General features: G+C 48.5%; 1 protein-coding gene across 1 annotated transcript; it reads left to right on the top strand.

Moving 5' to 3' along the window:
• The first annotated feature begins 44,044 nt into the window (after positions 1-44,044).
• Positions 44,045-93,262, top strand: LOC147662732 (uncharacterized). The gene is made up of 2 exons (XM_086950940.1): positions 44,045-44,428; positions 90,471-93,262. Exon 2 carries the CDS (start codon positions 91,176-91,178, stop codon positions 92,772-92,774), a length of 1,599 nt encoding a protein of 532 aa, XP_086807066.1. The 5' UTR covers positions 44,045-44,428; positions 90,471-91,175; the 3' UTR covers positions 92,775-93,262.
• The last annotated feature ends 50,917 nt before the right edge of the window (positions 93,263-144,179 follow it).

The raw sequence follows: 144,179 nt of genomic DNA, 5'->3' as shown, positions 1-144,179 counted from the left end.
AGTTCCTCCTTTACTCTTATTATCAAATCTTACAGTATTGTTACGTTGTTACGTTGAAGGATTAAGATACTCATAAGTCGTAACATGGGTAAAACCAATCCCCTAAGCTCCCACCCATTGACACGGCAAAAAGCAGCATTATCAGTTCCCGCCCCTAGTGTGAGGGCGATTGATAAAAAGCTACAAAGAGCTATTGGGGTGGTTTCATCGGCCATAGTCAATACAGAAAGACGACTCTCTCTTACACCTGCTATGGCTTCCCCCTTGCTACCTGGGAACGTATCACTACCTATTTCCAACTCTCCTGGTTTTACATTAGTGTCTCCTGTAGGTGAGCTTCCATGTGCTTCGATTGTACCGGATGTTTGTTCTCCCATTAATCTTGCACCTTCTATAGCTCCCCAGGTGGTTAAAAAGGCACCCCAGTGTCGTTCTAAAATTGGGAAATTGAAACCACATAATAAACCTGCTAAGGCGATTCCATCTGCCCTAGATACTCCCCAGACAGAGCCAGGCCCTGCTAACGTCACTCTAGCCCCTCCGGTTTAGGCTACTCATCTACTAATAGACTTCCAAACACAAATGGAGCAGCTTATCAAATCTCATTTTAAAATCTTGGAGCCAGATTCAAAGAACTAACTTAAGACAAAATCCTAAACTTACTACTTTTGGTATTCACAGAAGTTCGGATTTTGTCTTAAGACAGACTTAAGTCTGTCTTAAGACAAAATCCTAACTTCTGTGAATACCAAAAGTAGTAAGTTTAGGATTTTGTCTTGTTAGTTCTGTGAATCAGCCCCTTGATGAGCAGAATTGATAAAGTTGTTTCATTGATAAATAACAAGGGTGGGGGAGGAGGACAGTTACCTGTCTTTACTGGGAGCAACACCGAGGAGGTGGACCTAGGTAATATTAATCAGGCTAACCAAGGACTAAGTATAGATAATGGCCCCCAATGTAAAAATCTGGCACCTGGATTGGAACTGATGAATACGCTTAAACTAATTTCTAGTACCACTCCTTCCAGCTCTGTTATTCCCTGTGAAGCGCCTTTAGATATAGCCACTTCTGCCCCCCCCCCCGAGACCCAAATTTAATTCTACAAGTTAACAGTAGGAACCAGTTAGACCAGGTTTTGGCCCCCTACAAGCCTGTCCCGAAATCTCCTAGCAAGGATATTCAACAAACGTTACCTTGCACCCAGTTACCTCCTGTGGCTTCTAGGTATGTGGTGATATTAACTGGAGTTCCTCTGCTGTCTGGTGACTGAGGTGAGACATTCCCGGAGCTGAAGAATAAAATAATTTTCTGGTTGAATAAAAACAGACCCTTAATGGGTATGGGGCAGGTTGAAATTTTATTTGCTAGAAGAGTCGGCTGGTTGGGGACCAAACCCAAGGATATTGGAGGGGATTGTGTGATTGTTAACTTTAGGGATCCTGGAGTGGTTAGACATATTCTTGATTGGGGAGGTCATAGACTATCGGGTACAATCATTCCACTACCTCGGGGGTATTTTCACTTTTGGGAAATAGTCCCTGCTGGGTTTGGACCAACCTACTCCCCCTCAGGCTTGCAGGCGGTAGAATACAACCTTCCTGTAGTAAATAGATTCAGTGTCTTGAATTATGTAGATTGACTATATCAGTCACTAAGACCTACTGAAACTGATTCTAACGCAGCTGGGTTTCCTGTGGAGGAGCGCCAGAGGGTTGAGGGTGGGACCCCCCAGACGGACTAGGGGGTACAGGAAGATGGAATATTAACGATTCCACCTAGCACAATTTTAAACCCACCAGGATATGGAACTCAGCCGGATAATCTGGCAAGAACGCCCCCTTTTAATGTGTTTTCAACTTCTCTAGTTACTCCTCCGAGGGAAGAATCCCATAGCGCATTGATTGGGTCGTGGAATCTTGCGGTATTGGTTGTAAGCAGCCCCTCCAGAATGGGGAGAGTTGGTGGACCAGAACGACCTGTGCCTGTTCCAAGAAACATGGATGTTGACTGCTCCCATAAGGGTGGGCTTTGCGGCTTTTTATACACCTGCTGTACAGGGACTGAGAGGGAGACCCTCTGGGGGACTTTGTATTTGGGTAGCTACGCACTTGAGCTGTTCAGTGAAGGTGATAGAACCCCACTCTCCGGATATTCTTTGCATTGTTCTTAAATATTTGGATGGCACGAGTGTGGCGGTTTTTAATGTTTATTTGCAACCCACTCCCCATACGGTGGGTTCCTCTATGTTAAATGTTTTAGATGAGCTCCTCACATTATTTCCCTCACGACACATAGAATTTTGGGTGGTGACTTTAATTGTCACTTTAAACCCTTGGCCTGGATCCCTTCTGTAACTCAAGATGAGGATTCCACTTGGCTCATTCAGGAATTCTCTATGTACCCGGCAAAGCGCTGGTCGCTAATGGCTCTGCAGATTAACAAACTCCTATTAACTCACTCCCTTAGAGCTTGTAATGGCAGACTCCTTCCTGATGTCCCAGGTAAGATTACCTATAATAGAATAGGGTAAGGCACAACCATTGTCTATATAATGGTCAATGTAGAATTTTGGTCTCAAATCAGGGCCTTCAGCGTTATCCCAAGGGTAGACAGTGATCACAATCTTCTGTCACTAGAATTAAAAAACACCTTGGGTTTCCAATATAGACCGGGCGAGCTGGAGACCCATTCAGATACGAATCTAATTACAGTTGTGGGTGGCAGACGCATAAGATGGGCCAAGTTTGTGCTAGCCCCTGAAAGAATAGCTGATCTATACCAATACGTTGCCTGCTCCCTAATGGAGGCTTTTGAACTCCCGGTCGAAAACTTTGACTCTTCCTATTTTCAAACGTTTGGGACCATCCACTCCAATTTAATCACTACTCTGGCATCCTATTTTTACACCACTGCTAACAAGAGGCCGCGGCCAAAAAACCAGGCCCAATGGTACACCAAACCCTGTAGGTTGGCTAAATGTGCCCTTGTTAGGGATGTCAAAAATGGATCTGTTGGGAGCATTAGAGCAGCTAGACTCTCTTACAAGAGTATACTTGCTGAATCTAAGTCAGAATGGGAGGCAATAAGATGGGCAAACATAAAGGAAGCTCTGGATGGACGAGATTACAGGGCTTTCTGGAATCTAGTTAGAACAGGTACGGTTGAAGGTCCCTGTGCATTAGTACCTAACCTGAGTGAAGAGGTTTGGATATTGCATTTTAAGTCTTTGTTTTCCCATAGCGATACCCCAACTGATGTAGATTTACTTCCCCTAACAAAGGGAATATTCGACTCAGGAGCACTGGATGCAAAAGATAGCGCCTCTGGCCTGGTTGCCCCCTCGCTCCTCCGCGCTCCTGCCCCAGGGACCCTTGCTGTGCCTGTTCTTCTCCGACGCCGAGAGCGGCGCCCCAGCCGCCGCAGGACCGCCCGCTTAAGCCGCTCAAGCCGATCCCGTTTTCCCGCCCCTCGCCAGTCCATTGGTGGACGCGACCCTGCCTCCCAGCTGACCCGCCCTCCCGGCTCCCCTCTTAAGGGGACCCCGCACGCACCTGGCTAGCGACCACAGCGCCTCTGGCCTGGTTGCCCCTCGCTCCTCCGCGCTCCTGCCCCAGGGACCCTTACTGTGCCTGTTCTTCTCTGACGCCGAGAGCGGCGCCCCAGCCGCCGCAGGGCCGCCCTCTCAAGCCGATCCCGTTTTCCCGCCCCTCGCCAGTCCATTGGTGGACGCGACCCCGCCTCCCAGCTGACCCACCCTCCCGGCTCCCCTCTTATGTCGCCCCCTCAGCGACTGCGCAGCGGGCGCGCGCAGCGGGAGCACCGACTGAGCGCCGAAGGTGCGCCAAAGGTAAGCCCGTCCGCGCCTGGACCGTGCCCAGCACCAGGACCCCTGGCCCCCGCAGACCCCAGCCCACTCGCCGGACGTACGCCGCCGCCACCCTCAACGCACTCAACGCCGGCAGAGTCCCGGGCTGCTCCCGAGCCACCCCGAGACGCACCCACGGACCCTTCTGCTGCAACTCCTGCAAGTTCACCTGCCTCCGGACCTGCACTACACCTACACCAACCAAGACGAGCAACAGCAGCAGCCACCTGAAATGCATCCTGCTCAACACCCGCTCCGTCCACAGGCACGCCATCGAGATCTGGAACCTGCTCGACACCACAGCCCCAGACGTCGCCTTCTTCACGGAAACATGGATGAACGCCTCCTCAGCACCTGACATCCCCATCGCCATCCCAGACGGCTACAAGATCATCCGAAGGGACCGCATCAACCACACCGGAGGAGGCATCGCCATCGTCCACAGGAACACCATCCGCATCACGACCAACACCGATGACACCCTCGCAACCGCCGAGCACCTGCACTTCCAAGTCCACATCAACCCCAAGACCACCCTCAGAGGCACCCTCATCTACAGACCCCCTGGACAACGCACACAATTCAGCGAAGACATCGCCGACTTCATCAGCCCACACGCCCGCTGCTCCGCTGACTACATCCTCCTCGGGGACCTCACTTCCACCTGGAGAACAACAACGACCGCAACACCACCACCCTGCTGGACAACCTCGCCAACCTGGGACTCAAGCAACTGGTGACCACCCCCACCCACTACGCCGGACACACTCTCAACCCCGTCTTCTCATCCAGCAAGGACATCGCCTTCAGCCACGCCACCGGACTCCACTGGACGGACCACAGCTGCGTCCACTTCAGCTTCGCAAGGACCACGATCCACAACCACCAGCAACAGGCTGCACGCAGGAACTGGAACAAGATCACAGCCGACCAGCTCGCGTCTTCCCTGAGCATGAACCCGCCCACCAGCACAACAAACCCTAGCCAGGCGGCCACCAACCTCACGAAGTGGATCAGCGACAGCGCAGACGAGCTCGCCCCCCTGAGGACCCCGCCCAGCAGACCCGGCAGCAAGAAAGCCCCATGGTTCACCGACGAACTTAAGAGCTCCAAAAAGAACTGCCGAGCCCTCGAGAGAACCTGGCGCAGAGACCCAACACCGGACAACATGACTGCCCTCAAGCTCGCCACCCGAAAACACCACCAACTCATCCGCGCCACCAAGAAAACTGCATTCAAGGAACGACTGGATAACAACGCCCACAACAGCAAGGAACTCTTCAACATCGTCAAAGAGCTCTCCAACCCCAACGCCGAAAACAACTATATCACCCCTTCGCAAGACCTCTGCAACTCCCTCGCATCCTACTTCCACAACAAGATCGCGGACATACACAACAGCTTCAGCACTCAACCGACGATCACCACGACCGAACCACCGCCCCCCACCACCACCCTCCGCACCTGGACTCCGATCAGCACCGAAGACACCGTCCGCACGATGAACTCCTGATGTAAATAATTAATTTACTCTCTTAATTTCTATGCAGGTAAGTACTTAATCAATAATAACTCAGATCGGAAGAAAAAAGACAGAGTCCGTGGTGTTAGAGTTTCTTAGGGGTTTTATTCCTTAAAAAGGAATGGTCATGACCAGGATATCGGGTTCTGACCACCACAGGGGTGTCAGAAGGGATAGAGCGCTACATTTTATTAACAGTACATAGCTTATATACTTAATTCATGCCATAAGCAACAGTGCAGGAGGCGTAACAGCTGAGAGAAGACAAGATAACAGTGTACACGTGGTACTAGTACGTAATCAAGAGGCGTGAACTAGAGGTGTGTGCTAGAAACGTCACTGATAGGTGTCACGGGTGGGTGGCACTAAGCAGAAATGTGGCAATGTCAGCAGAAATCGGAAGCTTGGATGCGCGCGCAGCTGCATGACGTGTGATTGGAGGGGTGCAGGGGACTTGACATTTACACTGACGGAAAGAGACAGAAGTCTGGCATGTCAGATCAACTTGTACGTCTATCATATCTGATATCTGATGTTTAGGAACCATATTATCTGAGCGGAAAGGTCTCTAGGGTAGAATCTATTCTTGTGCTGACTGTGGATGCGTGTATAAGCGCCTAAGTGTCTGTATGAGAAAGCGTGGGGCACGGGGCCTTCCATGGAAGCATGGTAACAGGAGCTATGAATTACTTGCACTGAGACAGGTCGGCCCTCTGGCTCTGCAACTGGGAGGATGTTTACTGAAGCTAGTAGGCAGGAATGTATTTTCGAGGAGCGGAACAGATAACTCGAAGGTTATAGTCAATCTTGGCAGGCAGCAGGCTGAGCTGAGCGCGAGGGGCCGTGCTGAAAGTAAGTCAGAGTTCACGGGTACAGAGGCATCCTGGGCAGAGGCCCCTTGGAGTCAGAAGCCAGGAAAGAGGCTCGGTGGCAGAAATTCAGGGCCTACTCAGCTAGAGCTGAAAAACGTAGAAGTACACTACAAAAAGACGTTGGCATAGCATACTTAGGAACGGACCATTCAACCCATTCAGGGTGGGTCTGAAAGAGGACATGTTAACGTTGGACGCAAATGTATTTGCGTCTTCATAGCTGGTACAGGAGGGAAGTTACATGCACCTTAATTCGTACATGGAGACGGTGGGGTGCGCGCTAGGGAACACATCTTGACCATAAAATTTATATTTCCTCATTCCCTCCTTGTTCCCTACGGACCCTTCATGATATATTAATCATCATAATTTGATCAGTTTGTTCTTGCAACATCATTTGCTCATCTTTCTTTCTTTGACGGTTTGAGAGGAGACTGGAATGTTCAATGCACGATGTGGCACACAGTCCACATATCGCCGGCCCACACTGTAGGCACAGGCAGCAGCTGAATACTATGACAAGGCCAAAACCTAGGAAGGATAGGATCTTCCATCCCCAAGCAGTTAACGTTGTCCAGAACCAACCGGACCAAGTCCAGGTGCCTGGATTCTGATGTATCTGATTTGCAATTTTATGCAGACGGGTAATAGCTTGATAAACAGATGGCGCATTTTGTGGGATGAAAACGCAGCAACTTGACCCGATGACCTTACAGGCTCCACCTCTATCTGCCAAGATGACGTCAATAACAAGACGATTTTGAAGAACAACAACCCGCATAGCAGATTGCTCCTCTGTTAAATTACCTAAAGCGGAGGCAGTCTCATGTACTACAACTTCAAGTGTTCTAGTTAATCTACGTATTAATTTACTGTTTTGGACAGGTCCTAAAAAGAAAAAGAATCCTTTATTAAAATCAGTGTACTGTTCCCATGCCGTTTCTGTGTAGTCGACAAGTCTGTAAGAGAGTTCGTGTGCAGGTAATTCACTAAAAGTGTGTTCAGCAGAGACATTATAAACAGATTGTTCACGCTTGAAAATAGGCCAGTAGATAGGTAGCAGAAGGCTAGCAACAATAACTACAATACTTAGAATAAACATGATTAATAGGGTCACTATACAGTGACTACGGAGTGATTTACAATATGCACCTTTTTTAGCTTGTCTCTCTCTATCTCGATCTAGGGGATACATGTCAGAAACTATTTAACCGATTCACCTAGGGGAGGACTTAAACAATTAAACTGTCTGACTTGCTAGATCGGAGTTTTGATCTGTATTCTTCTTGGGGAGTTTTTTCTCGTTCGGATACTGTAAAGTCCTTTGGTTCAACACTGTCTTTGGTGGGGGTGGACGAGTCTCGATCAGGTTTCAGTTCAAAAAAATTTTTCACATGACTCGTGTGGACCCACCCCTTTCTCCCCTCAATCTTCACGGCGGTCCTCGTGGTGAGAAGGACGGTCTTCGGAGATTTCCAGCGGGGCTCCAGCGGACTCTTCCTGTCGAAATTTCGGACCAGTACCAGGTCCCCCGGACGGACCTCGTGTGGCTTTACATCAGTGTTGTCAGGGAAGGCTGCGGCAACCTGTGAACGACATGATTGGAGTGCAGACATCAAGGAGGCAAGGTAATCTGTCAACATGTTACAATCAACATCAGTGATTTTTTTCGGAATGGGCGTCCCCCACATATTCGGTGGTCTGCCAAAAACCACTTCGTACGGGGATAGCCCTGATCTCGAGTGGGCGACCATCCTCATGTAGAATAGTGCCACTGGCAGGGCGACTATCCAGTCGACCCCTTTCTCCTGACATATTTTTGCAAGGCGTATTTTCAGTGTCTGATTATGCCTTTCTACCAGGCCTGCGGCTTCGGGATGTCGGACACAATGGAATTTCCACTGGTATCCTAGCAGTAGAGAAACTTCCTTCATTAATGCAGATGAGAATGGCTGACCGTTATCTGAGTACACGACACGAGGCAAGCCGTATCGTGGGAAGAATTCACGAACCAGTTGCTTAGCAGTGGTCGGAGCAGTGTAATCTGGGACTGGGTATGCTTCGGTCCAGCGGGACAGAGCACAGACAACTACAAGGACATACTTGAATCCTCGACATCGGTCCATCTGGATATAATCCATCTGGAGGACTTCAAAAGGGTGATCGGGAGGGTGAAATCCACCTTGCTCTACAGGGACGCTTTTTCCAGGATTGAACTGACAACAGATCATGCAAGTACGCACTTTCTGTTTTGCGGCTGCTCGTAAGTGTTTATTGCTCCAGAGATTTTGTAAACTGTCTAACATCGCTTTCTCTCCTAGATGTGCTGGGCTATGTGCTGTATTTATCATGACTTGAACCGTAGAGTCAGGGAGAAACCATGTAGATTTTCCCTTTGTCATCCAACCTTGATCTGTCTGGATCCCTCCTAGTTCAATCCATTTCTTTATTTCATCTGGGGTAGCATGTGCCTGAATATCGATAACATCTAGTGTGGGATCCCTGACTGCCATACACCTAGTCGGTACTATTGTCTTTGTCATATCCGTTGTCTGAGTGTGAGTCAGTGCTGTATGTTTTGCTGTCTGGTCTGCCAGGTCGTTACCCTGGGAAACAGAATCTGTGGCTTTAGTATGTGCTTTACACTTCATGACCGATATGCCTGAAGGTAGATGTATTGCTTCTAACAGCGCTTGAATGAGGGGACCGTGTTGGATCTTGGCACCATGAGAGGTCAGGAAACCTCTTTCTTGCCATAACATGCCGAAGTCGTGTACGACTCCGAAAGCATAGCGGGAATCAGTGTATATGTTGACATTTCTGTTCTTGGCTAGAATACAAGCTCGGGTCAGAGCAATAAGCTCTGCTGCTTGAGCAGACAGGGTGTTAATACGATGTGTTTCTTTTACTTCAGTTTCAGTGGTCACTGCATATGCGGCCACTAATTCTCCGGTATTTGTTCTCAGGCATGAACCATCCACGTAAAGTGTCAGGTCTGGATTTGTCAATGGTACATCTGTTAAGTCTTGTCGGGGCTTTGTTACTGCATTAATGATCTCTATGCAATCATGCGGGGCTGGATCTGTCATAACGGTAGGTAACAGTGTTGCTGGGTTCAGGATGCTGCAGCGTCTGATTTCTATGTGTGGCTGGAATAGCGTTAATTCGTAACCTGTCAGTCGTGCTATAGTCAGGTGCTGAGTCTGGGTTCTGTTTAACAAAACCTCTACAGAGTGTGGTACTTGAACTGTTAACTGATGACCTAAAACAATTGAATCACTTTGTCTTATTGCTAACGCTGTTGCTGCTACTGACTTTAAGCATGCAGGGAGTGCCTGAGCTACTGAATCCAATGTACTTGAAAAATAAGCGCAAGGCTTATGTGAACCTGCTTGATCTTGAGTGAGGACAGACAATGCTGTACCATCACGTTCTGTAACAAAAAGTGTAAAAGGTTTGCTGTAACATGGTGTCGCTAAAACTGGCGCTTGGCATAAGGCTTTCTTTAATTCTTCAAAAGCTTGTGTGTGTTCCTGAGTCCAAGGGAGGATATTCGAAGTTGCTGCCTCCTGTGTTGTTAACTGGATGAGTGGTTTAGCCAGAAATGCATATTGAGGAATCCATTGTCTGCAGTACGAGGTGAGGCCTATGAAGGCCCGCACTTCTTTTTGTGTCTGGGGTTTCGGCATATTTACTATTAACTGGATGCGATCGGGAGTGAGCTGTCTCCCCACTTTGGACAGCAAGTGACCCAAGTACACAACTTGCTGAACACAGAATTGTAGCTTTGAAGGGGACACCTTGTGTCCCTTGTCTGCCAGGAAATGTAAAACTGTCAGCGATGCTTGTTCGCATTCGGGCTCACTTCGTGCGGTGATCAGCAGATCATCGACGTATTGCAGTAAAGTGGTGTTAACTGGCATTTGAATACAATCTAGTTGTCTTTTCAGTGCTTGACTATAGATGCTGGGGCTTTCTGTGAATCCTTGAGGTGCGCGTGAAAATTTGAAGCTTCGTCCATTTAAACTGAATCCGAATAGATATTGGCTGTCGGGGTCAATAGGTACACTAAAGAAGGCGTTCTTGAGATCAATTACAGTAAAGAACGTTGCTTCAGAATCAATAGCAGTCAACAAGGAAGAGATGTCGGGGACCACCGGGTATTGTGGTACAATACATTTATTCAATTCTCTTAAATCAATCACCAGCCGATATACTGGCGGTGCATTGGGGTCGGTACGTTTAAGAATCGGAATGATGGGTGAATTACAGACATTGGAGTCGGTCTCTACGACCACTCCTTGGGCAATGAGCTCTTCAATGATTTTCAGTAAAGCCACTACAGCATCGGGTGGTAACTTGTATTGTCTGATTCTGGGTAAAACAACACCTGTCTTGAGTGTAACACGGTATGGAGTGATATGCATGCAACCTACATCGGTTGGGCCCTTTGCCCACAAGTAATCTGGCACATTTTTCAATCTGACATCAAACTCTCTTAAAACATAGTGACCCTTGAAATCCCGTAGAAAGAGTCTAACTCCCTCCGGGGAACAGCATATTATAGCTCCTAGAGCTTTCAGAGTTTTAATTCCTAACAGATTTTCTGGGCATGATTTCGTGAGTAACAGGTCTGTAATACGTGATAATGGACCCACAGCCAAGGGTACTGGTTCCGATACCTCATTTACAATAGGCTGTCCTGAAAAACCAAGGGAAACATTCTGTGAGCCTGAGAGGGGTGCCCCTGGGACTTCATCATGGCTGATTGTGGTGCGACTTGCCCCTGTGTCAATTAAAAACTTTCTATCTTTTCCCAATACCTGACTGTGCACATAAGGGCCTTCTTGATCTACAGGAATTTCAATAAGAGGCAGGCCGCCTTCCCTCTCTAGGCTGTTTCATGTATATCGGGGGTAATCTGGATACGCGGACTGGGCATACTGGTACATCTGTTGTGAAACTTGCTGAGTCGCGGCAATGGGCTGTGGCTGTGGTACCGCTACTGTCTGGGCTGGAGGCGAAGAAGCATGCATAGGCTGTGTATTTTGTGTATTCTGTGGAGACTGATGCTGGTTATGGTCTTGTCTAGGCGGATGCGGTCTTTCTTTTGTTTTACCTGTTGCTATGTTATGTTTCAGGACTGGACATTCATGTACGTAGTGACCTGGCTGCTTGCAGTAATTACATGTCCCTTTAACGGGAACCGTAGGGTGACTTGTCTGGGCCCCACCTTTTCTCTGACCGTCGGCTGGGACCGTCTGTGCTACTAACATTTTCATCTTCGTGTCTTTCATACGTTTCTGTTCCTGATCTTGTTCTTCTCTAATTCTGTTCTGGTGATATTGTAACATTTGTAACATCTGGGATGGCGTATTTGCCTGCCAAGTACTTTCAACTTTGTACACTCGGTTTTTAACTAATGGTAGAGAGTTCTCGACTAATTTAGATACAAAAAGATGCGGATATGACTCGCTACTTGGTTTGAGGCCACTGTTAATAATAAAACATTTCTCGAATCTTGAATAGAAGTCACTAGTATCTTCATCATGTTTCTGTTTACAGGACGAGATCGCGTCCCAATCTTCCTTTCTAGTTGTCAATAATCTTGGCAAGACCTGTACTATCAAACCGGGTAATGCTTTAGTCTTATCCCCAAGGCCTACCCCTGGGACCCGTTTTCTTTCTTCGTCTTCTATTTCTGCCCATGCAATCTTTGTGTCCCCCACCTCCCATTCCTTTTCCTTCAGTTTCTCGAAGATACCCGTGGGCAATAATACTTTCAACATTTTCATGATATCATCATACGTGTAATCCCCCATTAGTAACATGTCTTTAAGCTCTCTGTGAAAACCTGCAGGGTCTTTATCATGACACGGGACTAGTTTCTTCATTTCTAACAGTTCTAACTTGGTCAATGGCGTGTGTACATATACACGTTTCAAGATATTATCTGTACCCATAACTGGGTGTACTTCTCGTAAGGGGTTCTGACTTTCAATGCCACCCCCGCATTGCATGTGGTAGGTTTTCCTTTCTGGAGGCGGGGCGGGAACATATTCAGAGCTTATGAAGGTGTTATATTTATGTCGTTGTTCTAGAATTATTTGTATTAACTTGGTACTGAAACCTCTCCATCTGTCCATAAGTAGTGCTTCTAGTGTTTCGTGTAAGGGACCTGGGTCGGAATGATGGTTTCTGTACTTGATGAGGAGGTGCTGAATCATGTATACACCTGCTAATTTCTGTTCGTCTGGGGAGAGGTTCAGGAATGTCTGCGCTAATGTATCATCATTATACATGTCTGGATTTTCGGCCCATAATACGGCTGACCGGGCTAGTTCCTGTTCATCCATAGAATTGAGTACATGGTACCCCATTCGGTCTCGAAGTCTTTTATCAGTTTCCTGGAACTGATGTTCAGACGAATTCGGATTTGTTAAAGCAGAGAGAAAGACTCTCTTGTTTTCCGGACGGATGCCCTTCCTAAGGTAAGTTCCCTTACCTACATATGCTATAGTATCCGTAGTCCTTTCTGGTTCTACAAGTTCTTCTTCCTCCTCGGAGGAAGCTTGTTCTTTGCCCTTTTCGTGTACTGCTATCACTGCTTTTCTAATTTTCCTATACATACTGGCTATGCAAGTCCCCTTGTCATGTTTTCCATCGGCTATATTTTGACCCCACTTGTTCAGTGCATCTAATTCACTCTGATCTGTTCCAGGCCTATCTCGTTCTCTTATTAGACAATTTATGAAAAATCGTAGTATCTGCGCTTGAATGTCAACTTTCTGGTTTTCCATGGCATTTTTGATACTGTCAGGGTCTTTCCCTGTCTGAACAAACTCGTATATTCTATCTAGACGGTCCTTCATTCCTACATAGCATAGCAAGATATCAGTAGCAGATCTTAACCGTAGTGATGCCAATATCATTAGATCGTCTTTACCGGGTACTGGATCGTATCTACAAACTGAAATGTTTTCCTTGAATGCGTCCAAGCGGGGTGACCTGAACGTGAGAGGACTCTGTATATCCCTGAGATTTAATCTGTGTGTCAATGGCGGGGTCCGAGGACCCGCGGTCGCACCCCCTGAAGCGGAGGCTTGGGCATTATCTCCCTGTGGAGTCTGTTTTTGTACTTGAATTTGTCGTTTTGTTAGATCAGGCAAACGTGGTTTCGGTAGGTCTGTTTTGAGTGCAGGAAGTGGCGGGGCTGGCGGAACGGGGGAGGTCTGTCGTGGTACTGGCGGAACATGATCTGGGGGCGGGGTGCCATCCCCGTCCCTGTCAGTAGGCAGGGCACGAACAGGCAGATTGGTGTAAGCTGGTACTACATCCTCTAAATATGAATTTAGGAATATGTCTTTAGTAGTCTTATGCATTACTTTAGTTGGAACTAATGGTGACGGTAAGTTTTTCGGTATTTCTGATAGGGCCTCAGGTGTACCCTCGGCCACAAGATACATACTATTCATAAGATTATGCCGTGCGCGGTCTATCTGTTCACTTTTTACTCGAATCCCCTCGGTAACTAGTTCATTTTCCTGTGCTTTCTCTGATTCTTTAAGTCTGTCTTCTCTACGGAGTGCTCTTTCAGCACGTTTATGTGATTCCTTACGCCAAAATTCTATGGCGTCTTTCTGAGATTGTCTGGCTTTCTTTTTCCATAGTGCTTCCTCTACCTTCATGATGCACTCGGCATCCCATGTTCCGTTAACGGGCCATCGGTGTCTTTCGTCTAGGTGTTTAGTGTAGTCAGTCCATAAGTCTAGATACAATATGGCGTCTATGCCATGTTTATGGTACATAAAGTTACCTGGAGTGTCCCTAGGGGGGATAGGAATTTCTTCCTCTAGTATCCCTTTCCTAGTTCCTATCTGCTTTAATTTGTTGAAAAACGGCATTTTGCTTACTTATTACTGAATGCTCAATCCTTAGTTTACTTAATACTGGGTATGGCTAATTTTACAAGAGACACAATAATTCACAAAAAAAAAACGGTCACATTCACATTCACACCACGACATTAATCACATGAAAAGACATTTGAAACATAGATGACTACCCCCTATACTGGATGTACTGGATGTACTGCTCAACAGTACAGATACACTGGTGTAACAGTGCAGAAATTCAGAAGTTCAGAATACTAGATATACTGCTAAACAGTACAGATACACTGCCTAAAAACAGTGCAGACCGGACTTGTGTACCCAAACCCGTCTAGATACGTCCCAGCAATGGTACTCACCGGGAAGCACGGAACAGAAGGCCTCGGAAAACTCGACTGGACTCGACTCGACACTTCGGAAAACTTCGGAAAACTTCGGAAAACCTCGGAAACCTGGTGGGCCTCTTGACACCTCGGACCTTGCTTCTTTCGGCTAGGCTCTGGTCGGGATCCTCCGCACTCCTCACCGCCTCGTCTGGGCACTGATCGCAGTCTTCGTCACCTCCGTGGGTCAGAGGGAGATGCAGGAAATCCTGCCGGTACGCGTAGGTTCCATCTAACTGATGGCAGGGGACAGAGCTTGCAATGCGCCAACCGGCGCGTGAGGTGGGGGAGGGGTCCCTGTTCGGGCGCCAAAATGATGTAAATAATTAATTTACTCTCTTAATTTCTATGCAGGTAAGTACTTAATCAATAATAACTCAGATCGGAAGAAAAGAGACAGAGTCCGTGGTGTTAGAGTTTCTTAGGGGTTTTATTCCTTAAAAAGGAATGGTCATGACCAGGATATCGGGTTCTGACCACCACAGGGGTGTCAGAAGGGATAGAGCGCTACATTTTATTAACAGTACATAGCTTATATACTTAATTCATGCCATAAGCAACAGTGCAGGAGGCGTAACAGCTGAGAGAAGACAAGATAACAGTGTACACGTGGTACTAGTACGTAATCAAGAGGCGTGAACTAGAGGTGTGTGCTAGAAACGTCACTGATAGGTGTCACGGGTGGGTGGCACTAAGCAGAAATGTGGCAATGTCAGCAGAAATCGGAAGCTTGGATGCGCGCGCAGCTGCATGACGTGTGATTGGAGGGGTGCAGGGGACTTGACATTTACACTGACGGAAAGAGACAGAAGTCTGGCATGTCAGATCAACTTGTACGTCTATCATATCTGATATCTGATGTTTAGGAACCATATTGTCTGAGCGGAAAGGTCTCTAGGGTAGAAGCTATTCTTGTGCTAACTGTGGATGCGTGTATAAGCGCCTAAGTGTCTGTATGAGAAAGCGTGGGGCACGGGGCCTTCCATGGAAGCATGGTAACAGGAGCTATGAATTACTTGCACTGAGACAGGTCGGCCCTCTGGCTCTGCAACTGGGAGGATGTTTACTGAAGCTAGTAGGCAGGAATGTATTTTCGAGGAGCGGAACAGATAACTCGAAGGTTATAGTCAATCTTGGCAGGCAGCAGGCTGAGCTGAGCGCGAGGGGCCGCGCTGAAAGTAAGTCAGAGTTCACGGGTACAGAGGCAGCCTGGGCAGAGGCCCCTTGGAGTCAGAAGCCAGGAAAGAGGCTCGGTGGCAGAAATTCAGGGCCTACTCAGCTAGAGCTGAAAAACGAAGAAGTACACTACAAAAAGACGTTGGCATAGCATACTTAGGAACGGACCATTCAACCCATTCAGGGTGGGTCTGAAAGAGGACATGTTAACGTTGGACGCAAATGTATTTGCGTCTTCATAGCTGGTACAGGAGGGAAGTTACATGCACCTTAATTTGTACATGGAGACGGTGGGGTGCGCGCTAGGGAACACATCTTGACCATAAAATTTATATTTCCTCACTCCATCCACTCCGGATCTCCGACCGACCCCTGCCCTCACCACGTCTTCAACAAGGCAGACGCTATCATCGCACCCCACCTGCGGGACATCATCACCTCCTTCGACACTGCTACCTTCCCGGAGAGCTGGAAACACGCCGAACTCAGCGCTCTACTCAAGAAGCCATCGGCTGACCCCACCGACCTCAAAAACTACCACCCCATCTCGCTGCTCCCGTTTCCTGCAAAAGTCATCGAGAAGACCGTCAACAAGCAGCTGGCCGCCTTCCTCGAGACGAACGGATCCCTCGACCCCTCGCAGTCTGGCTTCCGGGCCAACTACAGCACCGAGACCGCCCTGATCGCAGTCACCGATGACATCAGAGCGCTGCTCGACAACGGAGAAACAGCGGCCCTCATCCTCCTCGACCTCTCCGCGGCCTTCGACACTGTCTGCCATCGTACCCTAGTACAATGCCTCAGCAACGTCGGAGTCCAGGAGAAGGCACTGGAGTGGATCATCTCCTTCCTCGCCGGAACGACACAGAGAGTCCGCCTCCCTCCGTTCAGATCAGAAGCCACCGAAATCATCTGCGGCGTCCCTCAAGGCTCCTCGCTCAGTCCAACCCTCTTCAACATCTACATGAGCCCCCTCGCAGACATCGCACGCCAGCACAACCTCAACATCATCTCCTACGCCGACGACACCCAGCTGATCCTCTCCCTTACCAACGACCCCGCCACCGCCAGAGCCAACCTTCACGAAGGGATGAAAGAGGTAGCCGAATGGATGAAGAACAGCCGCCTGAAACTGAACTCAGATAAGACGGAAGTCCTCATCCTGGGATCCTCACCCTCCGCCTGGGACGACTCCTGGTGGCCCCCCGCCCTAGGCAGGGCACCCAAACCAACAGACCACGCACGCAACCTGGGCTTCATCCTGGACTCCTCCCTCTCCATGACCAGACAAGTCAACGCCGTCTCCTCGTCGTGCTTCAACATCCTGCGCATGCTACGTAAGATCTTCCGGTGGATCCCCACCGAGACCAGGAAGACGGTCACCCAGGCCCTCGTCACCAGCCGTCTGGACTACGGCAACACCCTCTACGCCGGAACCACCGCCAAACTCCAGAAGAGACTCCAGCGGATCCAGAACGCCTCAGCACGACTCATCCTGGACATCCTCCGTCGCAGCCACATCTCCGGACACCTGAGAGATCTGCACTGGCTCCCGGTCAACAAGAGAATCACCTTCTGTCTCCTCACCCACGCACACAAAGCCCTACACAGCCAAGGCCCAGGATACCACAACAGCCGCCTCAACTTCTACGCTTCAATCGACCAGCCTCGCCCTCGCCGCCGTCCCCCGCATCCGTAGAGCCACCACAGGGGGACGGTCCTTCTCCTACCTCGCCGCCAAGACATGGAACTCCCTCCCCACCCACCTCCGCCTGACCCAGGACCACCTCGCCTTCAGGAAGCAACTCAAGACCTGGTTGTTCGAGCAGTAGCAGACCCCCCCCCCCAGCGCCTTGAGACCCTCTGGGTAAGTAGTGCGCTATATAAATGCGATGATTGATTGATTGGTTGACCCTGTACTATGTTGGAAATTCAGGCGGCCCTGAGGAGCTTTCTTCTGGGAAGAATCCAGGATTGGATAGAATCCCTGGAGATCTATTCCTAAGCGAGCAGAAGGTCTGGGCCCCTTATATTTGGTTATATTTTAATGCCATCCTCCACGATATGGAAATCCCCCACACATGGTTGGGTGCAGAGATCATCCCCATTTATAAAAAGGCCTCCCCACTCGACCCGGCAAACTACCGCTCCATTAGCCTGATTGATGTCCTGCAGAAATTGTTTGCCCACTTTTTATTAACGAGGCTGCAGTGTTGGATTGATGAACACCAAATCCTTACCTCTCTCCAAGCGGGCTTCCGTGCTAAGGTCTCTACCATCGACCAACTGTTTAGACTTCAATTGGTCTACTGGAAGACTGTGACAATGGGAGCTGGCAGTCTGTATTTGATCTTTGTAGATCTTCGATCTGCCTTCGATTTGGTCCAGAGGGATAAGCTTTGGGCCATATTGTTAGAGATGGGTGCCCCAGTATATGTGTGCCAATTGTTTCAACGTTTACATCAAGGCACCTTTGCGAGGGTGAGGTACGGGAGGAATGGGGAGCTCTCGGACCCCTTCCCTGTGGAAAAGGGTGTTAGACAGGGGTGTGTGTTGGCCCCCACTCTTTTCTCTATGTTTCTCAATGGTTTGATTGACCATCTGTTGGGTGCGAGGGATTTAGATTCTCCAAGTTTAGCCACACGTAAGATACCGGCTCTGATGTTCGCTGATGATATGCTTTTGTTATCAAAATCTTCTATGGGTATCCAGCGAACTTTGGAGGCGTTCTGCTCCTTCTGCAGAACTAGAAATTTGGAGTTCAATCTTTCCAAAACCAAATACATGGTCTTCCACGCTAAATCAACCAATTGCCCTCACCTCCATTTGGATGGCTCGGTGCTGGAAAGAGTCTCCACATTTGATTATTTGGGGGTAACATTGAATGATAGGATGGAGTGGGGGGTCGCACATGGCCAAAGCAAACCTGAAGCTGGCTCAAGCATCTGGTGGAATTTTAAAGGTGTATAACGAGTGCTCACTTAAAATCCTGGGACCACCAGTTGAAATCTATAGAGCCCAGGCGAGGGGTGGTGCGCTCTATGGAGTAGAGTTGTGGGGTCACGCTAGTGTTACCTCACTGTCCATCACTGAGAATAGCTTCATTAGGCGCTTACTGAGACTTCCCCAGAGTACCCCTCTGATTCCATTACGTTTAGATCTGGGTTTGGCCCCTATACAGGATGTTATAGCTAACCGTCCCCTGTTGTATTGGAGGCGACTCTGGACTACTCCAGAGCTGATAAGTTATAGAGAGGACTTGAGGGATCTATTGTCTATAAGGGGAGTGGGGAAAATCCCCTGGTTAAAACACGTGTAGCAGCTCTGTCACGCATTGGGTAGGGCAGAAATGTGGCTTTCCCCAGAGCAAACATGCACTTTAACCTCTAAAAGGTTTTTGGCTAAAGCACTTAAACAATATCACATGGATCTTCTAGCACTTAATCCTGCTTTGGGTAAGTTGAGCAATAGATTACTGGAGGTCAAGGATAATTATCATTTTGAGCAATTCCTGGATGACATCCAGCCCTTACTTGAGAAGAAACTTTATGTCCGATTCAGACACGGAACACCCCCAGTTAGGGCAGTCGCCAATAAGTGGTTGAATGTACCTCTTGCAGTTCGCACATGCCCAGGGTGTGAAAGTAGTGAGGAGACAGATCTGCATGTTCTGCTCTTTTGCCCTTTAGATTCCAAGGCAAGAGCTAAATGGATTGTACAATTATGCAAGAATACGGGTCTCAGGGATTATAGGGAAGTATATAGAATCTTAAAATATGACACTTCCCCCTTGATTGTGTTTGTGACCTCCAGATATCTCCTGTCTATGTGGTGCTCCAGAAGCGCGAAGATCAAAAATGCCAAACTGTGAGACCTTTGTTATTGTTATTGTTTTTAACCCATTAGGAATCATATAAAGTATGGTGGGAGTGGACCTCCTAAATTTTATTAGGAGGACACCATACCCTAATTTCTTTTATGTGTACTGTTTTTTAGCACCATGTTTATATTGTACCTCTTTTAAATTGGCATATTTCAAGTATTTAAAAATTGTATATATGTGCTTTTATGGCATTTAGCCGATAATAAAGCTTTTTGACTGACTGACTGACTGGCTGTCATGTCCAAGAAATGTCATTTAGTTATGTCTTCTTAGCATTCAATTTATTATTTTTATCTTGGTGTTCCGACACAGCTGATTTTAAAACGCAAAAATGTGGGGTGCACTGGAAAGCAAGAATTTCAGCTCCATTATGAGATCTTGGAATATTTTCATTTGTACTCCAGGATTGTGCACATATTATGTAGTTTGATAACCTTCTCCTTCCCAGCAGGTGGATACTTGGGTACTAGGTTTGTGTACCAGTGTCATTTCTCTCCAATTTTTCTCTTAGCATGCCTTATCCTTTCTAACCAATTTTCTTAGCATGACTTATCATTTCTCACCAATCTTCTTAGCATGCCTTGTTATTTGCACAAACTATTTCTTTCTGCATTTGTGCATAGCAATAATTTGATGGTGAGCAGTGCAATATTTAACCTTTCCTATTTTGCCAATACAAATTTTGAACGTGCATTTAAGTATGTGGTGTGCTAGTTTTGCTGCCTGCTTGTAACTGTTTTTTCCATTCTTGATCTGTTCCCACATATATTTGAAAACATTCTCGTCATGGTGATAGTCTGAATGTGTTGGCTTGGCTGTGATTTCACCTATGTACCTGATTGCTTATTCTGGCCCTATTTTTTATAGTATCTGACTTTGTGTTGTTGTTTAACCTGAGGTGTGAATTGAAGGGTTGTGTTCCCTGTGCTGTTGTTTAACCTGAGGTGTGAATTGAAGGGTTGTGTTCCCTGTGCTGTTGTTTAACCTCATGTGTCTGTTGAAGGGTCAGGTACCCTGTGTTGTTGTTTAACTTGAGGTGTGTGTTAAAGGGTCAGGTACCCTGTGCTGTTGTTTAACTTGAGGTGTGTGTTAAAGGGTCAGGTACCCTGTGCTGTTGTTTAACCGGAGGCGTGCGTTAAAGGGTTGTGTACCCTGTGTTGTTGTTTAACCTGAGGCGTGCGTTAAAGGGTTGTGTACCCTGTGCTGTTGTTTAACCTGAGGTGTGCATTGAAGGGTCGTGTATCCTGTGCTTCCTCTGCACTGTGTCGTCTTCAACAGGTTCCCATCCTCGTTGCCAGTTTTGTAAGACAGGACTCTGAGGATAACATTAATTAGATCTTTATTCAGCTGTTTTTTAATGACCCCAGGCACCTGCCTGATCTCTGGCATATGGCAACTGTCTGCTTCTGAGATTCTCAGAATCCACACACACCAGATTCCAGAAGTGGAATCATACATGTTGTTGGGAAACAGCTTCACAGTACCAGGGTGAAAATATACAATACAAAACATAACACTCTGGGGGTAGAGGCTTGACAAATCAGCGCAGCACCCTCAAGATGCAGGTGTCTGTTTACAGTGCAGGGAGCTATCGTAAAGAAGCTAAAAGGAAATATGCTTATTTATTGTTACCTGTGATATTTCATAACAAGATAGACGGTGACAGCTACACCTATGTGAAATGCTTGTATAGTGCTAAGACATGACTTCAAACTTGTGACCGGCACAACTTTATTTTACATTGTAGCCTGAGGCAGCTGGTCTCATGATGAAAGGCGCAGCTTTTCTTTGGAATTCTAGTTTTCCACACTGTGCTGTTTGGACACTAGGTGATAGGCCCACTATCAGGCTGTGCCACTTACATTGTGTAGTACTCGGGGTTCATGGTCTTGATAATGTCATGATGCAATGTCATGTCGCAATGTTGTGGGTGAAGGATTCTACCCGAATAAGATGCTCTGTGGCTCGGGAGGGGAAAATCACCCTACATTATTGGTGTCTGTTACTAAAGGTGTTCTACCTTTACAACTGTAATGTGGTGCAGTCACTTCAACATTTTGGCAACAATCGCCCGCCACATGTTGTGAATGACACCAGTCTGTGGTGTGAGTGGAGTCGGTGCTGGGGCAGCTGGGTGTGTGTCACATCTAAAGGAATTTTGAGACATAGGTAGCATTGGAAAAGGAGTTTTAAGTCGGTGCTTCCAGTCAAGATTTATGTCAGGTGGCCGAAGTGAGTAATGGGCATGTTTACTTTTCGCATGCTGTGTCTGCCTGCTGTATCTGCAGTGTAACATTGCCTCATGCACCGAGGCCTCTGCTGAGCTGCCATGTCAAGCGCTCTACACGGCTGGCCTTATAATGTGTGAAGACTGCGTCTCTCAAGATGTGTGTTTTGTGGCCGAAGTGTGACCGGAGATTGCTGTGAGTAATGGGAGCATCAGACTGTCTCGCCTGCGATGTTTGCCCGCTGTAGCTGCTGAGCGTTGTTGCCTCACAAGGCCTCTGCTAGGCTGCCTGGCTGGGAACACACACTAAACATCTGGTCTTGTGTTGGTAAAGACTGCCCGCTCTCTACACGACGTACCTGTTGGAGCCAGTCCTCTACTATTTTGGGTCAGTGCACACTGTGGAGGACAATTCATCAGTTATGCTCTGTGTCTGGGGCATTTCTGAAGACGGGGAGTCATGTCTCATGGGACAAATTAGAGGAAAGGCTGTATCCTCTTTCTGAGTAGACTGAGTGGTTTTCAGTAGAAGAAAATACCTTGGCAAGCAAGACCCAGCAAGACATTAACACTTTCTGAGCTCCCCTGGCATTTAATTATGGCACGTTCCTCAATTGTGATTCCACCCCCATTTGTGGCACAACAGGGTCAACCTTCCATTCAAGGAGAGGAGTGGATAGACCTGTTTGATAATTACATTATTGCACTGGATGGGCTGGAATTCACTCCTGAATGGAATAAATTGTTGTTATTAGACACCAGTAGCAAGGAGGCTCATCATATTTTTTTTTTCTTTTATTTTTTTATTTTTTTAAAACCTTTATTGACATTTCAACCAAATACAAGCATGGGCCTACAACCCCCGGGGCTGGCCGCTAAGCAGTTAGATTGGCATAGAACACATTTTAAATCACATGCAGCACCTCGGGGAGCAGAATCACCATGCTAACGTACTCTTGGTCACTGAACAGCACAATTAGAAAAACAGGATATAAAAGGTTTTCATTTTATAATATAGGATGGAAGGATCAGGTGCCGAACAATTTCCCAGCAGCGAAAAACGGCAGGCAGAATAGTAAACGTGTCAACAGTAAACTGCAATCGGTCAAATCAATGGCGCTGAAACAAACGGTTCAGGATATGAAGGAATATTGCGGTCAATTCGCGCCTGCTAGTCACCTGCCCTAAGACCCAGAGAACACCACGAAAATTGAGGCACAGATTAAAAAGCAGTGATCAATACCAAAGGAAACCCACTGCACTGACCCAGAAAAAGAAAAAGACAAAGAAAGATAAGAGAAGAGAACAAAGGCCATAGAAACAAAATAAAAACGAAAAATCCCCTCCCCCAACACCCCACCCTGCACCCCTGCATATGACTACGGCCCCCCCCCCAGCAGTGTGCCTGTTGCCCGACAACCAAACCCGAAATTTAGAAGAAACAGAGAAAAAGAAGAAAGAAAGGAAACCCCATCCAACGGGGAAGTGGAGGAGGGCGATAGTCTCTGCGCTCCCGGTCTCTCCCCCCCGCCCTAACAAAGGGGGCCCCCCTAAGCCAGCACGAATAAAGTTGACCACCCTACGAAAATACCCCGGGGGGAACCACAAACCCCCCGCCCCGGAATCCGTCTGTTAAAGAAGCAGTCCCGTTACCAAGAGATCCATCGTAAACAATTCAACCCACATTTTCAGCCTTGGCCCCGTCTATCAAAGTTGCTGAGTCCCTCGAATAAGTACAGCCCCATCTCCGGAAAGTCAAGAGTCACACAGTAGTAGCCAAAGCTTGGGCCAGCAAATGGGAGAGGAATAGCAGATCCCAACGCACACGGCTTGCACAGACGATGTCCCTCCCTGTCTCCTACGCCAAGCATCGTTACATCCGCCATTTTGGGAGACCGATTGGGGAGGGGGTGCGACTCGTTCCGATACAGATTGTAGTGTAGGCCAACAGTGTCCAGGATGGGGGAAGCAGTGAAATGTTCCGATAACTGTAGGACCGATGTTTCCGAGAACTTAAGAGAGTCATCAATCTCAGCATACACGATGAGTTCCATTTCTTCGGGGGCAGGCACAGCTTCCAGCACCGGGTCCAGACGCGCCACTAGGGCGCCCAACAGGAGGCAAGTCGGCTGTCGGGTCTCAAAAATCAAATCAGGGCTTGCTCCCAGTCCTATGATCCCATCTGCTGCCGACAGCAAACGGTTGACCTGGGCCCTCATCGTCGCGCGAAGCGCCACAAGTTCCGCCATTACCATCCGCAAGGAAGGGCCACATTGAGCCCGTTCCGCCAAGTTCAACACGTCCGCCGGCATAACGATCCCCACAAAGAGGCACCTCCTCCGGGGCAGGATACGCCGGAGCAGAATCAGGCCGTGAGGGACGGGCCAGCAGTACGCAGCAACGCGCGGCGGGACCCCCACCCCGGGGCACCAGCGGTGCTAGTGCCGGGCCTCCGGGCCGGGGCCCCCCGCGACGCAGCACCGCGCGCCACCCGTCACCTCACCTCAGGTACAGCACCAGGCAGCAGATGGTTGCCAAAGAGTCCAGAGAAATTTTCAAAAGTTCCAAGGACCGGACCCAACCACTCTCCTCAGTCCGTTGTTGTTCACTTTGGACCCGGGTAGACCAGCAATCGAGACCCCGGCTTCCAGTCTGAGTTAGGCCTCAAACCATTTTCGATGTTACTTCACCCCAGATCATCCGAAAAATTCTGTGGTCGCACCATCGGGGTGCCGACTAGTTCACCCACATGAATCCGGGGCAGGAGAACAGGATATTCGACAGGATAAGCAAGCGTAGGACGGAGGTCAGCGGAGCCGGGAGACTAAGCGGCCATCTTGGTTGGTGTCATTGCTCCTCCCCCGCTCATCATATTTTTTAAGGATTCAACCAAAGGCACAGTTGTGGCCAGCATGGCTCACGGGTGGGGCGCCCAGGCGAGGGGTAACGAGGGAAGGGGGGTCGCGTTGGGACGGGGGGTTCAATAATTTAAGAAAAATAAAACCTATCTTTTTGCCGGCCCGGGTCTTGCATCTTCACTGCTCGGTCTGCTCCTGCTGGCCTGCCTCCTGCCGGCACAGGCAGTTCGGTCTGGACTGTTCCCATGAGGCAAAGGGTCAAGACTGATTTGCATATGGCCATTTCTGAACTGGGGTGGCTTGGTGAGCAAAATAACAATGGATTGAACCCAGATCTGTGACTGGGGGTGAATGTTTTGCCATTGTGCAACATTCCGTCCATCACCTTCTTTGTTTTGCTGTTCACCCTATGTGGGAAGGGTATGCCCAGACGTGGGTCCCGTGCTCACTAAGCCACTGGAGTCAAGCTATCCTGGCTGATGAAGGCTGATTGCCAGAAACCGGTCCTAGGATGCTTGATTCCGGTCCAGGGAAGACATGGCTTTGCAGTTCAGTCTGGACTGTTCCCATGAGGCACAGGGTCAAGACTAATTTACATATGGCCATGTCTGAACTGGGGTGGCTTGGTGAGCAAAATAACGATGGATTGAACCCAGATCTGTGACTGGGGTGAATGGTTTGCCATTGTGCAACATCCTCCCTCGCATTTCCCGCTGCTACCACCCTGCTGCCCCGTCCCCCTGGTGCCCCATTTGCCACCCCACTCCCGCTTCCCAGCTGCTCCTCCCTCCCTTAGCCCTTCTTATGGAGGCCGCGCAGTGGCCGTGCCGCTCCGGTCCGCGCCTGGACCGCGCCCAGCGCCAGAACCCCTGGCCCCCTCCGAAACCAAGTAACCCGACTGAGATACGACACCACGATCCTCCACGCACGCAACACCGGCCGACCAGCCGCCTGCTACAAATCCACCCCAAAGCGCACCCACGGACCCTTCTCCTGCCAAACCTGCAAATTCACCTGCGTCAGAACCTACATCTCACCACCCAGACCAGGCAACAACAACCACCACCACCTCAAGTGCATCCTGCTCAACACCCGCTCCGTCCATAAGCATGCCGTCGAACTCTGGGACCTCCTCGACACAACAGCACCAGACATCACCTTCCTCACAGAAACCCGGATGAACGCCTCCTCAGCCCCCGACATCACCATAGCCATCCTGGACGGCTACAAGATCACCCGAAAGAACCGCGTCAACCAAACCGGAGGAGGAATCGCCATCATCTACAGGAACACCATCAACGTCACGACCAACTCCGAAGATGCCCTCATCACCGCCGAACACCTACACTTCCAGATCCAAACCGACCCCAAGACCACCCTCAGAGGAACCCTCATCTGCAGAACCCCGGGCCCACGCACACAATTCAGTGAAGGCATCACCTTCTTCATCAGCTCACACGCCCATCAGACTACATCCTCCTAGGGGACCTGAACTTCCACCTGGAGACCAACAATGACAACACCACCACCACCCTGCTCGACAACCTCGCCAACCTCGGACTCAAGCAATTGGTGAACTCCCCCACCCACTACGCCAGCCACATGCTCAACCCTGTGTTCTCTGCCAGCAGCCACGTTGCCTTCAGCCACTCCACCGGACTACACTGGTCCGACCACAGCTGCATCCACTTGACCTTCAAGAAGACCACATCCCACCACCGCCCGCAACAGATCCCCCACAGATGCTGGAACAAAATCACTGCAGACCAGCTAACCACATCACTGAGCCAGAACCCACCCATCACGACCAGTGACACCGACGACGCAGCGAGCAAATTCACACAGTGGATAGTCAACTGCACCGACGTCCTTGCACCACTGAAGAACCATCCAGGCAAGCCCGGGAACATGAAAACAACATGGTTCACCGACGACCTCAAAGAATCAAAGAAATCCTGCAGATCCCTCGAGAAAACCTGGCGCTGGGAACAGACGACAGAAAACATGACAGCCCTCAAGAACGCCACCCGCAAACATCACCAGTTGATCCGCACCACCAAAGAGACATCTTTCAAAGAACGTCTGGACAACAACACACACAACAGCAAGGAACTCTTCAGCATCGTAAAAGAGCTCTCCAATCCCAAAGCCAACAGCAATGACATCACACCGTCGCAAGACCTCTGCAACTCCCTCGCCACGTTCTTTCACCGCAAGATCGCCGACATCCACAACAGCTTCGGTGCCCAGACTCCGCCCTCAGCCACCGAACCAACGCCCCCTACAACCACCCTCAGCACTTGGACTCCCATCAGCATCGAAGACACCGCCGACGCTATGAACACCATCCACTCCGGCTCCCTTTCCGACCCATGCCCTCACCACATCTTCAACAAAGCTGACACCATCATCGTTCCCCACCTACGGAACGTCATACACAACTCCCTCGCGTCCGCCACCTTCCCAGTGAGCTGGAAGCACGCAGAGATCAACGCCCTACTGAAGAAACCCATACCGGACCCTAAAGACCTCAAAAACTTCTGCCCCATCTCTCTTCTTCCTTTCCCGGCGAAAGTGATCGAGAAGATCGTCAATAAGCAGCTGACCGCCTTCCTCTAAGCCAATGGGTCCCTCGACCCATCCCAGTCCAGATTTCGAGCCAACCACATCACTGAGACTGCCCTCATCGCAGCCACCGACGACATCAGGACCCTACTCGACAACGGAGAAACCACCACCCTCATTCTCCTAGACCTCTCAGCCGCCTTTGATACAGTCTGCCATCGCACCCTAATAATCCGCCTCCACAGCACTGGGATCCAAGGCAAAGCCCTGTACTGGATCACCTCTTTCCTATCCGACAGAACTCAGCGAGTCCGCCTCCCTCCCTTCCGCTCCACGACCACCGAGATCATCTGCGGCGTACCCCAAGGCTCATCGCTCAGCCCAACCCTCTTCAATATCTACATGAGCCCCCTCGCCACCATCGCACGCAAACACAACCTCAACATCATCTCATACGCTGAGGACACCCAGCTGATACTCTCCCTCACCAAAGACCCTGCCACCGCCAAACTCAACCCCCAGGAAGGAATGAAAATCGTTGCGGAATGGATGAAACTCAGCCGTCTGAAACTGAACTCAGACAAGACGGAGGTCCTCATCCGCGGACCATTCCCATCCACCTGGGAAGACTCCTGGTGGCCCACAGAACTAGGCACCGCACCGACACCCACTGACCGCACACGCAACCTGGGATTCATCCTGGACTCCTCTCTCACGATGACCAAGCAAGTCAACGCCATCTCATCTTCATGCTTCAACACCCTGCGCATGCTCTGTAAGATCTTCCGGTGGATCCCTACCGAAACTAGAAAGACGGTCACCCAGGCCCTCGTCACCAGCCGACTTGACTACGGGAACGCCCTATAGGCAGGAACCACAATCAAACTTCAGAAAAGACTCCATCGCATACAGAACGCATCCGCCCGACTCATTCTCGACATCCCCCGCCACAGTCACATATCAGCCCACCTGATAGACCTGCACTGGCTCCCCGTCAGCAAAAGGATCATGTTCAGCCTCCTCCTTTTTCTTTTTTTCTTTTTTTTTTTTTACCCACGCACACAAAGCGCTCCACGACACAGGCCCCGAATACCTCAACAACCGCCTCACATTCTACACTCCAACACGCAAGCTCCACTCCGCCAGCCTCGCCCTCGCCACTGTCCCACGAATCCGCAGAACCACCGCCGGAGGAAGGTCATTCTCCTACCTGGCGGCCAAGACATGGAACTCCCTCCCCGCCCATCTACGTCTGACCCAGGACCACCTCACATTCAGGAGACACCTCAAGACCTGGCTCTTCGAGCAGTAGCGGCACTTCCCCCCCAGCGCCTTAAGACCCTCACGGGTGAGTAGCGCTCTTTACAAGTGTACTGATTGATGGATTGATGGATTGATGGATTGTTTGTTTTGCTGTTCACCCTATGTGGGAAGGGCATGCCCAGACGTGGGTCCTGTGCTCACTAAGCCACTGGAGTCAAGCTATCCTGGTTGATGATGGGTGATAGCCAGAAACCGGTCCTAGGATGCTTGATTCCGGTCCAGGAAGACATGGCTTGGCAGTTCGGTCTGTACTGTTCCCATGAGGCACAGGGTCAAGACATTTGCATATGGCCATGTCTGAACTTGGGTGGCTTGGTGAGCAAAATAACGATGGATTGAACCCAGATCTGTGACTGGGGGTGAATGTTTTGCCATTCTGCAACATTCCGTCCATCATCTTGTTTGTTTTGCTGTTCACCCTATGTGGGAAGAGTATGCCCAGACATGGGTCCCGTGTTCACTAAGCCACTGGAGTCAAGCTATCCTGGCTGATGATGGGTGATAGCCACAAACCGGTCCTAGGATGCTTCATTCCGGTCTAGGGAAAACATGGCTTGGCAGTTCGGTCTGGACTGTTCCCATGAGGCACAGGGTCAAGACTGATTTGCATATGGCCAGTTCTAAACTGGGGTGGCATGGTGAGCAAAGGAATTATGGATTTAACCCAGATCCCTTGACTGGGGGTGAATGTTCTGATTTGTCCTGCATTCCATCCATCAGATGTGTGTCTTTTGCTTCAAAGGATTATCGTCGATGTTTTCAGGGGTCTGGAAAACCTAATGTTTTTCCAAGATAATATTCTGTGTTTTGGAGCGTCCCTCAGGAACACAACAGCATTGTAAGGTCTATGTTAGGTAGGCTAAGGGGGCTGGTATTACCTTAAGGAAGGAGAACTGCAAGTTCCTTGTAGAGGAAATTGAAAACCTTGGCCGTACGATTTTGGGGCAGGGCATCCAACCTAAAATGTAATTTTTGAAAGCTATTAAGTCTGCACCTATTTGACATGATAAAGGCCAGTTACGTTCATTTATGGGCTTGGTCGAATACTATACAATTAATTTTCCTACTTTTGCAAACAAGACTGAGGAATCTAGAATGTTATTGCGGAAGAGGTGTTCATTGGTTTAGGACAATGCTCAGCAAAGTGCTTTTGATCGTGTAAGGAGAGACATTTGTGAGGCGGGAATTCTTGCACCTTTTGACACTCATCTTCATACATTTCTAATGGTGTATGCCAGTGCGCATGGTTTGGGGGCAGTATTATCCCAGGTGCGGACGGGTACCCAAAAAAACTGTGGCTTCTGCCTCATGCTCATTGAGGGAACGTGAAAGCAACTATTCAGTTATAGAGTTCGAGGCCCTAGCAGCTGCCTGCTCTGTCGAGCATTTTAGGACCTATTTATGGGGTTTACATTTTTGCATACGCACCGATCACAAACCCTTGGTGAAAGTTTTAAGTCCTGTTGGTACTCGTTCAGGCTCAGTTAGGCTAGCTAGACTCGCTTCCAGACTTCAGGAGTATTTTTACAAGGTTGCCCACATATCAATATGGAAGAACGCGCAAATTAACTGCCTTTTTGTATGTCTTTGGAGTGTCCAGGGGAAAACGGTCACAGTGGGTCTGCCTCGTTTCATTGTACGATGTGGAAGAATGTAGCGTGGGTGGGTCTGTGCTGATGAATTGGGTTTGCAGGGACTTAAGTGGGATGAAAAATGGGGGGTCTCTCAAAGGTCTGTGGTCGATGTAATTAAGGGTGTGGCTTAAAAAAATCTAAGCTAAAAAACTATGTTAAGCATAGTGTGCTACCAGACGAAGATTTTGCTGCTACTGTCATTGCATTGACATATATAAAAGATTACACCTACAACAAACTAGGACTATTGGCGTTGTCATTGGTTGTTATTTGTAAAAGATAAATAAGCAACAACTATAGCTTTGTTGTATATAATATTGAAAATGCTTCAGTTCTGAAATGAGACTGTGAAAGAACTAAAACGAGGCTCTTTGAAGTTACATTAAGGCAGTGAAGGATGGCACTGCTGCAGAGTAAAGATTTTTTTCTCACCCTTAGGGTAAGGTCAAAAATGGAGAGCCCGATAGGGAACTATCTCAGTACCTGCTTTTTAGGTCTCACCTGAGCCAGCGCATGCGCCACCGGCAGGACCTGGCCCGCTTAATGCCTTGGGCTATGTGCACGGATCGGGACGTAGTCTTGAAGAGTGTTGAACAAATGGTAGTGCATGTCGAGCGTAGGGAGAGCATGGTTGGTCCTTCTGTGAGACCATTTGTTAAGATTCTGGATGAACTAACTCTGAGTGACATAAAAGTTCTAATGCAAAATGACAAGTTTGTCCCACCTAGGGTTTGAGGCACAAAAACATTATCATGAGGGGCACTTAGGGCAAACTAAGACAAAAAACGGGTAAGGCAGGATTTTTGGTGACCCTGCATGGATGATCAGATCATGGTGAGTGTTGTGGATTGTGAAGTGTTTAAGGAGAGCGAAAAATGGCTTAAGAACGGTGTCCTTACAGTACAAGGAGATATTGAGTACCCTGATGCACCTAGGTGAGGAAATATAAATTTTATGGTCAAGTTATGTTCCCTAACGAGTACCCCACCGTCTCCATGTACCAGCTTAAAGTGCATGTAACTTCCCTCCTGTGCCAGCTATGAAGACGCAAATACATTTGCGTCCAACGTTAACATGTCCTCTTTCAGACCCGCCATGAACGGGTTGAATATTCAGTTTCTAAGTATGCTATGGCAATGTCTTTTTGTGGTGTACTTTACACGTTTTTCAGCTTTGGCGAAGTAGGCCCTGAATTCTGCCATCGAGCCTTTTTCTGCCTTCTGACTCTGAAAGCCTCAGCCCAGGCTGCCTCTGTACCCGTGACCTCTGACTTACACTCTGTGCGGCTCCCGGCGCTTAGCTCAGCCTGCTGCCTGCCAAGACTGACTTCAACCTTCGAATTATCTGTTCCGCTCCTCGAAAATGCATTCCTACCTACTAGTTTAAGTAAACATCCCCCCAGCTGCAGAGCAAAGGGCCCGGCCTCACTGTCTCCGTGCAAGTAATTCATAGTCCCTGTTACCATGCTACCATGGAAGGCCCATGCCCCCACGCTCCTCATGCAGACACTTAGGCGCTTATACACGCACTCACAGTCAGTATAGAATAGCTTCTGCCCCAGAGATCTTTTCCGTCCAGATAACTTAGTTCCTAAACATCAGATACCAGATATGATAGAAGCACAAGTTGATCTGACATGCCAGACTTCTGTCTCTTTCCGCTAGTGTAAATGTCAAGTCCCCTGCACCCCCCAGTTCCACGTCACTCACACGTCATGCAGTTGCGCGCGCATCCAGGCCTCAGATTTCTGCTGACATTACAAAATTCTGCTTTGTTGCCACCCACTTGTGACACCTACCTGTGACGTTTCTAGCACACACCTCTATGTTCACGCCTTCTAATTACGTATCACTACCACGTGTGTGTTTTATCTTGTTTCTCTCAGCTGTTACGCCTACTGTATTGGTTTCTATAATACAACTTAAGTATATAAGCTATGTATTGTCAATAAAATATTGCTCTATCCCTTCCTACACCCCAGTGGTGGTAGGAACATGATATCCTGGTCAGACCATTCCTTTTTAAGGAATAAAACCCCTAAGAACTCTAACACCACGGACTCTGCGTCTTTCTTTCCGATTGAGTTATTATTGATTAAGTACTTACCTGCATAGAAATTAAGACGGTAAATCAAATATTTACCACATTATTTTGGCGCCCGAATAGGAACCCCTCCCCCACCCCACGCGCCGGTTGGTGCGTTGCAAGCTCTGTCCCCTGCCATCAGCTAGAAGGAACTACGCGTACTGGCAGGATTTCCTGTATCTCCCTCTGGCCCACGGAGGTGACGAAGACTGCAAGCAGCACCCAGACGAGGCGGTGAGGAGTGCGGAGGATCCCGACCAGAACCTAGCCGAAAGAAGCAAGGTCCGAGGTGTCAAGAGGCCCACCAGTTTTCCGAAGTATCCACGTGTCGAGTCGAGTCGAGTCCGGTCCAGTCCAGTCGAGTTTTCCGAGGCCTTCTGTTTCCGTGCTTCCCGGTTAGTACCATTGCTGGGACGTATCTAGACGGGTGCATTATTATGTATCCGGTAAAGACGGGTTTGGGTACACAAATTCGGTCTGCACTGTTTTAGACAGTGTATCTGTACTGTTTAGCAGTATATCAGTTATTCTAGTTCCTGCACTGTTCGCAGCAGTGTATCTGTACTGTTTAGCAGTACATCCAGTATAGGGGGTAGTCATATATGTTTCAAATGTCTTTCCTGTGATTAATGTTGTGGTATGAGTGACTGTTTTTAATGTGCATTATTGTGTATTTGTGTAACTAGCTGTGTTCAGAATTAAGTAGCAAGGATTGAGCATTCAGTAATAAGTAAACAAGATGCCGTTTTTCAATAAGTTAAAGCAGATAGGAACTAGGAAAGGGATACTAGAGGAAGAAATTCCTATCCCCCCTAGGGACACTCCTGGAAATTTCATGTACCACAAGCATGGCTTAGATGCCATACTGTATCTAGATTTATGGGCCGATTATACTAAGCATCTAGACGATGGCCTGTCACCGGAACATGGGATGCTGAGTGCATCATGAAGGTAGAGGAAGCAATATGGAAAAAGAAAGCCAGGCAATCGCAGAAAGACGCCATAGAATTTTGGCGTAAAGAATCACATAAACGTGCTGAAAAAGCACTCCGTAGAGAAGACAGATATAGAGAAGAATCAGATAAAGCCCGAGAAAACGAATTAGTTACTGAAGGGATCCGAGTAAAATCAGAGCAAGTAGACCGCGCACGAAACAATCTCGTCAATGGCATGTACCTTGTGGCCGAGGGCTCGCCTGAAGCCACTTCAGAAATACCGAAAAATCTGCCACCACCATTAGTTCCAACTAAAGTAAATCACAGGACTACTAAAGACATATTTCTGAATTCCTATCTAAACGATGTAGCACCGGCGTACACCAATCCACCTGCCCGCGTCCCGCCTACTGACGGTGGCGGAGGTGGCGACCCCACCCCGCCATTACCGCAACAAGGTTCACCCACCCGACAGGCTGTTCCTCCACCTCCGCCACTTCCCACACCTAAGGTTAAGATACCAGATTTACGTTTGCCGGACCCTATTAAAAGACAAGTTCAAGTACAGATACAGACTCCACAGAGGGATAATGCCCGAGCCTCCGCTTCAGGAGGTGCGACCGGGGGTCACCAGACCCCGCCAGCAACACACAGATTATACCTTAGGGACATGCAGAACCACCTTACACTACAGTCACCCCGTCTCGACATACTCAAAGACCCCCTTCCAGTTTGCAGATACGATCCAGTACCCGGCAAAGACGATAGAATGATGGTAGCATCACTACGTTTGCGACAAGCTACAGATTACCTAATGTTATTCTCAGGAATGAAAGAGCACCTCGACGCAATATATCATTTTGTCCAGACTGGGGAAAATCCTGAAAGTATTAAGGAGGCCCTGGCACATCAGAAAGTTGACACTCAAGCATATATATTACGTTTTTTCATAAATTGCTTAATAAGAGAACGAGACAGGCCTGAGACAGAACAGGATGAAATGGATGCCCTAAACAAGTGGGGTCAGAATATATCCGAAGGAAGACATGATAAAGGGAGTTGTATAGCCAGTATGTACAAGAAAATAAGAAGAGCAGTAATAGAGATACACGAAAAAGAGAAAGAAAAAGCTTCCTCTGAGGAGGAGGAAGAACCTGAAGAACCAGAAAAGACTACCGGTACGATAGCGTATGTAGGTAAGGGAACTTACCTTAGGAAAGGCATTCGTCCAGAAAGCAAGAGAGTTTTTCTCTCTAGAATATCAAAACCGAATTCTCCTGAACATCAGTTCCAAGAGACTGATAAAATGCTTCGAGAACGAATGGGGTACCATGTACTCAATTCTATGGATGAACAAGAACTAGCCCGGTCAGCAGTACTATGGGCTGACAATCCTAATATATACAATGATGACACAGTAGCGCAGACATTCCTGAACCTATCCCCAGACGAGCAGAAATTAGCAGGTGTATACATGATTCAGCACCTCCTCACGTTATACAGAAATCAACATTCTGATCCAGGTCCCTTACACGATACATTAGAAGCACTACTCATGGACAGATGGAGAGGCCTAAGTACCAAGTTAATACAAATAATTCTAGAACAACGGCACAGATATAACACTTTCTTAAATCCACAATATGTTCCCGCTCCGCCCCCAGAAAGAAAAATGTATCATATGGAGCGTCTGCATGGCATTGAAAGTCAGAACCCATTACGAGAAGTACACCCAGTCATGGGTACCGATAATACTCTGAAACGTGTGTATGTACACACACCTCTGACCAAGTTAGAACTATTGGAAATGAAGAAACTAGTACCCTGTCACGATAAAGACCCTGCAGGTTTTCACAGAGAACTTAAAGACATGTTACTGATGGGAGATTACACATATGAAGATATTATGAAAATGTTAAAGGTACTGCTGCCCACCGGCATCTACGAGAAACTGAAGGAAAGAGAATGGGAGGTGGGAGAGAAAAAGATTGTATGGACAGAAATAGAAGATGAGGAGAAACTTCGTACCCCAGGGCTAGGCCTTGGGGAGAAAACCAAAGCATTACCAGGTTTAATAGTACAGGTTCTGCCAAGATTACTGACAACTAGAAAGGAAGACTGGGACGCAATCCCGGCCTGTAAACAGAAACACGATGAAGATACTAGTGACTTCTATTCAAGATTCGAGAAATGTTTCATTATTAATAGTGGCCTTAAACCAAGTAGCGAGTCGTACCCGCATCTTTTTGTATCAAAATTAGTCGAGAATTCCCTGCCATTAGTTAAGAACCGCGTGTACAAAGTTGAAAGTACTTGGCAAGCAAATACGCCATCCCAGATGTTACAGATGTTACAATACCATCAGAACAGAATTAGAGAAGAACAGGATCAGGAACAGAAACGCATAAAAGACACGAAAATGAAAATGTTAGTAGCCCAGTCGGTTCCAGCCGACGGCCAGAGAAAGGGTACGACCCAGACAGGTCACGCCGCAGCTCCCGTTAAAGGGACATGCAACTATTGCAAGCAGCCAGGTCACTACGTACATGAATGCCCAGTCCTGAAACATAATATAGCAACAGGTAAAACTAAGGAAAGACCGCATCCACCTAGACAAGACCTTGTTCAGCAACAGACGTCACAGAATACACAGCCCATGCAGAATACACAGCCTATGCATGTTTCACCACATGCAGCACAGACAGTAGCGGTACCACAGAGACAGTCACAGTCACAACCACAGCCCATTGCCGCGACTCAGCAAGTCTCGCAACAGATGTACCAGTATGCCCAATCCGATTACCCCGATTATCAACGATACACATGAAACAGCCTAGAGAGGGAGGGTGGCTTGCCTCTTATTGAGATTCCTGTAGATCAAGAGGGTCCTTATGTACACAGTCAAGTATTAGGAAAAGACAGAAAGTTTTTAATCGACACAGGGGCAAGTCGCACCACAATCAGCCATGATGAAGTCCCAGGGGCACCCCTCTCAGGCTCACAGAATGTTTCCCTTGGTTTTTCAGGACAGCCTATTGTAAATGAGGTATCGAAACCCGTCCCCCTGGCTGTGGGGCCATTATCACGTGTTACAGACTTGTTACTTACGAAATCATGTCCAGAAAATCTGTTAGGTATCAAAACACTGAAGGCTCTAGGAGCCGTGATATGTTGTTCCCCGGAAGGAGTTAGACTCTTTTTGCGGGATTTTAAGGGTCATTATGTGTTACGAGAATTTGATGTCAGATTGAAAAATGTACCAGATCACTTGTGGGCAAAAGGCCCAACTGACGTAGGTTGTATGCACATTACACCATACCGTGTTACACTGAAACAAGGTGTTGTCTTACCACGAATCAGACAATACAAGTTACCACCTGATGCTGTAGTGGCTTTACTGGAAATCATTGAAGAGCTCATTGCCCAGGGAGTGGTCGTAGAGACCAACTCCAATATCTGTAATTCCCCTATCATTCCGATTCTTAAACGTACTGATCCCAATGCACCGCCAGTATATTGGCTGGTGAATGATTTGAGAGAACTGAATAAATGCATTGTACCACAGTACCCTGTGGTCCCCGACATCTCTTCCCTATTGACTGCTATTGATTCAGAAGCCACGTTCTATACTGTAATTGACCTCAAGAACGCCTTCTTTAGCGTACCCATTGATCCAGAGAGCCAATATCTCTTCGGATTCAGTTTAAATGGACGAAGTTTCAAATTTTCACGCGCACCTCAAGGATTCACAGAAAGCCCCAGCATCTATAGTCAAGCACTGAAAAGACAACTAGATTGTATTCAAATGCCAGTTAACACCGCTTTACTGCAATACGTCGATGATCTGCTGATCACCGCACGAAGTGAGCCCGAATGTGAACAAGCATCACTGACAGTTTTACATTTTCTGGCCGACAAGGGACACAAGGTGTCTCCTTCGAAGCTACAATTCTGTGTTCAGCAAGTTGTGTACTTGGGTCACTTGCTGTCCAAAGTGGGGAGACAGCTCACTCCTGATCGCATTCAGTTAATTGTAAATATGCCACAACCTCAGACACAAAAGGAAGTGCGGGCCTTTATAGGCCTCACCTCGTACTGCCGACAATGGATTCCTCAATATGCATTTCTAGCTAAACCACTCATCCAGTTAACGACACAGGAGGCAGCGACTTCGACTGTCCTTCCGTGGACTCAGGAACATACACAAGCCTTTGAGGAATTAAAGAAAGCTTTATGCCAAGCACCAGTTTTAGCGACACCATGTTACAGCAAACCTTTTACACTTTTTGTTTCAGAACGTGTTGGTACAGCGTTGTCTGTCCTCACTCAAGACCAAGCAGGTTCACATAAGCCTTGCGCTTATTTTTCAAGTACATTGGATTCAGTAGCCCAGGCACTCCCTGCGTGCTTAAAGTCAGTGGCAGCAACAGCGCTAGCAATCAGACAGAGCGACTCAATTGTTTTAGGACATCAATTAACAGTACAAGTTCCACATTCTGTAGAGGTTCTTTTAAACAGAACTCAGACTCAACACTTGACTATAGCACGACTGACAGGTTATGAATTGACGCTATTCCAGCCACACATAGAAATCAGGCGCTGCAGCATTCTAAATCCCGCAACATTGTTACCTTCAAGTATGACAGATTCAGCCCCGCATGATTGCATAGAGATCATTAATGCAGTGACAAAGCCTCGACGAGACTTAACAGATGTCCCACTGACAAATCCAGACCTGACACTTTACGTGGACGGTTCATGCATGAGAACAAGTACAGGAGAATTAGTGGCCGCGTATGCGGTGACCACTGAAACTGAAGTCAGAGAAACACATCGTATTGACACACTGTCTGCTCAAGCGGCGGAGCTCATCGCTCTGACCCGAGCTTGTATACTAGCCAAGAACAGAAATGTTAACATATACACTGATTCCCGTTATGCGTTCGGAGTTGTACACGACTTCGGAATGTTATGGCAAGAACGAGGTTTCTTGACCTCTCATGGTGCCAAGATCCAACACGGTCCCCTCATTCAAGCACTGTTAGAAGCAATACATTTGCCCTCGGGCATATCCGTCATGAAGTGTAAAGCACATACCAAAGTTACAGATTCTGTTTCCCAGGGTAACGACCTGGCAGACCAGACAGCAAAACATACAGCATTGACTCACACCCAGACTACTGATGTGACAAAGACAATAGTACCAACACAGTGTATGACAGTCAGGGATCCTACCCTAGATGTAATCGATATCCAGACACATGCCACTTCAGATGAAATAAAGAAATGGACTGAACTAGGAGGGATTCAGACAGATCAAGGATGGGTCACGAAGGGAAAATCTACATGGTTTCTCCCTGACTCAATGGTTCAAATCATGATAAATACAGCACATAGTCCGGCACATCTAGGAGAGAAAGCTATGTTAGACAGTTTACAGAATCTCTGGTACAACAAACACTTACGAGCAGCAGCAAAACAGAAAGTGCGTACTTGCATGATCTGTTGTCAGTTCAATCCAGGTAAAAGCGTTCCTGTAGAGCAAGGTGGATTCCATCCTCCCGATCACCCTTTTGAAGTCCTCCAGATGGATTATATCCAGATGGACCGTTGTCGGGGATTCAAATATGTCCTCGTAGTTGTTTGTGCACTTTCCCGTTGGACCGAAGCATATCCAGTCTCAGATTACACTGCCCCGACCACTGCCAGGCAGCTGGTTCGAGAATTCTTCCCACGATACGGCTTGCCTCGTGTCGTGTACTCAGATAACGAACAACCGTTCTCATCCGAACTCATGAAACATGTCTCCCTTCTGCTAGGATATCAGTGGAGATTCCATTGTGTCCGACATCCCGAAGCCGCTGGCCTTGTAGAAAGGCATAACCAGACACTAAAGACCCGCCTTGCCAAAGTTTGTAAAGAGAAAGGGGTCGACTGGATAGTCGCCCTGCCAGTTGCATTGTTCTACATGAGAATGGTCGCCCATTCGAGATCAGGGCTATCCCCGTACGAAGTGGTTTTTGGCAGACCACCGAATATGTGGGGGACGCCCGTTCCTAAGAAAATTACCGATGTTGATTGTAATATGCTGACAGATTACCTTGCCTCCTTGATGTCTGCACTCCAATCATGTCGTTCACAGGTTGCTGCAGCCTTTCCTGACAACACTGATGTAAAGCCGCACGATGTCCGCCCTGGAGACACCGTCCTAATTAGGAACTTTGACAGGAAAAGTCCGCTGGAGCCCCGCTGGAAAGAGCCGAAGACCGTCCTTCTTACTACGAGGACCGCGATCAAGGTGGAAGGCAGAAAGGGGTGGATCCACACGAGTCATATTAAAAAGTGCAACGAACTGAAACCAGAAACAGACTCGTCCACCCCCTCCAAAGACTGTATTGAACTTAGTGACTTTAAAATTCACGAACGAGAGAAAACTCCCCAAGAGGAGTACAGACTGAAACTTCGATCTAGCAAGTCAGACAGTTTAATTGTTTAAGTCCTCCCTTAGGTGAATCGGTTAAATAGTTTCTGACATGTATCCCCTAGATCGAGATAGAGAGAGAGAGAGACAACTCAAGAAACGTACATATTACAAATCACTCCGCAGCCACTGTATAGTGACTTTATTGATTATGTTTTTTCTAAGTCTTCTGATTATTGTTGCGAGTATATTGCTTCCTATATACTACCCTATCTTCAAACGTGAACAATCTGCTTACAATGTCACTGCTGAACATTCTTTTAGTGAATTACCTCCCCACGAACTTTCTTACAGACTCGCGCTGCGCAACAACACATTCATTAGTATGTTACACCATTCCCATCAGACTAACAATGCTACCAACTGCTGGATATGTGGCCGACTCCCTCCTTACCAGAAATACAAAGGAGTTCTGCCCCTCTTTCCGTACCCGTTCACGCATAATGGCTCCTGTGGTGCATGGTTTAGAATAATTAATTCCTTAGATCCTGATGTTGCTGTTTTCAAAGGGAGCTGGGTTTGGGGAAACTTGAACTTAGTTCTGCTTAATGCCTGTTACCCTGACAAGAAGGGACTTCCCACTAGAATAGGAACTGATCTAGAAAATGAAGTATATGGATTAGGTAATTATACAATTAACCTTATGATTCTTACTGTTGAATCCGAAGCTGTACCCGTTCTCCCTGCTATGTCAGTACTCCCAGTCACTGGTGATTTATGTGTCAGTAAGAAAGGTTCAGTACACTTAGGTCATAGTAAATGTACTACTGTGGTCGAATTCAGTGATCAAGGCAAGTCTTCCTTTAGAGCCACCCGTCATTCCTACTTTGTTTGTGGTCATACCGCATACATACGCTTACCTCCAGACTGGGATGGTACCTGTTACATTGCATTCCTTCTGCCACCTGTTTTTCTAGCGCCTCCTGATTATCACAGAAATACAAATCTAGTAAAGAATAGGCTCCGAAGAGATCTCCCGATTGTCGACTATACTGAAACGGCATGGGAACAATACACAGATTTCAATAAAGGATTCTTTTTCTTCACAGGTCCCGTCCAAAACAGTAAATTAATACGTAGATTAACTAGAACACTTGAAGCAGTAGTACATGAAACTGCCTCCGCCCTAGGTAACTTAACAGAGGAGCAGTCTGCTATGCGGATTGTTGTCCTTCAAAATCGCCTTGTTATTGACGTCATCTTGGCAGATAGAGGTGGAGCTTGTAAGGTCATCGGGTCAAGTTGCTGTGTTTTCATTCCAGAAAACGCGCCATCTGTATACAAAGCTATTACACGTCTTCATAAGATTGCAAGTTTGATACATCAGAATCCAGGCACCTGGACTTGGTCCGGTTGGTTCTGGACAACGTTGACCGCTTGGGGATGGAAGATCCTATCCTTCCTAGGCATTGCCCTTGTCATAGTATTCAGTTGCTGCCTGTGCCTACAGTGTGGGCCAGCGATTTGTGGACTGTGTGCCACATCGTGCATTGAACATTCCAGTTTTCTCTCAAACCGCCAAAGGAAGAAAGACGAGCACATGATGTTACAAGAACAGACTGATCGATTCATGAGGATCGATATATCATGAAGGGTCCGTAGGGAACAAGGAGGGAATGAGGAAATATAAATTTTATGGTCAAGTTATGTTCCCTAACGTGTACCCCACCGTCTCCATGTACCAGCTTAAAGTGCATGTAACTTCCCTCCTGTGCCAGCTATGAACACGCAAATACATTTGCGTCCAACGTTAACATGTCCTCTTTCAGACCCGCCATGAACGGGTTGAATATTCAGTTTCTAAGTATGCTATGCCAACGTCTTTTTGTGGTGTACTTTACACGTTTTTCAGCTTTGGCGAAGTAGGCCCTGAATTCTGCCATCGAGCCTTTTTCTACCTTCTGACTCTGAAAGCCTCAGCCCAGGCTGCCTCTGTACCCGTGACCTCTGACTTACTCTCTGTGCGGCTCCCGGCGCTTAGCTCAGCCTGCTGCCTGCCAAGACTGACTTCAACCTTCGAATTATCTGTTCCGCTCCTCGAAAATGCATTCCTACCTACTAGTTTAAGTAAACATCCCCCCAGCTGCAGAGCAAAGGGCCCGGCCTCACTGTCTCCGTGCAAGTAATTCATAGTCCCTGTTACCATGCTACCATGGAAGGCCCATGCCCCCACGCTCCTCATGCAGACACTTAGGCGCTTATACACGCACTCACAGTCAGTATAGAATAGCTTCTGCCCCAGAGATCTTTTCCGTCCAGATAACTTAGTTCCTAAACATCAGATACCAGATATGATAGAAGCACAAGTTGATCTGACATGCCAGACTTCTGTCTCTTTCCGCTAGTGTAAATGTCAAGTCCCCTGCACCCCCCAGTTCCACGTCACTCACACGTCATGCAGTTGCGCGCGCATCCAGGCCTCAGATTTCTGCTGACATTACAAAATTCTGCTTTGTTGCCACCCACTTGTGACACCTACCTGTGACGTTTCTAGCACACACCTCTATGTTCACGCCTTCTAATTACGTATCACTACCACGTGTGTGTTTTATCTTGTTTCTCTCAGCTGTTACGCCTACTGTATTGGTTTCTATAATACAACTTAAGTATATAAGCTATGTATTGTCAATAAAATATTGCTCTATCCCTTCCTACACCCCAGTGGTGGTAGGAACATGATATCCTGGTCAGACCATTCCTTTTTAAGGAATAAAACCCCTAAGAACTCTAACACCACGGACTCTGCGTCTTTCTTTCCGATTGAGTTATTATTGATTAAGTACTTACCTGCATAGAAATTAAGACGGTAAATCAAATATTTACCACATAGGAGTACGGAGTATGATACCCTGATTAAGAATTAAGAGAATACTAAGGCAGAAAAGTGACGTTACAAATGTGTATATATATTTGACTTCGTTTAAAGTCTTATTTGGTGTCATACCCAGGCCTTTCAGACTCTTAAAACAACAACTGGTTAGTATTCATCTTGTGGAAAGGGGTCAACCCTACCTGAGGTTACAGCTTAAAAAACACCGCAGAGTCATAGTGGGCTCTGCTCAAGCCTGCAGGATGGGGGTGGAGAGGCACCAGAGGCTAGCACTGAGCTGTCTCCTGCTGCCATAGGCCTGGAAAGTGAGATAGTATGGACAGTGGTGAAATGAAAGAAGAGTGACTTGAAATACCCTGGCCTTGTGCACCTGCAGAGACCAACGTCTGCCACATGTCTAGTCATCAATGAAAAGTGTGTACGGGACTGTAGGCTGAGCTAGCAAACACAAACAAAACAATACACTTACGTTTTGGCACTGCAGTAACAAATCCAACAGGCTGTTCTTTTAATTTCTGCATTAAACATGCCTTATGCCCAACTGAATTTGATCTGGTGAATAAAATGTCATGGTATTTTTAGTCATCAATGAAAAGTGTGTACGGGGCTATAGGCAGAGCCAGCAAACACAACCAAAACAATACACTTACGTGTTGGCACTGCCGTAATGAATCTTCCTTTTAATTTCTGCATTAAAGCATGCCTTATACCAAACTGAATTTGATCTGGTGAAAAAAACGTCAGGGTATTTCTCTCTATTTACATTGCTGTATACCATGCCGTGCATTTGAAAAACCCGATAAAGTGTTTCAAAAAATAAAATTGAAAAAATCAATAAGCTGCCAGTTTAATTGCACCACTAACACATGTTCTCATATATTTAATGAAATACAAAGTCTCGCTTCCAGTTGACAGCTTCCTGTAAATACTCTTTAGTCCTCTGCATCAGTGGTTTGAAGATGTGAAGTGAAGTTGTAAATACTTTTTTGCAGCAGCCCCCGAGAGTGAGAGCCTGTAACTTGGACTGTGTGTGTCTTCAGTTTAATGCTTTATTTGGTTTGTCAGACACAACCATATAAGCAATCAATAAAAACAACACTTGTATTTTACAGAATAAAATCGTTAAGTTAACAAGTCTGAATGAAACACATGCAAGAAGCAGTATTAAAACCAATAATTTCCATCTAACACAATATACTATACAAAGTTTCAGGTGCTGAGCATATGATCCATACTAATGTCTTAAAAACATTCATATCTGTGACATCTAAAAACCCAGGTCTTTCCTGCCACAAAATGTTTGTTGTGTGAAATGTAGTCACTCCTGGAGACTGGGAATGGAGGTTCCGTTAGTGGCCACCAGAGGGCGCGCCTCGGGATGAACTCTACAGAGCACAGGGCATGAAAGGGGGAGAGCTTCCTCTTCCGGGTCAGCGGCGGCAGAGACAGCCCCAGCACCGGATGGTGACATCACTTCCGGCCCCTACCCATGGTTGCCTTGCCACCCTCCTGTGCTGACCTTGGGTGTCTGCCCCCAAGTATCACCCGCAGGGCCGGGTATCCTGGCGGCGGGAGCTTCCTCCAATGAGGGCCCTGCAGGAGCAGCCGTGACCTCCGACCCACCCCAGGAGTGGGCTGCCCTCCCTGGAGTCCCTGTGACCCAATCCTGGCTCAGGTTGCTTCCTCGTGCCCGCCCCGCCCCCACAGCTGTTTGACCTTTGTCTGGCAGCTCTGCCCCCTCTTCCACCCTTTCAGCTCCATCTGCTGCGACCACGGACCCCCGACGGGGCCCTTGGATGGAGGCGGCGAGGCCTCCGGGGGCCACGGGTCCTTCAGCTTGAGCCGGTCCCGGCCCCTCCTCTCGCCTCGAGTGAACCGACCCCCAGCACGTTCAAAGGTGCGTGAAAGGAGGGAGGTGTGTGCATGAATGTGTGTGTGTATGAATGTGTGTGTGTGCATGAATGTGTGCACGAATGTGTGTGTGTGCATGTGTGTGTGCATGAATGTGTGTGTGCATGAATGTGTGTGTGTGCGCGCATGTGTGTGTGTGCATGAATGAATGTGTGTGCATGAATGTGTGTGTGCATGAATGAATGTGTGTGCATGAATGTGTGCGTGCATGAGTGTGTGTGTGTGCCTGAATGTGTACATTTATTTATTTATGCGTTTTTATATAGCACGGACTTTACCCGAAGGTGTCAGAGCGCTTCACAATAGGAGCAGTAATGATACATGAGGAGAACATTACAAATTACAAAACCAAACGTGAAGTTACATGAGGCAAAGGTGACAATTGTGAGCAAACAAATACAAGAGGAGCAAACGGTGCATTACAGGAGGAAAAAGTGACACCTGTGAAGGTCAGGGGCGGATTGGCAAGGCGGGCATTTGGGAATGGGCCGAAGGGCCGCTGCCTCAGTACCCTCTGTGGGCCGTTTTTTTTCTCCCCTGTCCCAGTCCACAGAGAGTGGACTAGGAAAGGGGAGAAAAAAAAACGGCCCACAGAGTGCACGGAGACAGAGACTGGGAAAATGAAAGCAGCCTCGCTGTGCGGCCAGACCGCGATTGTCAGCTGTGGCCTCTCCTTCACCCCTACCCTGTAAGCAATCAAGCTGAGGCTGGGCTGGGGAGGGGTGATTGTTTGCAATAATCGGCCTCCCTGGGGGCCAGGTGTTTCTCAGGCCTTTGAGACATTTGCACCTCGGCCCCCTGGCGCCCATGTAGCCCAGAAACGGTGTTAGTCTTAACACCTCGCCCACAGCCCTTCACATTCAGGGCACAGTGGGCGAGGAAGAATGGGTCTTGCTGTGGGGGCCTGGTGATGTTTGGAATTTTTTTGTTTTATTTATTTATTTATGCGATTTTATATAGCGCTGACTTTACCGAAGGTGTCGGAGCGCTTCACACTAGGAACAGCAATAATACATGAGGAGAAAATTATAAGTGGACAAATTACAAAAGCAAACGTTAAGTTACATGAATCAAAAGTGACAATAGTGAGCAACCAAAATACAAGAGGAGCAAACGATACATTACAGGAGGAAAAAGTGACATGTGTGCAGGTTACAAAAGCGTACAAAATACAAGTAGAGGTATAATACTGCAATTAATGGCAGACACTCCAGCACAAGAACAAACGTTACGTAGGCAATGGTGGCACTTGTGCAAGTATCTAAAGCAAACAAAAGTGAGAGGTAGCAAACAGTGTGTTACAAGAGAAAAGTGACGTGTGCATGTTACAAAAGAGTACCAAACACAGGTAGAAGGATAATACTGCAATAAACAGCAGATTCTCAGACCACAAGAACAAACTGGGAAGGCACTTCCAGAGTCATGGAGAATAGAATTTTCTATAATAAAAGGTCTTCCTTCCGATAGTAGAGAGGGTGTGAATTAACTTTGGAAGTGTCTTTGGAGGAGGAGAGCTTTGAGGTCAGTTTTGAAGGCCTGGGAGGAGGTGGTGGTCCGGAGCTGGGGCGGAAGAGAGTTCCAGATTCTCACTGCGCTGCCTGAAAAGGATTGGGCCATCGATCTTTCTTTTTCTTTTCCTTCATGCATACATGAATGTGTGCATGAAGGCCTCAGTACGTGCGTGCTCTTGTGAGGGGTGGGTATTTCACCCTCCTTTCTTCCTGTGTATTTCAAGGGTTCGTCCCGATGGACTCAAGAATCTGCATCAGGATTATGTGACAACATTAATTCATTCGGTTTCGGGAAGGTCTTGGCCTGCAGTTACACCCCACTCACTCTCCTGAGTGTGCGCTCAACCCGCTGAGTTACCTTCACAGTCCAAGGCCTGGAAGGCGCCTCCCTTGAAGCGCTCAGAAGCCTGGCTTCTATGGGAGGCGGGGCACTGATGGGGGAGGGACACTGATGGGGGGGAGGGGCTCTGATGGGGTAGGGGGACGGGCACTGATGGGGGAGGGAGGGGCACTGATGGAGGGAGGGGCACTGATTGGGGGAGGGGAGGACGGGCAATGATTGGGGGGACGGGCACTGCGGGGGGCACTTATTGGTGGAAGGGGGACGCGCACTGCGGGGGTGGGGGGGTCCTTGCACCCTCTGTTATTTTCATGCAAGTGGCCCCCTCCCTGCTGCTTGTGTTTAGACCCTTTAGAGGCAGATGGCGCATTAGGGTTCGATGCCCCCCGGTACACACAGGGGCTTCGGAGAGTGGGGGGCTGGTGCCAGCAAGCTGACGGGGAGCAGCCTTGGCACGGCTAAATGTTTCTTACAGTCTTTGCCATGGTAATATGTCCCCTCGGCTATTATTTCACTCACTCTGAATGCACTTTTATGCCTCAACTGAGCAGCCGAATTCGTGTTCCAGGCACTTAAATAAGAACTGCATTTGTATAGCTCACAGTTCACTTTCGACCGCTCTTGGGCGCAGGTGTCTTGGCGCTAGGTAAATTGCACACTAGAGACGAGAATAACACTAATTAGTGGAAAACAGACGCGTTACAACAAACATCTGTTATTTAGCGCCAAAATGCCATTCTGGTTGAAAGTGCACTTTACAATTCATTTTGGAAGAGGGGATGCATAAGGGGGTGAATTTGATGTGCACAGGGATGTAAGTTAGTGCACAAGGAACACAGAGGAGGAGCAGATTCAGGGGAGTGCTGAGTATTGAAGGATGTGGGATGGAAAGCACTGATTTACACTTTGGATAGAATAGATGTTTTACAAGGTATTTACACAGCCCAAGCACACCGGCCTTTCACTGGCCAGGCCTGGGAGGGGTTTCCAGGCCGGGCCTGCTTGAAAACTTTGGTGCAGATTTACAAGAAAGGGACGCATCTATAGAGATGCGTCACTTTCCTTGCGCCACTCTAAAAAATGCTTGCGCCACCATGGGTACGCCATATTTACAATACAGTGACCATGGCGGAAGGATTGACTGACAGGTCAGAAATTCTGACGCATCTGTTGGAGAAAAAGTCACGCATTGCTGGAGTCATGTCGCAAGCACGACGCAACTGCAGCAATGTGTGTTGAGGCCTATTCCCACTACACCACATCACTACTTACACCTGCTTGAAGTGTTGATGCAGTGGCATCCTAAAAATGGCGCAGTGAAATCTTGTAGATTTCACGGAGTCACTTTTACGAGGCCTTCCTGCGTGGGAACGCCCACCCTGCATACATTATACGTGACGCAGGTATAATGTGACGCAGGGCTATATAACGTGACGCATCTCCTTAGATGCATCACGTTGTAAATAGGCTGCATTGTTTACACCACTGTTGCGTCAAAAAAGTGACGCAACTGCAGTGCAAAAGTCACGCAAGGAGCTTGTAAATCTGCCCCTTTGTGTTGATGGTTTTTACAACACTGTAAGACACCTGATGATAGTCTCAGAGAAGCGTATGATAGAGGGCTAAAACAAGAGTGCATGTGACAGAATTGATCTCAGATCTCGCCCCCCCCCCCTCCTTAGACTGTGCCGCCTGTCACCAGGGGGATTGGGTGCACAGTATCTGCTTTGATCGCAACATGTAACAAGCTCTTACAATGCAACGGTCTCGCCTTTGCAAAAGTTAGAGCTATTGACATTGTAAATGACAATTTTTTAATTTGTGTTGGTTTTGAAAATGGATAAATAAATGGCATTTTCATTTACAATGCCAGTAGCTTAGACCTATTGCATACACACACACACACACACACACACTTTGTTGCAGAAAGTTGACCGCGGGTTAGTTCCATTGTATAGCGTGGGGATTCGAGTGCATTATTTGGGAAGTAAATCTCGTGAACCAGTAAAGATGAGGAAAAAAACTGAGTTGCAGATGTTCCGCCGTTGTTCCCCACTGTAGTGAAAACTTGCACCTCAGAAAAAAAGTGCAGTGTGTGACAGAAGATAGGTGGAAGTGTAGCTTTGAGGATTTCTCACTTACACATTTATGATTATTACTTGTTTTGCCCTATTGAGGAAGTACCCTTAACAGCATGCTTTTTTTGTTTTATATTTTATATAGCGCAAACTCGACCCGAAGGTATTGGAGTGCTTTACAAGAGCACCGTATTTATATTACACATTCAGGCACGGGGAGATTCAGTGATTTGCCCAGAATTTGGACCGAGTGCGGTATTTGCCGCTCTGCGCCGCACCCTAGTAGCGGTCTTTGCCCCCACAATCCTTGTCTGCGGGGCGATTGCAAGGGGGGTTATTTCTTGTCTTCTTTTAGAGGGTATGCACCTTAAAGCCAAGGCCTAAGGCTCTGCATACGGTAAATGGTGGCGGTAACATGCATCCTGCGGTGGGCCACACTATGTATAAAACTACAACACACACCCCAGGCACAAGGCGCGCCGAGAGATGGGTGTGAGTCACAAGCGTCCATCGCGCAATAATCAGGCCACACTGTTGTTAAGCGTAAAAAGCCATTTTATTAGGACCAGGCTGCAAAAACATCAAACAGCAAAATACAAGAATCATCAACAATAAATCTCCCTCCCCAACATCAACTCCATCTTCATACACTCCAGCCTCTCCGTCCATTCCACTCCATGCCACATTCCGTTCTTCATCCCTTCCCTCCAATCTCTCTTCGCATCCTGACACTACTCTCATGCGTCGTCGTCAACAAAGAGGGAGTGTGATCAATGGATCAACCGGGCACCGATTACCACCTCAAAAGGGAGGTGGAAGGTCCAGTTACAGCGTGTGCCCGTGTGTAATGTACTCAAACAACAAGCGGGGTTGCTGAACCGTTCCTAAATAGAGGAGAGGGAAGGAGAATGGGCTGTACCATAGGGGTATAATATCACCCTTGGGCATCCATTAGGTTGGACATGTTTGCCTCACACACCCCGAAGGATGTCATGCTTCATCATCGGCGGTTGCTCCTCGTCGGGGAGGCGGTGCAATCCCCGACGGGCTCACCTCAAAGAGGGGCTCTTTGGCGGAGATCTTTTTGTCCACTTGCCTGTTGATGAAGTGTGGGTATGTGGGCTAGGGCAATAGTATCCTAAAAAAGTAAGTTTAAAAGGTAGTAGAGGGTCCCGGAAACAACTTTATTCTGGAGGTCCTCCTACTATCATTAAGACGGTGAAATTTAGTTTGTAAGGTCACGGAGAGTTACGTGCCGCGTTTCAGGTCCTGAAGAATCGCGGGAAGAACCCAAGCGAGAAACATGTTGACCGACCATCACAACAGTTTAGTTTGAAACGCGGCACGTAACTCTCCGTGACCTTACAAACTAAATTTCATCTTCGCGAGCCTCTGCAATAGTGCCCCCCAATGCATCCCCCCTTTGCCCCACCAGTGCACCTCATGTTGATGTCCTTTGAGTCCCAGGTTACGGCCGTACACCTGCTGCTCTGCGTATTTCGATGCCCAGTGCGCAAACGAATGCCCCACAATCCATGTGACCGTCTTGGTCCCCGGTCCGCCCACGTAACCTACGAAAGAAAAATAGATTAATTCACATCCGGGAATGCAGCCAACCTCAAACCCAAAAACCCCGGCCTCAGCCCAAAACCCTACTTCTGATATAACCCTCACAACACCGGGACTTCCACCTACCAATACGCCGCATTCTATCCCATGACCAACCCAACCTTGCCGCTGCTGTCGCTGCCCCAATTCGAAAGGAATGGGTCCCAAAGCCTGCCGGATTCAAACCCAACCTACCCACAGCCATGCGCAAAACCGCCAACAGCTGCGCAGCCGTAACCCTGGCCCCAGACGCGTGACAACAAATTTCACCCCCTGTTGCCCCTACTAGCTTCACAAAAGTCCTCCACTCAGTCACTGGGCACACCCCCCCATCCACTCGCACACAACCAGACCCACTTACCCCTCCCCAACTGATCAGTTTTGGACTGACCCAACCAAATCCCCAGACGCCCCATCTCCAATCTGACCTCCTCAAAACTCCTACCACTCTTGGACCTTGTCCCCAACAATTCCAAAACTTTAAATGCCCCCAAAAAACATCCACACCATACAAGGCCTAAACAGGTGAACTTCAAAGCTATCATAACAACACAACGGCAACACTTCAACTAAACGGACCTACAATTCAAAAGTCACTGCTTCCCTCAATACCCCTCCCCCCCTGTTCTCCCTACCCCAACTCCTGAGCATCTTACCAATGACCACATCCTTCTTGGGGGCGAAACCAAAAAACAAACTACCATCGAAAGACAACCCCGCCAACTTTCCTGCAATGGTCGCATCAATACAGTGTAGCACAAAATGTAACACCCCCTGCTCAATGACTGAACGAACTCCGTATGCCCCATCCTGGCGCCATCCCATAAATGAACCAAACTCTTCCCAGCCTGTACGTCCGCCTCGTTGAGTCCGCCACAGAGTTCTCCACCAGTCCTAACACTCTCACTCCCCCAAGGCCCAGACGCCGGCCGGCAGTCTGGTCTTATACTGGTCCGCTCCAGGCGCCAACCTCCGGAACTGCTGTCACTGCAAACGAGACAAAGCATCCGCAATGTCATTATTCGCTCCAGGGACATGCTTGGCTCGAAAAATCACATTCAACCTCAGGCAGTGCAGCATGAACTCCCTCAACAGATGCAGCACTCTGAGGTCTCTCGCCCTCTGTCGGTTGACCAACTCGACCACTGTCATATTGTCCACATGAAACAACACCGATCTGTATTGGAATTCCGCCCCCCACACTTCCAGTGCCACCAAAAGGGGAAAAAATTCCAAAATTGCAATGCTCCTCCCTTGCTTCAACCACTGGGCCGGCCACTCCTCCACACACCATCTGCCGTCCCAAAAGAGGCCAAAACCTGCTCCCGCTGCATCAGAGTAGATCTGAATCTGCCAGACAGTCCGCTCCTCAACAAAATCTAGAAACACCCCATTGAACTCAGAGAGGAACATCAGCCATGTCCGTAGGTCAGCCCGCACCCTCTTGGAGATCCGGACACTGTGGTGAGGTAAGATTGCCCCCGACATGGCCATGCCGAGCCGCCTGCAGAACGTCCGCCCCGCGCGCACTACCCGGCATGCAAAGTTCAAAAACCCCAGCAGTTGCTGCACAGCCCGTTAGCGCAATCCTCTTCTCTCCAATTAACCACAGCAGACATGCCCGGATTTCCTCCACCTTTGCCTGGGGGAGGCGAGCACTCCACTGAACGGAATCCAGCTCAATCCCTAAGAATGTCAAGCAAGAGCTAGGCCCAGCAGTTTTTTCCGGTGCCAAGGGCACTCCAAAATGCCGTGCCCTCTCCTGGAACTGTGACAGGGCCCTGCCACAGTCCCCCGATTGAGCTCTACCGATGAACAGGAAATCATCCAAGTAGTACGTCACGTCCCGATGCCCGCTACTCTGAATAAAAGCCCACTGCAAGAATGTGCTGAAAACTTTGAAAAGCGCACAGGAAATAGCACACCCCATGGGAAAGACCTTGTCTACATAGATGGCACTCGCAAACTGCATGCCCAACAGAGCAAAATCCGCCGGACCAATCGGCAAAAGATGGAAGGCTGATTTAATATCGCATTTTGCCATTTCCGCCCCTGGCCCGCTCACCCTCACTAGGCGAATGGCGTCATCCACCGACGCATAGAGCACCCGGGAGTCTACCTCCGCGATGAAGTCATTGACGGACTGACCTTCCGGCCAGGAAAAAGGTGATGTATCATACGAAATTCCCCTTCTTCCTTTTTTGGCACTACTCCCAACGGGGAAATGATCAGATGCTCAAGGGGCCACTCCACAAATGGACCTGCCACTCTTCCCTCCAACACCTCCTTCTGCAACTTGGCCGCCACCATCCTAGGCAATTTTTTAGCTGATTTAAGGTTGTCTGCCCATCTCTGCACCCTCCGTCCTTGGTAGCCCACTCTAAAGCCCTCCGTGAAACCCCACTGCAATTTTAAAGCCGCCTCCCTGTCAGGGTAACACGCGAGCCACTGGGCCATCGCCTCCACCTTAACCGGAGTAGGCGCCCTTCTGACCAGGCTATCCCCTACCCTTCGCATTTGTGGTTCGCCACTGCTCTGAGGGTGTGGCCAATGTGAAACATTGGGTGATCGCGTGCCGGCCACTGCATTTGGAGCACTCATGTTTAAACTTACAAGGGTATCGCGAGCAATATCCCTTGTAACTCCAGCAGGCACGAGTCGTTCTTGTGCCTGGTTTGGCTGTTGGAGCTGTGTGCCCTGTAGGTGTGACCACTCCTCCCGCCCCAGACTGGGCGGGCCGCGACGGAAAGGACCGATAGGGAACTGGTAGCCCACTAGCCGTGTGCGTGGAGGCCGACGAGTGTGTCGATGCGATCCACAGCTCCTGATCAATTTCACCCCCAAGGTTTTTCAGGATTCACACTAACCCGGTGTTAGACCTGGCACCTTGGCATGAGTCTCCCTTCCACTTTTTGCTGCTGTGCCTCATATGTTTTGCTGGTGTTAGCTGCTCAGAGCACGGTGCCACTGCCAATCAGTGCCACAGTGCAAGTGCTCCCTGTATAAAGTGTATATGTAAATGGTTTCCATGATTGGCTTATTTGGTTTACTGTCAGACCCCAGTAAAGTGCACCAGGAGTGCCAGGGCTTGTAAATCCAAATGCTGCTAATGGGCCTGCAGCACTGGTTGTGCCACCCACAGAAGCAGCCTTGTAACATGTGTCTAAAGTCTGCCATTTCAGAACCTGCGTGCAGTCTGGTACTGTCCTGCTGGCTGGGCAAGTGCACACACTTGCCAGCCCCTAAATCTTCCTTTTACTTCATGTGAGTCACCCCTATGGTAGGCTCAAAAGCAGGGTGCATTGTAAGCATAAGGTAGGACAAGCCCTGATGTGTGTGGCATGTCATAATAGTGAATTACAGCCATTTTCGTTTTTCACTATTGTAAGGCTACCTGTTCTCATAGGCCAGAATGGGCTGCTGGAATTATTACATTCTATAATCCCAGCAGGCTCAGGGAACATGGTAGCAATTCGAATTTGGTATGCCTGAACTCAGAATAATAAAATACATCTTTTAGCAAAGTTTATTTTAATGTTCTGTGTTTGCAAATACCACTTTTAGAAAGTTGGTATTTGCTTGCCTAACCATTTCAGCCCGCCTCTGCTCTGATGTGTATCTGCTGTCTGGTTTGTGTGAGTTACAGGGCTGGGGAATTCCAGGAGACAGTCTGGGCAGCCAGGTGGTGAATAGAAAGATTACACCAGGATGGGTGGGAGGAGTGCCCCTTGACTCTGAATAGGGCTGTGCTCTGCCACCTCAATGCTGGCTCCACCTTCTGTGGAGTGTCTGATGTCTCTGCCCTGCACACTGAAAAGACAAGCCAGAGTCACCACAACAAAGTGCTCAAGAACTGGACTGAACAAGGCAAAGGCCCCCTGGCCTCAAAGAACAAAAGAAATGCAGTATAAAGGTAGGAGCCCTGCTCCTAAGAAATCAGATCCTGCTTGAACCACGAAGAACCTCTGCCCGACTAAAAGGACCTGGAAAAGCCGAAGGAGGAGTACTGTCCCTGACCTGGGGGATTGGCCTGCAGTGGGTGCCTTGCTGAGAAAGGAGAGGAAAAGACTGAAAGAGACTTTGCAGAACTTGTGCTTCAACCTAATCTCCAAGGGCTTGTGGGTGAGCTTGCCCCCTGAACGGAGTCCCAGGAATATTGGACTCCTCCTGCCTCAAGAGCCGCTTGACATTGCCAAAACTTGCCTTGCCGCTGGAGCCGCGATCGACGTGCGACTCGAAACCCTGTTTGCTCTGCAGCCGTGGCCGCCCGCACCGCGTGGCTCCGCTCTGTACGACTGCCGCACCATGGCACTGCCGGGCCGCCTACACCCCGCTGCACCATCCCACTGTGAGCCGCACTGCTCGTCTCGCCACCCCTGCCGCTGGCAGTTAAAGACCGGAGCGTACCGCCAGGAGAATCTGCCCCGTACGCCCAAAGCGTACCGGCTCCCCTGGCGCCGCACTCCTGAAACCGAACCCGCAGCTGCGCACTGAAGAGTACGGCTCGTACGCTCGAAGCGTACAGGCCGCCCCGTACTGCGCCGCTGGCTTCGGGTTAGTATCACGCTCAAAAGCACGACGCACATCCCGCGCCGCATTGTGAAGCCTCTACGACTCGTACCATCTGCTTCGCCCTGCAGTCCTGCCCAGACGCCCCGAACCGAGGCATCTACCCGAGCCGGGCCCGCACTGGAGAAGAGCCAAAGCACGCTCCTGGGACATCTTCACCTGCCGCATCATCCGCGTCAACAACTACAAGCTTCAAGGTACTGTGAGAGTCGCCCCTGACTGTGTGCGCATCGGGCCAGCGTGTCCGCAACGTTTTTTAACTCTTAAGACACAAGAGAGCCGCGCAGACAGCGCGGCACGCAGGAACCATCAAGACACTCATTTTAACATAAACTTTGCCTTTCTAATAGTATTGTGGCCTCATTTGGAAACGGTATTTGGATCATGTGCTAAGCCTATATAAAGAAAATCTATTTTTATATAAAACTATACTGGTGTCCATTTGTGGTGTATCATTGAATTACTGTATGTGGTCATAAATGCTTAACCCATAACGCTCTGAAGTTTAGCCTTGTCTGCTCGCGCCACACTGCCTAGAGGGTGAGCAGGGATTATTTTTAAGAGTAAGTCCCTTGCCCTGACTAGAGGAGAGGTCCCTGCTTGTAACAAGTACTCACCTGTGCCAACCAGAGACCCACAATTCTAACACCCGGGCCCTAAACTTCTCGTCATAGCTCAGCCAGGCAAAACCCCCAAACTGCAACCGAGCCTTTCTGATAATGTCCATGCATTTTAACAACAGAGGAATAGCCCTATCCAGGTGCTTCTCACAGTAGATACTTGCGTATATTAAAAAGGCCGACGTCCAATTCTCCATATTCACTGGCACCCTGGGCCGCCTAGTCTGTTCCCATTCCTCCTTTTTCGAGCCCTCCTTCGCCTGTACGTCCCTGTGTAGCAGCTTGAAAACATCTACGTATTCATGTTTACCAAATCCTACCCTTAATCTTCTCGGATAAGTGTGACCCCAAAGGCATGGCCATGCCCATATAGGGCAATTTCTTCTGATGCTTGTCCTCCCCCTTTCCGTCTTTGTCCTCCTTCCCATCCGTTCGGTCATCCGTCTCCCGAGCTTGTCCGTTTGCACCCCTGCCATCACCACCTTCTTACCTGTTGCAGACGCAAGCACCCCCGCCGTTTGCCCCCGGCCCCCACTCCCCCTGCCTCTCTCACAGACCCCTCCCTCACTCCCACCAACCTGCACGCCTTCTTTCTGCCTTCCTTCGGGCCCTCCTCCCAAGCAGCCCACCAATCGCCCTCACCTGCCAGATTTGACTGCATCACTCCCGGCCGTCGCTCCGAGCTGCTGTGTTTTGTTGTAGACACCTTCGCTTTGCCAGACTTCTTCCGAGGGGCCTGCAAGACACCAAGTCCACTGTTGCTCTGTTCCTTCCCCCCCTCCACCGGCTTCCACACCACCTCACGTACCGCTTTTTTCACACCCTTCTGCACCTGCACACCACTCCCCATCGCCCGTTCCACACACGCCGCCGGTGCCCGATCCCACGATGGAGGGAGAGCCGCAGACTCCCCTACTGCTTCAAGGCGGCGTCCAGAGGCTGTCTTGCACCCAGCTGAACCTGCCAACCCTCTGCTGACCTCTGTCAGCTCCAACCCGGGCGGGCTCTAGCATTGCCAGGCCTCGCCGCCGTTCTGGCCATCCCTAACTGCCCCTGCCTGGTACCCCTACCCCCATGCTCCTCCAAGGGGTGTCCACCGCAGTACTCCTTTCACCCCCAGGCCTGACCTCCTCCGAGCCCACGTTGGGGGACCTCCCCTCAGCCCCCTGGCTTACTGGGGTGCTGGACCGAAAACCCACTGAAAGATCTAGGGGCCCCACCCCCTCCCCCAGGGCCCCACCCTCCACACACAGGCGGCCTCCTCGCCGTCGCTACCCACCTCCCGCTCTACCCCCTCGTGAACAGCCCCCCAGGCACATGCCCTCCCGAAAGAACGGCCCCCTTCCTCCCACCGGCAGCCCCAGCCCTGCCACTCGCACCTTGCCCTCCGGGCACGACCGCCGTGTAGGCATCACTTCCGCTCAGCGGGGGGACGTCCTGTGCTCCCCTCCATCCCCCCCCCCGGTTCCCGCCTCACTTTGCCATGATGCTGCCAACACAAGCCGCGGAAGCAGGCTCTTGCGCCGGCCTCCGCGCGATGCTCCTCTTCTCCTGGCGCCCCACCCAGCGTGCCTCAACCTGCCTGAGTCGGCTCCTCCAGGCAGGCGATTACAGCAGCGGACACCCCCGCGGGAGCCGTCTGCGGGGACCGCTCCAGGCCTACCCATGCTTCATTCAATACTCCCGGCCACAGCAAGTCCTCCCGTCTGGCCCTGCCCAGGACTCGCAAAGCCTCCTGCACCGCCTCCGCAGAAATCCCCGACATACCGCCACACGCTGGAATCAGCCCGACTACGCCAATCACCTCACCACTGACCAGTGGCTCCAGTCATACACCACTCCACCGTCGCCTGCAACACGTCCTCCGCAAACCTGTGAGTAAATTCACTAAAACCACCTAACAAAATCTGCCCAAATCGACCCCCTTTGAAAACTATTCCCACCCAGCAATGCCAGAATGCAGGAAGAGGAAGTCGCCTTCCTCTCCTGCATTCTTTTACCCACCCCCAAACCACAACCTTCCCCCCCAGCCTGGCCCTTCCCTGCGCGAACAACCCCAGGGGAAGACTAGACTGCGTCTTTGCTTCCCCTGGGGCCCTCCAGTGTGTTTCATAAGGGGGAAATTCTAACAATCCACAGTTAACTATATGTTAGTTTATAACACCTATTTTTTATGTGTAACGCGGAACCTGATCTTTAATTGCATTAATCGGACTCAAAATGCGTCTTTATTTGCGACATGATACACAACAGATAACATTCGTGCTGGAGTAAATGCGCGGGTGCAGGTCGTGACTCGGACCCTTCAGTTAAGTCTGCTCCGCGAGAGAGCAAACACCTCGCGCCCTCCCGGGCTCTCTGTTGTTTCATTTCGGCTGTAATTGGGCTTCATGTAAACATGTCTTTATCTCGGTTTTTACAGAGGGCCCTCGAGAGCTCTCTGAATCCACTGGCAGTAAAACGGGACGCGTTTCAAGCGCAGGGCTCGGTGGCCGAGTAATTGAGCAGACCCCTCAGTGCACTGACATACGAGTGAAACCCAAGCCCCTCTGCCAAGATCAACCCACCCGCAGAACCGCACCGTAAAGCTGAGAGAGTCCATCTGTCCTCCCTCCATTGGTGCAGCAGTGCTGGGGCTGGGCCAGCGCTGTTGTGTGACCCTGGCCTAGCCCTGCGCCGTTGTGTGACCCTGTCCCTGCGCCATTGTGTGACCCTGTCCCTGTGCCGTTGTGTGACCCTGTCCCTGTGCCGTTGTGTGACCCTGGCCCTGCACGGTTGTGTGACCCTGGCCTAGCCCTGCGCCGTTGTGTGACCCTGGCCTAGCCCTGCGCTGTTGTGTGACCCTGGCCTAGCCCTGCGCCGTTGTGTGACCCTGGCCTAGCCCTGCGCCGTTGTGTGACCCTGGCCCTTCTCCGTTGTGTGACCCTGGCCCTTCTCCGTTGTGTGACCCTGGCCCTGCTCCGTTGTGTGACCCTGGCCCTGCTCCGTTGTGTGACCCTGGCCCTGCGCCGTTGTGTGACCCTGGCCCTGCGCCGTTGTGTGACCCTGGCCCTGCGCCGTTGTGACCCTGGCCCTGCGCCGTTGTGTGACCCTGGCCCTGCGCCGTTGTGTGACCCTGGCCCTGCGCCGTTGTGTGACCCTGGCCCTGCGCCGTTGTGTGATCCTGGCCCTGCGCCGTTGTGTGATCCTGGCCCTGCGCCGTTGTGTGACCCTGGCCTAGCCCTGTGCCGTTGTGTGACCCTGGCCCTGCGCCATTGTGTGACCCTGGCCTAGCCCTGCGACGTTGTGTGACCCTGGCCTAGCTCTGCGCCGTTGTGTGACCCTGGCCCTGTGCCGTTGTGTGACCCTGGCCTAGCGCCGTTGTGTGACCCTATCCCTGTGCCGTTGTGTGACCTATGCCTGGCCCTGCGCCGTTGTGTGACCTATGCCTGGCCCTGCGCCGTTGTTTGACCTATGCCTGGTCCTGCGCCGTTGTGTGACCTATGCCTGGCCCTGCGCTGTTGTGTGACCTATGCCTGGCCCTGCGCCGTTGTGTGTCCCTGGCCCTGCGCCATTTTGTGACCCTGGCCTAGCCCTGCGACGTTGTGTGACCCTGGCCTAGCTCTGCGCCGTTGTGTGACCCTGGCCCTGTGCCGTTGTGTGACCCTGGCCTAGCCCTGCGCCGTTGTGTGACCCTATCCCTGTGCCGTTGTGTGACCTATGCCTGGCCCTGCGCCGTTGTGTGACCTATGCCTGGCCCTGCGCCGTTGTTTGACCTATGCCTGGCCCAGCGCCGTTGTGTGACCTATGCCTGGCCCTGCGCTGTTGTGTGACCTATGCCTGGCCCTGCGCCGTTGTGTGTCCCTGGCCCTGCGCCATTTTGTGACCCTGGCCCTGCGCCGTTGTGTGACCCTGGTCCTGCGCCATTGTGTGACCCTGGCCCTGCACCGTTTATGTGACCCTGGCCCTGCACCATTGTGTGACCCTGGCCCTGCTCCGTTGTGTGACCCTGTCCCTGCTCTGTTGTGTGACCCTGGCCCTGATCCGTTGTGTGACCCTGGCCCTGCGCTGTTATGTGACCCTGGCCTTGCTCCGTTGTGTGACCCTGCGCCGTTATGTGACCCTGGCCCTGCGCCGTTATGTGACCCTGGCCCTGCGCCGTTGTGTGGCCCTGTGCCGTTGTGTGACCCTTGCCCTGCGCCGTTGTGTGACCCTGGCCCTGCTCCGTTGTGTGACCCTGGCCCTGCTTCGTTGTGTGATCCTGGCCTAGCCCTGCGCCGTTGTGTGACCCTGGCCTAGCCCTGCGCCGTTGTGTGACCCTGGCCCTGCACCGTTGTGTGACCCTGGCCTGGCCCTGCTCCATTGTGTGACCCTGGCCCTACGCCGTTGTCTGACCCTGGCCCCTCACCTTTGTGTGACCCTGGCCTGGCCCTGTGCCATTGTGTGACCCTGGCCTGGCCCTGTGCCGTGTGTGACCCTGGCCCTGCACCGTTGTGTGACCCTGGCCCTGTGCCGTTGTGTGACCCTGGCCTAGCCTTGCGCCGTTGTGTGACCCTGGACCTGCACCGTTGTGTGACCCTGGCCCTGTGCCGTTGTGTGACCCTGGCCTAGCCTTGCGCTGTTGTGTGACCCTGGCCCTGCACCGTTGTGTGACCCTGGCCATGCGTCTTTGTGTGACCCTGGCCTGGCCCTGTGCCGTTGTGTGACCCTGGCCCTGTGCCGTGTGTGACCCTGGCCCTGCGCTGTTGTGTGACCATGGCCTAGCCTTGCGCCGTTGTGTGACCCTGGACCTGCACCATTGTGTGACCCTGGCCTTGCGCCGTTGTGTGACTCTGGCCTGGCCCTGTGCCGTTGTGTGACCCTGGCCCTGTGCCATTGTTTGATCCTGGCCTGGCCCTGCGCCGTTGTGTGACCCTGGCCCTGTGCCGTTGTGTGACCCTGGCCCTGCGCCATTGTGTGACCCTGGCCTAGCCCTGCGCCGTTGTGTGACCCTGGCCCAGCGCCGTTGTGTGACCCTGGCCCAGCGCCGTTGTGTGACCCTAGCCTAGCCCTGCGCCGTTGTGTGACCCGGGCCTGCCCTGTGACGTTGTGTGACCCTGGCCTAGCCCTGTGCCGTTGTGTGACCCTGGCCCAGCGCCGGTGTGTGACCCTGGCCTAGCGCCGGTGTGTGACCCTGGCCTAGCCCTGTTCCGTTGTGTGACCCTGGCCCAGCGCCGTTGAGTGACCTTGGCCAAGCCCTGCGCCGTTGTGTGACCCGGGCCTGCCCTGCTCCGTTGTGTGACCCTGGCCCTGCGGCACTGGTTGACCCTGGCCTGGCCCTGCTCCGTTGTGTGACCCTGGCCCCGCGTCTTTGTGTGACCCTGGCCTGGCACATGCCCTCCCGAAAGAACGGCCCCCTTCCTCCCACCGGCAGCCCCAGCCCTGCCACTCGCACCTTGCCCTCCGGGCACGACCGCCGTGTAGGCATCACTTCCGCTCAGCGGGGGGACGTCCTGTGCTCCCCTCCATCCCCCCCCCCGGTTCCCGCCTCACTTTGCCATGATGCTGCCAACACAAGCCGCGGAAGCAGGCTCTTGCGCCGGCCTCCGCGCGATGCTCCTCTTCTCCTGGCGCCCCACCCAGCGTGCCTCAACCTGCCTGAGTCGGCTCCTCCAGGCAGGCGATTACAGCAGCGGACACCCCCGCGGGAGCCGTCTGCGGGGACCGCTCCAGGCCTACCCATGCTTCATTCAATACTCCCGGCCACAGCAAGTCCTCCCGTCTGGCCCTGCCCAGGACTCGCAAAGCCTCCTGCACCGCCTCCGCAGAAATCCCCGACATACCGCCACACGCTGGAATCAGCCCGACTACGCCAATCACCTCACCACTGACCAGTGGCTCCAGTCATACACCACTCCACCGTCGCCTGCAACACGTCCTCCGCAAACCTGTGAGTAAATTCACTAAAACCACCTAACAAAATCTGCCCAAATCGACCCCCTTTGAAAACTATTCCCACCCAGCAATGCCAGAATGCAGGAAGAGGAAGTCGCCTTCCTCTCCTGCATTCTTTTACCCACCCCCAAACCACAACCTTCCCCCCCAGCCTGGCCCTTCCCTGCGCGAACAACCCCAGGGGAAGACTAGACTGCGTCTTTGCTTCCCCTGGGGCCCTCCAGTGTGTTTCATAAGGGGGAAATTCTAACAATCCACAGTTAACTATATGTTAGTTTATAACACCTATTTTTTATGTGTAACGCGGAACCTGATCTTTAATTGCATTAATCGGACTCAAAATGCGTCTTTATTTGCGACATGATACACAACAGATAACATTCGTGCTGGAGTAAATGCGCGGGTGCAGGTCGTGACTCGGACCCTTCAGTTAAGTCTGCTCCGCGAGAGAGCAAACACCTCGCGCCCTCCCGGGCTCTCTGTTGTTTCATTTCGGCTGTAATTGGGCTTCATGTAAACATGTCTTTATCTCGGTTTTTACAGAGGGCCCTCGAGAGCTCTCTGAATCCACTGGCAGTAAAACGGGACGCGTTTCAAGCGCAGGGCTCGGTGGCCGAGTAATTGAGCAGACCCCTCAGTGCACTGACATACGAGTGAAACCCAAGCCCCTCTGCCAAGATCAACCCACCCGCAGAACCGCACCGTAAAGCTGAGAGAGTCCATCTGTCCTCCCTCCATTGGTGCAGCAGTGCTGGGGCTGGGCCAGCGCTGTTGTGTGACCCTGGCCTAGCCCTGCGCCGTTGTGTGACCCTGTCCCTGCGCCATTGTGTGACCCTGTCCCTGTGCCGTTGTGTGACCCTGTCCCTGTGCCGTTGTGTGACCCTGGCCCTGCACGGTTGTGTGACCCTGGCCTAGCCCTGCGCCGTTGTGTGACCCTGGCCTAGCCCTGCGCTGTTGTGTGACCCTGGCCTAGCCCTGCGCCGTTGTGTGACCCTGGCCTAGCCCTGCGCCGTTGTGTGACCCTGGCCCTTCTCCGTTGTGTGACCCTGGCCCTTCTCCGTTGTGTGACCCTGGCCCTGCTCCGTTGTGTGACCCTGGCCCTGCTCCGTTGTGTGACCCTGGCCCTGCGCCGTTGTGTGACCCTGGCCCTGCGCCGTTGTGTGACCCTGGCCCTGCGCCGTTGTGACCCTGGCCCTGCGCCGTTGTGTGACCCTGGCCCTGCGCCGTTGTGTGACCCTGGCCCTGCGCCGTTGTGTGACCCTGGCCCTGCGCCGTTGTGTGATCCTGGCCCTGCGCCGTTGTGTGACCCTGGCCTAGCCCTGTGCCGTTGTGTGACCCTGGCCCTGCGCCATTGTGTGACCCTGGCCTAGCCCTGCGACGTTGTGTGACCCTGGCCTAGCTCTGCGCCGTTGTGTGACCCTGGCCCTGTGCCGTTGTGTGACCCTGGCCTAGCGCCGTTGTGTGACCCTATCCCTGTGCCGTTGTGTGACCTATGCCTGGCCCTGCGCCGTTGTGTGACCTATGCCTGGCCCTGCGCCGTTGTTTGACCTATGCCTGGTCCTGCGCCGTTGTGTGACCTATGCCTGGCCCTGCGCTGTTGTGTGACCTATGCCTGGCCCTGCGCCGTTGTGTGTCCCTGGCCCTGCGCCATTTTGTGACCCTGGCCTAGCCCTGCGACGTTGTGTGACCCTGGCCTAGCTCTGCGCCGTTGTGTGACCCTGGCCCTGTGCCGTTGTGTGACCCTGGCCTAGCCCTGCGCCGTTGTGTGACCCTATCCCTGTGCCGTTGTGTGACCTATGCCTGGCCCTGCGCCGTTGTGTGACCTATGCCTGGCCCTGCGCCGTTGTTTGACCTATGCCTGGCCCAGCGCCGTTGTGTGACCTATGCCTGGCCCTGCGCTGTTGTGTGACCTATGCCTGGCCCTGCGCCGTTGTGTGTCCCTGGCCCTGCGCCATTTTGTGACCCTGGCCCTGCGCCGTTGTGTGACCCTGGTCCTGCGCCATTGTGTGACCCTGGCCCTGCACCGTTTATGTGACCCTGGCCCTGCACCATTGTGTGACCCTGGCCCTGCTCCGTTGTGTGACCCTGTCCCTGCTCTGTTGTGTGACCCTGGCCCTGATCCGTTGTGTGACCCTGGCCCTGCGCTGTTATGTGACCCTGGCCTTGCTCCGTTGTGTGACCCTGCGCCGTTATGTGACCCTGGCCCTGCGCCGTTATGTGACCCTGGCCCTGCGCCGTTGTGTGGCCCTGTGCCGTTGTGTGACCCTTGCCCTGCGCCGTTGTGTGACCCTGGCCCTGCTCCGTTGTGTGACCCTGGCCCTGCTTCGTTGTGTGATCCTGGCCTAGCCCTGCGCCGTTGTGTGACCCTGGCCTAGCCCTGCGCCGTTGTGTGACCCTGGCCCTGCACCGTTGTGTGACCCTGGCCTGGCCCTGCTCCATTGTGTGACCCTGGCCCTACGCCGTTGTCTGACCCTGGCCCCTCACCTTTGTGTGACCCTGGCCTGGCCCTGTGCCATTGTGTGACCCTGGCCTGGCCCTGTGCCGTGTGTGACCCTGGCCCTGCACCGTTGTGTGACCCTGGCCCTGTGCCGTTGTGTGACCCTGGCCTAGCCTTGCGCCGTTGTGTGACCCTGGACCTGCACCGTTGTGTGACCCTGGCCCTGTGCCGTTGTGTGACCCTGGCCTAGCCTTGCGCTGTTGTGTGACCCTGGCCCTGCACCGTTGTGTGACCCTGGCCATGCGTCTTTGTGTGACCCTGGCCTGGCCCTGTGCCGTTGTGTGACCCTGGCCCTGTGCCGTGTGTGACCCTGGCCCTGCGCTGTTGTGTGACCATGGCCTAGCCTTGCGCCGTTGTGTGACCCTGGACCTGCACCATTGTGTGACCCTGGCCTTGCGCCGTTGTGTGACTCTGGCCTGGCCCTGTGCCGTTGTGTGACCCTGGCCCTGTGCCATTGTTTGATCCTGGCCTGGCCCTGCGCCGTTGTGTGACCCTGGCCCTGTGCCGTTGTGTGACCCTGGCCCTGCGCCATTGTGTGACCCTGGCCTAGCCCTGCGCCGTTGTGTGACCCTGGCCCAGCGCCGTTGTGTGACCCTGGCCCAGCGCCGTTGTGTGACCCTAGCCTAGCCCTGCGCCGTTGTGTGACCCGGGCCTGCCCTGTGACGTTGTGTGACCCTGGCCTAGCCCTGTGCCGTTGTGTGACCCTGGCCCAGCGCCGGTGTGTGACCCTGGCCTAGCGCCGGTGTGTGACCCTGGCCTAGCCCTGTTCCGTTGTGTGACCCTGGCCCAGCGCCGTTGAGTGACCTTGGCCAAGCCCTGCGCCGTTGTGTGACCCGGGCCTGCCCTGCTCCGTTGTGTGACCCTGGCCCTGCGGCACTGGTTGACCCTGGCCTGGCCCTGCTCCGTTGTGTGACCCTGGCCCCGCGTCTTTGTGTGACCCTGGCCTGGCCCTGTGCCGTTGTGTGACCCTGGCCTGGCCCTGTGCCGTTGTGTGACCCTGGCCCTGCACCGTTGTGTGACCCTGGCCCTGCGACGTTGTGTTACTGGCCTAGCCCTGCGCCGTTGTGTGACCCTGGCCCTGTACCGTTGTGTGGCCCTGGCCTTGTGTGACCCTGGGCTTGCCCTGTGCCATTGTGTGACGCTGGCCCTGTGCCGTTGGGTGACCCTGGCCTGGCCCTGCGCTGTTGTGTGACCCTGGCCCTGCGCCGTTGTGTGACCCTGACCTTGCGCCGTTCTGTGACCCTGGCCTTGCGCCGTTCTGTGACCCTGGCCAAGCGCCGTTGTGTGACCCTGGCCTAGCCCTGTGCCGTTGTGTGACCCTGGCCCAGCGCCGTTGTGTGACCCTGGCCTAGCCCTGCGCCATTGTGTGACCCTGGCCCAGCGCCGTTGTGTGACCCTGGACTAGCCCTGCGCCGTTGTGTGACCCTGGCCTAGCCCTGCGCCGATGTGTGACCCTGGCCTAGCCCTGCGCCGTTGTGTGACCCTGGCCCTGCGCCATTGTGTGACCCTGACCTGGCCCTGCGGCACTGTGTGACCGAGGCCCTACGCCGTTGTGTGACCTATGCCTTGCCCTGCGCTGTTCTGTGACCTATGCCTGGCCCTGCGCCGTTGTGTGACCTATGCCTGGCCCTGCGCCGTTGTGTGACCTATGCCTGCCCTGCGCCGTAAGCATTCAAAAACGCCCGGTAGTCAGTCCGGCCCTGGTGTGACCCGACACCATTGTTTAACCTGAGCCCCAGCAGTTGTGCTCCCATATCCTCTTCCAGGCTCCCCATGCAATACCTGAGCCCGCAGTGGGCCCTGGGGTAGGTCTGCGCCGTTATGAGTTCCCGGGCACGGGTCTGCTCCCTTTTGTGCCCTGGACTGGGCCTACGACATAATTGCAACCTGTGCAGGGCTTGCACCAGTGTGTGAGCCTGGGCAAAGGCCGCTGCGCCCTCTGGGGTTGGACCTAAGCCACTGGACTCCCAGCTACACCTCCGCAGACATGTGACCCTGCCTGGGCTCGGAGGTCTGCGCCACTGTGTGACCCTGGTCTGGGCTTGTGCAGCAGCGCCTCTATTCGACAGTGCATGGGTTTGCGCCGCTGTGTGATCCTGGGCTGGTCATGCTACTCTGCTCGACCCTGGGTGGGCTTGCGCCACAGTGTGATCCTGGGTTGGGCATGCAACTCCGCTTGACCCTGGACTGGAACTGCGACACTGTGTGACCCTGGGCTGGGCTTGCACCGTTGTGTGACCCTATCTCTAGTTGAGTCTTCTGCAAGCCGCCAACTCTAATACCAGGCTTGAGGGGGTGCAGGTGGTGATCCATTCATTGAAGTTCTTCTTTTTTTTTTTTTTTTTTTTTTTTGGTGAACCTTTATTAGTAGTACAAGCATTTACAAGTATGGGCCTACAACCAACCCGGCCGGCCACTAGGCTGAGCAAGAGTACAGCAAGCAATACGTAAGTTATATCAGCTCGGAATCCGGGGTCATAAAAATACCAGAGCAGATCTTGTAATCGGGTGCACCAACTTGAATCAGGATTTGAGAGGTTCATTTTCAAATAAGAAACTAAAAAAAGGTGTCTCACAGTCGCACACAGTCCTACAATATTGCACACAAATTAGGATATCTACAAACTGTACAGATACGAAGAAAATATCGGGGGGCAGGATACTCAGAACAGGAGAAATACAAGCACAATCCCGGCACATAGCGAGTCCAAACCCCACCCCTCAAAACTAAACAGATTGCAGAGACCATGAACGACGACGACACTAAAGAGAGAAGAGAGACTAAAGGGCCATAGAAACAAATACCGAACAAGCATCCACCCACCAACCCCCCACCCTGCACACCCGCAGAAGGCCATGGCCTACCCCCCCCCTACAGCATGCCTGTCGCCCTAATAGAGACCCGAAATATAGAAAGAGACAGAAAGGAAATAGAGAGGAAGTGGAGGAGGAGCGAAAAATAGCAAACAATTATACAATTTCTTCCCCTCCACCGAGCCTATTAGAGAGGACCCCCCCCGACAGCATACCACAAATATGCAGTAGTCCATGGGGAAACGTAGACGGACCAGAGGAGACCAGAAGGGACCGCCCCACCCCCCATTAGCAACATATTAGTGAGACCGAGTTATCAATGAAAGCCATAAAAAACTATCGCAGTACAATTAGATTAACCCTGGCCCTTACGCTCGCCAGAGTGAATTCTGTCCCACCATACCATCAGATCACAACACACAGCAGAGAGTGTTCGATAAAATGTCCAAAGCAGCCGCGCAAAGTTCGGGAACAATGAATCCGACATTGGCCCCTGCGATCCCTGGGGGACCCCCAAGAGACAGTCTTCAGATCGCCAGGCCCCGCTTACATAGTTACTGTGCTCATACTTAAACAGACCGTGGGAAGATGTAAGTATGAACATGTCCAGTTGCGTCTGAAACACGCCGTCAACAATCACAAATGGCGCTACGAACTGGGGCTTGACCCTCTCAGCAACCCCGGCGTGAACTGCTCTTGTCGGGTGGAGTGCAATGAATTCTGTGTCCAGTGCGGTATTCAGCTTTGCAAATTGCGTGTCCAGGGAGATCCGAACGTCAGCTATGGCCGCCATGATGTCTCGTAACGTAACTGCCATCTTTGGGATAGGGGGGTTCCAGGCGTTCAAAGCATTAGATCCCAGCCTGCAGGTAAACACTCTCTCAGACCCAATGGTCCACACCAAATTTGGGGCAAGTCGCCCATCAGATGAATGTCTCTCCTCACCCTGCCCAATCGACACTTCACGTGTAGCGAACACACCGCCCAGTTCTTGGTCCCACCACGTAGCGCCAGCAATGAGGGCACTTCAATATCCCAGAAGCAGTCGTATCTCTGGCAGGAACTGCAAAGCCGGTATTACGCCAGTGGGGGAGTCAACACAAGCCCCTGCCCATCCGTAATTTGCCACGGCGTGTTCCAAACACTTCACACAGTCATTGCTCTACACCAGCATTAGTGCACTCCACGGAGTTCTCCGGTAAGGCGATGACCTTCCACCCGGCCATACAGTCACACAGACTTCCCCATTCGTAGGCACAGGCACAGACGACCTGGGAGGTACTGGGTCAACCCCCCTGCCATCCCCGGCTCCGCACCACCGTTATGTGGTATAATCACTCCTCACCGGCCTTATTTGTGGGGGGCTGCTGCAGATCCGAAAAACATTTCCGACGGACCCGACCGGCGACCTCCGGTTTGGGTCCCCGATGTTATGCCACTTGGTGGCGGGCGGAGCCGCAACTCTAGGTCCCGGCTTCGGTGATCCACAGGCCTCAAATCGAGACGGGCCAAACTCCGGCCATCGGCCGCCCGAAGCTCCGAAATCGGCCCCCCGACGGTCTGCGCAGCTTCCGGCAACGGTCCCTGGGCTCGGGGGACAGGATAGGCGACAGGATGGTAGGCCGGCAGACGAAGCTCGGAGGAGCCGAGTGCCTACGCGGCCATATTGCTCGAGCTCCAAGCTCCTCCTCCTTCATTGAAGTTCTTGATGTCTTCGTTTAGGTTGCTGGTATGCTTGAGGTGGTCCAGGGTGTTGGTGCAGATGGTGATCCATTCATTGAACTTCTTGATGTCTTCGTTTAGGTTGCAGGTATGCTTGATGGGGGTTAGGGTGTCGGTGTAGGTGGTGATCCCGTCATTGAAGTTCTTGATATCTTCCGTTAGGTTGCTGGTATGCTTGAGGGGGGGCCAGGTTGTTGGTGCAGGTGGTGTCCCATTTATTGAAGTTCTTGATGTCTTCCGTTAGGTTGCTGGTATGCTTGAAGGGGTCCAGGGTGTTGGTGCAGGTGGTGATCCATTCAGTGAAGTTCTTGATGTCTTCCATTAGGCTGCTGGTATGTTTGAGGGGGGCCTAGTCGTTTTTTTGCTCACCATGCCATTCCGGTTTGAACTCAGCCATATGCAAATCGGTCCTGACCCTGTGCCTCATGGGAACAGTCCAGCCCGAACTGCCAAGCCAGGTCATTTGGGGACTAGAAACAAGCATCCTAGGACCGGTTTTGGGTTTTCACCCAGATCTCTTGACTGGGGGGGGAATGTTTTGATTTGTTCTGCATTCCGTCCATCAATTGTGTGTCTTTTGATGGCAACATGTAGCAGGAACCGCTGTGGGAAGTACCAATAATGGACAAATTGCGCCTGGGCACATAGATAGTATAGTCGCATGTCAGGCGCTTCAAATCCTCCCCGATCGAATGGCTGTGAAAGCAAGTCCCAGCTGCATCTTGGTTTCTTACCGCCCCACACAAGGGTCAGTAGAGCCGTCTGAAGCATATTGAATAGTGCAATATTGAGCCTGGTGTGGATATTCACAAACAAATAGAGGAGTTTGGGCAATATTGTCATTTTTGTGACCGCGATCCTGTCCGCCAGCGAAAGAGGCAGCTTAACCCATCGTGGTGTTTGCTCAGTGATTCGGGTCATGACTCGGCCATAATCCATTGAGAGTACCGATTCAGGATTTCTATGCAGCCATATCCCTAAATATTTCACCGGGTCAGTGGACCACGACAGGGGAAAATCCAGCTCTACCTCTTTGGTTTCCGCCGTCAGCGGAAAGACTGTTGACTTATCCCTATTGTGGAATATCTCTCAAATTTCACATATTCCCTCAATAGTGCCAGGAGATTTTCGGCAGGTTCACGTTCATATAGCAACATATCATCTGCATAGAGTGAGACCACAAGAGGTCTCTGCGGGAATCGCAATGCTGCATGAGCATGTTTTTGACTCCTTTTACAAGCTAAGGGGTCGAATGCAAATGAAAATATAATCGGCAACAAAGGGCATCCCTGCCTTGTGCCTCTCCTAATTGAGAATGCATTTGAGACCCAGCCATTCAGTCGCACTCTGGCTTCTGGCTCATTATATAATAATTTGACCCATTTAAGGAAAAACTGTGTCATACCCATTCTAAGTAAAAGAGTAAGCATAGACTCCCACCGCAGGGATTGAATGCCTGTGCTGCATCTAGCATCACAGCCACGGCTTAAAAATCCATCTCAAAGTAGTGCAACGCTGCAAAGATAGTACGCAGGTTGTGTGTCGTTGATCTCTTGGGGACTAACCCTAACTGGTCCGGGGGATTAATTTGGGTACCAAAGGCTGTAGCCTATTGGCAATCATTTTTGCTCAAATTTTGGCATCTATATTATTAAGGGAGAGAGGTCTATATGATTCGCACCTGTTTGCCACCATATCAGGTTTCAGCAACGTAACAATAAGGGCTTCCTTAAGAGAAGGGGGCAGTCTCCCAGTCTCGTACGCTTCTGCAAAGACATCCGATAATCTAGCGGCCAGTTCTTCTATATATGCCTTATAGAACTCGCTTGGAAACCCTTCAAGGCCAGCTGACTTACATGTGGGGAGGGACATTATGGCAGCTGCCTGCTTCTAGGCTTCTGGGAAGAGGTCTGCATTGATGGAGTCATACAGGATGGGAGTGAGGACTTCACTGATGGTGGTTAGACCTTTGTTGAAAGTGTGGTGGGGGCATGGGTCTCATGGGGCCCCACAGTGGATGGTCTTCATGGTTGCGGCAGTCTCTTTTGTGGTGATGGTGTTCTACATGGTCACGGTCCATTCTTCAGCTGAGATTGGAAGACTGGCTGCGAGGTTGCTGGAGTCAGGTTGAAGGTTGACGTTGTCGTATGTGGATAATCTTCCTCTAACAGAAGTTAGAGATTGTTGCAATGGGTTTTGTAAGGGGGTTGTTGCTGCTGGTGGCTACAGCACTGTAAATTCTCAGATTATGGAGAAGATTTATTTGGTGCTGGTGTTGCTGGCTTCGATGCGGTTGGTATTGGCTGTTCACTTGACATTTCAGACATGCTGGTGGACATATGTCAGGGCAGATTTGAAGACGTTGTTGTCTGCAGTGTCTTTGCTCATTCTCAACTTGCTTTAGAGTTGCTTATAGTGCTGCATCACCACCCTGAGTTCTTCTGTGTTCCAGCTGGCTTGCTTTTGTGATCTTAATTTTGTTGTTGTTGCTATGCTTGAGAGGGTGCAGGTGGTGATCCATTCATTGAAGTTCTTGATGTCTTCCGTTAGGCTGCTAGTTCGCTTAAGGGGGACCAGGGTGTTGGTGTAGTTAGTGATCCATTCATTGAAATTCTCTTGAAACTTTATTTCGATCGTAAGATTATAAAAGTACAATAGACAAAGTACAGTAAACATAGTACATACAACAAGAGGAGTAGTTCCTCATTCCATATAAAATACCACAATAGCCAATGGGAGAAACATTACTAACTTGACATGAACATGTTCGCCCAAAGGATCATTGTCTATCGTCAATAAAATACACAATTGTGCAAAGGCTCACTAATTTGATCATTATAAAAGTTTGGTTCTTATCAACCAAAGAGAAAACCATATCTCGATAAACCAAATACCACAACCCTACTGGTATCAGTACTCAGGGTTCTAAAGACCTCTAAATATTGGGCAGGGCCAATAACCCTACATAGAGGGACTACCCATTTTCTCCTCAGGCCTTTGTAGGTTGGGCAAAAAAACAGCAGGTGTACAATTGTTTCTGCATTTAATTTACAGGCAGGACACAAGTCATCTGTGGGCCCATCCTTACCCCCTTTGCTACAGAATCTTCTTATGGGTAACGTTTTATAACGAAATTGCATAAGAAGTTTCCGAGCCAAGGAGGGAGTTACCTCATCCAGAGTAGCCTCAAAACATGGAGCTTTTTTAAAACATAAAACATTAGCAGTGAGGCTATTCTCTCTTGTTTGGTACGAGTGCTTCCCCATATTGTCCCAGAACAATGCTTTCAATCTGGTCTTTGATATAGATACCATGCTCCCAGGGTCTGTCCAAAAGCTCATCAAATCAAGCCTTTCCAATGTAGTTCTTAGGGACTTGAACCAGGGTATAGAAGTGGTTTTTGGAAATTTTAGGAGCTCTAGATGAGCTCCCTTTAAGAATATAAATCGTCCACAATCTATACCAAAACATCAGTAATTTATAGCTGATGTTAAATGCTAACTGTCTGTGAGCTAGATGAAGGTATAATGGTACTAAGGGAGTATTTACAGGTAGGCCCAACAGAAACCTTATAAAACGATGTTCTATTGAGGATAGAGAAGTAATTGAGCCAGTGCCCCACAATTCTGCCCCATAGAGAACACCCCCAAAATGTTTGCATTATATATCTCAAGGGCGGCTGCTAGCTGCCTGGTCTCCGTTTTACTATGTATCTTACTCAGATTTGCAGTTTGATGAATAAGCTGCATCTTAGCCTTTTCTATATGAGGTTCCCATTTTTGGGTAGATGAGAGGCGTATACCCACATAATCAAAAGCCTCAACTCTTTCAAACTTACTATTCCCCAGATACACCTGTCTTAAGTATAATTTTGACTTTCCCTTTCTAAAGATCATGTATTTGGTTTTACTCTCATTCAGATCCAAACCACGGTCACTGCAAAACTTAGTAAAATCATTTAGGATCTGCTGTAGTCCTTGTGGAGTCTTTGCCATTCATTGAAGTTCTTGATATCTTCCATTAGGCTGCTGGTATGCTTGAAGGGGACTAGGGTGTCGGTGCAGGTGGTGATCCATTCATTGAAGTTCTTGAAGTCTTCCATTAGGTTGCTGGTGTGCTTGAGGGGATCAGGGTGTTGGTGCAGGTGGTGATCCATTCATTGAAGTTCTTGATGTCTTCCGTTAGTTGCTGTTATGCTTGAGGTGGTCCAGGGTGTTGGTGTAGGTGTGATCAATTCATTGAAGTTCTTGATGTCTTCCGTTAGTTTGCTGGTGTGCTTGAGGGGATCAGGGTGTTGGTGCAGGTGGTGATCCATTCATTGAAGTTCTTGATGTCTTCCGTTAGGTTGCTGGTATTCTTGAGGGGGGCCTGGTTCTTGGTGCAGGTGGTGTTTCATTCAAGGTTACTGGTATGCTTGAGGTGACGTGCGTTGAGGGCAGAAGCTCAGTCCTTCTCTGAGATGTTCTTCCAGCAACGACCGCCTGTCCAGAGGTGGTGGTTCTCCTGTGATTCAGGGTGGTGAGCTTGAAACTTAAAAGGGTGTTGTCACTTCAGGTGATAGGCGTTGATTTGTAGATTGATGCTGTTTAGTGTGGAGAAGTTAGGGTCCAGGAAGTGTTCAGCTGTGTGGGTGGGTCTGGTGATATGCTGAGTAAGGTCGAGGTTCTCAAGGCATTTGAGGAGGGTATTTGAATTGGAATCCTTATGGTCCTCTAGATGAAAGTGCAGGTCTCCACGAGGGTTGCAAGTGCTGGAGTCAATGATAATCTCAAGTCTAGATTCGTTCTGATGTCCATTCTTTCTGTTACACAGACCTATATCTCTATATTATCAAAGTCAAGAGAAGCCTTTTCCAATCTTTCCTCTGCATTTTACTTTAGGACTGCTGGCTCCTGATAAATCACTTTGTCGTTAACATGAAAAGACATAGGTCAGCTATTTCACTTTAATGCTTCCCAATATTTTGAGGATACCCAGTGCTGAATGATTCAATCTCTCCCCCCTCAGATGTTCATAAACTAAATGAAGTTCTAATTGGGTCAAACACTTTTTTTTTCTTCATTTCCACAATGTACTCGGTCCTTGTGAAGGTCACCTTCTTCAGATGGGAACTTGTTGCATCCTCTCTGGTTGTTTACTTGATGTCTAGAATACTACGTGAAATACACATCCAGGCTCCTGTGATACCAGACTCTTTACCAACAGCCAAAGTATACCCCAGTCAGACTCAGGACTAGTGAGCGCAAGGTTTCTGCAGAACTCGTACTTCAAGATTTTTGACATTTGCAGAGATTCTGTCACAAAGACAATCTCAGCCTAATCTAATGACAAAAACATCAAGCTTGATCTGTTTGTCCAAGCAACCGTAGATGTATCCATGAGAAGGCTTCTGGTCATGGTACTTAACCAGGGTCAATCACATCATTGCACCTTGCTTCTCGCTCAACCCCTCATTGGCCATGGTAGACGTGACATTAATTTCTACCTCATCTCGGGCAATGGGCACTCCAGGTTATTCCCACTGGATAGGCAGCCTGTGCAAACTGGCACTAGAGAGGATCTCCTCATGCTCAGGTGCAAATTGTAATATATTTACTTTAACGAACCAGAGAGTATTTATAGCACATACAAAGAAATGAACACACCAACAAGAGAAATAGATTCAATCATATATTGTAAAGGGTATTGAATACTCCTGGCTGTCACAAATACAAATTAAATACAATGAGTGACCGTGGGGAGAGAGTGACATAGAGTGAATAGTGAAGTGAACAGTGCGCTATATACATGACAAATACATTGGTGACATGAAAAAAGGAAGAAAAAAAGTGTTAGCTTTATGACATACATCTTGAAGAGTTTCCTTTGTCATGTACTTCCTGAAGAGTTACAGTTGTTATACACTTTGTAAAACTGCATTTCCAGCAGCATCTCCGGATCATCTCTTTTTCCACTATGTCTTCTTGATATCTTCCATTAGGCTGCTGGTATTCTTGTTTAAATGACATCTTGACCATATGTGTCTTCCTAAAGCTCTACCTCTAGTGAATGGGTGCTCCGTGAGTGCCCTTTCTGTACTAAGTTATCACCTCCTTTTCCGAATTAAGATGCGGCATGTTCAATAGAACATTTAGTTAAATATCTGTGTATGGGGAAACATATCTTGGTTACTTTAAAAAATGGTAAAGAAGAGATGTCTTTAACAAATAGTAAAATATGGTGTATTTACATTTCTATTTAGTGATAAATCTCTTTATATCCAACAGGAAACCAGCCTTGAATGCACAAATGATTCTGAATAATGACAATAATCGTGTAAATCTACACAATGATGACTAGATTTTAAATGTTACTAACAAATGTATGTTTTGATTTGCAAGGTTGGGCTGCCTTTGCACTCTGTAAAAGACCTGATGAGTAAGACAGATAATTTTAAAGTGGATCTTTTTTTTGCCTGTAAGCCATTGAAGAAACATAATGACATTTCTGCATCGCTGACTCTAGGGTTATCTGTTATGTTATGTTATGTTATCATTTTGTTAAAGCGCAAACAGTTGCCCCAGCAACGGAGCGTCCCGGCGCTAACCTAACCAGTACCTGAGGAGTGGGTGGGATAACCAACAAAGACTAGATGACAGAAAAGAGATGGGTTTTGAGTTCCTTTCGGAAGACGGTCAGATTGGTTAGGGTGCGGATGTGTAGAGGCAGGGAGTTCCAGAGTCTTGCACCTAAGACTTTGAAGGAACGTCCGCCCATTCTACAGAGCTTGGTTCGGGGGACCGTCACGAGGTGTTGACCTAGTGAGCGCAAGGTGCGCTGGGGGGTGTAGGGTACAAGGAGCGGGCTTAGAAGTTCGGGGCAGTCGTCAGAATTAAGAATTTTGAATGCCATTGTAATCTGTATATTGTGACTAGACGAAATAGAGCCTCCTCCAGGCATGTCTACTTGGTATGGAACTTTACCTGTCCGGGCCTTTACTGCAAAGTGGGAGTGTGTACCATGTGCAAAGGAGTTGCTTTGCCCGGCCTGTGGGGATCAAAAAGAAACCATTGAGCACATTATCTTCTTCTTCCCAATCTACTTGTCCCAAAGGAGGCGTTGTATTATTCCTCTCTGTCAGAAATTGGGACTAAGGGAACACAAGGAAGCATTCAGGAATCTGACAGAATACTGTCTACTGATGTAGTAACTCCAAATATGAAGTTATCTGTAGGCAACCCAAAACTGAGCTCCTTCAAAGCCATCTCTTCGAAGGGATCTCTTACGGCTCTTAAAACTTAAAAGTCAGGCTCCCTGATTGACCAATGCCCCCTTAAACTGCCAGCTGCAGGGGCTGATATCATTAATCCATTGGTCAATAAAATTCTTAATTCATCTCTAGGAACAGCCACGGTTCCCAGAGTCTGGGCACAGGCAATGATTATACCCCTTTAAAAAAAACAATAGCAGATCCTGTCACCCCCATCTATTTACAGGCCCATTTCCCTGCTGGCGGCTTTTTCCAAGATACTATAGAAGCAGGTAAATGGACAACTGTAGAAATATGTGGAGATTAATGGGCTTCTCCACCTGAGTCAATCAAGCTTCAGGGCCCAGTACAGCACGGAAACGGCTCTAGTAGAGGTATCTCATTTTATTAGGGGTACCCTAGACACCAGAAGTATAGCTGCACTAATATTTTTGGATCTGTTGGCCACTTTTGACACAGTCCTGAATGCAGTTCTCTTACATCGTCTTCAGGAGATAGGAGTGATAGGGTTCCTGGAGCTGGTAAAAATCCTTCTTAGAAAACAGAAACAATACAATCTGAATTCTCCCCTGCTCTGCAAGTCCTCAAAAGGTGGATACAGCAGTCCCTCGGGGATTCGCGTTGAGAACCACCCTTTTTAATATTTATCTCACCCCGCTGATCCAGCTAGCAGTAAAATTAGGAGGAAAAGTGATCTCCCACACAGATGACACACAGTTGCTCTTCTTCTGGATTAAGGGAACAGATTTGGAGAGCTCTCATGTTAAAACCTGTCTTACCGCAGTCTTTTATTCTCTAACAAAAGTGCGATTGAAATGTAATGAGACGATGCATCGTCCCTGGAGTAGCTGCACGCAATATGTCTCCTATCATATCATATCATGCTATCAGCAACCACAAACATGACCACTTGTTTACGTAAAAACAGATCTATCCTTTTGTTGTTTACTTTTGCATGCCCAAGGTAGACACAAGAAAGATACGAATTGGCTTTTCAAACATTTATTGAAACAATTGTAATATTGGATGAAAAGAGTGTGCTGCAATTATTAGTAAAAAAAACAAAGCAGTGTAACCAGCATTACAAGAATGGTGAAAAAGATAAACAGTTTGAGGTGTTTTCCTTTTTGGAACCACTTTGGCACTCCCTTAGTTTTGCGTTTTAGTCCTTTTTAGGCTGCCCCTGCTTGCTCTTCATAGCCACATATAGCACATTTGTGTTTGCGATATTATTTTGAGAATATGCTGTAAATCTTGTTTGTTATTCAGGGACTCTTCGTAGGGTTTCGTCTACATATTTTGTACAAAGTCATCTAGAATACATAAAAAGATGGTGTACTGTTTTCTCTGCTCATTTAGTAATATCACCTATTATTTAGACATAACACGGTCACACAACTGCATCTCCTGCACAATAGTTTTATCCTATTAATGGTGTTCAGTCCCCACGGAGGCAGAGAGGAGAATTTCGGCAGAGGGGACTGTTCTGGAACGACAGCAGTGTCTGACATGCAACCCTTCCTAAACTAAGTTTACACTCATGATGCGGACCACCTAACTACATACGCCATGTCTGGGGTCTTAGACCAATCCCAGAGATCGCAAATATATCCCTGTGCTCACAAAATAAGGGTAGAACTAGACAGATATATAATTTGCCATGGTTGGGATGTTTGTCCTATACAGTCTGGTACTTATTATAATTAATTTGTTTAGTTGCATCTGCCTAATGATCGCAGCACATTTGCTTCATAAAAGACTACAATAGTTTTAATAAATGTATTGTAAACTTTCTTTGTGTTTTTCTAATGTTCACTATGGGCATGCATGAGTGAGTGAGTGAGTAACAAAAGGGAAGGATCCATTTCCACAGTGCCCTTGGGGATAGAGGGTCGTGTTTGAGGTTGCCAAAATCCCCTGTTACTCTGGGGGAGATTAGGAGTTCAGATGAGGCACTGTGAGCTAGCAGGATTGGGCCAACAGGTACTGACGTTGTAGAGAGACTCCGTCCCTACACTCTGACGTCCTGTCATCCTAACGCACAGTTCTGCTTTACCAGCTGAATCTGTGCAATAGGTTCAACCATTATAAAATTACTATGTTGTTATATGAATATATTATTCTATTTCTACCTAACAGTACCTATACTTTTGAGAGTTTAGTGAAAGTACACTTTGCCAGATACCTTGGGATCCCCTATCCTGCTTACCTGACTGTGATGTATCACAAAGCTAACCTGTGTAGAACAGGTTATCGTACATCTTTTTTTGACTTCCGTATTTGTGTGCATGTTAAATTATAAGGCAAAAACAATTCTGTTGCGTTTAGATATTTCCAAGGCACACTGTTTGATTTTAAAACCTACAATTTCCACTCAATTACATAATCGTTCTCAGTTGACTTTACCTATGCTGTAAGAGAGACGTGTCATTAAGTATAACATCAAATGCATATTATACAATATTTTTCAAAGAATAAATGTGAGTTGACAATGCAGTCATGCCATTGTCCACATCAGCCAATGCATTTTACAAATGAATCCTGTCAATTTGTCTTAAGCGTTCAGCAGCTTCCACAGTTTATTGTAAGTGGCGTATCGAAATATTTTAGTATGTAGTGACCTAGGACCCAACAAGAAATCTTGTAAATCCATGTCATCAGAAAGGAAAAATAGATGTTCCTTAACTACGGATAATGTGGAAACCGCAAAGCTTAGCAATCAGGAACAGGTTATGTTTAATTAAACAATAATGGTCCGGAATAGCAGCCACATCTCTTACCGTTGAGTGCTGAAATTCACTTTGCATTAGGTACGTGGCATGCTTTATACTGTACAGTGGGTGCAATAAAGTGAAACTTGTCCCACTTTGGGCAGGAAGTACTAGTCCAGTTGGCCATAAATATTGTGATTAGATAATTTATCCCACTCTGATAGGAGGGACCCTAAATACTAACTGGAAGTCACATTCTGAGGTGGTCCAGGTGGCTGTGTGTGTTATCTAGGCTAACGCTTTGTTGGGCATTGTTTGGGCTTTATGTGATGAATGCAACTTAACGGCTGCTCTGCTATCGTCCTTGGCCAGAATGCAGGCTCTCTGCTGTGTATTTTGTTGGATTTGAGTGTGTGCATCTGATTTGTTTCTTTAGGTATTACATCCTGGGGCCATATGTGATTTACTTCTGCAGTCTTCCAGGTGTGTTGAGACTTGTTCCATATCTGGTGTCTCCATCACATGAAGTGCTCGGGATGAACAGAGGACAGCTGTGCTATGTTGATCTGATAAAGGGTCACTCTAGAACCGTAACAAGTGTTATATGGTGAATTTAGGTCGCGCAGGCAACAGTTGTTCTGTGGTGTGCTGGACAAGAGCGGGTCCTTTCTATAAATGAAACCTGAATCTAACATCCCCCACCCCCCTAATTGAGTTATCAACTACTACCCTGGCTGTTTGTATCTGTGCCTTGTTGTTGGACAGGCCTCGTGAAGGGCTCACTCCCTCCCCGCATGACAGAGCCCGGACACCGGCCCTCCCGGTGCCACCAGAAGAACAACCCCGACGACCCACAGAAGCAACCCGCAACCCGTCCCCTACGGGACGCCTGCTCCCGGACATCCCTGTATCACTGGCCCGGGCCACCGTCAGCACCATTGCCCAGCCCAGCCGCCATCTTGGACACTGCACCACGAGGCCGCGTGGCCTCAGCTCGACCCCAACCCTGGGCCTGGCCAGGCCCCGACATCCCGGCACCACCATCCACCCAGGAGGTGAACGGACCACTTGGCAGGTCAATGGGAGAAAGGAGTGTCGATGGCTCTCCCCCCGCCAGGTGCCGATCGCCCCCAGCCTCCCCGGGCGCTGGCTCCACCCCCCTGCTGGGTGTCTGGACTCCCTCATCCCGGACATCAAAGGGCGCCAGACCTATAACTGGGGCAGCTCCAGAGCAGGAAGGCAGTTGTATCCTGGAGTCGAGAGACACCTAGAAGAACTCATCCTCGACGGACTGCTGGCGCTGCCGCAGCCCTGCCTTGTAAACCATCGTCCTGCCTGCTGGCGCTGCTGCGGCATTCTGCAACCTTCCTCCTCGTCGGGACCTGCTGGCGCTGCCGCGGCCCACTGCAACCTACGTCGTCTTCGGGACCTGCCGGCGTTGCCGCGGCCCTCCGCAACCTACACCATCGTCGGGACCTGCTGGCGCTGCCGCGGCCCGACCGTCCAGAACTCCGAGCTCGAGGATTGTGAGCTATCCATCAGACCACCTCAATACCAGAAAGGTATCAAGACTGTCCCGCTACCCCCTTCCCCTTCCAGAGACTAGAATTGAGAGGACCCTCGTGTCCCGATCCTACTGTACCGTGATACTTTGCTTCAAGAACTGCATATAAAAAGCCTTAACCTTATCCCTGTGTGGTGTCCATCTGTGGGGGGGGAAGTTACTTGTCTGTACGATCGCTGGAGACGGCCCTCACCGGAGGCCTCTCCCCTTGTCCTCGGCCGACCCTCCAGGTCCCCGTCTAACACTTGTGCATAAGCGGTTCCTGTTTCTAGCTTGTGGTGTGAGTGTTTCCCTTGGCATTGGGTGTCCTAACATTGGTGGCCAGCGGCGCGATCCGAACCAACGCGTAATCGTACAGAGAGTAACTCACCCCACGACTCAACCACAATGACAAGAAAAGAGAGCGGATCCGCATAGAAATTCCAGATGGAGAAACTAGAAGAATACAACTATCGAGAGCTAAAGCAATTTTGAATGGAACTAGGCATTGCTACCACCGGGCTGAGCACGAAAGAGGACTTCAAACACGCCCTAGAATCTTGGGCAGAAACGGGTACGGCTGTACCCCGGAACCAAAACAGCGAGACACCAGAAACAAACACCAATCAGACAGAAGAAAGGAGAGCAGGTCTCTCCATGGAAGAGATCCAAGAACGAGAGAAAAGCAGACTCCATGAATTGGAGTTGGTACGGCTCCGGTTGGACGGAGAGCTGAAACTGGCGGAACAAAAGATAAACTTGGAACACTTACGGCTCCGAGAGGAGCGAGAAGAGAAACAAAGGCAGAGAGAACTCGAAGAGAAAAAACTGGCATACGAACACGAGCGCAAGCTAGCAGAAATAGAAATGCGGAAACAGAATAAAGATCTAGGTGTGCCCGAGCGCCCGCACACCCCGGGCACTACCGAACCAAAAGTCCACATCCCCAAGGATGTCGTCAGAGAATATTATCGGAACGACGACATCCAGCAGTGGTTCAAGGCCTACGAGATCGCCATGACCTCCCACCGGATTGATCGAAGTGACTGGGGAGCCGGACTATGGGGGAGGTTCGTCAATGAAGGCCGCGATGCCCTGCTACAGCTCCCGGACCATCAGATGACCTCCTATGACCACATGAAGGCCGCCCTCCTCACTCGATACGGACTCACGCCCGAGATGTACCGACAGAGGTTCCGCGACTGCAAACGGATCCCGGGTACAACTTGGGTAGAGTATGTGAACTATTTCAGCCGAGCCTTCGAGGGATGGATCAAGGGCAGCCACGTAACCACCTACGAGCAACTCTTTAACCTCATAGTGTGGGAGCACCTCTCCAACAATTGCTTCGTCGAGCTCATGCAGCACCTTCTAGACAGTAAATTGACTGAGCCCCGGCAGCTCGCTGCTGAAGCTGACCGTTGGGAAAGCACTAGAGTGGCCCGGAGTGGGCCAAGTGAACAAAATAGAAACAACCAAGGTCCCCATCGCCCCCGAGGAGGAGGAGGAGGCCAGGGCCGGGGCAGAGATGCCGTCCCGGCAGCTCCCGCCAGCAGCACCCCGCCCCCGGCCGGTCAGGGAAACCCCCCGATGCGCCCAGGGTTCCGAGCCAACGTTACTTGCCACCGGTGCCAGTGAATCGGGCACTATGCCAGCGACCCGAACTGCCCGAAGAACCAGACTCCCGTGCCCCGCCAGGTCGCTGCCGCCGCGCTAGGAGAAGAACAAACCTCCGAAGAGTATGAAGAGTACGAGCAGGAACAACCCGAGTGGGAACCTGCCGCCATGATCCTGGTTTGCCTGGGGGAAAGAGACATGATCCCGCGGGCTCCCCTACCCGCCAACACCAGAAAATACAGCCAGTGGGTGAACATAAATTGGCGCAAGGCCGAAGCCCTGCGCGACACCGGGGCTAGTGTGACGGCGGTCCGCTGTCACCTGGTGACCCCGGAACAAATCCTGCCAAACGTTCTTTGCCCCGTCCGAACAGCCGACAATGCAGAGATCCTGTGTCGGATGGCCTGCGTCCCCTTCGAGTGGGGAGGAGTGTCCGGTATGCTGAAAGTGACGGTCCGCGATGATGCCCCCGTGGACTGCCTCCTGGGAAACGACCTCGAGAGTTCCCCGTGGGCGGCCGTTGAGAGGAGAGAGCACCTGGGGATGTTGGGCCTCCCGGACTGGGCGTGCGTAACAACCCGGTCCATGGCCGCCCGTGCCATCCCTAGACCCGATGAACCCGAATGGCCAGGACCTCCTCCCCCGATCACCACAGAGGAAGACGCCCTCAGTACTGATCCCCAGAGCAAACCCCGGAGAGGCCCACTCCGCTCCAAGATCTTCCAGAACTGGCTCAGTGGCGTCAAGAGGGTGGACCCACCCAGGAACAATTCCGGCAGGAGCAGAAGACCTGTCCTTCCCTCAAGGGACTCCGACAGCAGGCACTCGCCCAGAGCGCGGGAGACACCGCAGGGGCCCACTGGATCTATTGGGACAATGACCTACTATACAGCGAGCAAAGAATTGCCGAATTGGGGGCCAGTCGAGTGCTGGTGGTGCCCCTCCGCTTTAGAGACTTCCTTCTGAACTTGGCACACGATGTCCCCCTTGCTGGGCACTTAGGGCAAGACAAAACGTATAACCGCCTGGTAACACACTTTTACTGGCCCAAAATGCGGAATGACGTCTCCAACCACTGCCGGGCATGCCCCACCTGCCAGGCCAGCGGGAAGAGCGGCCGAAAAATCAAGGCACCTCTGCAACCATTCCCCGTCGTAACCACCCTGTTCGAACGGGTGGGAATAGACATTGTGGGGCCCCTGGACCCCCGAACAGCACAGGGGCATCGATTCATCCTGGTCCTGGTGGACCACGCCACCCGCTATCCCGAGGCCATTCCTCTTCGGACGGTAACAGCACCAGTGGTAGGCCGAGCCCTGATGGGGATCTTCTCCCGAGTAGGATTCCCCCGGGAAGTCGTCAGCGACAGGGGCACGAACTTTATCTCCAAATATATGAAGTCTCTCTGGCAGCAGTGCGGAGTCACGTACCGGTTCACGACCCCCTATCACCCGCAAGGAAACGGACTGGTCGAGCGGTTTAACCGCACTCTCAAGGGGATTATCATGGGGCTAGAGGAACCCCTACGTCGCAAGTGGGACGTGCTGCTCCCGTGCCTCCTCTTCGCCTACCGAGAAGTTCCCCAGAAATCCCTCGGTTTCAGCCCCTTCGAGCTCCTGTACGGACACCCTGTCCGGGGGCCCCTCAGCCTGGTTAAAGAAGGATGGGAAATGGCCCCCCAGAAGACCCCTCCGGACGTGTATAAGTACCTCCTGGCCCTCCGCAACCAGACCCGGCGATTCAGGGAACTCGCCAAAGCCAATCTCGAGGCCAGTCAGGAGGACATGAAGAAATGGTACGATCAACATGCCTCCTCCATAGAGTTCGAGCCTGGTCAACAAGTATGGGTGATGTCTCCCATCGAACCCTGTGCCTTGCAGGACAAATGGACAGGACCCTTCAAGGTGGTCGAGTGCAAGGGCCCTGTCACTCATCTCATCGACATGGAATCTCCCCGGAACCCCCTCCGGGTCCTTCACGCCAATAGACTCAAACCACATTTCGTACGCTCGGAGCTCAGCCTACTGATGGCCACAGATAGTGGGGCAGAGGAAGACTCCGAGCCCCTCCCTGACCTACTGAAGACCCGCGAGAAAGATGGCTCGGTGGACGGGGTCCGGCTCTCCGATGCCCTGACCCCGGAGCAGCGCCAAGACTGTCGGGCTCTCCTGCTGCAATTTGCAAACCTGTTCTCCCTCACCCCGGGGGTCACCCCCTGGTGCCTTCACGACGTGGACACCGGGGACAGTCCCCCTATCCGTCACCGGGCGTACCGAGTGCCAGATCGGGTGCGCGCCTGCATCCAAGACGAAGTCTCCAAAATGCTCACCCTCGGAGTCATCGAGCCATCCGACAGCCCCTGGGCCAGCCCAGTCGTACTGGTCCCCAAAGCTGCTGCCCCGGGCACCACCCCCGAGCTCCGATTCTGCGTCGACTATCGGGGCCTGAACGCTGTCACCCGAACCGACGCTCACCCCATTCCCCGAGCAGATGAACTGGTTGACCGTATGGGGGCTGCCCGCTACCTGAGCATCTTTGATCTGACAGCGGGCTACTGGCAGATCGGCCTCACCCCCGTAGCCCAAGAACGATCCGCTTTCTCCACCCCGGATGGTCACTACCATTTCAAAGTGATGCCATTCGCATGAAAAACGCTCCCGCCACTATCCAACGACTTGTGAACCAGGTATTGGCGGGCCCCGAAGAATTCAGCGCCGCCTACCTGGACGATATCGCTGTGTACAGCCGCCACTGGACAGACCACCTTCACCACCTCCGAGAGGTCCTGCACGCCCTCCAACAGGCCGGCCTCACCATCAAGGCCAGCAAGTGCCAAATTGGCCAGGGGTCCGTGACCTACCTCGGGCACCAAGTGGGGAGCGGTCTGGTGGCCCCCCTCCAGCTCAAGATCGCTGCCATCCAGTCCTGGCAGCCACCCGTCACCCAAACCGAGGTCCGAGCCTTCTTGGGGCTCACCGGATACTACAGGCGGTTTGTGAAGGACTATGGCAGCATTGTGGGGCCCCTCACGGAACTCACATCCAAGAAACACCCAAAAACAGTCAACTGGACCCCAGACTGTCAAGCGGCCTTCGAGAAGCTGAAGGCCGCCATGTGCACCGCCCCTGTGCTCCAGGCCCCCGACTACAGCCGTGAGTTCATCGTCCAGACTGACGCCTCAGACCATGGCATTGGGGCAGTCCTCTCCCAGCTAAACCCCGAGGGAGTCGACCAGCCAGTGGCCTTCATCAGCCGACGCCTGCTGGCCCGAGAGCAGCGCTGGAGCACCATCGAGCGGGAGGCCTTTGCAGTAGTGTGGGCCCTTAAGAAGCTCCGGCCCTACCTCTTCGGTACCCACTTCCGGGTACAAACAGATCATCGACCCCTGCAATGGTTGATGCAGATTCGGGGGGAGAATCCCAAACTGTTGCGATGGTCCATCTCCCTGCAGGGGATGGACTTCACTGTGGAGCATCGTCCAGGCCAGGACCACGCCAACGCGGACGGCCTGTCACGCTTTTTCCGCCTCGACGAGGAGAGTCCCCAAGAGGATGGGTGACTCTCCCCGCCTTCAGCTGGGGGGTCCGCATGTTGGACAGGCCTCGTGAAGGGCTCACTCCCTCCCCACATGACAGAGCCCGGACACCGGCCCTCCCGGTGCCACCAGAAGAACAACCCCGACGACCCACAGAAGCAACCCGCAACCCGTCCCCTACGGGACGCCTGCTCCCGGACATCCCTGTATCACTGGCCCGGGCCACCGTCAGCACCATTGCCCGGCCCAGCCGCCATCTTGGACACTGCACCACGAGGCCGCGTGGCCTCAGCTCGACCCCAACCCTGGGCCTGGCCAGGCCCGACATCCCGGCACCACCATCCACCCAGGAGGTGAACGGACCACTTGGCAGGTCAATGGGAGAAAGGAGTGTCGATGGCTCTCCCCCGCCAGGTGCCGATCGCCCCCAGCCTCCCCGGGCGCTGGCTCCACCCCCCTGCTGGGTGTCTGGACTCCCTCATCCCGGACCTCCCGACCTCCAAGTGCGAGGGTCCGGACATCAAAGGGCGCCAGACCTATAACTGGGGCAGCTCCGGAGCAGGAAGGCAGTTGTATCCTGGAGTCGAGAGACACCTAGAAGAACTCATCCTCGACGGACTGCTGGCGCTGCCGCAGCCCTGCCTTGTGAACCATCGTCCTGCCTGCTGGCGCTGCCGCGGCATTCTGCAACCTTCCTCCTCGTCGGGACCTGCTGGCGCTGCCGCGGCCCACTGCAACCTACGTCGTCTTCGGGACCTGCCGGCGCTGCCGCGGCCCTCCGCAACCTACACCATCGTCGGGACCTGCTGGCGCTGCCGCGGCCCGACCGTCCAGAACTCCGAGCTAGAGGATTGTGAGCTATCCATCAGACCACCTCAATACCAGAAAGGTATCAAGACTGTCCCGCTACCCCCTTCCCCTTCCAGAGACTAGAATTGAGAGGACCCTCGTGTCCCGATCCTACTGTACCGTGATACTTTGCTTCAAGAACTGCATATAAAAAGCCTTAACCTTATCCCTGTGTGGTGTCCATCTGTTGGGGGGGGAGTTACTTGTCTGTACGATCGCTGGAGACGGCCCTCACCGGAGGCCTCTCCCCTTGTCCTCGGCCGACCCTCCAGGTCCCCGTCTAACACTTGTGCATAAGCGGTTCCTGTTTCTAGCTTGTGGTGTGAGTGTTTCCCTTGGCATTGGGTGTCCTAATCCGGTGTATTCCCCCTCAGGGTAGCCTTCTTCACGCAGCCCCATATTAGTTGCAGGGTACGTCACAGCAAGAGCAAGATTACAACCACTGGTAACAAGTCCTTACGTAGGCCTGCGATCCACCTTGCTACCCAGGTAAACAAACCTGTGAACCATTCTATGTTTGGGGCACCTCCTTCCTTAATAATGACCTGCTGTAGGTTGTACAGTGTTTGGAAGGCGATTGACAGTGTGCCATTGTCAAGGTCTTTCATGGGGATGAAGGTACAGCATACTGTACCTATCTTGGCGCATACACCCCCTTCCGTTGTGGTATTAAGTCCAACACATACTGGTTGTACATCCCAATGAGGCAGAAGGCACGCATTTTATCTTTGCGTTTTGGCCATTTTCAGTGGTGTTCATCATTTTCAGCAGTTCCCACCTGATGATCTGCAGCCACCGAGTGTTGGTCTTGGTTTGCCGGTGAAAAGGGGATTGAACCTATACCTATTTGTGGATTGGTGAAAAGCCAGAACTCTTCAGCAATGTCCTTGAATCTGTCCAAACCAAAGGACTCAGCTGACCTTGTTTTGCATATTTGTGTAGAAGCATGGTGCCTTTGCTGATGAGGTGATGAAGTGCAGAAAGACTGAAGGTCTGGGTATGACCAATGTAGGCATGTAGAGTGTGACCAGTGACCGGGTCCCACACCAGCCTGGGATGAGCAGGGTGAGCAGGGTGTAGGTGTGGTTGCCGCATGGCCAGTAGTAGTCTATCAAGGTACCCCCTACATATCCTTATTACAGGTTGTACTCTGGCATATTGCCTTTTACCCCTATGGGTATCATCCCCTTCCCCCGAAAACACAAGGAATACACTGATATTCTCCTGACCACTATGAGCTTCCCATTACCCTCAATTCATGTATATCTTCCTGCCTCTGAGTTCCAGGTGTCTTGGCATTGGGTCAGTAGAGTGTCATTCAACCCGCCCCCACTTTTGTTCCCCAAATTGATGGCTCTGCAGGTTAACTGAACATTGTGGTACTACTTGTTGTTCATAAATACTGCTCCAGTTATACTAAGGGCTTGCCTTGGTCAACCGGTTGGTGCCATTGCTGACATGTTAATGCTCTGTTTTAGGCCCTGTGTTCCAATACCATTTCTGCTCCTTTTTTTAGTTTGTTTAACGGGGACTGGTTCTCATCCTGCTGTGTCAGGATGTAAAGGACTTTGGGTATGATATTGTACTTGGTTAGGTTCACTGTGACTTTCTGTGGTGCTGTGGTGTTAGGCTGGAGTTTGGCTTTTATTCATCATCGGTATAAGTGTATGAGGCACAATGATAAACCTTTTGCATGGGGTATCAATTAGCAAACAGAACAGGAGTTGGGTAGATGCTTTGCTTCCCACTTAGATCATCGGTTGATACCAGGTATTGTGTAATAGAGCGCTATGTAATCATTGTGTGTAGTGAAGTTGTAGGTTAAATGGGTAAGATCCTGAGACACAGTCTGGACCACTTTACCTGGTGTTCTTTGCTGAACCTCTACCTGTTCCTGTAAGGTGACATAGATTTGATGTCAAATCCAGGGTGGGGAGCTCTATGGGCGCTCCTATCTGCAAAGTTCGCAAAGTCCGGAGGGGAAGCCCTACAAGTGCGTCTGTCCCCAAAGTGTTCATAGTTCATATTGGAAAGAGTCTGTTCTGGTGACTCATTTGATGGTAGTGATGGATCCAAGAGAATATCTGACAAGCGGTACTATGACTTTCCCTTTGACCTTGACAGCTGTGGGAGTTGAAAAGACAACTTTGAAGGGCCTTTCAAACTTGCCTTTTCTCCACTGGCGATGAATGTTGCGGATTAGGGCTCGGTCGCTGGACTGCGGTATGGTGTAGGTTAGGCCCATGGAGGTGGGCATCACCTCCCTTTGGGCAACCTGTTTAGAGAGGAGTCTGCATGTTTTGGTCAGTTCAGAGAATTGTAGATACATTTCATTACATACAGCTTCAGAGCTGAATTCTGCACTTAGTTTGGTTCTGCTCTAAGATATTGGCATCTAAATTGTGCTACCAATGACTAGCTGATGCCGGGAGGGGATTCAGCTAGTGGTCTGTGCTTGCGGTGACACTTAGAAGACATTGGAAACAATGTACACCAAGGGTCTCATTTAGATTTTGGCGGACAGGTTACTCCATCACATGCGTGACAGGTATCACGTCCACCCTATTAGAAGTGTATTATATCCTGTGACAATTGTAGTAAGATGGACTGGGATATCTGTCACATTTGTGATGCAATAACCATTCTGCCAAACTCCATATCAATCTTCAAGTCTGCAACCAATGTTGTATCAAAGAAAACCATAATGACAGGAAGGGGGCCTAGAAGCAGCTGTAGTCCCAGAGGCACTGGAAACGGAATCTGAGTTTGAGAGGGTGGACTGATAGCAAGTGCACCTTGGATCTGTTGTGGGTACGCCTGAGAAGCAGGGTGATTTTTAGAATCCTTTTATGTCCTTTGCTGATATTGCCTGACACCTGGACCCTCTCCTCTCCCTCAAGGCAGGCAGCTTCCAGGTGTTGTGCTTTCTAAGGCTCTGCTGCACTCTTGTAAAGGGTCACATTGGTAACACCCTTGCAGCAAGTGCCCTTATGAGCCACTGTAATAAGATACAGTGCACACCAATACCCAGCCCAGTAAAGGCCTGAAACAGACCCAAAATGGAGCATTTACTTACATGTTTGCCTCCTCTGTTGGTACCTCATAAGTAGCGACCTGTGCCCTTCCTCCATGTATATGCCCCCGGCGAGGTTCTTTAATGACACTTGTGATCCTTGTACTGCCAAACATGGCCTTTCGACTATCAGACTTTCACCTGATGTCTGCTGTGTGCATCCAGTCACTTCCCTGCTTTAACTGTCAATGATATATTATAGAAAATAGGGTTGGACCCATATAGTCAGTAGGACCTGGGTGATTGGTAGCTATACAAAGAGGGGTCCCAGACAAAATAACACGGATTTTGGGAAGGTCACAATGTTTCAGTTTGAATAAATTCAAAAGAGTAAATCCTTCAAAGTGCAAGGTGTTTTTATTTTCACCGCACCAAAGTCAATCAATGAACAAAATAGCTCAATGGAAGATATATACACAATATACACAAAATCAATATGCCCACGGGGAAAAGGGGGAGGTCACTAGGGAAGGGGTAAACATTTTATGTCAGTTTAACATCACTAGTCAAAATTTTCATGTGCATGAATCCACAGATCACCATCATATATACATGTATACAGCTGAATAGGAGTTTCTATCTGAAACGTTGTTTTGATGTTTACACATTGCTTCTTGACCCCACGTTTGGGGATCTATTAATTTCTATGATGATCTGTGGATTCATGCACATGAAAATTTTGACTAGTGATGTTAAACTGACATAAAATGTGTACCCCTTCCCTAGTGACCTCCCCCTTTTCCCCGTGGGCATATTGATTTTGTGTATATTGTGTATATATCTTCCATTGAGCTATTTTGTTCATTGATTGACTTTGGTGCGGTGAAAATAAAAACACCTTGCACTTTGAAGGATTAACTGTCAATGAACCCTGTTGAGGGAGTACGCAGACATAAAGGTGTATGGAAGGTGATTACCAGGGAGTAAGGTGAAGCTGAATGTAAGAAATGCCCAAAGGTGTAAATGCTGCACTCCCCTCAAGCAACGGACATCTTGTCCCACTCTGCCAATGGCCCATCCCCCCACAGAGTAGCATGCTGGCACCACACAGAAGACATTAAGTCAGATACACTTGTAAGGTAGAAAAGACAAAAAGCAGACCCGTATTGGCAGCAGAGATATCGCAGGTATATTACTGGCTGTGATGGAATCTCTATAATCAATGCTGCAATCTTCGCATAGATGATTGAACCAACCCCAGGAAAGTGGCTAAGATAACTTAACAAACAGAAAAGTAAAGGCAGGAGTTGGAACTTCAGCTGCTCCAGTGTGAACAGGAAAGTATTGTCAAGAAGAGTGGGGATGGAGCTACATTTCTTATATACTTCCTGGAGTGTTACCTTTATTATACACTTCCTGAAGAGTTTTCTTTGTCATTTAGTTCTCGAAAGGGTTGCTGCTGTTATACACTTCCCGAAACTGAAGTGACAGCAGCACATCCTGATCCATCTCTTTTTCCACAATCCCTTCTTGTTTAAATAAAATCTTGGCCATGTTGCATCTTCCTAACGCTGTACCTCTAGCGAGTGGGCACTCCATGTGTAGTCTTTCTGTACTAAGTTACTCTGTGAACACTGAAAAATCACCTCCTTTTCTGAAGTAAGTTTGAGTGACCTGTTCAATGGAAGATTTAGTTAAATATCTGTGTATGGTGAAATATCTCTTGGTAACTTTCATAAATGGTAAAGAAGAGATATCTTTTACAACTGGTTAAATAATGTGTATTCACATTCTCTTACATTTTCATTTAATAATTTTAAATCTCTTTACATCCAATAGGAAACCAGACTTGAATGCACAAATGAGCGTGAATAATGACAGTAATCGTGCAAATCTGAAAAAAGCGGTTAGAAAAAATTAGCTCCAATATTCTGGGAAAGATCTGCACAGTCCGAGACTGAGGACCCCGAACATAACCTTTTAGATCCTGGAAGAAGCAGTCCAGAGCAATTCAGTGGATCTAAGAGTCTGAGCTGTGCACATCTACGCAACAGGATAAAGAATGACCTCTAGAAAATTAAGGCAACAACACTGACAAACCGCCTCCTGTATAAACAGGCCTCCACCACCAGCTTTGATCATGCATTTGGTATGAGGTTGATACAGCATTGCTCTGCTTCCTGTAATGATGGCAGACCACCATCCAGCGTGCTAGGTGTATTATAAACTCTCTCTGTCCAAACCACATGAGCAAGAGAAAAATACAATGGCAGACAACTGAAGGGTAATGGAAAGAGAGGGTCTTTGATCTACAACAGACTGTCCCAATTTGCATCGACCAGAAGGAAGACTAATCTTTACCCATAGCACACAAAACTATTATGCAATCTAAAGACATACCCACCTCCAAAGAAGCTTTACTTGCCAAAATGATAATATATCTAGTTGGTGAGTCTTGTATTTCATTGTGAAATCTGAAATCAACCATCCAAAATACCACACACATACCGGGAATGTGAGAATAACACAAGTGCTTTATCAACCATGTTATCCCCTCAGGAAACGCAGTCATGGGATGCAGACAAATATAAACCGGACCCAGAGACACCAACCAAGAAAGAAAAATCATACACATGCAGCAAGAGCTTTAGTTTGTCATTGTTACTAAAGAACCATAAGCAAACACACACAGGAGAAGCAACCTGCGATTGCAATGAATGTATGAAGAACTTTAGTCAGTTAACACTCCTAAAAGATCATCAGCGAACCCACACAGGGGAAAAATCATCCCATTGCAATGAATGTGTGAAGAACTTCAGTCAGTTATCACAACTCCAAAGACATCAGCGAACACATACTGGGGAAAAACCGTACCAGTGCACTGAATGTGTGAAGAAATTCAGTCAGTTATTAGACCTCCAAGTACATAAACAAACACACACAGGGGAAAAAGCATACTATTGCAATGAATTTGGAACTAGTTTTAGTGATTCCTCAACTCTCAGGACTCATCAGCGAACACACACAGGGGAAAAGCCATTCAAGTGCAGTGAATGTGTGAAGAGCTTCAGTCTGTTATCACATCTCCAGTCACATCAGCGAACACATACTGGGGGAAAACCATACCATTGCAATGAATGTGGAAGTAGTTTTAGTGATTTCTCAACTCTCAGGAGTCATCAGCGAACACGCACAGGGGAAAAACCATTCAAGTGCAGTGAATGTGTAAAGAGCTTTAGTCGGTTATCACATCTCCAATCACATCAGCGAGCACATACTGGAGAAAAACCATACCATTGCTGTGAATGTGTGAAGAGCTTTAGTGGGTCATCAGAGCTACAAAAACATATTCGGACACACACTGGGGAAAAACCATTCCAGTGCAGTGAATGTATGAAGAGTTTTAGTAATTTATCAAACCTACAGAGACATCAGCGAACACACACAGGGGAAAAACCGTACCATTGCACTAAATGTGGAAGTAGTTTTAGTGTTTCCTCTAAACTCAAGATTCATCAGCGAACACACACAGGGGAAAAGCCATTCAAATGCAGTGACTGTGGAAGTAGTTTTAGTGTTTCCTCTAAACTCAAGATTCATCAGCGAGCACACACAGGGGAAAAGCCATTCAAGTGCAGTGAATGTGTGAAGAGCTTCAGTCTGATATCACATCTCCAGTCACATCAGCGAACACATACTGGGGAAAAACCATACCATTGCAATGAATGTGGAATTAGTTTTAGTCATTTCTCCACTCTCAGGAGACATCAGCGAACACACACAGGGGAAAAGCCATTCAAATGCAGTGAATGTGGAAGTAGTTTTAGTCATTTCTCCACTCTCAGGAGACATCAGCGAACACACACAGGGGAAAAGCCATTCAAGTGCAGTGAATGTGTGAAGAGCTTCAGTCTGTTATCACTTCTCCAGTCACATCAGCGAACACATACTGGGGAAAAACCCTACCATTGCAATGAATGTGGAAGTAGTTTTAGTCATTCCTCCACTTTCAGGAGACATCAGCGAACACACACAGGGGAAAAACCATTCCAGTGCAGTGAATGTATGAAGAGCTTTAGTCAGTTATCAAACCTACAGAGACATCAGCGAACACACACGGGAAAAACCGTACCATTGCACTGAATGTGTGAAGAGCTTCTGTCGGTTATCAACCCTCAGGAGCCACCAGCGAACACACACAGTGAAAAAACCATCACCACCCAGCCAGTGAGGAACAGCAACAAGACAACACATCCTTCCTTATACATAACACACTACAGGGGTTTGTTCCAGGGTCAAACTCACTTTACTTTCACGTTAATAGCAACACGTTCTAAACTGGAGAATTTATATTTAGGAACAAGGGGTTTGTACGGCCATTAGTGGCATAATAAATTTGAAACCCAGTACTTTATAAATCTGTATTAATGATACATATCCAAACACCACCAATGTATGGACATCCAAGAGACTTTAAAAACCACACCACTGAGGTGTGTCCAGGATCAAACTCAATTTACTTCAAAGTTAACATGAACTAAATTATGATACAGCAAGAGCAGTCACGATGCTATGAAATGTACACATTGATTTGTTTTTAGATACGTAATAAAACAACACATTTTTTTTAATTCATGGTATTTGACTGCTGAGTGCATTTAAATGTGATTTATTCCCTAAACTATAAAGATAATTTGTTATGTCAGCAAGAAGCCTAGTTTATTTGGCAATAGAGGGGTCAAATCTCGACAGCATGACTGCTTTCAGCTGGGATTCTGGCACAGGTTGTATCAGAGGAGACGATTCTCCCCAGTGTGCCTTCTCTTAGAGTGAGACGCGGTTCTTTGCTTGAGATGGTTCTACCTCTCCTTCTTTGTTAATGAAGAGAGAAGTGCTACCAGTAATGCTGAGATCTGGGATTCGCTCCTGTTTTGGGAACTTATTCAGTCGTGTTTACCCAATCAATACCTGATTTATTTAGGAAAGCTAAAATATGTCTGTATCTTGGCAGTCCTCTTGTTAATAATCCATAAAATACAACAGGGATTTAAACATGAATTTGTCAAATACAAAATTGTCTTTTTTTTTAAGGTTCTTATATAGCGCTGCTTTATCTAATAATGTCTGATGGGTTTTCTTCGAGCCCTTTCTTCTTCTGAAGAAGTTTTCCATTGACAGACCCAATGGGATTTCCGATTAAAGGCTGACCATCTATCCAACTCTTAACAGGGCTGGTGGTTGGGCCGTTGGTTTGGCTGGTTTAAAGCCATTTTTGATAGAGTGCCCTGAATCCAGCCCATCTTTCTTTAGTAATTTTTCTATTTTGAGTTGCATTTGAAGACTGTCCCGCTCATTTATAGTTTGACAGGGGTCCACAGTCTGCCAGAGTAACAGGTGTAACAACTTCCAGTACCCCGTTGGACTACCGTCTACCATATTTAGCGATCTCCACCAACCTGGCCATCCCTGTGTCTTTAGAGGAGCAACAGGAGCTCCTCTAAAACCACCTAAAGTTTGCTGAGTTGCTGCCATTTTTCACACGGTTGCCCAACAGACTTTTTGGTATTGCTCCTAAAGTGAGCGTTTGCGGAGGCAGTTGAGCGCAGAGTGTGCAGATCACAGACCGTTGGAAGCACGAGCACGAGAAGCACGAGTGAGAGGACGTCCTCGGCTCCTCCGCCTCTCCCAGCTGAACTTCTGCCTGCTGTACCCTGCCTGTACCCTGCCCCCCCCCCCCCCCTGTAGTGAGGTGCAGGGCACGAGGGGTGCGAGCGCAGGAGGCCGCCTGAGCCCACAGTTTGCTTAGCAGCTGCTCCGGCAAAAAAAACGGGAGTGGCCCGGTAGCGGTGGGAGCCGCTGCGAGGCGATCCAGACGGCTGGAGGCAGGCAGCTGGGGCAGTGGAAAGCCTGGGAGAAAGTTGGAAAAACTTTGAGGCAGCCTGGAAGGCACTGAGGGGCTACAACCATGGTTTGTTTGGGGCGGAGTTACAACGGGAGACAGCGCAAAGCCAGCGCCTGAGGAGCAGGAACACTGAGGGGTGTCTGTGCTTTGCGTGAGCCCCGCTTACCCCCATCATTCCCTTGGTCTACCGGTCTACCGCCTCCTCTGTGCCCCCAATAGGCTCGGTGCCAGGTGCCGCTGTGCTGTGCGGATTAGACGGACTGGCTTTGGCAGGGCGGACTAAGAAGCCCAGAAGAAGAAGCAGCAGCGGAAGGGGCAGGGGTTGGACGGGCAGGAGATCCACGCCCTGCGGAGCCATGGGGCAGGGGAGCCAGAACAGCCGCCCAGTGGGCACTAGTGGGCCCCAGGAGTTGGGGCAGCGTGACGCCAACGCCTCTCCCACACGACACTCGCTACCGCAATAGAGAAGACACGGTGGTGAGCGGAGGGAGCAAGACTTTGTAGCCCACTGGGAGCCAGGAAAACGGGGAGCCAGGTGCCAGGAGACGGGGGTAAAACCACCAGAGAGACAGTGCGCGACAGCACCTGTGGACCCAGGACTTCGGGTACCCGAGAGAGCCAGTGTACCGAGCCAAGGAAAACAGCGTGAAGTAGTGCGTGATTCCCAGTGGAGCAAAGCTGAAAGTGACAGAGCCGTACCGCGACGAGAGGAGCACGCAGAGCCATCGGGCAGAGCCGTGAGGTGAACAGCAGTGTTGTGGGTGGTCTAGGAGCGCCGCTAACCACCATTGGACTCCAGCCCCCAGCAGCACCAGGGGCGACGCGCCCGTGACGCGTGGGGAGCGCCAGGAGGCGCTGAAAACGAGACGCCCCCTCTTGCCTCGCGAGTCGCGTGCCGGAAGTGCCCGGGAGAAGCCCGGGACAAGGGCGGGACAGTCTTAGACAGTCCGTGACTGGACTGGGCCACTCCCTTTGTCTCACTAGGAAGGTTAATATATTTTACTATTAATACCTTCCTCCCTGGGTGAATGTAAAGTGGAGTATCTCGCTCTCCGCGTACGACTTGTATGTTCTAGTACCAGTGCCTTGGTATCCTTATCTCTGCCTTAGCCAATACGTAATCTGATACCGTCTGCGACCCTGTTGGGCCATTTATATACCGGTAATGTAGGAGACCATGCTAGCTATTCTTCTTGCTAATCGGGGCGAGTCACTACGCAGTGTTTAACATGCCAAAAAACATGTAAAAAAAAACGCCCCAAGATAACACAAAAACCATAGACAATTATATGGTCCAGGTGGTTGCCAAAATTAACAACAAAAGGAGACAGTCATTGGGTCTAAGTCAGTCTCCCAACTTACAGCTATTAAGCCCAACCCAAAGTCCCCAAGAGTCAGCTTCCACAGCACTTGATGTCCCTACTGACCTGATAGGCACTACGGTTCACTCAAGCCAAAATCATGCTGACCAAAACAGTCTTATGTTGGACGATGTAGTAAATATAGTGCTATCAGATCCAGAAAATAATATTGACTCTGATCACGAGATTAAGGCACACAAATCTGACAACCCTTCAACTCCCGAACAGGAAATTCGACCTGCAAAAACACATAGAAAAGCCCAGCAAAAACGGACAGGTCTACGCTCGGGAAATAGGAAAAAAAGAGCAACTCCTACAAGGAAAAACAAGGTCAAAACCCCCGAAGATGGAGATGACCATGATCATGATAAAAGCTTCAGAGACGATGATCTGCTCCAGAAGATAGCTGACATTATAGACTCTAAAATTAAAACCATAATCAAACCTCTAGTTGCTAAGATCGACAAATTAAATGCCGAGGTAAAAAGAATGAGTGGTCTTCAGTCTAAGGCTGTGGATGGGGTTGACAAGCTAACAACTCTGGTGACAAAGCCGGGACATTCATCTGAGAATAATGTGAGGAGCTCCATACAAAAGGGGAGTGGGCTGACGCTCCCTGTTTGTGCAGCCCAAAATCCATTAATCTCTACAAATCAGTCCGTGGCTACTGACGGTGTACCAGCAATAATAAACATCCCGCCAGTAACATGCCAGGAAACGGACCCCCTCCAATTCATTGAAGAAGCTTCTCCAGTGGTATTAGTGCTGGCTAACGTTCCTCCACCAACGGATGGACAAACGGAATCGCCAGCATCCTTGTCCAGTAAGGCACTGCACTGGTTAACGGGAAACATGCAGATGGCACCAGGAGGCAAGCAACAGCTTGTATGCGAAATTAAGTCAGTGAAAAGGGTCGCTTGGATCGGGAATCGACCGAAAAGGTTTAAAGGAGACTGTCATAGTGACTTTTTTTCATCCGGCTGTTTTACCCAATGTCTTAAACCATATCTTCCCCCCACAAAGAAGATCTGGGACTGTTGTCCCCCTCACCCTTAAATTTTTCTATGGGGAACAACAAAATGTAACATTTCCTAAGACCCCGGGACCTGTGTGGAATATTGTGAGAAACAACAGAGGAATAAAGGTTCCATCTAACAAATGGGGTATGGTCCTAGGAAATAGATATGAAGCTCTATCAGGGCTAAATGATTGCGATTGACTGGGTAATTGTAATTCTGCTATGGATTCTGAAGGTTTTTGGATCAGTTTACGCTCCGGGTGCACTGCCCGTATGTACGCACACAATACAGATTTACTATTATTTAGGTGCAAAATCGGTGAGTGGAGAAACCCTAAACCACTCAATTAGAGTAGAGGAAGCTACCCCTTATTCAACAGACTTGGTTGCCGATGCACTCAATATGGTACACATTGTTCAGTAACAATATACAACAAAAAAGTAACAAATGACAGAAGTGTTTAAACAAAAAACTCTCATAAAGGGTAAGTCTTGGAGTCTTTAATGCAGTATACAGCCAGCCGACACGTGTTTCATCGCACTCGCGATTCCTCAGGGCTGAAATGAACAGAAAGTTGACAATGGAGCATGTATCTCGTAAGAGTATAATTACAAAAAGACCTGGTTCTCTGGTCTTTACATACTTGGTTTGTGCCTCTACTTCAGTGAGTGTACAACGATACATCTATTTTTCCTGAGTGCCACCCCAACACATCCGTGTCGCAAGTGTGAGAATTATCATTCTTATCACTAATCGTGCTGGTGAATAGTGAAAATTGTGTTGACACACCAATAGAACTCGGATAATTCTCAAAAGAGACAGAGTCTCTGACTACAAAGTGGTCTGTCTGTGTGCGGCCCAATCATACAACATGCTCAGTGAGGTTTGTGGCTGATGTGAAACTCTGACTCTCGGCGTAGAAACGTAACATACCTAGATGGCTGTGTCCAGGTCAAAAAAGGTCTAATCAATCAACAAGGAGAAAAAACTAAACGAAAACAGGAAAAATCTCATCACTAATAGTCACACTTCATGTTAAACGGCAGAAGAATTCACTGTAATGGGGCTGTGAGATAAAAATAGATTGTAGCTCACCGCTCAGATAGACCACTTTGTAGTCAGAGACTCTGTCTCTTTTGAGAATTATCCGAGTTCTATCGGTGTGTCAATTTTCACAATTTTCACTATTCACCAGCACGATTAGTGATAAGAATGATAATATAGCCATCCTGAATATGGATCGTACGAAAGTGGCAGAAGAGTTATTTGACAACTTAGCTAAAGGTATGTCCGCTCAATCTGCTTCTACCAGCACTAATCCCCCTCGCATAGAGGGTCTCAAAGATAAATTCCTTAAGTTAGAGAGACTTAAGAAATTGGAAAATTCCAAATGGTGGGATGGGGTGACTTTAAAGCAATACCTGAGATTAAAACGTATTCCGAGAGGGTTAAGAGGCCAGATATTCCCCACCTACGACGACCTAGATGCGGATCTTATGGTAAAATGGGAAGAATCTTTTACTAACAACTCCATTACTCTTATGGAGATATTGATTGTTAGCTCAGAACGTAAAGTTACCAAACTGCAAACAGAGATAGCAACTCTGGAACAAGAGATTAAAGATCTGAATCTGCCCGAACCAACGGTTAAGAACTATACCATTTTGGATGAAATCCTCTTAAAACACCAATCGGATATTAAAAATAGGAAAGCCAGGCAACTAAGAAGGGACGAGTTGGACTACACACGTGGCAGAATTTTTACCTTTGATAAGAAATATGACTCCCTGATCCCGAGTAGCTCCAGAACTGACAATAGGAATAAAACTAATTCAGAACCTGCCTCCTTGTCTTCTAGTAATACCTCTCTCAATTCTGTTAATACTATGGGGGGGACTCAGATAATCAAGACAGACAGAACATGCCAGCTTTTTTTCAGGAGGTTTTACGCATACGAAAGGGCAACAGATACGTGCCCCCAAGAAACCAGTCGGAGCCAAAACAAGGAGAGGGAGGGGCAGCAAGCTCAGAAGACTATCGCAGGAAACTGAGATCAGGAGCCAACAAGAATCAGTAAATGTAGAGAATCAGGGTGTACAGGTCATCAATCTCTCGAAACTACATCTCACTCCAGATATGATCTCTCTCCTGAGTAAGGGATTAAACTTCAACCCATATGCCACTGGAGATATCTGTAAGCTTAAGATTGATCTCTTTAAGTTTATTCGGAACCTAAAATTGAAGAAACATTTCTTTGGATTAGAGAAAAGGGAGAGAGAAATGAGAATTACACCTGTACCAAGTACTTCTGATTCCCTGTCAATAAAAGATGTGCATACAACCCACCTTCTGTTGTCATTGACTGATATGGAGGATTCTCCTCTAGATATGGATCGGTTATTGGAGGAATTGGATATAGAATCCGATTATAGCATTGTCAGTGTGTTGAAATCTAAATCCAAGTGGATTCCCACACTACCTGGTGGCAATGCCATAGACAACTTCCATAAACGTGTGGTAGAGGATCTGGATAACCTGAATTGTCATTGAAAGGACAGGATGTTCAAATACAAAGATAACCTTACCTATGGGGAAAGACATGCACTCACTACACTGATGAATGATAATACCATAACAATCAGGGAAGCGGACAAAGGGGGCAACGTAGTGATAATGGATCGTGTAGATTATCAACATGAAATCTCACAACAACTACAAGACGAATCCTGCTACAAACGCCTTACGTATAACCCCATGGGTCCCTTAACATTAGAGATTAATTCACAACTCCTAAAATGGAAGCAGTCTGGGTTACTAAACGAGGAAGAGTTTCTGTATCTCAAAGTGTTTAGACCAACCTATCCATGGCTATATTCTCTTCCCAAAGTTCATAAAAAACTTTTCCACCAGGGAGACCAATTGTTTCTGTCATTGGGGGTCCTACCGAAAGGATAGCGGAATATGTGGATCTTTTTTTAGGTCCCCTTGTCAGAAACCTGCCTTCCTACATACAGGACAGTAAACATATTTTGAGCACCTTAGCAGACATCCAGTGGCAAGAGGGATCTCTACTTGTCACATTAGATGCAGTCTCACTGTATACCAGTATAAATTTGGATCTAGGCATACAGGCAGTGAACAAATTTCTTCACAACCGACCGGCCTCACTGTGGCAACACACAGTAATGTTATCTACAATGATTGAACTAATACTCAAAAACAACTTTTTTATGTTTGACAGAAACTGGTACTGTCAGAAGAAGGGAGTGGCCATGGGCTCAAAAATATCACCCTCGTTTGCCAACCTATTCATGGGCGCACTAGAATCCGATCTGATTTGGAGCAAAAAGGGTGCTCAATATATCGACTCCATAATCTTTTGGGGTCGATATATTGATGATTGCATCCTAATCTGGTCTGGCTCTGAGGAGCTACTGAATGACTTCTTCAGACATCTGAATGATAATACTTGGAAAATCCAATTCACGATGAATTGGAGCAGGACTAATATTGAATTTTTGGATATTGAGTTCTATGTATCATCCAACTGTCTACATAGTAGACTCTTCAGGAAATCCACTGCATGCAATGCAGTCTTGCATGCCTCGAGCTCTCATCCCTCACATCAAATAAACGCCATACCCTATGGCGAGTTTCTAAGGGCAAAAAGGAACTGTAGTGAGGACTGTGAGTTCGGGAGGTGTTTGACTAGCATGAAGGAAAGATTTTATAACAGGGGTTATACCAAAAAGACTATTTTGAAAGCTGAGAAAAGAGCTAAAAAAGTCAAGAGAATACACACTCTTACCAGTACACATAAACCTACCACTTCTGGAAGGGAACAAATCAGAATGGTAACTGACTTCAACTCACTCCACGACGCTTTACGGAAAAGCCTGACCAAACATTGGGGCTTATTAAGATTAGAAAGAGCTCTCACTAATTGTATTACAGATAGACCTCAAATCTCATTCAGAAGAGGCAATACACTAAGAAATAAATTGAGTCCCACGGTACCTAGAGATACCAAACAAACGACATGGATGACACAACATAGCCTAGGATTTTACAAATGTGGATTTTGCAGCATGTGTAAATGGGCTAAACATGGCATAACTAGATTTATGGGTCCAGATGGTGTTTCCTTCGTCATCAAGAGTAACATCAATTGTACCACTAAATTTGTAATTTATGTCATAGAATGTGAATGTGGAAAGTTTTACGTAGGAAGCACCATCAGACCACTGAAAGAGAGAATGATGGAACATATAAGGGCAATAGTGAACTGTGATCCGAAATATCCGGTGGCCTTGCATATAGCTTCCTGCCAAAGAGACAGGACCAACAAAGTGGCCAAATTCTTTGGCATAGACACAGTCCCTCAAGACGTCAGAGGTGGCAACCGCGAATTGAGACTTAGACACACAGAGGCAACCTGGATCATGCGTCTTAAATCTGTAGAACGGGGACTTAATTATGACCAAGAGATGCAATATTTCCTGGGGAATTGAACCACAGGATGTCCACCATTGATATGATACTGTGACACATGACAATTTATGAAAATCATTAGTGTACTAAGTACTGTATGAATTGTGATATTATGTACATACTGTTACCATTCCATCATGCTAGAAAAATTCTCCTGTACTTTGTTTGTAAATAATTTGTGGTTTTGTATTGTTTCGCACGTGGTAGCCTGTGTCCTATTCATGTATATACAAAAGAGATTTTTAACACGATGATGTATAATTGTATTGCAATTTAGACATCCACGTGTGACTGGGACAGGCACCTGTAGTTTGTTTATGTCCATTCACGGTGCTCACGATTTAGCTCACCTGGGGGATCTATTTATTTCTCCCATTCCTTACGTCGCCAATTTTGCGTCGACCAATGATATTTTAATTGAATCCACTATTTTCCTCACTATCACAATCCGCACTTGACCGATTACAAAATCGGCATATTACATATACGCTGTGCTACTTTCATATGTCCACCCTCCCCTCTCTTATTGCTGTTGCAGATCGCTACTCGATCTTATGACCAGCATATTCTTACTCTTCCAATCGCTCATTAATGAGTTATTATCATGACCAGCAAGCTCCGGGGCTCTACTGGGAATCCAACATGGAGGCGTTCCGAAAGCCAACAATCGGTCTAGTCTTCCAATGACGTTACGTGGAGACGCATTTAACGTCTCCTAGGACCCGATCACGTGTCCAAACAGGAACACGGCTCGGGGGTCCGGACACGCTACACGCCGCTCCTCTGCTTGATACAGGTAAGCAGCCCAGACAGCACTGAAAACATACTGCGGACTTATTATTGAAAACCAATCATCTACACACGAGGAGCATGACTCCAATTCTATTTTTGTTTACTTTCAGCTTGGGGCGTACATTGACGTTAGAACCTTAAACGACATACACGAGTCATTCCCCGCCAAATAGGTAAGCACACATACTGTGGCACCTAAATAAAACCTTGATATAGATAAATATTTGAATGGGACAAATGATCATTATGGCCCCCAATTTTTGCAGAACAACACCTTGTTCGACGTGGGCGGCAACCAACTTTGAAATTACAATAGACTGTGACCTCCGAGACTGATGATAATAATTCAAGGTCAACAAATGTAAGTGTATATTGAACTCCTTTGCTCCAGGTAGAACCATACTGGAGGCTGATACGAGAAACGCCATACCGATTTAAGAGGGAGAATAGTAGGGATCATACTCATGAAAACTATGTCGACTATGTGATAGGTCCAAATGCGCTGTTTTTATATATATATTTCGAGTCGTATGTTTTGACGCTACATGGAAATACTAGATCTATGAAATGGCTGTATTCATGATACTATGAAATGCCAACTTGCCCGCAATGACTCAGGTTACTTAATCTGGTTACAGAATCGTACCTATCTTCACACATACTCATACCGAGTATCTTCAAGGTCAAGGGCCCGGCTGGGTCGGAATTATCACCAGCTGAGCGGTGAGCTACAATCTATTTTTATCTCACAGCCCCATTACAGTGAATTCTTCTGCCGTTTAACATGAAGTGTGACTATTAGTGATGAGATTTTTCCTGTTTTCGTTTTGTTTTTTCTCCTTGTTGATTGATTAGACCTTTTTTGACCTGGGCACAGCCATCTAGGTATGTTACGTTTCTACGCCGAGAGTCAGAGTCAACCACAAACCTCACTGAGCATGTTGTATGATTGGGCCGCACACAGATAGACCACTTTGTAGTCAGAGACTCTGTCTCTTTTGAGAATTATCCGAGTTCTATCGGTGTGTCAACACAATTTTCACTATTCACCAGCACGATTAGTGATAAGAATGATAATTCTCACACTTGCGACATGGATGTGTTGGGGTGGCACTCAGGAAAAATAGATGTATCGTTGTACACTCACTGAAGTAGAGGCACAAACCAAGTATGTAAAGACCAGAGAACCAGGTCTTTTTGTAATTATACTCTTACGAGATACATGCTCCATTGTCAACTTTCTGTTCATTTCAGCCCTGAGGAATCGCGAGTGCGATGAAACACGTGTCGGCTGGCTGTATACTGCATTAAAGACTCCAAGACTTACCCTTCATGAGAGTTTTTTGTTTAAACACTTCTGTCATTTGTTACTTTTTTGTTGTATATTGTTACTGAACAATGTGTACCATATTGAGTGCATCGGCAACCAAGTCAATTGTAATTCTGCTTTCCCCCCTCCCTCTGGTGAACAAGCGGTGGGAGACTCGAAAGTACAGACAAACGTTGAGACTGCCGATACATTGATAAATGCTAGTAACATGCAGGCCGACCTGGGTGCTATAAGAAATGATCATCACCCGATTGGCCAACTTGACCACATTGTTGAAAGTGACCAAAATGTAAATTTATCCCTAAATCTGACTGTAAGTGGGAACAACACAAATGAATATTATAGCTGCTGCTACCTGACGGAGGAGGACGTTGTACTGCAGGTGGATCTAGGAACCAGGGGATGCCTTAGCTCACTTTATTAAGAGTGCCTAAGCAGAAGGATTAATACCCCTTTCCTTATAACAAATCAACAACAATAGATAGCCAGACTGAACCTACATTTTCTACTACCCTGGTTCCAGCTCTTTTTGGACCATCATCTATATTTTTGATGATATTTACATGTACAATATTGAAATACCTTTCCAAGAGAAATTTGGCAGTACAGACTACAAATAGATATATATCGCCTAATAATAAGAACGGCTCGGACAGACGAGATTCCTCCACAGAGAACTTTTTGTTCAACAGGATGCCCTTTCGAGCATAATAAATCGTTACAGACATTTCCACGCACCCTGATAGTCACGGGAGAAGACATAAGGACACTATCCTATCTTTTACTCTGCCCTGAAGAAGTCCCAAGAGGACGAAACGCGTCGGCTGTAGCTCCTGTGTGTGATTTCTTACTTACAACTGAACTCAATAAAAGAACTCTTAAAGAACACACGTAACAACTAATGTGATTATTGCTGTTAACCTCATCAAAGTTATCAGTTCATGTAAATTCTGAAGTGGTGCACCTTGACCTTGTTTAAAATACCTGGGATATCCCTCAGCTTTCCTTAATACCTATCAAAAAGTGGTCCGAGGCTGCACTACAATTAAACGTTTTATGTGTAGAGTATGGGTTACGGGCCACTAATGGAAGAACGGGCTCGGATAAACATGGTGCCCCTACTTTTACTAATGGCACTTCACATAGTCGCATTGATTATATTTTGATTAATAAAGAGAACTGGGCTAGTGTTGATGATATGTGGATTGAGCTAAGGGTTGAAAGTGACCATGACCCATTAATTTTGACTTTTAAATTGTTTGACCTATCGAAAGGAAACGAATTGAGAGAAAATGTTCAAATAACTCTCTCAAATGACAACAGACGCATCAGATGGTCAAATTGTGCATCTAATGAGGAAAGTATAACAGCCATGAGGGACTTAACAACTCAGGCTATTAGTGAACTAAGAAGTAAATAGACTATGGACACTCCGATATCTGAAATAACTGTGATCCATGATGAATTTTTTAATAGATTGAAATCCTTTTTTGTAAAAAAAGTTACTAAAAAGCAGTGTAGGCCAATAAGGAAGGAAGATCAGTGGTACGATAAATCCTGCAGGGTTGCCTATAGGGCCCTATCCGATGCAGTAAAAACAAAAGATAAAAACAAGATAAGGGACGCCCGAGTCATGTATAAAAAAATACAAACTAGAGCAAAGGGGGACTGGGAGGAAGGCTACTGGAGGGATCTCCTAAAAGCTAGCAAAGAAAGATCTATGACCTCCTTCTGGAACATTGTTAAATGGGGAAGGGGGGCTAAAAGAGGTGAACCCATGAACCATGTGTCACCAGAAGCATGGGTCTCTCATTATTCGATCCAGTTTGCTGCTGAGGATAGAGATGAAGAAGAGTGTGTGGCTTTCGTAAACTCCTCCACGAGCCACTTAGTCTTTACCAAAGCTGATGTCCTAAAAATATTAAATAACATACCCAAAGCTAGAGCCCCAGGTTTGGATTCTGTCCCTGCAGACTTGTTTATACATGATAAAGACCTATGGGCTACCTATATCCAGCTGTTAGCCAATGGTATTGCGAAGGGCTCGCCTATACCTGAGACTTGGAAGGGAGCCGAGATAATCCCATCTTTAAAAAGGGGGCATGCTCGGACCCAGGTAATTATAGGCCTATTAGCCTGATCGCATGTATGCAAAAAGTTTTGGCAAGGCTCTTACTGCAGCGCATTCATGGTTGGATAGAGGAACAGGACATATTGTCACCCTTGCAAGCAGGTTTTCGTAGTCACACTAGTACCATTGATCGAGTTTTTAGATTTGTTTTAATATATTGGCGTGTAGTTCTCCTTGGGGGAGGGATGCTTTTTGCAGCTTTTGTTGATTTAAAATCAGCTTTTGATTTAGTTCCTCGCCCCAAGTTGTGGAACATCCTACAATACCAGGGTATTCCAAATGAAATTTTGTCCTTACTAATTAGAATGCATGAGAATAATTTTGCACAAGTTTGTTGGAATCAGCAGGGTAGCGTTACCGATAAATTTCCTATTGAAAAGGGAGTACGCCAAGGTTGCATACTAGCCCCAACGCTCTTCTCGCTGCACATCGACAGGGTGATCAGGTACTTCGAACAACAACCTACAGATGCCCCAAAGTTGGCAGGAAGACTGATCCCCCTGTTGATGTTCGCGGACGATACCCTGCTGATATCTAAGACCCAACAGGGACTACAGAGGGCCATTGGAGTTTTTGAATCGTTTTGTGCAGACCATGGTCTTGTTATCAATACAAGTAAAACAAAATTTATGGTCTTGCACAAACGAAGACACATCAGAGGGAAGGCTATTATGGACGGGGTCCAACTTGAGCAGACCCAGGGCTTTAAGTACCTCGGTATTACCCTGTCGTATAACCTAGACTGGAAACAACACATTAACGAGCTAGCTACAAGGCATGCCCAATTGACAGGAGCCCTTATTAAGGAATTATTTTCCTCACATTCTAAACCTATTAGTCCGGTTTTAAAAATTTACAACGCAAAAGTTGGAGCGGCAGTTCTTTATGGGCCAGAACTTTGGGGGCCTAGTAATCTCACAAAGCTGGCGGTAGCACAAAATAAATTTCTCCGCAACATTACTGGGCTACCAATGTCAACCCCTTTGCTACCTCTAAATTATGATCTGGGATTTCACAGCTTTGAGGATATGGCCAGGTACAGATCAGTTGCCTACTGGAGGAGGTTATGGGTAACTCCAGAACTCTCTCAGTACGCCTAAGGCTTCCTTGAAGTTAGAACCCAGGACACAAGTCACAAAATAGCATGGATGAGAGAGGTTAAAACTATCTATAGGGCTATGGGATTATCCCAATTGTGGGATGACCCTGTAAGTAATGCTTTCCCACCCAAAAAAGTACTTCGAGATCTGTATTGGTCCATGATTGAGACTAAGTGTTTTGGAAGTCGTATTGATCAATCTTTTACTAACGACTTTCTAGAACTCAAGCATGCACCGGCCCTAGAATCTTATTGGGACTGGATCACCATCCCAGGGGACCGGAAGAGGTACCACCAAATGAGGGTGGGGACACTACCATTAAATGCCCTAACTGAAAAATGGTACAAGAACCAAACTACAAGGTGCCCCTTTTGCTCTGATCATAAGGAAAACATTGGACATGTGTTGTTTGCTTGTCCCGAATATAGTGCTCCTAGACGATCATGGCTAAAACTGATTTGTGCCCAGTTGGGCTTAAAAACAGCAAATGAGGCTGCTAGGATTTTAAGAACTGATACCTCCCAGCCTGTTGTTATAGCCATGTCAAAATTTCTCCATTGGATGTGGATAATTCGGGCACGTAAAATGAGCTTGGAGTAACTCTAGGGATTGTCACTATATGCTGCTATTCAAATTTGCACATTGTATTTAGTAAGTGACACACTATGTATACTGCATAAGTAACTGATATATTTTGCATTGATGAATTTTGCTTCTATAACTGTTTTTATCATTGTTTTAACATTTATATTAAAAAATATGTAAATATGTAAATAGGATGATTTAGGTCGATATATTATTTTTAGATTAGATTGAAATGATTCATTGTGGATACTGTATTCTTGTGGGGTGTGGGTGGTAACAACAACCTTTTTTTTAAATTGTAAAATGTCTTTTTATGATTGAAAAATATCAAATAAAGACTAATTTGAATTTGAGCGTTTGCTTTTTGTAAAACCAATAAATAATGTACTTGATACACTGAGAGCTTTCAACAAGGGAGTCTAGGTAATTGTTCCTAGATTTATTCTGTTTGAGACTGGCAGTCTTTTCATTGTGTTCTTGAAGAGAAACAAGTAGGTCAGAATGCCTTCCATAAGGAGGGCGGACGGTCTGATGTACTTACACCAACGGCCCCAGGTTTTTGGGTCATTGTTGTGAGGGTTCCTGAGGTTCTGACCTCTGTTCAAACAGAGAGGAACATTCTTAGCTTCTTCTCACCAACCTCCAAAATTCTCCAATTTATTTTTATAATTCTTTTAATACAATTTCCTAATGGATTATACATGAGAACCACAGCCATGCTTTCTTCTCTTACTCATGCATTAGGGATCAGGAGGTTGTCTCTATGATTCTTGGCCTCTTCTTCACCTTCTTTAGTCCTTCTGGCATAACCTCTTCCCCCAATTTATCCTTGAAGGATTCCTCTTGTTTTATTAAAGAGCCTTATTCGATCAGTTTCTCCAAATTTGTAAAACTGTTAAAAGTGGAGATTCTTCCTAAGAGACCTTGGTTGGAAGTTTGTCAGGTGTTGTGTAAAACCAGTGTGTATTTCTCCAAGGCTGTGCTGTTGAATCAAATATTGTATAAAAGCAGTGTGCAGCTCTCTTTGGCTGCAAAAGGACTTAAGTAAAGCCATTGTCTCTCCATACACTTGCTGCTGACTGCGGCATCATAGTGTACACCTTCTACCTGGGATCCTATCGATTTGCTGCTGACTGCAGCGCCGTAGTGACCACCTTCTACGTGGGATCCTAACTGTTTCTCACCATCATTACGAGACGCAGGAGCTGCAGAAAGAAGGGCCTGAGGATTCACTAATAATTTGTTGTTATTAAAATGTTACAGATCACAATGCCCAGTCACAAGAAGTCAAATTGATGCGCTCAATTAAATGCTGTGGCTCTGTCTGTTTTGGCAAATATCTTAAGCTACCGATCGTCTTCATCTAAGTCTTACAGAATGGTGAACACACGCAGATCGACCATTGTATACACCACACTTTATTGATGGGAAACCTGTGTGGGAGAATCCATTAATTCGACTGTTTAAAATGGAATAAGGATAAGCATACCTCCTTTACTGACATATCAGATGTTATGATGTGGTAACGTAGTCTTTATTGTGTTAAATGCCTGGCCTGAGAATCCCTATCTCTCTCTGATAGGTCCTCCATCAAGTCTAATTGACCATGCTTTTGCGTTTCAGACAGCAATCCTTTTGATGCGTTGGCTGGGCAGTGTTCTCCTGGAATTCTGTTCTCAATTTCCAGCTATACAAAACATTTTTAACACCAGTGGATTATCCTGCCTTTCCTGAGCGACCAAATTCTCTGTGTAGCTACTTGTCTCAAAGATTAGGAAGCTTGAACATCTGGTCTCAAAATGCTTATTTAATTTAGGAAAATGCATTGTCCTATATCCTAAAGCACATATATTTCATTAGAACAATCTTCAATCCCAAAAATACAAATACATATATTACCTAAACATTGTTTACATGATTATATGGTTATCACAGACAATATTATTTTCCTAAATAGATAACTAGACACACAAGTGTTGTAAACTCCCAACACGTTATCCTGTCTGTGTTTGGCCGATATGCAGCATGTCATTATCTTTTAGAGAACTCATGAATGTTTCAATTCATCTAAACAATAACTTTGCCACCACAGAAGGTGACACACGTCTGTTACCAGCTCCATGATATCTGCCTTTCAAGGTCTGACAGTGAATGTGAAAAATATACATGTAGTCTAGTTTGACATTTATTTATCATGCTAGTTCATAGCAGTTATGTCTCAGATTAATGGGAAGTCCCCCAATTTAGAGTACAAGTCAGTGGTTAACTCTATATGTAACTGCTTCCACGACTACTACTCCCACTTATACAAAAGTTCTCACAGCCGCAAAATAGATAGGATTGCAGACTATCTGTCACCCCTCCCGCTTCACACCTTGAGGCGGGCGAGGCAATAACAGAACAGGAAATCAGGAGGGCGGTCAAGGCCATGGCACAGGGGAAAATCCCAGGCACCGACGGACTACCCCAGGAATTCTATGCCACATACTTTGCAGAACTAGCGCCTAGATTAGCGGAACTACATGGGAAGGAGGTAGTCTACCACAGACAACACGGGGCGGTAATGATCCCCCTGCTCAAGCCCGACAAGATCCCAACAGAGTGCAAAGCATACTGACCGCTGTCAATGCTAAATTTAGATTTTAAAATCCTAAGTAAGATATTGGCCACCAGACTGTTACCACATTAGACCTCCTTGGTCCATCCCGACCACGCAGGATTCATTCCTAGCAGAAATACAATCCTCAACAGCAGGCGTCTTTTCACAGTCCTACAACAGGGTACAGAAGTGGCCTGAAAGGAGCAATCTTTGCTATTGATATTGAGAAAGTATTCGATAGTCTCGAATGGGAATTTTTGTATGCTGTGCTCACATGAATGGGACTTGGACAAGGGTTTGTCCAGTGGGTTAAAATACTGTATCAGGACCCAGTAGCGAGGGTCTGCATGGGCCACACCATTTCAACACAATTCCGGTTGGAGATCGGCACAAGACAGGGCCCCCCCCCCTTTTATTTGCTCTAGTGATAGAGCCACTTGAGTGCATAGCACACTCAAGGACGCCCTATGAGGGTATTTGGCTATCTGATCAGACACACCACATTGCATTATATGCAGACAATCTCCTGCTATTTCTAAAAGACACCGTTACAGCTTTAAGGGGGCCCGGTGCATGATGGATGAGTTCAGAAGCCTTTCTGGACTATGGGTTAACTGGCAGAAGTCGTGACTCTTTCCACGCTACTTACCTGACACAACTGCCAACGGGCATTGCCGTGAGGGGAACGGCGGGAGCAGCACACGCCGGGAGGCGAAGGGAGGCGTCCCGAGAGACCGGACCACACTCCCCAGCATTCCCTCTGCCAGCAGCGCGCCCGTGACGTGCAGAGAGCGCCGGAGGCGCCAGATAAAGCCTGACCCCCCGGGAGCTCAGTGGGGGAACACCACGCTACTTACCTGACACAACTGCCAACGGGCATTACTATGAGGGGAACGGCGGGAGCAGCACACGCCGGGAGGCAAAGGGAGGCGTCCCGAGAGACCGGACCACACTCCCCAGCATTCCCTCTGCCAGCAGCGCGCCCGTGACGTGCAGAGAGCGCCGGAGGCGCCAGATAAAGCCTGACCCCCCGGGAGCTCAGTGGGGGAACACCACGCTACTTACCTGACACAACTGCCAACGGGCATTGCCGTGAGGGGAACGGCGGGAGCAGCACACGCCGGGAGGCGAAGGGAGGCGTCCTGAGAGACCGGACCACACTCCCCAGCATTCCCTCTGCCAGCAGCGCGCCCGTGACGCGCAGAGAGCGCCGGAGGCGCCAGATAAAGCCTGACCCCCCGGGAGCTCAGTGGGGGAACACCACGCTACTTACCTGACACAACTGCCAACGGGCATTGCCGTGAGGGGAACGGCGGGAGCAGCACACGCCGGGAGGCGAAGGGAGGCGTCCCGAGAGACCGGACCACACTCCCCAGCATTCCCTCTGCCAGCAGCGCGCCCGTGACGCGCAGAGAGCGCCGGAGGCGCCAGATAAAGCCTGACACCCCCTCTCGCCCCGCGAGACGCGCGCGGGAGCGCCCGGGGCTAAGCCAGGGCAAAGGGCGGGCCCTCTGTGGCCCTCAGAGGCACGAGGAGGACGGGACGGGCCCTCCCCCCATCGCCTACTCTATAAGGTACTTTCTTGTGACCTACTGGTCAACCCCCATTTGGGAACTGTTGATACCGTAAATATTGTTGTTCACTGCGGTTGGGACTATTTGCTCGCTGTCATTAACAATTGTGTTTGTTGCTCTGTGTAGTTACCCATTTCTTTGAATAAGGGTAAGCAATTCTCAGCATGTCTCCAAGGGGTACCCGCAGCAAAACAGCTGCCACTGGGGCTGGCCCTGTGACCGGCCCCATCGACCTTTTTATAACTAAGGCCAATGATGCCATCAATCAGGGCATTAGCCTTTTAGAACGCAGGGTGTCACAAGATCTGGCACATGCCAAAAGCTCTTCACTTGGCCTTATTGCCGCCGCTACTACACCTGCACTGGCTATGCCAAATAACATCAGACCCCTACTTGATGTATGGGCTGACATTCATACCATTCCTAGTGAGGTTAACCTCTCAGCCTCCATTCCCCTGTTAGATTCAGACACTGATATCAGCACGGACTTAGAAAAAACTCCTGATCTACCCATTAACCCCTCTCCTAAAGCAACATCTGCTGACAACACCAGGCAACTGAGAGGTAGACGAGAGGGTGCAGTCCAAAAACAGAAATCACATGCACCAAAGCCCCGGATTACCATGGCCAGGAAATATGGCCGGGTACAAAGAAAGTCTGGGAAAAATACCAACTCTGTCCCTAACCACAATGCGAGTAGGGTCACGGTAATCTCTCAAGGGGATGAAAGTGAAATGGTTCAGCAGGGCAGAACAATGGATACCAATGATAACACTGACAATGCATACGACCCTATGTTGGAACGGTTTGGGGAATTATTAAGCATTTATTTATCCCCCATTGAAAATAGGCTTACTCGAATAGAAAAACAATTAGCCGAATTGAGTATCCCTATTAAGAATTTCCTGAAGGAAGGTCCTGCAAAAAGCACAATTAATAGTAATACCACCAAAACAGCAGGCACCAAAATCAATATTCCTCAGGCACCTCCAACAAACTCAAACATTGCACACAAAGCTCCACCTGCCACATTGGCTAATAGTCTAACCACTAGTCAAAAAACACCAACATTGCATATCAATAACGCAGCCTCAGACAAAAGGAAGGACCCCGGCATCAACACCAACATTAACACTAAACCCCCAAATGTGAGTACCACAGGTCACTCTGCAACTTCAACAAGCACCCCTACCACGGCCCAATCAATACCAAAAACAGTTAGGCAAGTCCCTGCCCGCATTAACCTCCCACCGGAATGCGGTGCATATGTATTAGTGTTAGTAAATGTTACCAAGCTAAGGAAGGATCAGGACGAAAATCCCACATCCCTCAAAAACAAAACCTTGCACTGGCTAATTGCCAATTGCAATTACCCTATTGATGGTGCAAGGGAGATTATTAACACACAGCGAGTGGGTTGGATAGGCCCACTCAGGAAAAAATTTGAGGGCGACTGTGTCACCATAAGCTTTAGAAATCCACAATGGGCAGAGAAAACCCTTGCCAGTGCCCCTTTACCATCGCCCTGGGAATTCAACACCACACTCCTTCCCTTAGGATACTTTTACTGACATCTGATACCCCCCGAACAAGCCACGGCTAATCTCCCCACAAATTCTTACCAGGATCTGAACTTTGGAGCAAGGATTAAATCGCCCCTCTTTATCCAGAATCAGAACCCAAACGCCGTCCATTCTAACAGCCGTAACTGGCATCCACAACCCCCAATGCCAATCCCAACTCCCAACCCTCCTCAGTTCTTTCAAGCCCCAACCATGCATCAGAGCAATTACAGAGATAGGCCTTACCCAATCTCTAATCCGTTCCAGTTTGCACCGATGACTGAAATTAGGCCAATGTATAACATCCCCACTTACAATCGGTTCGATTACTTATCTTCTCTAGACGAACAGGACTGACTGAGTATATCGCCCAACAAAGAAATGTGCAACGATGTAAAAGCTTGTAACTCAGAGGGTCTCATAAATCCAGCTGTATTGCACCAGGTCCAAACTGCTTTTACAGAAACTATATTGTCTGACAGTATTCTGGCCATTTCCAACGAATTACCTCACTATGATAATGGGAATACTGGGAATAGACTTGCTAAACATGGAACCAAACATGGCTTATCAATTCTAAGCTGGAACGTTGCAGGTTTAGAATCTAAGCTCTCGGACCCTGCATGGATTGAACTAATTAACGATGTGGACATACTTATGTTCCAAGAAACTTGGGCTGTTGATAATCTGTACATTGAAGGCTACCACTGCTTTAGCTTGACATCAGCAAAGCCTAGCCTCGGTCGAGCAGTGGGTGATCTTTTTATGGGGATTAGAATTCTGGCAGGCGGTACAATTAGAGATCTGAAGCTAGATAACCTTGCCAATCCCAATATTCAAATTCTGGAATACAAACTGAAATCAAAGACCACGATTTATTTAATTAATTTTTATAACAATGATTTTTATGGTGTACCGAACAAAAACTTTGTTGCATTATCCAAGGTTCTAAACATGATTGATTGTTCCTTATCAGTAGATACTAAGACTAGCATTCTGATAGGGGGTGATTTTAATGTGAAACTTATAGAGAACTATGGATCTACTAACCTTGATTATTGTAATGACCGCAGGGGTTTGGAACTGATTAGTATACTTTCTGATTTTGATCTTGTTGATGTAATGAGTGTAGGGTATGATATGAATTTTCCTTATGCCCCCACGTTTAAGGGCAGGGATAACGGTTCAATTATCGATTACATATTTACATCACCTCTGCTAACAGATTGTTTAACTACAACGTCTGTGGTGCAAACGTCTTTCAGTGATCACAATCCATTGTTAGCTATTTTTAATTTTGTACCCAGTCCAATTTTTATGAATCTAAACGGGGCAAGGGATATTACACCCTCAATTGATGGCCTTCGCCTAAAATGGAGGGGAATTGATTGTGGGGCCATCATAGATACTGTTCAGGAGACACATCCCGATTTGTTGAAATCCCTCTCTTCCCCAAGCACAAATAACGAAAAATTGATCGTAGACTTTGAAGCTTTATGCTCCAATATAAAAACCCTCCTGTCAGTCCCACTCCCTAATGAACGTAAAGAGCCACGGTGGTTTGATACATCTTGCTCCGTGGCCAACAGATTTAAGAAAGGCCCTCTCCGCCAAACCCAGGTGTAAAGATGTAGTTCGAGCCGCCAGGAAAAACTACAAAGATAAAATATCGGAAAGGAAGGCAAACTTGCTCTCCAAACACTGGGATAAGCTGGTCATTAGTGCCAACCTGGGTGGCAGTGGCCCATTTTGGTCGGCTGTCAGGAGAACGAGGGAAATGGGCAAAGAGCTTACACAAATCAGCTGCAATATAACAAGTGCAGCCTGGGAGACCCACTTCTCTAAAATTTATGCTGCCCCCTCTGACGAGCACCTTCTCCCTAATATAGGCCAAACAGAAGGTTTACAGATTTTGGACCAAGAAGTCAGGAAAGCCATAAAAGAGAGCCTAGGTAACAAGGCGCCCGGACCAGACGGCTTCCCTATCGATATTATTAAACACAACGCTGAGCTATGGTCACCAATACTCCTTAACATCTTTAACAGTCTCCCACAAGTAGCCATGCCTGTCACCTGGGCTACTAGTATCATCGTTCCCATTTACAAAAAGGGAGACAGATCAGACCCAGCAAATTATCGTTCCATTTCCTTTTTGGATAACACTTTAAAAATACTAGGACGTATAATTTATAATAGGGTACTGGAATGGGCGTCTGATACTGACTGTTTAGATCCTTGTCAGATGGGGTTCAGGAGCGGGGTAGGAACAGTCGAGCAATGTCTAAATCTAAAATTGATAATCGACAAATATTGCATTGCCTGCTCATCCCCTGCCTACCTAGCTTTTATGGATCTCTCATCCGCATTTGATCTTGTGAACAGATCTAAGCTTTGGTTAATTCTCTTGTCCAATGGCCTTGATGCCACTCTCGTTAGATTTTTAGCCTATCTCCATACTGACCTGAAAGCACGGGTACGTATCGGGATGGGCGGAGAGGTGTCGGGAGCCATTGAGATAGGGAGGGGGGTGAGACAGGGGTGCGTTCTAGCACCCCTGCTGTTTATCATTTATATCAACGGCCTGTCCAACTGTCTAAAGAAAGCCACCCCTGATGTCCCAATAATTCTAGGCAATCCCCTACCTGTGCTTTTATATGCAGACGACGCTGTCCTTATGGCATGTACACCTAACGCCCTACGTCTGCTTGTACATAGTTTTGTAAATTTTATGGAGGGACTGGACCTGAAAGTTAATTTTAAAAAGTCTTTTATCATGTCCTGTGGGCCGGGCAAAAGGAAACTCAGCACAATTCGAATTGGAACAGATAAACTAGAATCTGTCCATAAGTTTCCTTATTTGGGGTTGGTTTTCGCTGCGAACAGCTCGTGGAGTGGGCATGTGGCCCACGCCACGAGCAAGTTCTCGAAAGCCAACAATTCTGTTCTGAGTCTCCCCCGCCCAAAGAAAATCGGCGCCACAAAGGCTATTGTTAAGATTTTTAAATTACAGTGTTCTCCTGTCGCTACGTATGGAGCTGAAGTTTGGAGTGGGCATGTGGCCCACGCCACGAGCAAGTTCTCGAAAGCCAACAATTCTGTTCTGAGTCTCCCCCGCCCAAAGAAAATCGGCGCCACAAAGGCTATTGTTAAGATTTTTAAATTACAGTGTTCTCCTGTCGCTACGTATGGAGCTGAAGTTTGGGGATCGGTTAGTAGCATTAGTATCCAAAGAGAGGAAAATCGTTTCTGTAGAAAAGTGCTGGGTGCACCGATTTCCTCTTCTGATTTTATCTGCCATAATGAACTTAACCTCCCCTATATAAGTGATTTTATCAAAGCAAGACCAGCTCTCTTCTGGATTAGAATCTGGAGGAATGATGCTGCTGTCCTTACACAAAACATTATTAAGGACTGCCTAAATTGTGAAAATGGCATGCAGATTCCCTGGTTCAAAGAAGTTCTTAAATCACTTAATGAAATTGGTAGAGGTATTTTGTTCACTGACCCAATGGCAATCGAACCAAAGGATAAATTCGAGGTTCAAAAAGCACTTTATGCACTTTATCGTAATGAGCGCTTAGGAAGAGAATCTCAGAAATCAAGGGTCAAGAAATACATAGGAAATGGTCTCTGTATGCAAATTATGCCGCCCTACCTTTCACTCCCCATGTCAAATTGGGAGCGATCTTTATTATTCCGTCTAAGGGCTGGAACTGTGAAATTTTTGCTGTCTTTTCCTTTGGGGTACCGACATTGTACAGACCTTACCCCTTGCCCTTGTGATGGTATAAGCACTCAAGATGATTTGCACTTTCTGTTTTTCTGTAAATTTTATGTGAGATATACCAAATGGCTTTTAACCCCATATTTTAGAAAACATAGACCTCTCACACTTCAGGAATCTTATATGTTGCTGCTTACCCTGGACACTGATGAACTGACCTTTCGCACTAGCACTTTTTTAAGACTAGCCATACGTGCACGCAAGACAATGGAAAGTCCCTGAAATCAGAATCCAGTCATAATGATACTACTGTAAAAATTTTATAAGATAATGAAATTCACTGCTCAATCACTGTATGAATTACTTTGTTATTATGGAATGTTATTTATATAATTGTTTTGTATTATATGTACATGTGTGTTTTTGCTGTTTTCGGTACTTTTATGAATTTTATCAAATTCGAATAAAGGTCTTTTGAACTTGAACTTGAACTTGACTCTTTCCTGTGACAAGGTATACTCCACCCCCTATGGGACTGGTGGACCTGCAGTGGGAGCCGCGCTGTTTTCGGTACCTAGGTGAGCAAGTATATCACGACCTCACTGATGTTCAGGAGGGGAATGAGGGGGGCCCTACGATCACTGAAAAGTTGTATGACTCTGGGGAATGCTATCCCTGTCGGTAGCGGGGCAAATTTCCTTACTGAGAATGATAGCTCTGCCCCGACTGCTATATTTCTTCACCACCCTATCAGTGTGGATCCCCAGTGCATGGTTTTGCCCCCTTCGACTCTCTTATTTTAGCCTTCATCTGGGGGCCCGGCAGAAACAGAGTGGCCTGGACCAAGCTGAGGAGGGCGCAGGGGGAGGGAGGATTAGCGGTGCCGGATATAGAGAACTATTACCTGGCAGGACAACTCCAACGCTTCACGCAATGGGTGGCAGGCAGTCTAGATCCTGAACAGTGAAATCCCCCATTCACCCCGAAAGAGCGGATTTCATGAGAACATTAATGGGCACCATTAAGCAGCGAAAGATAAGCTCCTCAGAACACAGAGTGATAAGGAGCTTCTGGGCCAGATGTTTCCAAAGGACAAAAACCAAACGTCCTTACTCCCCAGAGATGTCAGTGGTATTACTAGAGGTGCTCCCACATGGGGGCCATTGGAGGGGGTTAGAGGAGTCGTCGCAAGCAGAAGTCACTAAAATAGGGGCCCTATATGGCGACGGGCAACTATTTACATTCACTCCACATGTGAATACTTAAGCCTAGCCGGAGGCGTCATAATGACGATATCGTGCCTTAATTGAGCCACTCCACGACACCACTGGAGGGACTGAGGGCTAAGTGGGAAGCAGACTTTGGGACTCATATGGAGGATAAGGATTGGGAAATGCTCTCCTCCGGGCCACTAAGGTATCCCGTAATGCGCGATTCCAGTTAATTCGTTTTTACACCCTGCATAGAACGTACATCACACCAGACAGAATCAATCGCTATTTCCACCGAGATGATGCGAGCTTCCCCCGCTGTCAGGAGATAGGAGCTAACTACATCCACATGATGTGGAGCTGCCCACGGCTGGAAGGGTACTGGCAAGAAGTGATTAGGGAAACAGCGTGCATCACATAGAAGGAGATATCATGCACGCCAAGCCATGTGCTGTTCAACCTGTTCCCCCCACTACGCCAGGACCAAAGTCACGGCGAAGTTCCAGGATCTAGCATATATACTAGCAAAGCGCAAACTAATAAGCCAATGGAAGGCCCCAGCGGGTCCTGGGGTGCTCAGCTGGATGCGGGAATTGGAGAAGTGGACGGGCTGCGAACATAGAAGACTGCTTCGGAATGCACAACGAGTCATAGGCAGACCGGAGAGAGGTCAGGCTTGGGGAGCTCTAGTAGACGACCTGAAGAATGTAGACCAAGAATCCACTCCCAGCACCCCACAGGCCAGGTCTCAACCGGTTAGCCCTAATAACCAGGAACAGGAGGGGGGTGATGAGGCATCATAAACCGACCGTAGCACCCTAACATCTATAGATCTGAAGGTTTGTGTGAGTCTGGCCTCAGGTGTGGCATACGGAGTGTGAGACCCAGACCACACATGCGGCGGGAGTCAAAAGCGACAGGTTAGTCGACAGCAGTTAGGAAAAAAGCGGTCTGACATGGCCAGTACATATATTTAAAAATAGGTTAACCTGTTGCAATACAAATCTGTAAAGAAATATAATAAGGAAATTGGCTTTAAATGGTTGAAAGAAACATATGTATCTAGGATGTACATCTGTCAATGACATACAGTCACAGGGAGAGCTGACCTCGCGGCACCTCTGTGACTTGGTGCCTTGTTATTGTGCTTTTTTGATGGGTGCCTCTTTGCCTGTTTTTTATTTTTCTTTATCTGTCTTTCCTGTTGTTCTGTTGTGGCCTCTGTCCACGGTCCTCTGTGCACGGTTGTTCCTGCCGCTGCTGCCCCTGTGGCTCCTCCCCCCTGCAGTTTCCTGCTCCTGCTTCCCAGCTGCGCTTCTCTCCCCCTTTCCTATTTAATGGCGGCCTCTGTGAGGGTGCGCGAGCAAGACCCTTGACCTCCTGACCAGGGACCTGCTCTCTCGCCCAGCAGTTCCGCTGTTGTGCCGCCACCGCTGACCCCACGTCACCTCTGCCAGTAGGTGTTTGAGGCCTCTGTCTGCTTCTCTGCTTGTGTCCGTTTTTGTGCTGTCCTTGTCTGTGTCTTTTATTACTGTGCCATGGTGTCTTGTTATTGCGCTTTTTTGACTTGTGCTTCTCTGCCTGGTTTTTATTTTTCTTTATCTGTCTTGCCTGTTATTCTTTTGTGTCCTCTGTGCACAGGTTTTTCCAGCCGCTGCTGCTGCTGTGGCCCCTCCCTCCTGCCAGTTTCCTGCCCCCGCCTCCCAGCTGCGCTTCCCTTCCCTATTTAATGGCGGCCGCTGCGAGGGACCACGAGCAAGACCCCTGACCTCCTGGCCAGGGACCTGCTCTCTTTCCCAGCAGCTCTGCTGTCCTGCCGCCGCCACTGACCCCACTTCACCTCTGCCAGTAGCTGTTTGAGGCCTCTGTCTGCTTCTCTGCTTGTGTCTGTTTTTGTGCTGTCCTTGTCTGTGTCTGTTATTACTGTGCCCTGGTGTCTTGTTATTGTGCTTTTTTGATTTGTGCCTCTTTGCCTGATTTTTCTTTTTCTTCACCTGTCTTTCCTGTTGTTCTGTTGTGTCCTCTGTGCCCGGTTTTTCCCACTGCTGCTGCCCCATGGCCCCTCCCCCCTGCTGGTTTCCCGCCGCTCACACCTCCCAGCTGTGCTTCCCTCCCCCTCCCCTATTTAACGGCGGTCGCTGCACACCAAAGGCGTGCCAAAGGCAAGGCCGCATGCACCCGTACGCGACCCGTCCGTATCCAGCGCCAGAGTCCTTGGATATCCAGCCACGCACCGCTACAACAGAGCAGCTTTGGTTGCACTTAACCCCAGCAGGAACAAGTGTCAGCTGTCCTCGTCAAACACCACCCACGGCCAGTTATCCTGCCATCACTGCTACCAGACCTTCACCTCCATCCGTACCCCTACGGCCACCGCACCCACGTTGTACGCCAATACCACCGAAGTCCTGAGGTGCATCCTCCTCAACATGCGCTCCATACATAGCCATGCCATAGAGATCTGGACTTCATCAACACCCTCTCACCAGACATCACCTTTTTCACAGGGACCTGGACCGCCCCGACATCGCCTCCGCCATCCCTGATGAATACAAGATCAAGAGGAAGGACCGCCCCAACAGCCCAGGAGGAGGACTTGCTATCATACACAAGAACTCCCTCTGACTCACGACCTTGAGTTCGAGCAACAGCCTGCCCACCACCGAACCCCTCCATTTCAAGATCCAGGCCAACCCCAGAAGGACCCTAAGAAGCACCCTCAGCTACAGACCTCCTGGACCTCGAACTGCGTTCACCACCATCTTCGTCAACCTCATAGCAGCCCACGAAATTGCCTCCACGGACTACATACTCATCAGAGACCTCAACTTCCACCTCGACAACATCAGCGACCCCAACTCTGCCACCCTCCTGGGCAACCTCAACAACCTCGGACTGAAACAACTTGTCACCACCCCCACCCACAAGACAGAACACACCCTCGACCCCATCTTCATAGGAGGTAACAACATCCACTTCAGCCACCCATGCAAGCCCCATGTACAGACCACCACTGCGTACACTTCCACGTCGACAAATCCACGGCATCCAAACCTGCACCGCAACCTACAGGAAGAAACTGGAGCAAAATTACTGAGGAGCAGCTAAACTCCACCCTCAACCGCGATACCTACGCCACCTCGACCAACGACAACCTTGCTTCCAAAGAAATCCACAGATCTCCAACTACGCAGACAAGCTTGCACCCCCACCTATCCCCAACAAACAGAGCCCCAGAAAAGCCACCTGGTTCACCGCCGACCTCCAAGAATCCAGATGCACATGCAGATTCCTCAAGAAGAACTGGAGAAACAGCAACTCCTCAGAGGTCTGCATCACCTACAAGAACACCATGACAGAATACCACCAATGCTTCAGATCCACGAAATCTACCTTCATCCAGAACAAGATCCTCGCCAATTCCAGCAGATCCAAGGAACTCTTCAACATCATCCAGGAATTCACCAAACCACCCAACAAAACCACGGATATCACCCCCTCCCAGGACCTCTGCAACAAGCTTGGGTCCTACTTCCATCAGAAAATCAAGGGTCTCTACGACAACTTCAGCGACCAGACACCCTATCCCGAAACCACTCCCCCCTCCAGCAATGCCAGCCAGCCCACCATCTCCTCCTGGACCGCAGTCACCACTGAAGACACCGCATCGACCATGAAAGCATCCACTCGGCCCATGGACTCCTGCCCACACACATTTTCCACAGAACTGCCACCAGCATCGCTACGGAACTACGACGCACAATCAATGCCACCTGCATCTTTCAAGACGACTGGAAACGCGCAGAAGTAAGACCCCTACTCAAGCAGCCCTCAGCAGATCCATCGGACCTCAAGAACTACAACCCATCTACCTCCTCCCCTTCGCGGCAAAAGTCACAGAGAAGACCGTCAACCTCCAACTAACGAAATTCATTAAAGAAAACTCCATTCTAGACCCCTCCCAATCTGGATTCTGCAGCAACTACAGCACTGAGATGGCTCTACTCGCCGCCACAGAAGACATCTGCACCCTCCTCGACCAAGGACACACCGCAGCCCTGATAGTACTCAACCTCACTGCAGCCTTCAACGCTGTGTCCCCCCGCACACTCACCGCCAGACTCCACAAAGCCAGCATAGAGGGACCCGCTCTCGACAGGCTCCACTCCTTCCTCACCAGCATAAGCCAAAGAATCAGACTTCCACCCTTCTTCTCCAAACCCATGGAAATCAACTGCGGAGTACCCCAAGGATTGTCGCTCAGCCACTCAGACGACACCCAGGTCATCCTCTCCCTCACCAAGGGCCCAATCACCACCAGACTCAACTTCCAGAAAGGAATAAAGGATGTCGCATCCTGGATGAGCAGCAGCTGCCCGAAGCTCAACTCAGAGATGACAGATGTCCTGGTCCCCTCCCCCTCTGCATAGGACAACACCTGGTGTTGTCCCATGCAGCCCCCCTACCACCACAGACCACGCGCAAAATCTCTGCATCATACTTGACTCCTCCCCCTCCGTGACCTGATAGGCCAACGCCGTCGTATCCACCTGCTTCAATAACCTCTGCATCCTCTGAAAGATCTTCAAATGGTCACCCATGCACTCATAAACAGCAGACTGGCCTAAGGAAATGCCCTCTGTGCTAGAATCAACAAGTCTCTGCTCCTCAAACTCCAAACCATACAGAACACCGCAGCCAGACTTGTCCTCGGCATCCTTCGACGCAAACACATCACCCAGCGCCTGTGCAACCTAAACTGGCTCCCATATCAAGAAAAGAGTAACTTTCAAGATACTCGCCCACACCTACAAATGCCTCCACAACACTGGACCCCGATATCTCAACAACATAATCTACTTCCAGGTACCCAAAAGGACCCTCCGATCCGCCGACCTCACCCTCACTGAACCCCCGCGCATCTGCAGAGCAAGAGCGGGGGGAAGAACCTTCTCCTACATCAAGATCAAGATCTAGAACGAGCTGCCGATCAACATCAGACGCGCCCCCGCCCTGCACATCCCTCAAGACCTGCCTCTTCAACTGACCGGAGCTGCTCCCTTCCTCCCTCAGCGCCTTGAGACCCTCATGGGTGGGTATCGGGCTTTAAACTTCCCTGATTGATTGATAGAAGTATCTTGGGCCACGCCAGTGACGATTGGATGCCTCTGGTCAGTGGTGATGGCGCTAGTGTCACTCCTACTCGTTGAAATGTCACTGAAATGAAATTAGATTTGTAAAGCGCATGGCTGCCTGCAAGCGTCCCAGCGCCCCGCAAGCGCCCCGCAAGCGTCCCACTCATAATTACCCTGAAAATATGAAAATGTCACACATAGCAATCTGAAACCTTGGCAGCTATGCCTAATTTGGGCCTAAATTCAGAGTTGTTTGAGGATATAAAAATTTATTAAATATAAGTAATAACCCCAAATCACAGGAAGATTAGAAAAAATCTGTTCTTTTAATTTTCGCTTTGACATAAGACTTATGCCACATTATATGATCTGGTGAATAAAACGGAATGGTATTTTTCTCTATTTACTTTGCTATGTACCGTGATGTGCATTTGAAAAACCTGATAAATAAAGCATTTCAAAAAATAAAATGAAAACATAAATAAGCTACCCAGTTTAATTTCACCACTAACACATATTCTCATTTATTGAATGAAATATAAACTGTCACTTCCAGTTGACAACTTTCTGTAAATACTCTTCATTCCTCTGCATCATTCTTTTGAAGATGCTCATGTGCAATGAAGCTGTAAATACTTTTTTACATCAGCAACCAAGGGTGAGACCTTGTGTGTGGACTGTGTGTATATTAAAAACATCCACCTATGTGACATCAAAAAACCCAGACCCTGCCACAAAATGCATGTTTGCGTATATTCACTCCTGGACACTGGATGTGAAGGTTCTTTACGTGCCCAGCAGAGGGCGCGCTTCGCCTGCTGATGAAATCCACTGAGCGCATTGTATGAAAGGAAGAAGGGTTTCCTGTTCCAGGTCAGCTGTGGCAGAGACAGCACCAGCAACAGATGCTGCTATTACTTCCTGCTACTCAATCTGTGTCCAGCCTGAAGAAGGGGAAGGACGCATGTCTGTCTATGCAGTTATCTTCCTCCTCTCACAGACACCCCCCCTCCCCAGACCCCAAATCTGCACCTGCTCCACCCCAGCCCTAGGAGGAGGAGAGAGCCTGGAAAGCTCTGCACAGGTTTCTGCTCAGGTAGGAGATTGTGTTCACCTTGTGCTATGTTTGTAGAAATTGACTGACTCGTCTTTGAGTAAATCTCTGCCAGGAGCCGAACTCTTCTATCCAGGGACCTCTGGGGGACTTTATATCCAGCCCTTCAGGTGTCTGTGGTCATCATTTGTGTTAAAGATGGGATCTGTGCACGATGCACTGCTTCTTACTGCACTGTTAGAAAACTGTTCACATTGCACTGCATCTTGCTGCACTATGAGAAATCTGTGCACACTCGTTGCTCGGCTCTCGCTGTTAGTTTGTTGACTTGCCCACCTCTACCCTATGTCAAAAGCATGTCCCCCAGGCAGTTGAACATCAAGCTTTCCCTGCTGCCTCGTGTCCCTTTCTCCCTGTTTTCATATCTCAGTCTCGGTAAAACCTCAGTCATTGCAATAGTTTCCAGCGGCATAGGTTGGCTTATAGCATTATCTGCTGCAGAGGGTGTGAGTCTGCTGCAGGGATTGTGTGTGTGTGTGTGTGTGTGTGTGTGTGTGTGTATGTGTGTGTGCACTGACCTTGGGTCTTCCAGGTAGGAGGTCTTTCAAGCAGTGGAACGTACATGTCTGTGTTTTTGATGTACATCTGCAAGTTGGATGTGTGTGCATGTGAACAGGGTAGAGTTGTCTTTGCAGGCTGTGTCTGTATGTATGTGTGTGTGTGTATGAGGCACATCTACATCTACAGTCTGTCTTATTTCAGTGTGTCTGTCTTAGCAGATTTTGGCGGGACTGTCAGTCACTCTTCTTGGCCTCTCCTCTCTGTACAGAAATCTTTAGGATCACTTGAGGTACTACTCGGCACTCAGCAGACGTCTAAGCAAAGTCACGTGCGAAGTTCTAGTTCTTCCCCATAGTTTGGGAGAATAAGGTGAGTCTGAGTGAGACTTCAGCACGACTTCCAAAGATGTGAGTGCCCACAAGCACCCAGGGTTACTTGTATGACAATGCTACAAGGGGTTGCTGTGATGTGAAGCCTACATGAAGGATTCCAAAAGACTCTTGAAGTCATTCTGCTCTAGTTGTCACTAGCGAGAGTTCTAAAAGATGACCAGGAAAAGAAATGTAATTAACATTATTTATAGATTGCCAAAGGTTGAATTATATGTTCTGAGTTAAACATGTGATTTAAGTGTGACATGAATGTGAGTCTTCAAGAGTTATAGGTGTAATGTGCTTTTTAGTGGTACCAATATTTGAGTCAACTTTAGAGCTATGGATCTAGGATTTAATCGCAATCACTGAACAGTGTAAATGAACCAAATTGAGGGATCAATGTATTTTCCTGTGGGTTACCAATTTCAGCTCTAGTGAGATAGTTAAGAGGTCCCAGGTTCCAACCGCCCTCCTTAATAAGTGGATTTATGCACATACAGTACACATCTGTGTTACCTATGTAGCACACATACCAATACCAATCCCAATAAGTGCTGTTGGGAATGGCCCTTTCTAGTGTGCTTCCCTCAACAATTTATCTGCTTTTTTCCCCTCCTGGTTTTACCGCTGATCTATGTGCTTGTCTAAAGACTTTGATCTCTTTTTACACTGCCATTGAGTGCCAATATGCTGTGCTTGTCATATACATACTGGTGATTAGTGTACGCATGATTGGCTGAATTGAGTTTGCTGTAAGTCCATTGTCTAGAGGTAAGACATATACCAAGGGCATGTGGCTCAACACCTCCTCCGTGGGCCAGCAGAACTGGTTGGGCCACCCACGGCGGTAGTTCTTTAAATGTCCCACAGATTTGCCATGATGGGGTCTGTGTGTGCAGGTTACTGTTACTCGACTTGGCTTTTAAGAAGCTTCTTGCCAAGGTCCTGCATGTCTCTTACTATATCTGATTACTCCCTGGGTACAGGGTGCGATGTTCATAAGAGGTAGGGCATGTGCGTGTGTCCGCTACATACACTGGTAGTGAATGGAACTGAGTGGTGTGTTCGGTACGGTAAGGCCTGCTTCTCGTATTGGATTGGCGTGAGGGACCTGTGGAAAGATTATTGAGTTGGATTTCCTGCATGCAGTATAGTGTTTGATATCGATAATTTCTTTATACAGTGAATTCGACATGACGACTGTGGAAATATCACTTAGGGAAAGTGGGAATTTCTGTACTCATGGCTCTGTATGTCTATCTGCCTGTCTCCAGTTCACAGCTGGCTGCTGGGAGGACGGCTACATCGGTACATTGCTGATGAGACCGCAATAAACTAGGGGCTCAAGGGATACTGCAGACCTCTCACTCTGAGGGGCCTTCCTGAGTTGGTTAAGAGGAGTTGGAATTGGCACCTGCAAGCAGGGGGCAGGGTTGTGGCCTCACTAAAGATACTGATCAAGCATCCCAGGGTATGATGCGAGACAGGACAAAATTTAGAGAGGGCCCGTGCATTTCAAAGTTGGCCTTTTGAACTGATCTCATCTTCATGGGCCATTGTGGGTTTAACTACTGGGGCTCTGCCTTCAGGAGTTGGAGATGCTTGGGGGATTGGAAACATACTACGCTGGTTTGACGCTAGGACATCGACAAGGGGAACTGTTGAGGCGGCCAAACTGCAACTGGATTATCTGCAGACTTGTGGTGGCGTGGGGCTTGTCGTGCTCCGGGAAGGGGACTATCACTTTGTAGATTTTGCCTGGATGTTCCTGGCCTGCAGCTAATTGCCAACTGTCATGGCCCGGGTCCCTAAGCACTCTCAAAGGGCTGGTTGACTGGCCTCCTGTCCACGAGTTCCCAGTGACAGAAATGATCTGCCCTTTTGACATGAAATCGTGAGGATCCTGCACAGGGTGTGGCAGAAATGGGTAGAAGTGATTGTCGGTTAGGACAAGGACCCGCCCGATGTGTGCAGTCATCAGACTGTGCCGAAGTGTGTGCTTGTAATGTTTAGCGGCACACCTGGGGTGGCCATAGCGTGAAGAGTTCAAGGGCGGTGGGGGAAGTCCGAGGGGCCCAAGCTTACAGCCGGAATCCTGTGCTAGTTTGCATTCCTTAGTGTGTGGTGTCCGAGCTGTGTTGAGCGAAGTTTGCAGTGTGCGATATCCAAGCTGGTAGCATAGACTTTGTCCGACCTCCACATTTGGAGGACGATATTGTCTGACATCGCGGCATCACGCTGAGGTTGCAGGCTCCTAATACCTGGACCCACGCCACAAGGTACTCTGTTGTTAAGGATATCATGATTGGAGGGCTCGTCGTCCTTGTGGCCACCCATGATTGGCTGCCTGGAGCAACTGTAGCTCATACCTCTGCCAGAGACAAAATCATTCTCCAAATTGGAAGCGCGCCAGCTTCTGGTGTTGCAGTCTTTTGCCTGCGGGGGGATAGGGTTTCCGCACTCGTGAATGTGCCACTGAATGCTTGAGGATCTTGTCTGGATGGACGAAAACACGTAACTGTTTCGACAGAAGAGGCAATGTGTATCGTAGGCTGGTGTACTTTGAGTGGCTAGGTCACAAGGTCTAGTGATTTCTTGACTACTACAAGTATATGGGTATAAGATATAGGGAATGTTGTGGTTTATGTTAATGTGTTAGCGGGGAAGTGGAATACCTCTGAAAAGCCTGGATATATATGTTTCTGTCGCTTTTTATGTGGAAAGGATTGCTTGGATTGTGAACACCTCGGGGACGTATACTCATAGGTGTATGTTGCTTACAAGGCTGAGGGGATAATGGTGCAAGCTAACACCTAGGTCAGGTACATATATGTTAGTGCCCTTCTGCTGCTAATTTGTTTTGTTTGACAATTTCATATAACTGTAGAGTATATATCTAATGTATATGTTGTTTTGATTTCAATGTGTTTTGTAATACAAAGACCAGTGTTTTCTACATACTGTTTGGAGTCTTTTTGTAGCGTCCCCAGGGTGTTGCAAGGTTGAGGGTTGTGCCAGCTCTTTACACTTTGAGCCTGAGGATAAGCCTGGCTGATCCGTGCCAAGCTATCCAAGGGTGAGCATAGGTTTTCAGACAAGTGTATCGTACTCATCCTATCTAGGACTGTGGATTCTGCCTGGCTTCGACGCATCCCAGCCAGCAAGAAACCGCTGGGTCCAGCAAATTCCTGAAAAAAATAAATTGAAACGTACTCCTAAGATACATCAATTTTGCACCCAATACCACCTCAACCTGTCACAACTCTAGACATGATTTTGCTATTACAAAAGAGCTAAGAAGGTGTCTGTTATGGTCCAGCTAATATTGTTGTGGTAAGTAGGACAAGTGGCTGTCTCTAAAGGTCAAGTCAATTCATGCATCTATCTGCCCTTTGGACAAGCAGATTTTTAAAAATAATTCCACACCCCTGTAAGGGGTATTTACAAGTCTGTACAATGCACTGATTATCACTCACAGTGAGAGTGTGTTTAGAGTTTTAGAAATCTGTGTGCTCTGCACTGATTATTGCTCATACTGTGAGAGGTATTTACTATTTGTGGAAACTTTCAAACACTGTATCGCTTATATCTGGCACTCTGAGGGGTTTTAAATACATGAGAGAGTCTGTGACCGTTGCACTGCATTGTGCTCACACTGTATGCAGCGCTAACAGAAGAGGAAACTCTACACTGTATGCAGCGCTAACAGAAGAGGAAACTCTACACTGCATGCAGCGCTAACAGAAGAGGAAACTCTACACTGTATGCAGCGCTAACAGAAGAGGAAACTCTACACTGTATGCAGCGCTAACAGAAGAGGAAACTCTACACTGTATGCAGCGCTAACAGAAGAGGAAACTCTACACTGTATGCAGCGCTAACAGAAGAGGAAACTCTACACTGTATGCAGTGCTAACAGAAGAGGAAACTCTACACTGTATGCAGTGCTAACAGAAGAGGAAACTCTACACTGTATGCTTTGCTAACAGAAGAGGAAACTCTACACTGTATGCAGCGCTAACAGAAGAGGAAACTCTACACTGTATGCAGCGCTAACAGAAGAGGAAACTCTACACTGTATGCAGTGCTAACAGAAGAGGAAACTCTACACTGTATGCAGCGCTAACAGAAGAGGAAACTCTACACTGTATGCAGCGCTAACAGAAGAGGAAACTCTACACTGTATGCAGTGCTAACAGAAGAGGAAACTCTACACTTTATGCAGTGCTAACAGAAGAGGAAACTCTACACTGTATGCAGCGCTAACAGAAGAGGAAATTCTACACTGTATGCAGCGCTAACAGAAGAGGAAACTCTACACTGTATGCAGCGCTAACAGAAGAGGAAACTCTACACTGTATGCAGCGCTAACAGAAGAGGAAACTCTACACTGTATGCAGCGCTAACAGAAGAGGAAACTCTACACTGTATGCAGTGCTAACAGAAGAGGAAACTCTACACTGTATGCAGCGCTAACAGAAGAGGAAACTCTACACTGTATGCAGCGCTAACAGAAGAGGAAACTCTACACTGCACTTCACTTTGTGGAGACCTTCACTGAAGACTTTGAATCTGTGCACCTGGTTCTGCTTTTTACCGAGACAGGAGAAGAGAATTTAGGATATGCTCCTGTTTTGCTTCAAGTTTCAAGTTTATTTATTTATGATATCGGAACTCAATTGAGGTCCACATAAAAATTCAAACAAGCAGTAAATAATAAAATATCATAGAAAGGTATAATATCAGTTTGTCAATATAACGGTAGGAAGCATTTAAAATAATGAAACAATTTAAAACAAAACATTTCATTTGGAGGGTTAAACATTGCTTCAATAAAATCAGAGGCTGTAAGGATACCCATTTGCAAACACATAGGTCTTAACCATTTGCGTCTAAATACCATAAGTGCCGGACATACAAAAATGACATGATACACATCCTGGGAATTGGTATTACAAAAGTCGCATATGACGGAACGGCCGTACCATTTAGATAAAAGACAATTCAAAGGGAGTAAGTTTTGCCTTAACAAAAGGATGAAACGCCGAACTCCATGGGGGAGATTCCAGGATATGTATAGCTGAGGTTTTTTCATTAGACAAAAACCACTGGAATGGAGCATTCCTCTCTTCATTTTACTCTTCCCTCTGTCTATTCTATAACCTAGCTCCCAGGAAGCCGATTTTAATATCGATTTTAATTGGACCGTGGAAAATGAAAAAAGATGTTAATGTTAATGTTAAGCCGTACTTTTTGAGCGCACGGCTACCCCAAAAGGGTGTCCCGGCGCTTTAGCAAAGAGGCCCAGAGAGACAAGAAACCAAAGGCATACACACTACAGTCGCAGTGGATTACTTAGTGAAGAGCAGAGTCTTCAACTCCTTCCTAAAAGCCAGGAGGTTGTTCGCTTTCCGAAGAGAAAGTGGGAGCTCGTTCCACAAACAAGCTGTCCACAGGCACCTCCATTTTGGCCAAGTCCGCTGACCGCAGCGACCTCCGTGGCACATAGAAAGCAATACGCTTCCTAAGATAGTTGGGACCAATCGCATGAAGGGCTTTAAACGCCAGAGTGAGGAGTTTAAATCTGATTCTACCAGAGATTGGCAGCCAGTGCAACCTAGCTAGTAGCGCAGAGGCGCTGGCTCTCCTGGGCAGGCCATAGATGGCTCTGGCCGCCGAATTCTGGACAATTTGCAGTCTGGATAAAAGATACTTAGGTAGGCCTGCAAAAAGCGCATTTGCATAGTCCAGGCGGGCTCCCACAAGCGCCTGGACTACATTCCTACGATACTGCAATGAAAGCAGAGGGAGGAATTTCCTAAGCATCTTAAGGATGCCGAAGCATTTCCCTGATAATCCCAGAATGTGTGGACGGAAAGAAAGATCATCGTCAAACACCACTCCAAGATTTTTTACCTGAGAAGATGGTTTCTCTGGGGGGAACATGTCCTGGGCCACCATGTCTTCCAACCCGGATCAGGGGCACAGCCGAAAAAGAGCAGCTCAGACTTGTCTGAGTTGCATTTCAGGCTGTGCCGCTGAAACCACGCAAAGACTGCACTCAGACAGTCTTTGATTCTGCCGCCATTGAAGACCTCACCCTTCCTGCAGGTGAACAGGAGCTGGGTGTCATCAGCGTATGAGATGACCCGGGCCCCAAACGCCTCCGCTACCTCCGCTAGAGGGGCCATATATATGTTGAAGATGGTGGGGCTCAAGATAGAGCCTTGAGGCACCCCCACCTCAAGCGAAGGCATTTCAGCCGAGAACGGCGGAGCCCAGATCACCTGTCGGCGGTCGGCAAGAAAGGATTGAAACCAGTCCAACACCGTCCCTCGCAGACCAATCTCCCTGAGTCTTGAAAGGAGACCTGCGTGTGGGACGGTGTCGAACGCCGCCGACAGGTCCAGCATGACTAACATAGCCTTTCCCCCGTGATCGAGCGTCTCCCTGATGGCGTCGGTAACCTCTACCAGAGCTGTCTCCGTGCTGTAGTTCGCACGAAAGCCAGACTGGGAGTCATGCAGCAGTTTGTTGTTCTCAATAAAGGTGGTCAAAGTATGCTGAACATGTTTCTCCAACACCTTCGCCAGAGCAGGGAGGAGGGAGATCGGTCTGTAGTTAGCCCACTGCAGGGGGTCGAGCAGAGGCTTCTTAATCAACGGCAGAATAAGTGCGTGTTTCCATTGTCGCGGAACCACCCCTGAGCTCAATGATAGATTAAGCAGGGGGTTCAGCAAGCTGTTCACAGCTGAGGCCACCCTGCCCAAGCATTTCGCCGGACAGGCATCCAGAGGCGAGCCAGATTGCAGCCGGGATAGCAGCTCGAGCGATGTTTCACAGGACAACTGAGGAAAGACAGATAGTAAGGGCCCGGATTCAGCTTGTAAGGGAGCTATATGGTTCGACTTACCCCCTGAAACAGCGTCAGCCGTTCGAGGATCCACAGATGGGAAAGTGTCCTGAATCTTTAAGATTTTAGCCACAAAAAAGTCTGCAAGCTGTTTGATCCATTCTTCAGTATGTGAATGAACAGGGGTGCCTACGACAGGACTGACAAACTCCTTCACAATCCTAAAGAGTTCCCGGCTCGTATTATCGGCTTTGTCAATTCTCTGCTCGAGATAGTTCTTTTTAGCTGCAGCAATCTGTTTATGGTATGACTTTATAGCGTCGCGGTATTTCGTTTTCTCCACAAGATCGTACTGGCGCCGCCAACGCCTTTCCAACTTTTTGCAGTCTTGTCGCATTATGCGTAGAGTGGAGGAAAACCAAGGAGCAGAATCAAGATGAGGGGCTGTTCTAGCTGACCTCAGTGGGGCCCGCTCCTCGAATCTTGCCTGCATCCAGTTCTGGACCAGGATTAAGTCGGCTTCCAGAACCCCTGTCAGTTGACACGGGTATTGGCAGAGAGCATCAGAAAGCATATCTGCTGTCACAAGGTGGAAGGCTCTAGATTGCCGGGACCCTTCCTTCAGAGCCCTTTGGCTAGGCTTAGACTCAAGCACTAAGGCAAAGTTTATAAGATAATGATCTGACCAAAGGACCGGGAGTGGGGGGGACACCTCAATAGGCATGGAGGAAAAGATCACATCTAATGTGTGGCCTAATCTAATTCTAATCCATCTAACTGTAATAATGCAACAGCTTGTCGAAAATTCCTTACAATTAGGGAATAAGCATTAAAAGTACCCAACAGTTCATTTTTTATGAGATGCCTCAACGTACCCGGCATTCCTTTAGCTAAGTTAAATACCCAACGCACCACACTCGCAACTGCTTGGGCCCAGGAACTACGCAATCCGAATTCCAGTCTCAAAGAAGACGTGGAATTCGCGGTGCTTACTGAGGTGAGGATGCGTAATATTTTTCCTTCAATGGAATCCAGAAACTCCCATCTTGTCATATCCACTATTTCTAGTCCATACATAAGGGATGCGGGGATTTTTGCTCGGAATACCTCGAGCAATATGGAGAGGTGCCTTCTACCTGTCGCCTTGTTGAGAGAAACAAGGCTCTTCCCTTGAGCAAGAGCTTTCCTGCTACTATTCTCAATATGTGCTATGTCACTTAGATTACTCGTGACAACCTTTCCAAGGAAAGGATAGGATTTGACTACTTCTAGTCTTTCACCCCCAACAGACCAGAGATAATTGTCATAATTGGATTTTTTCCTTCCCCGGAAACACATTATTTTACTTTTTGAAATATTTATTTTTAGAAAATGAGCCTCAGCATAGGTATTCAGGGCATGTAGTCGACCATTCAAACCTTTTGGGGTGAGGTCCAAAATTAAAATATCATCGCGTACATTAGGCATACTATTGGGGTTCCCCCTAAAACTGGGGAAATACCATTTTTAGATAATAATAAAGCCTGGGGGAGATCTGCTATGTATAAAGAGAACAACAAAGGAGCCAACAGGCATCCTTGTTTAAGTCCATTAATCGTGGGAATAACCCTAGATAATCCTCTCTCTCCTCCCATTAATACTCTGCACCAAGTATCTGTATGTAGGGCAATAACTAGTCTTAACAAACTAGAGGGCATCCCTAAATCAAATAACTTACTCCACAACAAAGATCTATCCACCTTGTCAAAGGCCGTGGAGAAGTCAATAAAAGCACCATATATATTTCCTCCACGGACTTTGACGTATTTTTCTGGCAGAATCTGGAGAGCCGTGAGATTATCCAGGCTACCATGTTGTTTCCTGAAGCCAGTCTGCTCAAGTGGTAATATTCCTTTAGAAGATACCCAATCATTTAGGGAATTAAGTAAACATTTCGCAAAAACCTTACCAGTGGCGTCTAGGAGGGCTATTTGTCGGTAGTTTTTAGGTAAATCTCTTGCCCCTTTTTAAAGAGGGGAACCAATAAACTCCCTTTCCAGGAATATGGAACAATGCCACTGGTAAAGCAGAATCTAAAGAGTGGGTATAAAATTTTTCCCCACAATGCACTTTGAGATTTTAAAACAGAAATGGGGACTTCGTCAGGGCCCATTGCACCTGATGTGCGCAGGCCCTTGATTGCGGAAACAATTTCCAATTCAGAGGGAGGACCATAAGGTAACAAATTCTCCTGTAGCTTCGCTGGGTCAAACGTCACATTATTGCCACTATACAGATGCTGAATAAAATCAACCCAAGATTGCTCACTAATGGATATCGGTAAGGGTCTAGATCTTTGCCCGCATCCTTCTCCGATTATAGACCAGAAAGTCTTGGCCTGCCCACTTCTAGCTGCCTCACGGAGTTTAACCCAGATAGTATCTTCTTTTTCTCGTTTTAATCTGGCCTTTATCCTATTTCTCCTTCTTCTTAAAAGAGTTATCCTTTTACTACGTTCAGGGATAAAGGAGAGGTACTGATCCCTAACCAATTTATTTATTTTTATATTTAAATAATAAAGGTCAGAGGGGATTTTAGTAGTTATTCTCCTAGGAGGAGGTTTTTTAGCTTTGGATTGTAGGGTACGTAAAAAGGAAGCAAAACACAGTAGTTCATTCCCTTTCCAAAGGTGTAAGTTCTCTGCTGTGTGTTCCAGTATATTAACCAAGTTTTTAATAGCCCCTGGGTGCCAGTAACAAGTCCCTTTTTTAATATTAAAATTCATTAGATCATCCCTGATGTTCCATGTATCCATTTGAGATGATTTTACCTTTAATTTGACAGACACGACATTATGATCACTAAAATCAGTGATAAGTACGGCCAGATCCTTCAGAGAACCAAAAAAAGGGCTATCTACTATCATGTAATCAAGGATCGAACCACCATTCCTAGATTTGTGAGTACAATGAGCAGGGCTATCCGAAGGAAACCTTCCGTTAATTATAATACAATCCACTTCGGATAAACTCTCCAGGATTAGTTTCCCTCTTTTATTAGTTTTAATATTCTCTGGGAATATGGCTTTTGGTATCAGGAGGGATTCTTCCTTTAGCTTATTCCTGAACAGATCCAGGGCACTGTTGGATATTTTGCCATTTAAATCTCCTAGTAATAAAATATGAGGGGGAGACAAAGATTCCTGGAGATTCTGGATAAAAGAGGAAATCGTCTTTATACCAGCATTATAATATAAATCTGGAGGTATGTAGGCATTTATTAGCACAAATGTGTTCTGAGGAGCATCAATAGCTAAATTCATCAGAGTTATTGCCTGAAATAATTTATTCGGATCCTGGTAGTGGGAATAATTCCAATTAATTTTATTGGACAGTAGACAGGCTAGGCCTCCCTTCGCGCGCCCTCTTATTGAAGGGATGGCACTACCTTCTAATACATAAAAATCTTTTACCAACGGGAATTTCCCCACCAACCAGGTTTCCTGCAAACAGATCACATCTGCCTCTATAGATTGCAAGAATAACAACTTTTCTGAGTTCTGAGATAGTCCAGCAATATTCCATGAATTATTTTTAAATCAACGTTAAAAATGGGAATTCATCCTTGAGATCGAACCAGATTTATTAGATAGAATAGCAGGTAGCCAACTCCACTCCAAATCGGTGTCCTTCCCCCATTGTTTGTTTTTTAGACTGGGGATTATTTATAATCACCTGGCGCTCATTTTTTAAAATACGTATTTTTAATTCCTCAGGCATTACAGACGATCCCTCTATTGGACCGGAAATTATACCCTGAAATAATGTCGTTTTTTGGGGGTTTCGATTTCCTATTTTAACTGGAAAAAATGGATCCACATCTATCCCCCTTATTTGAAGTTCCTCGGCCCATTGTAAAACATAATTTACCACCAATTTGGAGTAAAATTTTACCCGAGCTATCTTTCCTCTCTCTGGATTTATTAGTTTTATTACATCTAAATCTACTGATTGAATTAGTTTTAGACTCTCTATTTCACGAAAGCAATTAACCAATACAGATCTATTTAAAATAAGATCAGGGTCAAAAAGAGGTCTGAAATCTAAGAAAAGAGTATCCACGTTTTCTCTATTCTTAGGTGCCATCTTGGGTTCATATTCAGTTACTATCACCTCAGAAAACGGGATATCCAAGGGATTAAGGATTGACTTTAATTTTGGATCTAAAGCTTGTTGTGGTTCTAGGACATTCACCGTTTTAATCTGTTTACCAGAATTTGGCTGGCTTAAATGAATCAAAGGTTCATGTTGTATCTCTATGGGGATCAACTTCGTGCCTCCCACTGAGTAATGCAACATATTAGATTCAGAGACCTCCAGGATAGAATTTTCCATAGAGGGTTCTTGGTCGCATTCGAAGGTAATTTTCCTTTGCCTTTTTTTAGAAAATCTATGGTGTGGTTTTCTTTTTTTGCCTCTTTGTTTTTTAGATACAGCTATTATAGTTTATTTCTCCTTTATCGGAGAGACCTTATTCTCAAGAGCTGAAGAGGAAGAATTTCTTTATTTGTTTGAGAAATAAAGATAGGAAACATGGGGGGAAGAATCTTAGTCATATTTTCGACAGAAGTCGTCAAATCCTCAATCTCTTGATCAATAAATGCCACACAATTACCGTTAGTTGGATTCATATTCCTATTTGCTGGAGATTCAGGAATCACCACTGTGTGAGTGTTAATTTTTACCATAGGATCTAAAATTGTGGCTGATAAGGGTACCTCAAGATTTGTTTTAACGTTCAATTCCTTATTTACTTCCTCACTGGGATTTATTGGTGAAGTAGCTATTTATTCGGGGGTAGCGACTTCTGGTCCTTTTTTATGACTCAATAACGCTTTTAGAATCAGGGTTACAGTAGCAAATACACTGTCCGACCCACTAACTAATTTTTCCAAAAGCTGTAAAATAGACAAGATGAGTTGCTCTAGAGAGGATAAAGATTTAGATATTATGATATCGTCACATGGATAAATGTTGGGAGGATCTTTATTTCGTATGTGTACGGGGCTAGGGAAGGAATTAACTTGAGAAATAGAAAACTCTGAATTTTTACAGGGAGTGCTACTAAAAAGGTGCAACCTGGGGGTTGCTACTATGTCTTGTGTATTAATAGGGTTCTGCTCTTTGATTAATCGCTTCTGAGACTCTAAATTTATATCTGGGAGAGTAAAGTCCTCCGGTAAAAAATTTAAAGATGGAGATGTACCAAGGGGAATTTTTTGATCTGCCTTGAAAGGGAAAGGGAGATTAGCCACTACAGCCGCTGTAGAAAAGGCAGAGATGTTACCTAAATCTTCTACACTTACTACTTTGGCTTGGTTTTCACAAAAATAAACAGAGTCTCCCCTTTGGTTCTTATAGGGTAACTCTTCTGTAAGGGGCAGGGCTACTATACCCGATAAGGTAATATCACCTTTAGCAACTACAGTAACACACGCTTGCTCTTTGTTTTTAATATCTTCAACAAGGCCCTCCAACACTGCTTTATCCTTTCCCTTATCCCATAGGGAGTAAAGTTGACTTACTTTTTAATTGTAGAGCTGACCCATCTCTATTCCGGAGAGGATTAGATTTAGTTTTCGAACAAGCTCTACCCACTAGTACTCTTCCCGATCTTAATTTTTTAGTCGTCATTATTAAAACTAAAAAGTGACGCTTAGATAGATTAAGATGAGTAAAATGTAACCTACAAGCAAATAACTATAAGCAGAAGAGTACAGTGAGACAAAGATAGCAAGGAATAGACGGTCTCAGTCGGTCCCGCCCTTGTCCCGGGCTTCTCCCGGCACGCTCCCGCGCAGCGGAAGTGGCTTACGCAGTTTATAGGGGAGGAGCAAAGGGAGGCGTGGCCAACAGGGAGAGCGGCCCAGGTTATTCGGGACAGGTCAGCAGCACGGACTCCTGGGAACCGGAGTCCGAGAACTGACACGCTTGCAGCCCTGCTTTAACAATACCCACAGCAGTCTTAGGAGAATCCTGCTCCCCAGCGTCCACAGCAGGCAAGTGCCGCGCAGCGGGACCTGCGAAGCGGGTCCGGCAAGAGATAGCGCTACGTGTACGATAAAGCGCTCAGAGTTTCAAAAGCGCTGGCAAGTTCCGCCGATAGCAAAGGTCCAGTCCCAGCAAATAGGCACAAGGAAGTAGAATCCCACGCAGATCAGAGGAATGCTGATTTTAATCGTACTGGGGGGCCGTGGACAACAGGGAGAGCGGCCCAGATGATTCGGGACAGGTCAGCAGCACGGACTCCTGGGAACCGGAGTCCAAGAACTGACACGCTCGAAGCCCTGCTTTAACAATGCCCACAGCAGTCTTAGGAGAATCCTGCTCCCCAGCGTCTACAGCAGGCAAGTGCCGCTCAGCGGGACCCGCGAAGCGAGTCTGGCAAGAGGTAGCGCTTCGTATACGATAACGATTCAGAAAAGGGGGTGGTGATGAACAGAGTGTCTGAATTAAGCAGACCACTCTTACCCAGTCCAAAGATCAGGGAATGATCCATCACCTTTATTTAGCTCACTGCACCATCCCAGCTCAGAACCTGGCTATATGCAAATTAGTCTGTCCATGGCCCAGTGCATCATGGGAACAGGGCAGACCAAACTACCAAGCCAATTCTTCACCAGAAAGGAGACAAGCTTCCGGGGACCGGTTTCTGGCATATTAGCCGTCGTCGGCCCGGCTTGCTTGAATCCTGATGGTGCAGTGAGCAAGGGACTCATGTCTGAGTATACCCTGCCACACCTATAGTGGCCAAAAACTATTCAGAAAAGGGGGTGGTGATGAACAGAGTGTATGAATTAAGCAGACCACTCTTACCCAGTCCAAAGATCAGGGCTTGATCCATCACCGTTATTTAGCTCACTGCAACATCCCAGCTCAGAACCTGGCTATATGCAAATTAGTCTGTCCCTGGCCCAGTGCATCATCGGAACAGGGCAGACCAAACTACCAAGCCAATTCTTCACCAGAAAGGAGACAAGCTTCCGGGGACCGGTTTCTGGCATTTCAGCCGTCGTTGGCCCGGCTTGCTTGAATCCTGATGGTGCAGTGAGCAAGGGACTCATGTCTGAGTATACCCTGCCACACCTATAGTGGCCAAAAACAATTCAGAAAAGGGGGTGGTGATGAACAGAGTGTCTGAATTAAGCAGACCACTCTTACCCAGTCCAAAGATCAGGGCTTGATCCATCACTGTTATTTAGCTCACTGCACCATCCCAGCTCAGAACCTGGTCAACAGCACGGACTCCTGGGAACCGGAGTCCGAAAACGGACACGCTCGCAGCCCTGCTTTAACAATGCCCACAGCAGTCTTAGGAGAATCCTGCTCCCCAGCGTCTACAGCAGGCAAGTGCCGCTCAGCGGGACCCGCGAAGCGAGTCTGGCAAGAGGTAGCGCTTCGTATACGATAAAGCGCTCCGAGTTTCAGAGTTTCAATAGCGCTGGCAAGTTCCGCCGATAGCAAAGGTCCAGTCCCAGCAAACAGTCACAAGGAAGTGGAATCCCACGCAAGTCAGAGGAATGCAGATTTTAATCGTACTGGGGGGGCCGTGGTCAACAGGGAGAGCGGCCCAGGTAATTCGGGACAGGTCAGCAGCACGGACTCCTGGGAACCAGAGTCCGAGAACTGGCACGCTCGCAGCCCTGCTTTAACAATGCCCACAGCAGTCTTAGGAGAATCCTGCTCCCCAGCGTCCACAGCAGGCAAGTGCCGCGCGGCGGGACCCGCGAAGCGGGTCCGGCAAGAGGTAGCGCTACGTGTACGATAAAGCGCTCAGAGTTTCAATAGCGCTGGCAAGTTCCGCCAATAGCAAAGGTCCAGTCCCAGCAAACAGGCACGAGGAAGTAGACAGCAGTCCAAGTGCCAAGTGTGATATGGGGTGAAAATTGACTGTACCCCGGTCAGCAAGTATCCGGCTTGCAAGTATCCGTTAAACACCACACCACAGTCAGCTTGCAAATGTCTGTAAAACACCACACCACAGACCGTAATTAGCTGCCCGCCGTCCGCTCAGATATTCCCTCGCTCCTGCAGACACACACTGCAGGCGGGGATTGTGTCCGATTATGGCCAAACACAGGAGGCAGGGGAGAGCATCCCGAAACACTGGTGCAATGCGCCTCACCTTGCCTCTTGCCGTCGTATCCACTGTATCCGCCTGCTGTCCGTTGATGCCCCTGCGGCCCCCCAGGCTTAACGTCGCTTACCGCCAATAACTCGCGGAAGCTCGAGGCCGTTATTACCAGCAGGGATCAACTTGGGACGACCGCTGAATGGCGATGGTGATGGCGATGGCGTCTTGCTCGCGGTTTCAGCTACCACTGCTCCGTACTGCTCTGCTTGCACTCTAGCTTAATTTAGGATATGCATAATGTTATATTAAGTTTATCTGTAGAACTCATTTTCACCTGAGAAGTTCTCCTGGTGCTGTGCAGGTGTGGAAGTCTAGCCTAGAGGGTGGAGGCATTCGAAGAGCCATGTCTTCATCTTCTTGCTAAACTCAAGAAGTGAGGAGGAGGCTCTGATGTGTTGAGGGAAGTCACTCTATGCTTTAGGAGTGAGGTATGAGAAGGGATGTCCTCCGGATCTCTTTCTGTGCATGTGTGGGATGTGTCTGAGTATGAGTCCGGCTGAAAGAAGGTGCCTAGGGGGTTGATGGAAGAAGATGCAGTTGTTAATGTAGGGAGCTGTGATATATGTTCTGAGTGGGAGGTTGAGGGTACGTCTGGCTGCTGCGTTTTGGGTGGTTTGCAGCCTTCTGGTGAGCTGTGATGATTCCTGCATAGAGAGAGTTCCCGTAGTCCAAACTATTGTTGATTAGTGTGTGGATGACGGTCTTATGGAGATTCTTGGGAGCCATTCGAAAATGTTCTTTAGGGTGTGGAAGCAGTGACTGCATTGACTTGGGTGAACATGTCTGCCTTTTTGTTGATGATGTTCCCTGGGTTGTTGGCACACGAGCTAGAGGTGCGAGTAGGTCCTAGGTTGGATGGTGGAGTCCCATAGACCGGCGATGTTTCCAAAGATCAACACTTCGATCTTGTCAGTGTTGAGTTTGAGACGGTTAAACTTCATCCTGGTGGTTACTTCCATCATGCAGGGGGTGCACTTGTGCCTTGCATTGTTGATTTTGTCCAAGGGGGACAGTATTAGTTGTGTGTTGTCAGTGTAGGAGAGGATGTTTATGTAGTGGGTATGGATGGCATTGGCCAGTGGGGTTATATAAGTGTTGAATAGTATTCTGCTGAGGAGTGAAGCTTGAGGTGCTCTGCAGATAAGATTTCCGGTTTCCAAGGAGTATGACGTCAGGTTGACTGTCAGAGTTCTTTTTATCTGGAAGGAGGTGATCAGTCACATGCAAGTTCTTGAATCTCAAACTCTTGAAGGCGCCTGATGAGGATTGGATGTGGTACCATGTGACACGCCGCCAAAACGTACAATAGGATGACGGCTGTATTCTTTTCTGTGTCTAGGATCATGCGAATGGCGTAGGTAGGTTCAATGAGCTCTGTTTCCATACTCTGGTTGGCTTGTATCCAGACTGGGGGACCTTGAGCAGCTGGTGGTTGCCGAGGTAGCTGGTCAGACACTTCTTGATGGTTTTCTCTAGGACTTTGTCCATGTATGGTAGGAGGGTGATTAGTCGGTAGTTGGTGAGTTTGGTGAGGTCCTCAGAGGGTTTCCGCAACAGGGCGGTGACAGCTGCTTGCCTCCAAGTTTCTGGAAAGAGGACCGTGTTGATGGAGTCATTCAGGATGGGAGTGAGGACTTCACTGATGGTGGTTAGACCTTTGTTGAAAGTGTGGTGGGGGCATGCCACTAGGGGGCTCACAGTGGATGGTCTTCATAGCTGCATGGTCAAGGTCCATTCTTCAGCTGAGATTAGAAGACTGGCTGCGAGGTTGCTAGAGTCAGATGGAAGGTTCAAGTTACCGTATGTGGATGTGATCACCTTCCAAAAGAAGTTACAGAGATTGTTGCAGTGGGTCCTGTAAGGGGAGATGTTGCTGCTGGTGGCTGCAGCACCATGAATTATCTGATTATGGAGAAGATTTATTTGGTGCTGTTGTTGCTGGCTTCGATGCGTTGGGTGTGGGCTGTTCACTTGACATTTCAGACATGCTGGTGGAAGCATGTCAGGGCAGATTAGGAGACGTCATTGTCTGCGGTGTCTTGGATCATTCTCCGCTTGCTTTCCAGTTCCTTACAGTGCTGCATTGCCATTCTGAGTTCTTCTGTGTACCAGCTGGCTTGCTTTTGTGATCTTGATTTATGTTTTTGCTGTGATGAGGGGTCCAGGTTTCTGGTGCAGGTGGTGATCCATTCATTGAAGTTTTTGATGTCTTCCACTAGGTTGTTGCTGTGCTTGGGGAGGCATACGGAGGCATACGGAGAGGGCAGAAGCCCAGTACTTCTCTGAGATGTTCTTACAGCAGCGGCCGCCTGTCCAGAGGTGGTGGTTCTCCTGTGATTCAGGGTGATGAGCTTGAAACTTAGCAGGGTGTTGTCAGTTCAGGTGATAGGCGATGGTTTGTAGACTCTAATGTTGTTTAGTGTAGAGAAGATGGGTTCCAGGAAGTGTTCGGCTCTGTGGGTGGCTCTGGTGATGTGCTGATTAAGGTCGAGGTTCCCAGGGCTTTTGAGGAGGGTATTTGATTGGAGTCATTATGGTCCTCTAGATAAAAGTGCAGGTCTCCATGGAGGCTGAAAGTGCTGGAGTCAATGATAATCTCAAATCTAGATTAATTCTAAATTTCCATTCTTACTTTTACACAGAACTATGGGGCATATGTATCAAAAAAATATTTTTAAGGAATCGCTATTTGAGAATCACAAAATGCGATGTATGTAGGTTTTGCAATAATAACTGTAATTACTACATATTCCTTAATTGCGAATCACAAATTGCGATTTGCAATTAAGGAATACCTTCCCATTCATTCCTATGGGCCAAAAGGCCCGTAGGAATGAATGGGAAGCCATTCGCAATTTGCGAGTACCCAATAGGTACTCGCAAATTGCGAATGCAATTGCAAGGGTGCCAAAAGGACACGCTGTTGCACCCCTGAAATATGCATATGTATGCCACACGGCAATTTGAAAAAAGCCAAAAAGTGCATTTTTCTAGGAAGTCGCAAATTACCTCCAACTTGAAGTTGATGATAATTTGCGATTCCTTAAGGCCAAATTGCAAATTTTGGGTGCTTCCAGAATTGCATTTAAGAAATCGCAATTTGCAATTCCTTAAATGCACAAAATAGGGAATCGAAAATTTTGTGATTCCCTATTTTGCGTTGGCCTTTTGGGATGATACATCCCAAAAGGCTCTTTCTCGTTCGCAAACAGGCCGATTCTGAGAATCGTCCCGTTTGCGAACGCGAAAAAGGCTTGATACATCTGGCCCTATATCTTTATATTACCAAAGTCAAGCAAAGCCTTTTCCAATCTTTCTTCTGCTTTTAACTTTGGGACTGCTGGCTTCTGGTAATTCACTTTGTCACTACCAAAGAGGGGTTTGCAGTTCCTGAGTAGGTCGGTAAAAGATAGGGAGAGAGCGCAAAACAGGCACAGTAGGCAGTCCTACTGCGAACGAAGGGAAAAGGGGGTCCTTCCTTTCGGAATTAGGGCCCTCACACACACAGCCAGCTGGGTGTCATGTTTCATCATAGGGCCTGAGTACAGAAAGAGGGTCCAGCCCCCGCAAGCTCAAGTCTGGAAATGCACCACACACCTCAACCTAACCATACCCCATCTAGCTCGATGAGCACAGTAGGAAGCAATGTTGGTGGCCGGACTGCAACGCCACACTTAAAGCGGGTCAATCGGCGTAGGGTCCTCTCGTGGTGCAGCGTATGCCTGCTACTGCATTGATAAGCATCGAGCCACCCGAACTCACCTCGTCACATCGTGTCAGAGGTGTACACAGAGGATTCAGGCTTACAAACCTAGAGAAATACTCACAATTGCAGGCCACATAGCTAGCGGGAGACCTACCCCACTCTGCCGGAACCGGGATGGTACTATTCACCAGGTGTGTAGCAGTGATATAGTCAGCCGGTTCCGAGATCAGGCAGGGCTGACAATCACCAACGTCGATCCGCTAGAAGGCTGACTGCCGAATTCGTGTCCGCGAGTAGGTGCCATATTGAGGG

Source organism: Lissotriton vulgaris, unplaced genomic scaffold, assembly GCF_964263255.1.
Source record: "Lissotriton vulgaris unplaced genomic scaffold, aLisVul1.2 SCAFFOLD_211, whole genome shotgun sequence".
Lineage (NCBI taxonomy): Eukaryota > Metazoa > Chordata > Amphibia > Caudata > Salamandridae > Lissotriton > Lissotriton vulgaris.
Note: the sequence above shows the minus strand (reverse complement) of the source record. Positions and strands in the feature narration are given on the sequence as shown.

Bases quoted from the DNA above. Each gene is read 5' to 3' on its own strand.
- LOC147662732 (XM_086950940.1), top strand. From the start codon at position 91,176: ATGTTATCCCCTCAGGAAACGCAGTCATGGGATGCAGACAAATATAAA.